This window comes from Mustelus asterias, chromosome 20, assembly GCF_964213995.1.
Source record: "Mustelus asterias chromosome 20, sMusAst1.hap1.1, whole genome shotgun sequence".
NCBI lineage: Eukaryota > Metazoa > Chordata > Chondrichthyes > Carcharhiniformes > Triakidae > Mustelus > Mustelus asterias.
The window spans coordinates 4365480-4504696 of NC_135820.1; the positions used below are offsets into that span (position 1 = coordinate 4365480).

The window sequence follows — 139217 nt, forward strand, 5'->3', positions numbered from 1 at the left end:
CTTTCACATTATGAAGAGTGTGGATAGCTCTCTTTCGGAAAGCAAACTGTTATCAGTGGGAGGGTGACCGTTAGTCGGACAGAAGAGAATTCCGAGGATTGATAAAAGGGTCTAAAGTGAAATGAGATTTCAGGGAACCAGGTTCGATTCCCAACTTGGGTCACTGTCTGAGTGGAGTCTGCACGTTCTCCCTGTGTCTGCATGGGTTTCCTCCAGGTGCTACGGTTTCATCTCACAAAGAGAGACGTGTTGGTTAGGTGAATTGGCCATGCACATTTCTCCCTCAGTGCATCCAAATAGGTGCCAGAGTCTGGGGTCGAGGGGATTTTCACAGTCGCTGAGATGTCCAACTGAAGTATTGTCTGAATATGTTAGGGGATGGGATGTTCTGCACTTAAGAGGCTGTATGGCACCATTTATCACCCGGTGTCCTGGCTAATGATTATCACCTTTTCAAATCACAAATGCAGAATAATCGAATATAATTGCATTGTTTTTTGTGCGAACCTTGTTGCAAAATTGGCTGCATATTTTTACATTCCAACACTGACTACAATTCCGACAGTGTTGCGATGGATGTAAAGTGATTTGAGATGGTCTGGTAGACCTGAAATCCACTTAAATTTCACTTCAACTTCAGGAAGCATTCCCCTGTCGACATCAACAGTGATGGAGTGAATGGTCGAGAGCTTCAAGTTTCTCGGTATCCAGATCACCAACAACCTGTCCTGGTCACTCCACGCCGATGCTATAATTAAGACAGCCCACCAACCGCCTCTACTTTCTCAGGAGACGGAGGAAATTTGGCATATCCACTGCGACTCTCTTCAGTTTTTACAGATGCATCATAGAAAGCATCATTTCCGCTTGTATCACAGCTGAGTGTGGCTCCTGCCCCTTTCCAAGACCGCAAGAAACTACAAAGGTTTTTGAACGTAGACCAGTCCATCACGCAAACCAGACTCCCAACCATTGACAGCGTCTGCACTTCCTGCTGCCTCGGAAAATCAGCCAGCATAATCAAGCACCCCGGACATACTCTCTTCCACCTTATATCGGGAAAACGATACAACAGTCTGACAGCATGGAGCAACCGACTCGAGGACAACTTCTTCCCAGGCTTCGGAACGGACCTTTCATATATTAAGTTATTCAATCTCCGCACCTTCGCTCTGATTGTAACACTATATTCTGCACCCTCTCCTTTCCTACTTCCCTATGTATTTTATGAACGGTATGTTTTGTCTGTATAGCTGTGGTTCGCATTGCTTCCTCATAGTGCCAGGAGCCTGGGTTCGGTTCCCTGCTTGGGTTACTGTCTGTGTGGAGTTTGCATATTAACCCTGTGTCTGTGTGGGTTTCCTCCGGGTGCTCCGGTTCCCTCCCTCAGTCCAAAGACGTGCAGGTAGGTGGATTGGCCATCCTAAATTGCCCTGTAGTGTCAGGGGAATTAGCTAGGGTCAATGAATTGGGGTTATGAGGATAGGGCTTATGGCGGATAGTGGTCGGTGCAGAATCAATGGTCCACATGGTCTCCTTCTGCACTGTAGGACTCTATGGTTCTATGAGCACACAAGAAACACTATTTTTCACTGTATCCCAATGTATGTGTAACCCCCTGCTGATCACTATATGGGGCTACTATTTAACTGTTCGATTTACAAGACCCTGAATTCCTAGCAGTTGATGGTGAGCTGGCTAAATTTCCTGTTTACCCATAAATGCCAGCAGAGGCTTGCATGAAAAGGATTTGAGTCTGTTTGGCGTGGTGCCTCCAAAAATGTTATTGAGATAAACCTTATAATGAGAAAAGGTTTGGAACAACAAGGTAAACGGAATAACAAAAAAACATTAATAACAAATATAATTAGTAGATATAAACAAGTAAAGAATCCCAACTGAAGATTTTCCAATTAACAGTTTCAACCTGAGAAATGTTCAGAATATGACCAAGCACTTTGAATTTTAAACGTTGGGGCCCATCCATTGGTGCACATCTGAAGAAAACCACATTCTGTTACCGTTCCTGTCTGATAGTACTCACTTAACCCCGACACACACACAGTCCAGACGGGTCTACGAGAGGGAAGATGATGGAGCAAGCACACAAGGCAGAGGTGCCGCGAGCTATCTGTGTAGTAACGCAGGTCCAGTGCGCTGAAGGCTGTCCTCCTCGGCAGTCATGAAAAACGAAGCAGTTCTACCTGAGAAAGATTCACTTCGAACTGACTTTTTACTGCCTCTGAAAAGCTTCTCTTCAAAAACGTGGCTGTCCCTCTTCTGCACACTCTCTCCTCAGCTCTGCAGCTGCTTCACTTCCTGGCGCCTTTTTTTTCTTCCCGCCCCAGAGCAATCCCATTGGCCCAGCCCACATCACTCAACCAACAGCATCCTGGCCAGGCAAACAGGACACTGAACCCCACAAGGGACAAAGAACACTGGTAAACGTCTTCCCCACAAATTTTCCTCAGTCCCTTACATATGTGACAATAATAAATCAAATCAAATCATATCAAGTCAAATTTTATCCAAATCCAATCAAGTCCAAATCAAATCAAATCAAATAAAAATCAAATCAAATTAAATCAAATCAAACCAAATCAAATCAAATTAAGAATCCAACTAGTTTTCTTTTCCTTTATTGATAACACAGCAGCATTTATAGCTGTTATTTCTGTGTCATTTCTTACATTCTCTGGCTCCTGTGTGCTCTGTGAAGAGATAATGAGACTACTGTCAGGGGGATTAGCTAGGTTCAATGCATGGAGATTACGGGGGTAGGGCCTGGGTGGGAATGTAGTCGGTGCAGACTCGATTGGCCAAATGGCCTCCTTCTGCACTGTAGGATTCTATGAGCATCGCAGAAACAATATTTTTGACTGTATCTCAATGCATGTGACAGTAATTAATCAAATCAAATTAAATCAACTCAAATCAAAATCAAAATCAAATCAAGTCAAAATCAAATCAAATTAAGAATCCAGCTAGTTTTCTTTACCTTTATTGATAACACAGCAGCATTTATAACTGTTATTTCTGTATCGTTTCTTGCATTCTCTCACTCCTGTGTGCTCCGTGAAGAGGCAATGAGACCTGACCTGACATTTTTCAAACCACTGCAGAACCAGTCTTTAAATGTGTGCTTCCATAATTGATACAAAGAGAAGCTCAGAATAGCTATTGTAACTGGTTATTCCTTCATATGGTATCATTGTGGTAACATTGGTGCATCATCCCATTCCACACTTCACAGCTTCTGATCTCAATTTTTTCCCCCACAGCTAACTTAGTGACGATCACGATCCTGTCTCGGGGAAAGTGCGGCATCAGTCCAGGTGTTTGTGTCTACCTGATCTCCATGGCAACAGCAGACTTAATGGTCGTTTTCTTCCCTCTTATACTTACCTCACTCGGTTCCAGCTATCCCCAGCTCTCATTCCTGTTCTTCACGGCGGTGTGCAGCACTGTCAGGGTGCTGGGCTACGCCGCGATAGACTGCTCCATCTGGCTCACCATCGCTTTCACCATTGACCGTTATGTGGCCATTTGTTGCCACAATCTGAAAACTAGATATTGCACCCAGAAGACAGCGGTGGCAGTGATAACCACCGTCTCCCTGGTGAACATTTTGAGGAATGTTCCTTTTTACTTCACGTTCCAGCCTTACGGCACATTCTGCGGTGTGCCCTGGGGTTGTGTCGTCAGACTAGAATTTTTCACCTTGCCAGGTTGGGTGGCGTTTTTCTGGCTCCACCACCTGCTGAACCCATTGATCCCCTACCTGCTGATCCTGTTGCTAAACGCTCTGACCGTCAGGCACATTGTGCTGGCCAATCGAGCCCGCCAAGGTCTCCGGGCTTCCAGTAAGGGGGAGCGGAGAGAAGACGCAGAGGTGGCCAACAGGCGGAGGTCCATCATGCTGTTGTTTGTTGTGTCGGGCAGTTTTATATTTCTGTGGATGACCAAGATTGTTATTTTCTTACTGATGGAGATTTCCAACAGGCATGGTTACCCGAGTTACAACCACCCGGTTATTATCGCGGATTTCACCGGGTCAATGCTGTTCTATCTGAGCTGCTGTACCAACACCGCTGTTTATGCACTGACCCAGAGTAAGTTCAGAGAGCAACTGAAGAGGGCGGTGAAACATCCCTTCACTCTCATCTGTGAACTAGCATCTTCACTGAAGTAACACACATTGTTGAAAATAATTGTTGTGCCACCCCATGCCGCACACCATAATCTCATTTGGACACTGAGGTAGAATTTAGCGTGGCCAATCCAACTAACCTGCACATCTTTGGAATGTGGGAGGAAGTCGGAGCAGCCAAAAGAAACCCAGGAAAACACAGGCAGAAGGAGCAGACTCCGCACATGAGAACATATTTTGCATTGGCCATGTTAAATTCTCCCTCAGTGTAACTGAACAGGCACCAGAGTGTGGTGACTGGAGGATTTTCACAGTAACTTCATGGCAGTCCTAATGTAAGCCTTTGGGTGACACAAATAAATAAACTTTAATTTCAAAAATATAAAACTTTCCCTTCTCCTCTTGATGACAAACCTGAGAATTAACCTGGAAATTTGAATGAAGAGATTACAACAGGATATCGATAGGCTGGAAAATTGGGCGGAGAAATGGCAGATGGAATTTAACCCGGACAAATGCGAGGTGATGTATTTTGGTAGGTCCAATTCAGGTGGGAGCTATAAAATAAATGGCAGAAACACCAGGAACGTCGACACACAGAGATCTGGGTGTGCAGGTCCAGAGACCTTTAAAAGTGGCAGCACAGGTGGAAGAGGTGGTGAAGAAAGCAAATGGCGTTCTTGCCTTCATCGGATGGGACATCGAGTATCAAAGTTGGCAAATTATGTTAGAGTTATATAAAACGTTGGTTAGGCCACATTTGGAATACAGTGTCCAATTCTGGTCCCCAGATTACCAGAGGACATGGAGGCTTTGGGGAGAGTACAGAAAAGGTTTACCAAGATGTTAACTAGTATGGAGGTTTATAGCTGTGGGGAGAGATTGAATGTACTGGGATTGTTCTCCCGGGAAAGACAGAGCCTGAGGGGTGACCTAGAGTCATAGAATAGAATCTCTATTGTACAGAAAGAGGCCGTTCGGCCCATCGAGTCTGCACAGACATCAATTCCACCCAGGCCCTAACCCACAACCCCATGCATTTACCCAAGCTAGTCCCTCTGACATTAAAGGGCAATTTAGCTTTGCCGACCCACCTAACCTGCAAATGTTGGATTTTGGGAGGAAACCTGAGCACCCGGAGGAAACCCACACAGACACGGGGAGAATGCGCAACTCCACACAGACAGTGATCCAAGGTGGGAATTGAACCCGTATCCCAGGCGCTGTGAGGACGGAGTGCAACTACTTTGCCACCGTGCCGCCCTCAGAATGATATCAGCATGAGATAAAGCAGCATAAACTTCCATTTTGTGGGATCAGTGTGTTTATATTGAGAGAATTACGGAGGAAGTGATAGATGGGGAAGCAAAGTTTAATTTTACTGATTAGCGTCACAAGTAGGCTGACATTAACACTGCAATATAGTTTCTGTGAAAATCCCCGACTCACCATATCCAGCGCCTGTTCGGGGACACTGAGGGAGAATTTGGCATGGCCAATGCAGCTTACTAGCACGTTTTTCAAACTGTTGGACGAAACCGGAGCACCCGGGGGAAACCCACGCATACACGGGGAGAACAGGGTGACACAATGATTGGCACTGCTGCCTCACAGCACCAAGGACCCTGTGTTCAATTCCGGCCTCAGGTCACTGTCTATGTGGAGTCTGCATGTTCTCCCCATGTCTGAATGGATTTCCTCTGGCTGCTCCAGTTTCCTCCCACACTCCAAATGTGTGCAGGTTAGTTTGATTGGCCATGCTAAATTGACTCTGGTGTCTGGGGGACCAGCTAGGGTAAATATGTGGGATTACAGCAATAGAGCCTGGGTGGGATTGTGGTCGGTGCTGACTCGATGGGCCGAATTGCCTCTTTCTGCGCTGTAGGCATTCTAAGATGATGACTTTCTAACTGGAGTTTTCTATACCGTCGAGCATATAGTGACCTTCGGAAAGGTGGAGAGGGAGATTGATTGCGAATGTAGACAGGGTGGCAAACTCCAGCTGTGTGCGGAGAGATTCAACAAGGTATACGTTATCCTTTCACATTATGAAGAGTGTGGATAGCTCTCTTTCGGAAAGCAAACTGTTATCAGTGGGAGGGTGACCGTTAGTCGGACAGAAGAGAATTCCGAGGATTGATAAAAGGGTCTAAAGTGAAATGAGATTTCAGGGAACCAGGTTCGATTCCCAACTTGGGTCACTGTCTGAGTGGAGTCTGCACGTTCTCCCTGTGTCTGCATGGGTTTCCTCCAGGTGCTACGGTTTCATCTCACAAAGAGAGACGTGTTGGTTAGGTGAATTGGCCATGCACATTTCTCCCTCAGTGCATCCAAATAGGTGCCAGAGTCTGGGGTCGAGGGGATTTTCACAGTCGCTGAGATGTCCAACTGAAGTATTGTCTGAATATGTTAGGGGATGGGATGGTCTGCACTTAAGAGGCTGTATGGCACCATTTATCACCCGGTGTCCTGGCTAATGATTATCACTTTTTCAAATCACAAATGCAGAATAATCGAATATAATTGCATTGTTTTTTGTGCGAACCTTGTTGCAAAATTGGCTGCATATTTTTACATTCCAACAATGACTACAATTCCGACAGTGTTGCGATGGATGTAAAGTGATTTGAGATGGTCTGGTAGACCTGAAATCCACTTAAATTTCACTTCAACTTCAGGAAGCATTCCCCTGTCGACATCAACAGTGATGGAGTGAATGGTCGAGAGCTTCATGTTTCTAGGTAGCCAGATCACCAACAACCTGTCCTGGTCACTCCACGCCGATGCTATAATTAAGACAGCCCACCAACCGCCTCTACTTTCTCAGGAGACGGAGGAAATTTGGCATATCCACTGCGACTCTCTTCAGTTTTTACAGATGCATCATAGAAAGCATCATTTCTGCTTGTATCACAGCTGAGTGTGGCTCCTGCCCCTTTCCAAGACCGCAAGAAACTACAAAGGTTTTTGAACGTAGACCAGTCCATCACGCAAACCAGACTCCCAACCATTGACAGCGTCTGCACTTCCTGCTGCCTCGGAAAATCAGCCAGCATAATCAAGCACCCCGGACATACTCTCTTCCACCTTATATCGGGAAAACGATACAACAGTCTGACAGCATGGAGCAACCGACTCGAGGACAACTTCTTCCCAGGCTTCGGAACGGACCTTTCATATATTAAGTTATTCAATCTCCGCACCTTCGCTCTGATTGTAACACTATATTCTGCACCCTCTCCTTTCCTACTTCCCTATGTATTTTATGAACGGTATGTTTTGTCTGTATAGCTGTGGTTCGCATTGCTTCCTCATAGTGCCAGGAGCCTGGGTTCGGTTCCCTGCTTGGGTTACTGTCTGTGTGGAGTTTGCATATTAACCCTGTGTCTGTGTGGGTTTCCTCCGGGTGCTCCGGTTCCCTCCCTCAGTCCAAAGACGTGCAGGTAGGTGGATTGGCCATCCTAAATTGCCCTGTAGTGTCAGGGGAATTAGCTAGGGTCAATGAATGGGGGTTATGAGGATAGGGCTTATGGCGGATAGTGGTCGGTGCAGAATCAATGGTCCACATGGTCTCCTTCTGCACTGTAGGACTCTATGGTTCTATGAGCACACAAGAAACACTATTTTTCACTGTATCCCAATGTATGTGTAACCCCCTGCTGATCAATATATGGGGCTACTATTTAACTGTTCGATTTACAAGACCCTGAATTCCTAGCAGTTGATGGTGAGCTGGCTAAATTTCCTGTTTACCCATAAATGTCAGTAGAGGCTTGCATGAAAAGGATTTGAGTCTGTTTGGCGTGGTGCCTCCAAAAATGTTATTGAGATAAACCTTATAATGAGAAAAGGTTTGGAACAACAAGGTAAACGGAATAACAAAAAAACATTAATAACAAATATAATTAGTAGATATAAACAAGTAAAGAATCCCAACTGAAGATTTTCCAATTAACAGTTTCAACCTGAGAAATGTTCAGAATATGACCAAGCACTTTGAATTTTAAACGTTGGGGCCCATCCATTGGTGCACATCTGAAGAAAACCACATTCTGTTACCGTTCCTGTCTGATAGTACTCACTTAACCCCGACACACACACAGTCCAGACGGGTCTACGTGAGGGAAGATGATGGAGCAAGCACACAAGGCAGAGGTGCCGCGAGCTATCTGTGTAGTAACGCAGGTCCAGTGCGCTGAAGGCTGTCCTCCTCGGCAGTCATGAAAAACGAAGCAGTTCTACCTGAGAAAGATTCACTTCGAACTGACTTTTTACTGCCTCTGAAAAGCTTCTCTTCAAAAACGTGGCTGTCCCTCTTCTGAGCACTCCCTCCTCAGCTCTGCAGCTGCTTCACTTCCTGGCGCCTTTTTTTTCTTCCCGCCCCAGAGCAATCCCATTGGCCCAGCCCACATCACTCAACCAACAGCATCCTGGCCAGGCAAACAGGACACTGAAACCCACAAGGAACAAAGAACACTGGTAAACGTCTTCCCCACAAATTTTCCTCAGTCCCTTACATATGTGACAATAATAAATCAAATCAAATCATATCAAGTCAAATTTTATCCAAATCCAATCAAGTCCAAATCAAATCAAATCAAATAAAAATCAAATCAAATTAAATCAAATCAAACCAAATCAAATCAAATTAAGAATCCAACTAGTTTTCTTTTCCTTTATTGATAACACAGCAGCATTTATAGCTGTTATTTCTGTGTCATTTCTTACATTCTCTGGCTCCTGTGTGCTCTGTGAAGAGATAATGAGACTACTGTCAGGGGGATTAGCTAGGTTCAATGCATGGAGATTACGCGGGTAGGGCCTGGGTGGGAATGTAGTCGGTGCAGACTCGATTGGCCAAATGGCCTCCTTCTGCACTGTAGGATTCTATGAGCATCCCAGAAACAATACTTTTGACTGTATCTCAATGCATGTGACAGTAATTAATCAAATCAAATTAAATCAACTCAAATCAAAATCAAAATCAAATCAAGTCAAAATCAAATCAAATTAAGAATCCAGCTAGTTTTCTTTACCTTTATTGATAACACAGCAGCATTTATAACTGTTATTTCTGTATCGTTTCTTGCATTCTCTCACTCCTGTGTGCTCCGTGAAGAGGCAATGAGACCTGACCTGACATTTTTCAAACCACTGCAGAACCAGTCTTTAAATGTGTGCTTCCATAATTGATACAAAGAGAAGCTCACAATAGCTATTGTAACTGGTTATTCCTTCATATGGTATCATTGTGGTAACATTGGTGCATCATCCCATTCCACACTTCACAGCTTCTGATCTCAATTTTTTTCCCCCACAGCTAACTTAGTGACGATCACGATCCTGTCTCGGGGAAAGTGCGGCATCAGTCCAGGTGTTTGTGTCTACCTGATCTCCATGGCAACAGCAGACTTAATGGTCGTTTTCTTCCCTCTTATACTTACCTCACTCGGTTCCAGCTATCCCCAGCTCTCATTCCTGTTCTTCACGGCGGTGTGCAGCACTGTCAGGGTGCTGGGCTACGCCGCGATAGACTGCTCCATCTGGCTCACCATCGCTTTCACCATTGACCGTTATGTGGCCATTTGTTGCCACAATCTGAAAGCTAGATATTGCACCCAGAAGACAGCGGTGGCAGTGATAACCACCGTCTCCCTGGTGAACATTTTGAGGAATGTTCCTTTTTACTTCACGTTCCAGCCTTACGGCACATTCTGCGGTGTGCCCTGGGGTTGTGTCGTCAGACTAGAATTTTTCACCTTGCCAGGTTGGGTGGCGTTTTTCTGGCTCCACCACCTGCTGAACCCATTGATCCCCTACCTGCTGATCCTGTTGCTCAACGCTCTGACCGTCAGACACATTGTGCTGGCCAATCGAGCCCGCCAAGGTCTCCGGGCTCCCAGTAAGGGGGGGCAGAGAGAAGACGCAGAGGTGGCCAACAGGCGGAGGTCCATCATGCTGTTGTTTGTTGTGTCGGGCAGTTTTATATTTCTGTGGATGACCAAGATTGTTGTTTTCTTACTGATGGAGATTTCCAACAGGCATGTTTACTCGAGTTACAACCACCCGGTTATTATCGCGGATTTCACCGGGTCAATGCTGTTCTACCTGAGCTCCTGCACCAACACCGCTGTTTATGCACTGACCCAGAGTAAGTTCAGAGAGCAACTGAAGAGGGCGGTGAAATATCCCTTCACTCTCATCTGGGAACTCGCATCTTCACTGAAGTAACACACATTGTTGAAAATAATTGTTGTGCCACCCCGTGCCGCACACCATAATCTCATTTGGACACTGAGGTAGAATTTAGCGTGGCCAATCCAACTAACCTGCACATCTTTGGAATGTGGGAGGAAGTCGGAGCAGCCAAAAGAAACCCAGGAAAACACAGGCAGAAGGAGCAGACTCCGCACATGAGAACATATTTTGCATTGGCCATGTTAAATTCTCCCTCAGTGTAACTGAACAGGCACCAGAGTGTGGTGACTGGAGGATTTTCACAGTAACTTCATGGCAGTCCTAATGTAAGCCTTTGGGTGACACAAATAAATAAACTTTAATTTCAACAGTATAAAACTTTCCCTTCTCCTCTTGATGACAAACCTGAGAATTAACCTGGAAATTTGAATGAAGAGATTACAACAGGATATCGATAGGCTGGAAAATTGGGCGGAGAAATGGCAGATGGAATTTAACCCGGACAAATGCGAGGTGATGTATTTTGGTAGGTCCAATTCAGGTGGGAGCTATAAAATAAATGGCAGAAACACCAGGAACGTCGACACACAGAGATCTGGGTGTGCAGGTCCAGAGATCTTTAAAAGTGGCAGCACAGGTGGAAGAGGTGGTGAAGAAAGCAAATGGCGTTCTTGCCTTCATCGGATGGGACATCGAGTATCAAAGTTGGCAAATTATGTTAGAGTTATATAAAACGTTGGTTAGGCCACATTTGGAATACAGTGTCCAATTCTGGTCCCCAGATTACCAGAGGACATGGAGGCTTTGGGGAGAGTACAGAAAAGGTTTACCAGGATGTTACCAAGTATGGAGGTTTATAGCTGTGGGGAGAGATTGAATGTACTGGGATTGTTCTCCCGGGAAAGACAGAGACAGAGACAGATTCATAGAATAGAATCTCTATTGTACAGAAAGAGGCCGTTCGGCCCATCGAGTCTGCACAGACATCAATTCCACCCAGGCCCTAACCCACAACCCCATGCATTTACCCAAGCTAGTCCCTCTGACATTAAAGGGCAATTTAGCTTTGCCGACCCACCTAACCTGCAAATGTTGGATTTTGGGAGGAAACCTGAGCACCCGGAGGAAACCCACACAGACACGGGGAGAATGCGCAACTCCACACAGACAGTGATCCAAGGTGGGAATTGAACCCGTATCCCAGGCGCTGTGAGGACGGAGTGCAACTACTTTGCCACCGTGCCGCCCTCAGAATGATATCAGCATGAGATAAAGCAGCATAAACTTCCATTTTGTGGGATCAGTGTGTTTATATTGAGAGAATTACGGAGGAAGTGATAGATGGGGAAGCAAAGTTTAATTTTACTGATTAGCGTCACAAGTAGGCTGACATTAACACTGCAATATAGTTTCTGTGAAAATCCCCGACTCACCATATCCAGCGCCTGTTCGGGGACACTGAGGGAGAATTTGGCATGGCCAATGCAGCTTACTAGCACGTTTTTCAAACTGTTGGACGAAACCGGAGCACCCGGGGGAAACCCACGCATACACGGGGAGAACAGGGTGACACAATGATTGGCACTGCTGCCTCACAGCACCAAGGACCCTGTGTTCAATTCCGGCCTCAGGTCACTGTCTATGTGGAGTCTGCATGTTCTCCCCATGTCTGAATGGATTTCCTCTGGCTGCTCCAGTTTCCTCCCACACTCCAAATGTGTGCAGGTTAGTTTGATTGGCCATGCTAAATTGACTCTGGTGTCTGGGGGACCAGCTAGGGTAAATATGTGGGATTACAGCAATAGAGCCTGGGTGGGATTGTGGTCGGTGCTGACTCGATGGGCCGAATTGCCTCTTTCTGCGCTGTAGGCATTCTAAGATGATGACTTTCTAACTGGAGTTTTCTATACCGTCGAGCATATAGTGACCTTCGGAAAGGTGGAGAGGGAGATTGATTGCGAATGTAGACAGGGTGGCAAACTCCAGCTGTGTGCGGAGAGATTCAACAAGGTATACGTTATCCTTTCACATTATGAAGAGTGTGGATAGCTCTCTTTCGGAAAGCAAACTGTTATCAGTGGGAGGGTGACCGTTAGTCGGACAGAAGAGAATTCCGAGGATTGATAAAAGGGTCTAAAGTGAAATGAGATTTCAGGGAACCAGGTTCGATTCCCAACTTGGGTCACTGTCTGAGTGGAGTCTGCACGTTCTCCCTGTGTCTGCATGGGTTTCCTCCAGGTGCTACGGTTTCATCTCACAAAGAGAGACGTGTTGGTTAGGTGAATTGGCCATGCACATTTCTCCCTCAGTGCATCCAAATAGGTGCCAGAGTCTGGGGTCGAGGGGATTTTCACAGTCGCTGAGATGTCCAACTGAAGTATTGTCTGAATATGTTAGGGGATGGGATGTTCTGCACTTAAGAGGCTGTATGGCACCATTTATCACCCGGTGTCCTGGCTAATGATTATCACCTTTTCAAATCACAAATGCAGAATAATCGAATATAATTGCATTGTTTTTTGTGCGAACCTTGTTGCAAAATTGGCTGCATATTTTTACATTCCAACACTGACTACAATTCCGACAGTGTTGCGATGGATGTAAAGTGATTTGAGATGGTCTGGTAGACCTGAAATCCACTTAAATTTCACTTCAACTTCAGGAAGCATTCCCCTGTCGACATCAACAGTGATGGAGTGAATGGTCGAGAGCTTCATGTTTCTAGGTAGCCAGATCACCAACAACCTGTCCTGGTCACTCCACGCCGATGCTATAATTAAGACAGCCCACCAACCGCCTCTACTTTCTCAGGAGACGGAGGAAATTTGGCATATCCACTGCGACTCTCTTCAGTTTTTACAGATGCATCATAGAAAGCATCATTTCCGCTTGTATCACAGCTGAGTGTGGCTCCTGCCCCTTTCCAAGACCGCAAGAAACTACAAAGGTTTTTGAACGTAGACCAGTCCATCACGCAAACCAGACTCCCAACCATTGACAGCGTCTGCACTTCCTGCTGCCTCGGAAAATCAGCCAGCATAATCAAGCACCCCGGACATACTCTCTTCCACCTTATATCGGGAAAACGATACAACAGTCTGACAGCATGGAGCAACCGACTCGAGGACAACTTCTTCCCAGGCTTCGGAACGGACCTTTCATATATTAAGTTATTCAATCTCCGCACCTTCGCTCTGATTGTAACACTATATTCTGCACCCTCTCCTTTCCTACTTCCCTATGTATTTTATGAACGGTATGTTTTGTCTGTATAGCTGTGGTTCGCATTGCTTCCTCATAGTGCCAGGAGCCTGGGTTCGGTTCCCTGCTTGGGTTACTGTCTGTGTGGAGTTTGCATATTAACCCTGTGTCTGTGTGGGTTTCCTCCGGGTGCTCCGGTTCCCTCCCTCAGTCCAAAGACGTGCAGGTAGGTGGATTGGCCATCCTAAATTGCCCTGTAGTGTCAGGGGAATTAGCTAGGGTCAATGAATGGGGGTTATGAGGATAGGGCTTATGGCGGATAGTGGTCGGTGCAGAATCAATGGTCCACATGGTCTCCTTCTGCACTGTAGGACTCTATGGCTCTATGAGCACACAAGAAACACTATTTTTCACTGTATCCCAATGTATGTGTAACCCCCTGCTGATCACTATATGGGGCTACTATTTAACTGTTCGATTTACAAGACCCTGAATTCCTAGCAGTTGATGGTGAGCTGGCTAAATTTCCTGTTTACCCATAAATGCCAGCAGAGGCTTGCATGAAAAGGATTTGAGTCTGTTTGGCGTGGTGCCTCCAAAAATGTTATTGAGATAAACCTTATAATGAGAAAAGGTTTGGAACAACAAGGTAAACGGAATAACAAAAAAACATTAATAACAAATATAATTAGTAGATATAAACAAGTAAAGAATCCCAACTGAAGATTTTCCAATTAACAGTTTCAACCTGAGAAATGTTCAGAATATGACCGAGCACTTTGAATTTTAAACGTTGGGGCCCATCCATTGGTGCACATCTGAAGAAAACCACATTCTGTTACCGTTCCTGTCTGATAGTACTCACTTAACCCCGACACACACACAGTCCAGACGGGTCTACGAGAGGGAAGATGATGGAGCAAGCACACAAGGCAGAGGTGCCGCGAGCTATCTGTGTAGTAACGCAGGTCCAGTGCGCTGAAGGCTGTCCTCCTCGGCAGTCATGAAAAACGAAGCAGTTCTACCTGAGAAAGATTCACTTCGAACTGACTTTTTACTGCCTCTGAAAAGCTTCTCTTCAAAAACGTGGCTGTCCCTCTTCTGCACACTCCCTCCTCAGCTCTGCAGCTGCTTCATTTCCTGGCGCCTTTTTTTCCTCCCGCCCCCAGAGCAATCCCATTGGCCCAGCCCACATCACTCAACCAACAGCATCCTGGCCAGGCAAACAGGACACTGAAACCCACAAGGGACAAAGAACACTGGTAAACGTCTTCCCCACAAATTTTCCTCAGTCCCTTACATATGTGACAATAATAAATCAAATCAAATCATATCAAGTCAAATTTTATCCAAATCCAATCAAGTCCAAATCAAATCAAATCAAATAAAAATCAAATCAAATTAAATCAAATCAAACCAAATCAAATCAAATTAAGAATCCAACTAGTTTTCTTTTCCTTTATTGATAACACAGCAGCATTTATAGCTGTTATTTCTGTGTCATTTCTTACATTCTCTGGCTCCTGTGTGCTCTGTGAAGAGATAATGAGACTACTGTCAGGGGGATTAGCTAGGTTCAATGCATGGAGATTACGCGGGTAGGGCCTGGGTGGGAATGTAGTCGGTGCAGACTCGATTGGCCAAATGGCCTCCTTCTGCACTGTAGGATTCTATGAGCATCCCAGAAACAATACTTTTGACTGTATCTCAATGCATGTGACAGTAATTAATCAAATCAAATTAAATCAACTCAAATCAAAATCAAAATCAAATCAAGTCAAAATCAAATCAAATTAAGAATCCAGCTAGTTTTCTTTACCTTTATTGATAACACAGCAGCATTTATAACTGTTATTTCTGTATCGTTTCTTGCATTCTCTCACTCCTGTGTGCTCCGTGAAGAGGCAATGAGACCTGACCTGACATTTTTCAAACCACTGCAGAACCAGTCTTTAAATGTGTGCTTCCATAATTGATACAAAGAGAAGCTCACAATAGCTATTGTAACTGGTTATTCCTTCATATGGTATCATTGTGGTAACATTGGTGCATCATCCCATTCCACACTTCACAGCTTCTGATCTCAATTTTTTTCCCCCACAGCTAACTTAGTGACGATCACGATCCTGTCTCGGGGAAAGTGCGGCATCAGTCCAGGTGTTTGTGTCTACCTGATCTCCATGGCAACAGCAGACTTAATGGTCGTTTTCTTCCCTCTTATACTTACCTCACTCGGTTCCAGCTATCCCCAGCTCTCATTCCTGTTCTTCACGGCGGTGTGCAGCACTGTCAATGTGCTGGGCTACGCCGCGATAGACTGCTCCATCTGGCTCACCATCGCTTTCACCATTGACCGTTATGTGGCCATTTGTTGCCACAATCTGAAAGCTAGATATTGCACCCAGAAGACAGCGGTGGCAGTGATAACCACCGTCTCCCTGGTGAACATTTTGAGGAATGTTCCTTTTTACTTCACGTTCCAGCCTTACGGCACATTCTGCGGTGTGCCCTGGGGTTGTGTCGTCAGACTAGAATTTTTCACCTTGCCAGGTTGGGTGGCGTTTTTCTGGCTCCACCACCTGCTGAACCCATTGATCCCCTACCTGCTGATCCTGTTGCTAAACGCTCTGACCGTCAGGCACATTGTGCTGGCCAATCGAGCCCGCCAAGGTCTCCGGGCTTCCAGTAAGGGGGAGCGGAGAGAAGACGCAGAGGTGGCCAACAGGCGGAGGTCCATCATGCTGTTGTTTGTTGTGTCGGGCAGTTTTATATTTCTGTGGATGACCAAGATTGTTGTTTTCTTACTGATGGAGATTTCCAACAGGCATGTTTACTCGAGTTACAACCACCCGGTTATTATCGCGGATTTCACCGGGTCAATGCTGTTCTACCTGAGCTCCTGTACCAACACCGCTGTTTATGCACTGACCCAGAGTAAGTTCAGAGAGCAACTGAAGAGGGCGGTGAAATATCCCTTCACTCTCATCTGGGAACTCGCATCTTCACTGAAGTAACACACATTGTTGAAAATAATTGTTGTGCCACCCCGTGCCGCCCACCATAATCTCATTTGGACACTGAGGTAGAATTTAGCGTGGCCAATCCAACTAACCTGCACATCTTTGGAATGTGGGAGGAAGTCGGAGCAGCCAAAAGAAACCCAGGAAAACACAGGCAGAAGGAGCAGAATCCGCACATGAGAACATATTTTGCATTGGCCATGTTAAATTCTCCCTCAGTGTAACTGAACAGGCACCAGAGTGTGGTGACTGGAGGATTTTCACAGTAACTTCATGGCAGTCCTAATGTAAGCCTTTGGGTGACACAAATAAATAAACTTTAATTTCAACAATATAAAACTTTCCCTTCTCCTCTTGATGACAAACCTGAGAATTAACCTGGAAAATTGAATGAAGAGATTACAACAGGATATCGATAGGCTGGAAAATTGGGCGGAGAAATGGCAGATGGAATTTAACCCGGACAAATGCGAGGTGATGTATTTTGGTAGGTCCAATTCAGGTGGGAGCTATAAAATAAATGGCAGAAACACCAGGAACGTCGACACACAGAGATCTGGGTGTGCAGGTCCAGAGATCTTTAAAAGTGGCAGCACAGGTGGAAGAGGTGGTGAAGAAAGCAAATGGCGTTCTTGCCTTCATCGGATGGGACATTGAGTATCAAAGTCGGCAAATTATGTTAGAGTTATATAAAACGTTGGTTAGGCCACATTTGGAATACAGAGTCCAATTCTGGTCCCAGATTACCAGAGGACATGGAGGCTTTGGGGAGAGTACAGAAAAGGTTTACCAAGATGTTAACTAGTATGGAGGTTTATAGCTGTGGGGAGAGATTGAATGTACTGGGATTGTTCTCCCGGGAAAGACAGAGCCTGAGGGGTGACCTAGAGTCATAGAATAGAATCTCTATTGTACAGAAAGAGGCCGTTCGGCCCATCGAGTCTGCACAGACATCAATTCCACCCAGGCCCTAACCCACAACCCCATGCATTTACCCAAGCTGGTCCCTCTGACATTGAAGGGCAATTTAGCTTTGCCGATCCACCTAACCCGCAAATGTTGGATTGTGGGAGGAAACCTGAGCACCCGGAGGAAACCCACACAGACACGGGGAGAATGCGGAACTCCACACAGACAATGATCCAAGGTGGGAATTGAACCCGTATCCCAGGCGCTGTGAGGACGGAGTGCAACTACTTTGCCACCGTGCCGCCCTCAGAATGATATCAGCATGAGATAAAGCAGCATAAACTTCCATTTTGTGGGATCAGTGTGTTTATATTGAGAGAATTACGGAGGAAGTGATAGATGGGGAAGCAAAGTTTAATTTTATTGATTAGCGTCACAAGTAGGCTGACATTAACACTGCAATGAAGTTTCTGTGAAAATCCCCGACTCACCATATCCTGCGACTGTTCGGGGACACTGAGGGAGAATTTGGCATGGCCAATGCAGCTTACTAGCACGTTTTTCAAACTGTTGGAGGAAACTGGAGCACCCGGGGGAAACCCACGCAGACACGGGGAGAACAGGGTGACACAATGGTTGGCACTGCTGCCTCACAGCACCAAGGACCCTGTGTTCAATTCCGGCCTCAGGTCCCTGTCTATGTGGAGTCTGCATGTTCTCCCCATGTCTGAATGGATTTCCTCTGGCTGCTCCAGTTTCCTCCCACACTCCAAATGTGTGCAGGTTAGTTTGATTGGCCATGCTAAATTGACTCTGGTGTCTGGGGGACCAGCTAGGGTAAATATGTGGGATTACAGCAATAGAGCCTGGGTGGGATTGTGGTCGGTGCTGACTCGATGGGCCGAATGGACGCCTTCTGCATTGCAGGGATTCTATGATTCTATGAACAAGACAGTGACCCAAGCCGCAAATCGAACCTGTGTCCCTGACACTGTGAGGCATGATGTGGAGATGCCAGCGTTAGACTGGGGTAAACACAATAAGAAGTCTCACAACACCGGGTTAAAGTCCAACAGGTTTATTTTGGAGCAAAACCACTGGCTTTCGGAGCGCTGCTCCTTCGTCAGGTAAGTGGGTGTTCTGTTCACAAACAGGGCATATAAATACACAAACTCAATTTACAAAATAATGATCGGAATACGAGTCTTTCCAGGTAATCTCGCCTTCAAGGTCCAGACAATGTGAGTGGAGAGAGGGTTAAACAGAGGTAAAAGAGATGTGTATTGTCTCCTGCCAGGACAGTTAGTGAGATTTTGCAAGCCCAGGCTAGTCGTGGGGGTTACAGATAGTGTGACATGAACCCAAGATCCCAGTTGAGGCTGTTCTCATGTGTGCGGAACTTGGCTATCCGTCTCTGCTCAGCGACTCTGCGTTGTCGTGTGTCGTGAAGACCGCCTTGGAGAACACTAACCCGAAGATCAGAGGCCGAATGCCCGTGACCACTGAAGTGTTCCCCAACTGAAAGAGTGCACTCTTGCCTGGTGATTGTCGTGCGCTGTTCATTCATCCGTTGTCGTAGCGTCTGCATGGTCTCCCCAATGTACCATGCCTTGGGACATCCTTTCCTTCAGCGTTACAGGTAGACAGCGCTGGCCGAGTTGTAAGACGATGTTCTGTGAGGCAGCAGTGCGAACCACCGTGCCACCTTAGATGGAGAATGGTGTTATTTTACGTCATCCCCTTTACAAGTTTCAGAAGATTTCTAATGTAGTGACTTCAGGGAATGCATGAATAGGATGGGAATAGAGGGATATTGTCCCCAGAAGGGTAGGGGGTTTTAGTTGAGACGGGCAGCATGGTTGGTGCAGGCTTGGATGGTCGAAGAGCCTATCCCTGTGGTGTAATTTTCTTTGTTCTTTGAAATGCTCTCCTGGAATATTTGCCAAATATTTATGAGGCATTTGCAAAGTAAACTCTTTGAAATAAATGTTGTCTCTTTCTACATTCACAGCGAATGTCAGTGTTGATAAGGATAAGCTTTTTCCACACGTTGAAGGCTCTGGGACCAGGGACCCCTATCTAAAAATTCAGGCCCAGCCGTTCAGGAGAGAAGTTGGAAAACACTCCTCGACGCAGAGAATGGTGGAGAGTTGGAACACACTTCCTCAATCATCAGTGGGTGCTGGTTCAATTGTTATGTTGAAGTCTGAGATAGACAAATTTTATTGAGCAGTGGTATCATTTTATTGAACAGGTTCAGAATCCCGCCACCGCAGATGGTGGAATTTGAATTAAATAAAAAACAAAACTGCAATTAAGAAGCCAATGACGACCATGAAAACAATGTCGATTCTTGTAAAAACCCATCTGGCTCACCAATGTCCTTCAGGGAAGGGAATCTGCCACCATTACCTGGTCTGGCCTACGTGTGACTCCAGATCCTCAGCAATGTGGTGGACTCTCATTGCCCTTGGGCAACTAGGGATGGGCAATAAATGCTGGCCAGCCAGCGACGCCCTTGTCCCACAAATGAATAAAAGACATGACTGGTGCTGAGGCTTTTCATGACTGGTGGCACCGCAGGGATTGGGTGACACCATCACCGCTGGAGACACCAGGCAAGATTTTCTGCCCTTGGTCATCCCAAAACCATCAAATCTGTTGCAAAGTCGGTGTTTGCAAAGTTGTTTTTTGAAATTTTAAAATGCGAAACCGTGAAAACATTACATTGTCCCTTTAAAAAGTGGTATTTTATTTAGTGCTTCGAAAGTTATAAAATGTAAGTACATAAGGCGCCCAGAATGAAACATTAGTATCAGAAGGCCAACTAGCAGTGTTTCCTTGGTAACAGGCTTTCAGGCTTTATAAATATTTTGAACTCAACCAATCAGTTTAAATCAGGAACTTGGATACCAGCAACGTATTATGTGTAAAATTTGATGGTTTTGACAACCTGAGAGCAGTCCTATTGTGGGGATATTGATATGTCATCACAGGTATAAGAGAAGAGGGCAATGGGACAATAAGGGAAGAAAGAAATTGCTACCTGCCAGATTAATAGCCTCACCCATGTCTTAGAGAAAGCTCCATTTTGATGGCGAAGTTACCAAAGAAGACAAAAGTTCCAGACAGAAGGATCACTGAGAAAGCCCAGAATAGTCCGGAAGACACCAAACCTGCTTGTAATTTAGAGAGTGATGAAAATCCCATTTTTTTGGTGAATAAGTGGGAATTGCATTTATCTGAACATCATTCCATGAGAATAGTGTTGAAATCAATTTGTTAATAGTTTAGTTAACTTGTTCACTGTTAATTAGATAGACAAATTGTTACTTGTTGGCTTTAGGGAGGGTGAGGGAGTTGTTTCTCTTCAACCACCAAAAGTTGCTGAAGTGCAGATTGTACCACTTCACACGCACTTTTACAGATTATCAGGTGAGATACTCTTCTTTGAGTGGTTCGGTGTTCATTCTCGGCGGGAAGGGGGAGGAGGGGGCATCTCCGCTCCATAGCAATTCCCGCCCGATATCAATAGGACCTTCCCATGACCCGCACCTCGCCCTCTCCATTTCCCACGGTGGACGGGTCTATAAAATTACATGCACCATTTTCACCTCATTTGAGGAGTTCCCTTTGACGTGTGGTTTAATTGACAGTGGATTCATCAGAGACTACCATGCCCCCTACCCCCCTCCCCACCCCCGCCCCCACCACCATTTACTTTGTTTCACTTATCATTCTTTTAAATTATTCTTGAAAGGGGCAGATAGCTGGTGATGCAAATGAGACCACCCACTTTGTGTTAGCAAGCAAAAGGAATTTCCATCACAATGATTTAAAATTGGGACTGAATTGCGTCTGTACATATTGTATCACCTAACTGTGCATGTATTTCTAAACTTTGCAGTCACTGCAATTAACACATGCTAGGGAGCAGATAGGTAACACCAAAACATGTTATGAAGCCCGACTCGACCCCCAACTATTTTTTTCTGGCATCAATGCGGCAATAAGATGCTTCACTCCAGGTGTGATTCTGTGAACATGAAATGATTTGATTTATTATTGTCACCTGTATTAGTATACCGTGAGAAGTATTGCTTCTTGCGCGCTATCCAGACAGAGCATACCGTACATAAAGATGGAAAGGAGCGAGTGCAGAATGTAGTATGACAGACATTTCTACGGTATCTAGAAAGATCAACTTAATGCAAGGTAGGTCCATTCAAAAGTCTGATGGCAGCAGGAAAGAAGAGGCTGTTCTTGAGTCAGTTGGTACGTGACCTCAGACTTTTGTAACTCTTATGAGATGGAAGAAGGTGGAACAGAGAATGTCCTGAGTGCGTGGTGTCCTTAAATATGCTGGCTGCTTTGCGGAGGCAGCGGCAAGTGTAGACAGAGTCAATGGATGGGAGGCTCCGTGATGGATTGGGCTACATTCACGACAATCGGTAGATTTTATGAAAACAAATTTTATTTTGACAAGACAGTCCAAATGCCATGAATGGATTAACTTAACTTTTAACAATTAAGATACCTAATCATGACAAGATGCAATTCTTAACTGCTAACCTATTTCTCTGTGTTCTAATTTAAGCAATATTCCTCATCGACTTAAACTCCTCTTCAAAATCCATGAGCAGACAACACAGGCTGAAGCGTTATTTTACAGTTGTAGAGCATTTGAACATCTCGAGAGATACAGAGCAAGATCTTCTGGCCCCACTGACCCCAAAACAGGAAAATCTTGCCCGAGGTCAAATCGCCTTTGCAGGGTCCATGCCCCTGCCTGCTGTAATTCCCATGGCGGGTGGGATGGGAAAATCCCATCCACAGAGTATCCTGCCTACAGGCTTTCGAACAGCAGCCTCCAGAGAGAGAGGGAGAGGAAGATCACCTTCTGCTCCTTGCAGACCCAATCAGGAAATGCATGCTTTCCTCTGTATGCTTAACTTTGCCCAGTCACATGACTCTGCCTGCTGTCAATCAACCTAATTAAACCCTACTCTGAAACCACAGGGGAAAATCTAAAAGGACTTGCATTGGCACCGATTGCAAAAAAACACACCATTATCTGGGTGGAATTGCTCTTCTGCATTCTCAGCTTGTGGGCTGCCTGGAGCAGACAAATCAGCTCCATGAAAAGAGCTGAATTTGGAAACATACCCTTCAAAAGAAGCATGATACATATGTAATTCTCAGAGGTGCAGCATCATCACACAAATGATCTTTAGTATTAAAAGTACCGGGGTGTTAAAAAATTGCACCCAACTTTTTCCAACTGATTCCATCACGCAAACCAGCTGCCCAACCAGTGACTCCAAAGAACAAAGAACAGAGAACAGTACAGCACAGGCCTCCAGGCCTGTACCAATCATGATGCCTACCTAAACTAAAACCGTATGCACTTGCGGAGTCCATATCCTTCCATTCACTACCTATTCGTGTATTCATCTAGTTGCCCATTAAATGTCACTATCATAACTGCTCCCACCGCATCCCCGGGCAGCGCGTTCCAGACATTCAACGGCCTCTGTGTAAATAAACATGCCTCGCACCTCTCCTCGAAACTTTTCCCCACTCACCTGAAACTTATGTCCCCTCGTACTTGACTTTGCGACCATCGGAAAGAGCATCTGACTATCCATTCTGTCCATGCCACTCATAATCTTATAAACCTCTATCAGGTTGCCCCTCAACCTCCGTCGTTACAGTGAGAACAAACCAAGTTTATCCAACCTCTCCTCATAGCTAATGCCCTCCAGACCAAGCGACGTCCCAGTAAACCTCGTCTGTACCCTCTCCAAAGCATTCATATCCCTCTGGTAGTGTGGTGACCAGAAATGTACACTGTATTCTAAATGAGGCCCAACTAATTTTTTGTACATTTGCAGCATGACCTGCCAATTTTTATACTCTATGCTGTGATCGATGAAGGCAAGCATGTCGTATGCCTTCTTGACTACCTTATCCACCTGCGTTGCCCCTTTCAGTGATCATCCACACTTCCCACTGCCTCGGAAAAGCAGCCAGCATAATAAAGGAATCCCACACACCCCGGACACTCTCCTCCATGTTCTTCTATCGGGAAAAAGAGACAAAAGCCTGAGGTTACGTACCAACCGACTCAAAAACAGCTTCTTCCCTTCTGCCATCAGACTCCTCAATGGACCTATCTTATATGAAGTTGAATCTTTCTCTACACACTAGCTATGACTGTAACACTACATTATGCACTCTCTCCTTTCCTTCTCCCTCATGTACACTATGAACGGCATACTTTGTCTGTATAGCGTGCAAGAAACAATACTTTTCACTGTATCCCAATGTATGTGACAAGAATATATCAAATCAAATACTGCTACAAGTGTTGAATGAAGCGTCCACCCTCGCGCCCCTGCACTGAATTCCTGAGATTTACCAAATGTTTGAACTGTGATTCTATTCACCATTTGACAAGGTTAAAGTTGCAATCTGCTGTAATGCACCCTTGCTGTGCGATTTACGTTTTTAACAATAACCACCATGTTCTTCTTGCCACTGCACCATCCGGGTCCTTAAGAGTGATAGAATAAAAATGGTTGAGTGTTAACTAATATTCCTCTTCTCTGCAGTGAGATTCCCCCTCGAGCTGAAACTATTTCTATTTAGTGATGCTATTAAATCCTTTCAACGTTTTATACAGCGCGAAACGATCAGCTGCCTACCTCCAATACTGAAGGAACACAAGTTAGTTTAATGTACCTTGCCTGCGTAAACTGATCTTTCTCTCCACATGGTTTGCCAATGAATACACACGATACGCTCTCCAGAGGCCAATCCCTGGAGGAAAATGCTGACACTACTGTGCATGTGAACGCAAGGCTGGAATAACGTGAGGCATGACTTGCCCCCACTTTGTGTTTTTGAGACACTTTGCGTTTTGCACCTTGACACAGGGGACAAGATTTCATTCACAATCTTGTTAAGTTTTTTTTTCTACTGAGATCCACTGCATAGATTGGGAAAAATACCTCCTTCTCCCAGAACAATTTCTAAGGAGTGTTTGCCCACAGATTTCTGAAAGCAGATGGGCACCTTAGTAGGGTGGTGAAAAAGGCATATGGGGCACTTGCCTTTATCAATTGACGTATAGATTACAAAACCAGGGAAGTTACATTGGCGTTGTATCGAACTTTTGTGAGGCCACAGCTGGAGTACTGTGTGCAGTTTGGGCGCTACATGATAGAAAGGATGTGATTGCACTCGAGGGGGCGCAGAGGAGATTTACCAGGATGTTGCCTGGCATGGAACATTTAAGTCCTGAAGAGAGGTTGGTTCGGCTTGGGTTGTTGCCATTGGAGCAGAGAGGACTGAGTGGCGACCTGAGCGAGGTGTACAAGATTATGAGAGACACGAACAGAGTGGATAAGGAGCAGCTCTGCTCCTTGGTTGAAAGGTCAATCACGAGGGGACACAAGTTCAAGGTGAGAGGCAGGAGGTTTAGGAAGGATATGAGGAATAGATTTTTATCCAGAGGGTGAACATAGAACATAGAACAGTACAGCACAGAACAGGCCCTTCGGCCCACGATGTTGTGCCGAGCTTTATCTGAAACCAAGATCAAGTTATCCCACTCCCTATCATCCTGGTGTGCTCCATGTGCCTATCCAATAACCGCTTAAATGTTCCTAAAGTGTCTGACTCCACTATCACTGCAGGCAGTCCATTCCACACCCCAACCACCCTCTGCGTAAAGAACCTACCTCTGATATCCTTCCTATGTCTCCCACCATGAACCCTATAGTTACGCCCCCTTGTAATAGCTCCATCCACCCGAGGAAATAGTCTTTGAACGTTCACTCTATCTATTCCCTTCATCATTTTATAGACCTCTATTAAGTCTCCCCTCAGCCTCCTCCACCTCAGAGAGAACAGCCCCAGCTCCCTCAAACTTTCCTCATAAAACCTACCCTCCAAACCAGGCAGCATCCTGGTAAATCTCCTCTGCACTCTTTCCAGCGCTTCCACATCCTTCTTATAGTGAGGTGACCAGAACTGCACACAATATTCCAAATGTAATGCCTCCAGGGGGGTGACAGCCTGGAATGTGCTGCCTGGGAGGGTGCTGGAGGCGAGTTGTCTCATATCATTCAATAAGTACCTGGATGAGTACTTGGCACACCATAACATTCATGGCTAAGGGACACGAGCGGGTAGATGGGATTAGGTAGGAGTTCAGACGAATGTAATGTGTCCGTGCTGTAGAATGTAAAAAAAAAATCCCCCAGTGTTCGGGTTTATGTGCTTTGCATTTTGGAACAGCTACAGAATGGGGACAAAAAAACCTGTTTTTTTTTAAATGGTCAAGTAACAGTAGCCTATCTGTGAATCACACCCCAAGAGATATTAATATTAGGGGCAGCACGGTGGCAAAGTGGTGAGCACTGCTACCTCACAGCGCAGGGAACCCGGTTCAATTCCCGGCCTGGGTCACTGTCTGTGTGGAGCTTGAATGTTCTCTCAGTGTCTGCTTGGGTTTGCACCGGTTGCCCCGGTTTCCTCCCACAGTCCAAAGACATGTGAACATCATCCTGGCCATGCCAAATTGCCCCTTAGTGTCCCGGGATGCGTTGGCTAGAGAGATAAGTGCGGTAAATATGTGGGGTTACGGGATAGGGTCTGAGTAGGGTGGTTGTCACTGCAGACAGAATGGGCCACGTGGCCTCCTTCTGCACTGTACGGGTTCTATGATTCCATGAACATTTAAACAATAGCCGAAGACTGAGTCCAAGCATGGCCTCTCCAGAAGCTCCCATTGTGGAGACAACTCCAGACATGATGTGAGGATGGTGCAGAAACCCCATTAATGCCTCCAGCCCAACTCAGGCCCAGTAACAGACAGTCCCATCAAACCGTCCACACAGCTCACCCACAACATCAGGACAATGGGCCAAATAATCAACACCCAATCACTTGTTCCTCGACTGATAAAGGCAAGTGTCCCGGATGCCTTTTTCACCATTCTAGTACCATGCCCTTCCGCTTTCAGAGATCTGTGGACAAAGATGTCTTAGAAATTGTGCTGGGAGAAGGAGGCATTTTCTTTTCCAAACCATGCCGTGGATCTCAGTAGACAAAAAAACCCAAAACAGTTTCGACATAACGCAAGGCAAAGCCAAGGCATCGCAGATAAGTAATCCCAGCAACTATAATCTGTGTGGAAGAACTCAAGAATTTGAATTGTCTTGTTGTCAATAAAAGAAAGGGATGCAGTCTAATTCCAGCAGTGCAGGAAGATTCAAGCTGAGCGACGCAGGTGCATCGAGATCAAGCCTGAGAAACATGGAGACGACATCAGAAATGGAAAGCTCACCAGACAAACACCGACCCAACTGCCCTGGAACGCAGGCGAGGGGTTCAACGCCATTTGAGATACAGCACCTCGAACCAACAAGTCCGGGGGGAAACCGAAACTACATTTTGGAAGCATCTGTCAAGGTCCCAATGGTGGGCATAGACCCTGACGTCCCGATCTGATCAGTCAGGAGAGAGAAGTGGGATGTTGGTGTGAGGTTATTCTTTTTGCTGATATATATTATATTTGCATAGAACAAAACAAAGAACAAAGAAAATTACAGCACTGGAACAGGCCCTTCGGCCCTCCAAGTCTGCACGACCAAGTCACCCGTCTAAAACCCCCTACCCTTCCAGGGACTACATCCCTCTATTCCCATCCGATTCATGTATTTGTCCGGACGCTCCTTGAACGTTACTATCGTATCTGCTTCCACTACATCTCCCGGCAGCGAGTTCCCGACATCCAGAACCCTCTGTGTAAAAAACTTGCAAGTTCCCTTCTTTCTGCCTCACCCAGTTTGTATTACTGTCGTGTAAGTTTGCTAACTTCAGCCTGTTTTGAAATAAACCCTATTTCTGGCATTGCACCAGAAGCCTTGCCTGTCTATTTTTACTCACAGTCTGCAAATAAGCCCCGAGTACAGAACCAGTGATAGGAGCGCCTAAAATGCTCAGGGCGTCCCACAGGCTAAGATTAAGCTGTTCGAACACAGGCACTCGTAGCAGAACCACCGACAGTGCGGAGTCGATGGGCCGAATGGCCTCTTCTGCGCTGTATGATTCCATAATTCTAATGTATTCTTATGTTGAAAATTCCTGAATTGTCCCTTCCGAGGTACAAACTGCTTCCAATATTTTCCTCTAAGTGAGGCAGACATGAACGGGGACGGTGAGCGGGCGGGGGGCGGGGGGCGGGTGGGGAGGATCCTGTGGTTCGGGGGTGGGGGCATTTTGCGCTCAAAGCAAGTTTGCTTCTTGACAGCGAGATTTTCAATAACAGAGGAAAATATGAAGTTATTTTCCGATGTTATGACCGGCGACAACTGAGGGTGGTCGTGGCTCCAAGTCAGTGTCAAAGGCTGAGTCACTCCTGTCTCAAATCGTTGCTTTGCAGAACTCCTCTGCCCAAGACTGCAAGAAACTACAAAAGGTCGTGAATGTAGCCCAATCCATCACGCAATCCAGCTTCAGATCCATTGACTCTGTCTACGCTTCCGCTGCCTCAGCAAAGCTGCCAGCATAATCAAGGATGTCACGCATTCCGAACATTCTCTTTTCCACCTTCTTCCACCGGCAAAAAGATACAGAAGTCAGAGGATACATACCAACCGACTCAAGAACAACTTCTTCCCTGCTGCCATCAGACTTTTGAATGGACCTACCTCGCATTAAGTTGCTCTTTCCCGACACCCTCGCTTTGACTGCAACGCTACATTCTGCACTCTCTCCTTTCCTTCTCTATGAAAGGTCTGCACTGTCTGTATAGCGCGCAAGAAACAATAATTTTAACCAGATGCTAATACATTCTGACAATAATAAATTCAATCAAAATCAAATCAAATGTAGTAAATAATATATTTCCTGACTAAATATCTCGGATTTATTGGAAACCCATGTTCGAGGAAGCTAACGGTGGCAGACTGAAGGATGCACGTCATTCTGGACTTTACCCCTCCATGGACAATCACAGAGAAAGAACAATGAGAACAAAGTTGTTGACCCAAAATGAAAGAACTGTAAGAATCTTATTGGAAAGGGAAAAAAAAATAAACACAGAGAATTGGGATTGAATGTCCTTTTGGGGAATGCTGCTCCCAAATTGTTCCATTTCCGTATGGAATATGTTGGGGCTGAGGGAATGTACAATGAGATAAGGACTTATTCTTAACGACTGTGTTCAATACGCAGGAACTCAGAGCGACTGTGTCACTCGGGGCTTACCATCCTGTGTAAGTCAGGTACTGATTTCAACTGAGGATCTGAGCCCAGACTCCAGTCCCGTCTGTCACAGTCCCTCACAGTGCCTGGGACGTCAGTTCATTTCCCCGAGTCACTCTCTGTGTGGGGTTTGTACATTCTCCCCGCATCTGCCTGGGCTTCCTCGGGGTGCTATTTGGGTTTCCTCCCACAGTCCAAAGATGTGCAGGTTAGGTTGATTGGCCATGCTAAATTGCACCTGAGCGCCGGGGAATGAGTCAGGTGTATATGTGGGGTTACGGTGACAGTGCCTGGATGGTATTGTGGTCGGTGCAGTCTCGATGGGCTGAATGGCCCCCTTCTGCACTGCAGGGATTCTATGATTCTCTGATTCGATTATTGGGATGGCTTAAAGTTTAACGTTTATTTATCAGTGTCACAAGTCGGTTTACATTAACACTGCAGTGAAGTTACTGCGAATATCCCCTCGTTGCCACACGCCGTCGCCTGTTCGGGTAGACTGAGGGAGAACTTAGCAGAGCCAATGCACATAACCCAGTATGTCTTTCGGACTGTGGGAGAAAATCGGAACACCTGGAGATACGGGGAGAACGTGCAGACTCCGTACCGATCGTGACCCAAGCCAGGAATCGAACCCGGATAGCTGGCGTTATGAGGTAGCACTGCTAACCACTACCAATATGCCACCTGCTCTAACACCGTGATGGTGGCAGGAATGGGAAACTCCGGCTGAGTCTGGAGAGATTAAACAAGATGTGCCTTCTCTTCAGAATAGAGGCTGGTTTTCTGGAGCGGGAGGTGGGATTTGATTAAGATTTTTAACGCAGTGCTGGTGAAAATAAAGCCGGCGGGGGGCGGTGGCGGGGTTCCGGGGGTTGTCTGTTTGAAAGTGCCACCAACTGGAACTAATTGCGAGGCTCTTTCTTAAAGCCTGCGCTGTCAGTCGAGTGGAACCCTCCTGTCGCTGTTACTACAGGATTCTATGAAAGGACAGGTCATTCTATGAAGCCCAGTCAATGCGAGTTGAGGTTGCAATGACTGCGCGATGGGGTGAATTGTATCTTTGTCAAAAGTATTTCATACTGCGGTGAAATCCATGCAAAGCTCAGGAGTCAGTCGACAGGGCAGATGGCATTGATGGATGGAAGGTGTTGGGAAAAAGAGGCAATGGACACCCATTTTGATGCCATCAATGGTTAGGATCTGGAATACACTGCCTGAAAGTGTGGAGGAGGTATTTTCAATTGAGGCATTGAAGAGGCAATTGGCTATTATCTGGGAAAGAAGAATGCTCAGGGTTATGGGGGTGGCGGGCGCAGGTGGGTGGGGGTGTGGGGGGCATTGCAGGTTGGAATGGAGGGCAGATACCAGGATCCAAATGACCCCTCATTTGTTGTATCCACTCTGTGATTCTGGGTCTAAGTGGAGATGTGATTCCATTTTGCAGTGGAATTAGTCAGAGTGATAAAGAATATAGAGAGAGTCATAGAGGTTTGCAGCATCGAAACAGGCCCTTCGGCCCAGCTTGTCCTTGCTGCCTTTTTTTCACCACTAAACTAGTACCATTTGCCCGTGTTTGGTCCATATGCCTCTACACCAACCTACCCAACTGTAACTGTCTAAACACTTTTTAAAATACAAAATTGTACCCAGCTCTAAACTAGGAACTCAATCCAGTCACTCTCCAACCCCTCTGTGTTAAAAAAAATCCTCTTGTCCCTTTCTGTGTCTCTCCCCTCTCACCTTAAAACTACGCCCTCGAGTTTTAGACTCCCCTACCTCTGAGAAAAGATGTTGGCTATCTGGCTGATCTTTGCCCCTCATTATTTTATAGACCTCTATTAGATGACCCCTAAGCCTGCTACGTGCCAGGGAAAAAAGTCGCAGTCTATCTAATATGCAGTACAGAAATATGATTCACAGGATCAATGAGCTAAGGTTGTACTCCACATGACTCTGATCCCCTTCGTTCATCTATCCATACCTTCATGAACCAACACAGTTCCCCAGTTTACCCTTAAATACATCCATTTCTCTCAATTATCCCTTGTAGCAAATATTTGCACATGACAACCACTTTCCTGATAAGAAGGCCATGGTTCAATGTTTCATTACATTTATTCGTGACTGTCTTGTATTTTACTGGAGTGAACGGTTGCTGCCTTGTTATTACCCACTCATAGGATATGGGCATCACTGGCGAGGCCACGATTCATTGCCCAACGGTAATTGACCTCCGAGAATGAGATGGTGAACTGCCTTCTTGCACCACAGCAATCCATGGGGTACCCGAGATTAAGAGCCAGCAACAGTGAAAAAAGTGGAACTTTTTCAAGGAACAAATACTGGATGTCCTTGATAGTATGTTCCTGTCAGGCAGGGAGGAAATGGCCGAGTGAGGGAACCATGGTTCACAAAAGAGGTGGAATGTCTTGTGAAAAGGAAGAGGGAAGCTTATGTAGGGATGAGGAAACAAGGTTCAGATGGCTCGATTGAGGGTTACAAGTTAGCAAGGAATGAGCTGAAAAAGGGGCTTAGGAGAGCTAGGAGGGGACATGAGAAGTCCTTGGCGGGTCGGATCAAGGAAAACCCCAAGGCTTTTTACTCTTATGTGAGGAATAAAAGAATGACCAGGGTGAGGTTAGGGCCGGTCAAGGACAGTAGTGGGAACTTGTGTATGGAATCAGTAGAGATAGGCGAGGTGATGAATGAATACTTTTCTTCAGTGTTCACCAAGGAGAGGGGCCATGTTTTTGAGGAAGAGAAGGTGTTATAGGCTAATAGGCTGGAGGAAATAGATGTTCGGAGGGAGGATGTCTTGGCAGTTTTGAATAAACTGAAGGTCGATAAGTCCCCTGGGCCTGATGAAATGTATCCTAGGATTCTGTGGGAGGCAAGGGATGAGATTGCAGAGCCTTTGGCGTTGATCTTTGGGTCCTCGCTGTCCACGGGGATGGTGCCAGCGGACTGGAGAATGGCGAATGTTGTTCCTCTGTTTAAGAAAGGGAATAGAAATGACCCTGGTAATTATAGACCGGTTAGTCTTACTTCGGTGGTTGGTAAATTGATGGAAAGGGTCCTTAGGGGTGGGATTTACGACCATTTAAAAAGATGCGGATTAATCCGAGATAGTCAGCACGGATTCGTGAAGGGCAAGTCGTGCCTCACAAATTTGATAGAATTTTTTGTGGAGGTAACTAAGTGTGTTGATGAAGGTAGGGCAGTTGATGTCATATACATGGATTTTAGTAAGGCGTTTGATAAGGTCCCCCATGGTCGGCTTATGATGAAAGTGAGGAGGTGTGGGATAGAGGGAAAGTTGGCCGATTGGATAGGTAACTGGCTGTCTGACCGAAGACAGAGGGTGGTGGTCGATGGAAAATTTTCGGATTGGAGGCAGGTTGCTAGCGGTGTGCCGCAGGGATCAGTGCTTGGTCCTCTGCTCTTTGTGATTTTTATTAATGACTTAGAGGAGGGGGCTGAAGGGTGGATCAGTAAATTTGCTGATGACACCAAGATTGGTGGAGTAGTGGATGAGGTGGAGGGCTGTTGTCGGCTGCAAAGAGACATAGATAGGATGCAAAGCTGGGCTGAAAAATGGCAAATGGAGTTTAACCCTGATAAATGTGAGGTGATTCATTTTGGTAGGACAAATTTAAATGTGGATTACAGGGTCAAAGGTAGGGTTCTGAAGACTGTGGAGGAACAGAGAGATCTTGGGGTCCATATCCACAGATCTCTAAAGGTTGCCAGTCAAGTGGATAGAGCTGTGAAGAAGGCCTATAGTGTGTTAGCTTTTATTAACAGGGGGTTGGAGTTTAAGAGCCGTGGGGTTATGCTGCAACTGTACAGGACCTTGGTGAGACCACATTTGGAATATTGTGTGCAGTTCTGGTCACCTCACTATAAGAAGGATGTGGAAGCGCTGGAAAGAGTGCAGAGGAGATTTACCAGGATGCTGCCTGGTTTGGAGGGTAGGTCATATGAGGAAAGGTTGAGGGAGCTAGGGCTGTTCTCTCTGGAGCGGAGGAGGCTGAGGGGAGACTTAATAGGGGTGTATAAAATGATGAAGGGGATAGATAGAGTGAACGTTCAAAGACTATTTCCTCGGGTGGATGGAGCTATTACAAGGGGGCATAACAATAGGGTTCGTGGTGGGAGATACAGGACGGATATCAGAGGTAGGTTCTTTACGCAGAGAGTGGTTGGGGTGTGGAATGGACTGCCTGCAGTGATAGTGGAGTCAGACACTTTAGAAACATTTAAGCGGTTATTGGATAGGCACATGGAGCACACCAGGATGATAGGGAGTGGGATAGCTTGATCTTGGTTTCAGATAAAGCTCGGCACAACATCGTGGGCCGAAGGGCCTGTCCTGTGCTGTACTGTTCTATTTTCTAACAGTGAAGGAACGGCCTCCTTGAAACGCAGCAGTCCATGGTGTACCCAAGATTTAGAGCCAGCAACAGTGAAGGAACGGCTGATATGTTTCCAAGTCAGGTGGTGGTGTTCGCTGGTATCCGCTGCCCCTCGTCCTTCCAGATAGTCATGGTTGTGGGTGTAGAAGGTGCTGCCGAAGGAGACTTGATGATTTCCTACAGTGCATCTTGTTGATGGCACACACGGGGCTACAACTGAGCATTGACGGTGGAGGGAGTGAATATTTATGGAAGGTAAAGCAATCAGTCAGAGATGCTTTCTCCTGGATGGTGTGGAGCTTCTTGAGTGTTGTTGCAGCTGCACTCTTCCAGGCAAGTGGGGAGTATTCCATCACACTCCTGACTCGAGCCTTGTAGATGGTGGACAGGTTTTGGGGAGTCAGGAGATGAGTTACTCGCTCCAGTATTCCTAGCCTCTGACCTGGTCTTGTAGCCAAGTATTTGTATAGCTAATCCAGTTCAGTTTCTGGTCAATGGTAGCGCCAGGGTGTTGATAGTGGATAGTGATAGCGATCGTGGAGGGTTCAGTGATGGTAATGCCATAGAATATCAAGAGGCGATGGTTAGAACCTCTCTTGTTGGAGATGGTCATTCCCCTCCATTTGTGTGGTGGAAATGTTTCTTGCCACTTGTCAGCCCAAAGCATTATATTGTCCAGGTCCTACTGCATTTGGACATTGAAGTGGGCTTATCGTTGTCCCGTTTATTCTACGGAATTATGACATATTTGGACAGATCGTTTCAACTCTCAGTCTTCCGTTTTCGTGGGGAAAGACCCACAACCCAGTGAGTTGATGTGTTTAGCTTCTCTGCCCTAAAATGAGGGAGAATAGAGTCAGAGACATTGAGTTTTCATCCAATCACCTGTCGCATTGAGGGGAATACCAGCAATTTCGAGACTGATATGATATAGATTTATTATCATGGCTGGACTGTAATGTGTAGTGACCCTTAAGAATCATAGGATCATAGAATCCTACAGTGCAGAAGGAGGCCATTCAGCTTATCAAGCCTTCCCCGACAACAATCCCACCCAAGCATTTAGCCTAGAAATCCCCAACACGAAGGGGCAATGTAGCATGGCCAATCCACCTAACCCGCACATTTTTGGACTGTGGGAGGAAACAGGAGCACCCAGAGAAAACTCACGCAGACACGAGGAGAACGTGCAACTCCACACAGACAGCGACCCAAGGCTGGAATCGAATCCGGGTCCCTGGCACTGTGAGGCAGCAGTGCTAACCACTGTGCCACAGTGCCATGTATTTTTTAAACATGATTCATGCAGCTCACAGCCTTAGGTGATGTCATTTTTCGGAGGAAAGAAAAAACTGTAGGCAGCTCAGTGACAGGGATTGTTTTCAGGTTCATTTTGGCTGCAGTGTTAGGGGCAGTCTTAGAAGCAAGCTGGAAAAGAAATCTCTTTCTCTCTCTGTTTGCTTTCAAACTTTTACCAGTTCGCTGAAAGAAAGGTTTGTTACCATACTGCAATAAAGAATATGTGCTTTTGTCTTTGGGGGAGCTGATTTGACTGCAGGCTGCTCTGGGTTTTCAAGATCATTTGAAATCAACATTCCAACCAGGCAGCTGGATCTCAGTATCATGTAGAGCTTTAGTCTGGGCTGTGTTAAACCTGTGAAAAGGGTTTTTGTTGTCTATGGGTTTCAATTGGAATGTTGTGGAGATGCCGGCTTTGGACTGGGGTAAACAGTAAGAGGTTTAACAACACCAGGTCAAAGTCCAACAGGTTTATTTGGTTGCAAAAGCCACAAGCTTTTGGAGACTTAATCGCACTACCAGAAGGACGTGGAGGCGTTAGAGAGAGTGCAGAGAAGGTTTACCAGGATGTTGCCTGGTATGGAGGATCTTAGCTATGAGGAGAGATTGGGTAAACTGGGGTTGTTCTCCCTGGAAAGACGGAGAATGAGGGGAGATCTATTAGAGGTGTACAAGATTATGAAATGGATAGATAGGGTGAACGGTGGGAAGCTTTTTCCCAGATCAGAAGTGACGTTCACGAGGGGTCACGGGCTCAAGGTGAGAGGGGCGAAGTATAACTCAGACATTAGAGGGATGTTTTTTACACAGAGGGTGGTGGGGGACTGGAATGCGCTGCCAAGTAGGGTGGTGGAGGCAGGCACGCTGACATCGTTTAAGACTTACCTGGATAGTCACATGAGCAGCCTGGGAATGGAGGGATACAAACGATTGGTCTAGTTGGACAAGGAGCGGCACAGGCTTGGAGGGCCGAATGGCCTTTTCCCTGTGCTGTACTGTTCTTTGTTCTTTGTTTTGTTCTTTAAGCTCCGCCTTCAGGTGAGTGGGGATTCTGTTCATAAACAGGGCATATAAAGACACAAACTCAATTGACAGAATAATGGTTTGAATGCGAATACTTACAGCTAATCAAGTCTGAAAGGTACAAACAATGTGAGTGGAGAGAGCATTAAGACAGGTAAAACAGATGTGTATTGTCTCCACACAGGACAGCAAGTGAACTTCTGCAAGTCCAGGCAAGCTGTGGGGATTACAGATAGCGTGACATGAACCCAATATCCCGGTTGAGGCCGTCCTCATGTGTGCGGAACTTGGCTATCAGTTTCTGCTCAGCGACTCTTCGCCATCGTGTGTCGTGAAGGCCGCCTTGGAGAACACATTCAATTGGAACACATTAGAATATACATTAAGAGTTATACATTGTAGTTATTGTTTTGTTTCTTGTATGTAATTGATAAAATATCTTGCTCATTTTCTACTTTACATGTTGATTCTTCTTCAAGAAACTTTGTTTGATAAAAGCTCCCTAGTGGGTCACTTGAATCATGCCTGAAGTGAAACATCTCATGCTTGTCGTGGCCAAATTCAAAATGCAAAACTTATGATTCAAGCGTACTTCAGAAAACACATTGGAATTTCTGATCTAAGCCACAACAAGACCATATTATTGTTTTTCCTTTAGCCCGGTGAGCTTCTCTAATTGCTTTAAGTGGCACTGACACGGTACCCATTATTCCACCTTTCCTTCATCCACCCCATATAATCTGCTCTGGGCTGTCTCAATGGGAGCGACCTCAATATCATATTTCAGCATGTGAGTTCCAACAACTGAGAGCTTTCTCGGAAAAGGCAGTTGCCTGCATTCTGTTCTCGGCCTCTTGAATATAGTCTGGGACCCAACATTATGTCCATCGTGCCATCTTGGATATTGGGAAGTGAACAAAGAACAAAGAACAATACAGCACAGGAACAGGCCCTTCGGCCCTCCAAGCCCGCGCTGCTCCCTGGTCCAAACTAGACCATTCTTTTGTATCACTCCATTCCCACTCCGTTCATATGGCTGTCTAGATAAGTCTTAAACGTTCCCAGTATGCCCGCCTCCACACCTTGCCTGGCAGCGCATTCCAGGCCCCCACCACCCTCTGTGTAAAATATGTCCTTCTGATATCTGTGTTAAACCTCCCCCCCCCTTCACCTTGAACCTATGACCCCTCGTGAACGTCACCACCGACCTGGGGAAAAGCTTCCCACCGTTCACCCTATCTATGCCTTTCATAATTTTATACACCTCTATTAAGTCTCCCCTCATCCTCCGTCTTTCCAGGGAGAACAACCCCAGTTTACCCAATCTCTCCTCATAACTAAGCCCCTCCATACCAGGCAACATCCTGGTAAATGGGGTGGGTAATGATAGAATCTTAGCACAAATACGGGGTAGGGTGGAACATTTCCCATCGAGCTTTCTCATTCAATTGGGAAGGATCACAGCTCACATCAACTTTAGATTTACTTTTATTTATTCATGGGGCATGAACGTCAGTGGCTGGCCGACATTTATTACCCATCACTAGTTGCCTGAAGGTAATTCAGACTCGACCACATTGCTGTGGCTCTGGAGTCACTTGGAGTCCAGACCAGGTAAGGATGGCAGATTTCCTTCTCCAAAGGGACATCAGTGAAGCATTTGGGTTGTTCCAACAATCAACAGGGGCGTTCCAGTCACCAAGAGACCTATAATTCCAGGTATATATTGAATTCAAATGTCACTATTTGCCACGGTGGGATTCGAACCTGGGTCCACAAAGCATTACACTGGGTCCCTGGATTTCTGCTCCAGTGATAATGCCATTGCACCACCACCTCCCCCTTCATCGACATGAAATATAAATGAGCATTGTAAGTATTACATGTAATGACAGAGACAGTGAGACATCTCATGAAGGAAGCTGATTGGTGTACATAAAATCATAGAATCTATAGCTTGGATATAGGCTCTCCGGCACAAACTCATCCATGCCAACCAAAATGCCCATCTAAGCTCATCCCATTTGCCTGCATTTGGCCCATATCTCTCGAAAACTTTCCTATCCATGTCACTGTCCAAATGCCTTTTAAATGTTGTCAATGTCCCTGCCTCAAACACTTCCACCGGCAGCTCATTCCACACACGCACCACCCTCTCTCTAAAAAAAGTTGCTCCTCGGGTTGCCATTAATTCTTTCCCCTCCTAATTGAAACTTATGCCCTCCAGTTCTCAATTCCCCATCCCTGGGAAAAAGACTGAGTGCATTCACCCTATCCATGCCTCTCAGGCTCCGACACTCCAAAGAAAAAAATCCCAGTCTGTCCAATCTCTCCCTGCGAATCAGTCCCTTGAGTCCTGGCAACATCCGTGTAAATCTTTCCCACTTTCTCCAGTTTAATAACATCTTTCCTCTAGCTAGGCGACCAAAATTGAACACAATACTCCAGGTGCAAGCTCACCAACGTCCTGTACAACTGCAACACAACTTCATAACTTCCAGACTCAATGCCCTGACTGACGAAGGCATGCCAAAAACCTTATTCACTACTCTCTCTACCTGTGACTCCACTTTTAGAGAACAGTGCACCTGAAATCCAAGGTCCCTCTGTTCCATGATCCTCTGTGAGCTCCTACCATTCACCGTGAAAGTCCTAACTTGATTTGACTTTCCAAAATGCAACACCTTAGACTTATCTGTATGGAACTCCATTTGCAATTTCTCGGCCCACTTCCCCAGCTGATCAAGATCCTGCAGCAATTTCTGATAATCTTGCTCACTGTCGATAATACCACCTTTTCTCGAGTCATCTGTCATAGTGTCTCAGTACGCTGTACATTTACAAATGTTATCAATCAAGTGCATTCAACGGAGAAGGGAACTTGACCAGACCAGCTCAGGACGGCAGATTTCCTTCACTCAAGGGCATTAGTTAACTGGATGGGTTTTCCCAGCAATTGACAATGGTTTCATGGTCATCGGTAGATTCATAATTTGAGGTTTTTCTTATTGAATTCAAATTCCACCAGCTGCCGTGGTGGGATTCGAACCCGGGTCTCCCAGAACGTTTGCTGAATTTCTGGATTAATATTCGAACGATAATAGCACTCGCCATCGCCTCCCCCTTTTGTGGCTTAGCAGCACTGGCAAACTGTGGCTCACTGGGCTGCACGCAGGCTTCTGACTCGCAAGGTTCTGGGTTCAAATCGAACTTCAGGCCGAGGATACTCATCTGGAAGTTAATGTCCCAGTTTAGTACTGATCGTGCCCTGAACTGTTGGAGGTGCCATTATTGGCATGAGATGACACACCAATTCCCCATCTCCACATATTTGTGCCTATTAGCCTGACAGGTTTTCTACACATTAATTAGCATCAGGTAAACAGAACAGCTGGATTTCGCCAGGCACCTGGGTTCGATTCCCGGCTTAGGTCACTGTCTGTGTGGAGTTTGCACGATCTCCCCGTGTCTGCAGACACATTGTGCTGGCCAATCGAGCCGGCAGGGGTCTCCAGGCTCCCAGTGACGGGGAGCAGAGAGAAGACGCAGAGGCGGCCAACAGGTGGAGGTCCATCATGCTGTTGTTTGTTGTGTCGGGCAGCTTTATATTGCTGTGGATGACCAAGATCGTTATTTTCTTACTGAAGGAGATTTGCAACTGGCATTCTTACCCGAGTTACTGCCACCCGGAAATGGTCACTGATATAGTTGTTTGGATTTAGTATCAGTTGTTTGGATTTAGTATCAGTTGTTTGGATTTAGTATCAGTTGTTTGGATTTAGTATCAGTTGTTTGGATTTAGTATCAGTTGTTTGGGTTTAATATCAGTTGTTTGGATTTGGTATCAGTTGTTTGGGTTTAATATCAGTTGTTTGGGTTTAATATCAGTTGTTTGGGTTTAATATCAGTTGTTTGGGTTTAATCTCAGTTGTTTGGGTTTAATCTCAGTTGTTTGGATTTAGTATCAGTTGTTTGGATTTAGTATCAGTTGTTTGGGTTTAATCCCAGTTGTTTGGGTTTAATATCAGTTGTTTGGGTTTAATGTCAGTTGTTTGGGTTTAATATCAGTTGTTTGGATTTAGTATCAGTTGTTTGGGTTTAATATCAGTTGTTTGGGTTTAATCTCAGTTGTTTGGGTTTAATATCAGTTGTTTGGATTTAGTATCAGTTGTTTGGGTTTAATATCAGTTGTTTGGGTTTAATATCAGTTGTTTGTGTTTAATCTCAGTTGTTTGGATTTAATATCAGTTGTTTGGATTTAGTATCAGTTGTTTGGATTTAATATCAGTTGTTTGGGTTTAATATCAGTTGTTTGGGTTTAATCTCAGTTGTTTGGATTTAATCTCAGTTGTTTGGATTTAGTATCAGTTGTTTGGGTTTAATATCAGTTGTTTGGGTTTAATCTCAGTTGTTTGGGTTTAATCTCAGTTGTTTGGGTTTAATATCAGTTGTTTGGATTTAGTATCAGTTGTTTGGATTTAGTATCAGTTGTTTGGGTTTAATATCAGTTGTTTGGGTTTAATCTCAGTTGTTTGGGTTTAATCTCAGTTGTTTGGGTTTAATCTCAGTTGTTTGGGTTTAATCTCAGTTGTTTGGGTTTAATCTCAGTTGTTTGGGTTTAATCTCAGTTGTTTGGGTTTAATCTCAGTTGTTTGGGTTTAATCTCAGTTGTTTGGGTTTAATATCAGTTGTTTGGATTTAGTATCAGTTGTTTGGGTTTAATCTCAGTTGTTTGGGTTTAATCTCAGTTGTTTGGGTTTAATATCAGTTGTTTAGGTTTAATCTCAGTTGTTTTGGGTTTAATCTCAGTTGTTTGGGTTTAATATCAGTTGTTCTGGGTTTAATCTCAGTTGTTCTGGGTTTAATATCAGTTGTTTGGGTTTAATCTCAGTTGTTTGGGTTTAATCTCAGTTGTTTGGGTTTAATATCAGTTGTTAACATCAGGGATTTGTTCCCAGGAGCAGGCTGAGGGTAAGAGAGTGGGTTTTCTGACTTTAATTAATTATTTATTTTTTTGTTTCCTTACACTCTTATTAACTTTTCACTGTCTTACTTGACATAAAGTGTCCAGTATGAGTGTGAAACCAGTGTGTTGTTCCCAGTGTAGGATGTGGGAGGTCCTGGAGGCATCTGGCCTCCCGGACATCCACATCTGTGAGGGGTGTGTCGAGCTGCGGTTCCTGAGGGACCGTGTTAGGGAGCTGGAACTGCAGCTCGAGGATCTTAGGCTGATGAGGGAGAATGAGGAGGTGATAGACAAGAGCTATCATCAGGTGGTCACACCAGGGCAACGGGAGGAGGCCAAGTGGGTGATGGCCAGGAAGGGTAAGGCTAGGGTGGTTGAGAGCACCCCAGTGGATTTGCCCCTGCACAACAAGTACTCCTGCTTGAGTACTGCTGGGGGGGACAGCCCGCCTGGGGGAAGCAGCAGTGGCCGTGTCTCCGCAGTGGAGTCCAGCCCTGTAACTCAGAGGGCTAAGGAAAAGAGGAGGAAGGCGGTATTAATCGGGGACTCGATGGTGAAGGGGACAGACAGGCGTTTCTGCGGAGGTAGGCGGGATTCTCGCATGGTGGTCTGCCTCCCTGGGGCCGGGATCCAGGATGTCGCTAGTCGCGTCCCGGAAATCCTGAGGTGGGAGGGAGAGGAGCCTGAGGTAGCGGTACATATTGGTACCGCTGATGTGGGTAGGAAGGGAGAAGGGGTCATGAAAAGGGAGTACAGGGAATTAGGGAGACAGCTGAGAAAGAGGAAAGCAAAGGTAGTAATCTCAGGATTACTGCCTGTGCCACGGGAAGGTGAGGGCAGGAATGGAGTGAGGTGGAAGATGAATGTGTGGCTGAGGGACTGGTGCAGGGGGCAGGGATTCAGGTTCCTGGACCATTGGGACCTCTTTAGGGGCAGGGGTGATCTGTATACAAAAAACGGGTGGAACTTGAATCACACGGGGACCAATATCCTGGCCGGTAGGTTGGCTAAAGTTACTGGGGAGAATTTAAACTAGATAGGTTGGGGGGAGGGGAGCTAGAAGAGTTGACTAGGATCAAGGAACTAATTGATGGGGTGGAGGATGCAGGGGTAAGGGGAATTACAAAATTAATGGTAGAGGAGAGGGTGCAAGTGAATGAAGGCGGTAATTTAGATAAGGGAGTAGAGGGAGAGGGTGTTCGCGACTCATCAAAGCGGGTCCAGATAAAAGCTGGAATAAGGACACTTTGCCTGAATGCACGAAGCATTCGGAACAAGGTATATGAGTTGATGGTGCAAATCAGCACGAGTGGGTACGATCTAGTGGCCATTACAGAAACGTGGCTGAAAGGTGACCAGGACTGGGAGATGAATATCCAGGGGTATCAGGCGTTTAGGAAGAATAGACAGGAAGGAAAAGGTGGTGGGGTCGCGCTATTAATAAGAGATAATATCAGGGTAGTACTGAGGGATGACATAGGCTCTGAGGAACAAAACGTGGAATCGTTATGGGTAGAGATGAGGAATAGTAGAGGGAGAAAGACACTAGTAGGTGTGGTATATAGGCCCCCAAATAATAATGTTGAGGTGGGGAGGGCTATAAACAAGCAGATAAGGGATGCGTGTAAAAACGGAACGGCAATAATCATGGGGGACTTCAACATGCACATTGACTGGCAGACTCAAGTCGGTAAGGGTGGAATGGAGGAAGAGTTCTTAGAATGCTGTCGGGATAGTTTCCTTGAACAGCATGTTACGGAACCGACGAGGGAACGAGCTATTTTGGATCTGGTATTGTGTAACGAGGTAGGTAGAATTAAGGATCTTATTGTGAAGGACCCTCTTGGGTCTAGTGACCACAATATGGTCGAATTTCTGATTCAGATGGAAGAGGAGAAAGTTTGGTCCCAAACCAGTGTCCTCTGTTTGAACAGAGGGAAATATGATAGGATGAGGGATGAATTGGCTAAGGTAGACTGGGAGAGCAGGCTGGCAGGTAGGATAGCTGAGGAACAGTGGAGGATTTTTAAGGAGATCCTTTTCAGTTCTCAGCAAAAATATATTCCAGCAAAAAACAAGGATTGTAAGAAAAGGGAGAACCAGCCGTGGATAACGAAGGAAATAAAGGAGAGTATTAAAATAAAAACAGCTGCGTACAGAGTGGCCAAAAATAGTGGAGAAACAAGTGATTGGGAAAAATTTAAGAAACAACAAAGAGAGACTAAGAAAGCGATAAAGAAAGGAAGGATAGACTATGAAGCTAGGCTAGCAATTAATATAAGAAATGATAGTAAAAGTTTTTATAAATATATAAAAAGGAATAGAGTGGCTAGAGTGAATGTTGGACCCTTGGAGGACGAGAGGGGGGAGTTAATAGTGGGAAATGAGGATATGGCTGAGTCTTTAAATAAGACCATAAGACCATAAGACATAGGAGCGGAAGTAAGGCCATTCGGCCCATCGAGTCCACTCCACCATTCAATCATGGTTGATTAAAGTTTAAATAAAGATTAAATAAGTTTTTTGTGTCGGTCTTCACGGTGGAGGACACAAATAGTTTGCCAAATATTAACGATAGAGGGTTGGCAGCAGGAGAAATACTTAATACAATTAATGTAACCAGAGAGGCAGTGCTGGGTCGACTAATGGGACTGAAGGTGGACAAGTCCCCGGGTCCGGATGGAATGCATCCCAGGGTATTGAAAGAAATGTCAGAGGTAATAGTGGATGTGTTAGTGATTATTTATCAAAACTCGTTGCATTCTGGGGTAGTGCCGGTTGATTGGAAAACGGCTAATGTTACGCCGCTGTTTAAAAAAGGAAGGAGACAAAAGGCGGGTAACTATAGGCCGGTCAGCTTAACGTCTGTAGTAGGGAAAATGCTGGAATCCATTATTAAAGAGGAGATAGCAGGGCATCTGGATAGAAATGGTTCGATCAATCAGACGCAGCATGGATTCATGAGGGGAAAGTCGTGCTTGACGAACATGTTGGATTTTTATGAAGATGTGACTAGGGCGGTTGATGGAGGAGAACCGGTGGATGCGGTGTTTTTGGATTTCCAAAAGGCGTTTGATAAGGTGCCCCATAAAAGGCTACTGAAGAAGATTAGGGCACACGGAGTTGGGGGTAGTGTGTTAAAGTGGATTGGGGACTGGCTATCCGACAGGAAGCAAAGAGTCGGAATAAATGGGTGTTTTTCCGGTTGGAGGAAGGTAACTAGTGGCGTGCCGCAGGGATCGGTACTCGGGCCGCAACTATTTACCATTTATATAGATGATCTGGAGGAGGGGACGGAGTGTAGGGTAACGAAGTTTGCAGACGACACAAAGATAAGTGGAAAAGTGAATCGTGTGGAGGACGGAGAAGATCTGCAGAGAGATTTGGACAGGCTGAGTGAGTGGGCGAGGATATGGCAAATGGAGTATAACGTTGATAAATGCGAGGTTATACACTTTGGAGGAAATAATAACAAATGGGATTACTATCTCAATGGAAACAAATTAAAACATGCTACCGTGCAAAGGGACCTGGGGGTCCTTGTGCATGAGACGCAAAAGCCCAGTCTGCAGGTACAACAGGTGATCAAGAAGGCAAATGGGATGTTGGCCTATATTGCGAAGGGGATAGAATATAAAAGCAGGGATGTCTTGATGCACCTGTACAGGGCATTGGTGAGGCCGCAGCTGGAATACTGTGTGCAGTATTGGTCCCCTTATATGAGGAAGGATATATTGGCATTGGAGGGAGTGCAGAGAAGGTTCACCAGGTTGATACCGGAGATGAGGGGTTTGGATTATGAGGAGAGGCTGAGGAGATTGGGTTTGTACTCGTTGGAGTTTAGAAGGATGAGGGGGGATCTTATGGAGACTTATAAGATAATGCGGGGGCTGGATAGGGTGGAGGCGGAGAGATTCTTTCCACTTAGTAAGGAAGTTAAAACTAGAGGACACAGCCTCAAAATAAAGGGGGGTCGGTTTAAGACAGAGTTGAGGAGGAACTTCTTCTCCCAGAGGGTGGTGAATCTCTGGAATTCTCTGCCCACTGAGGTGGTGGAGGCTACCTCGCTGAATATGTTTAAAGCGCGGATGGATGGATTCCTGATCGGTAAGGGAATTAAGGGTTATGGGGATCAGGCGGGTAAGTGGTACTGATCCACGTCAGATCAGCCATGATCTTATTGAATGGCGGGGCAGGCTCGAGGGGCTAGATGGCCTACTCCTGCTCCTATTTCTTATGTTCTTATGTTCTTATATCTGGCAATATGCTGTTCTACCTGAGCTGCTGCACTAACACAGCCATATATACACTGACCCAGGGTAAGGTCAGAGAGGAACTGAAGAGGGTGGTGAAATATCCCTTCATCCTCATTGGTAAATTATTTCCCTCATTGAAGTAGTTGACAATGCAACATTCCAGGTGTTGCCGATCACTTCATGCCCTGTCCCCATCTCTTAAATTCTCAATCCCTTCTTTTACCTGGTTGAGCTAATGAATGAATTAGGAGGCTTAATTTTCATTTTACCATCAGAGGGCCTTCTCCAGTGATGGGATTATTTGGAGTCCATTTGTCCCCTTTCCTTTGGATATCGTACTTGCGCCTGCTCATTGGTTGCTGGGCAGAGGGTATACTTAAGCCCTTGCCGCTTGATAAACCGATGGGTAAATTGGCTCAGGCAGAATGTTACTCCAAATATTAATCAGGTGCCAATTCAGGTGACGTCACAGAATCAGAGAATCCCTCCAGTGCTGAAAGGGGCCATTCGGCCCATCGAGTCTGCACCGACAACAGTCCTGCCCAGGGCCTATCCTCTTAACCCCACACATTTACCCCGCTAGTCCCTCTAACATAAACATCAGGGGTCACTAATAGGCAATTCAGCACAGCCAATCAACTTAACCGGCACATCTTTGGAGTGTGGGAGGAAACCGGAGCACCCGGAGCAAATCACGGGGACACGGGGAGAACCTGCAAACTCCACACAGACGGTGACCCGAGGCCGGAATTGAACCTGGGTTCCTAGCACTGTGAGGCAGCAGTGCGAAGCACTGTGCCAGCGTGCCACCCCCAAGTGAAAATGGGAGTTATATAAATGATAATATAAATATTATAATTGTGATGCATTATTGCAGAACACTCATCAATATTTTTTTCGCATCAAATCGGTGTACTAAACCTGTTCGACCTGAATTAATTTCAACTTTCACATGAGACTGGCTTTGTTTAATTTGTATTTGAACGTTCAGTGACAAGTATATTAAGTTCCACACGGAGTGTACCAGCGTGATTGGGAAGTTATTATCTCTTGTTAGGGAGCAATTCTGAAACTCCAAGCCATATTATGAAGTTAGACTAGACCCCCATTGTATTTTATTGTTCGCATCAGTGTAAGGAGATGGTCTTTCACTTCAGATGCATTCCAGGAAGCTTTTAGCAAACAAGCTTTATTTTAACAATACAGTTTAAACTTAACAAATGAGGGCAGCAGTGGCACAGTGGTTAGCACTGCTGTCTGAAAGCATCAGGGACCCGGGTTCAATTCGCCGCCTGGCTAACTGTCTGTGTGGAGTCTGCACATTCTCCCCGTATCTGCGAGGGTTTCCTCCGGGTGCCCCGGTTTCCTCTCACAGTCTGAAAGATGTGCTGGTTAGCTGCATTGTCCATGCTAAAACAATTCTCCATGCAAGTTCTCTCCGTGTCTGTGTGGGTTTCCTCCGGGTGCTCCAGTTTCCTTCCCACTGTATGAAAGATGTGCTGGTTAGGTGCATTGGCCATGCTAAATTCTCTCTCAGTGTACCCGCACATCGCCGGAGCGTGGCGACTCGGGGATTTTCACAGTAACTTCATTGCAGTGTTAATGTGAGCCTACTTGTGACACAAATAGATAAACAAAAAAAAGTTGTCAAAAGTAAAGGGCGCCATAAGCAAAGGGAATCATCCGTGACCTCACTATTGATGCTGTTTGTGGTCAGGGTCAAGACTGCAATCCCTCAGATGCCGGAGGAATCATTGCTTTTGCCCTTCTCTGAAAGAACATTTGACATTAGTTTTTATTTAAGAATGAGAAGATGAATTACTCCGACTGATTATTGTGATGAATTAGAATAGTTTTAGCAGACATACGCTCTTCCACATTCTTCCGTCGGGAAAAAGCAACAAAAGTCTGAGATCACGTACCAACCAACTCATTACAGTGTGAATTTAAGTCTCCTTGTGACACTAATAAAGAAATGTAAACCTCACACTCGCTGCAAGAGAAAATGAAGGAGGCAGGGAAGCAGCCAGAACACTCTGTCTCAATCTCCAGGCAATCTAACTTTGAATGACCGCACATCTTAAGTTGATCTTTCTCGGGCACTTGGCAGTATAGTGTCACAATGGTTCACACTGCTGCCTCACAGTGCCAGGGACGCGGGTTCAATTCCGCCCTTCGTTCACTGACTGTGTGCCGTTTGCACATTCTCCCCGTGTCTGCGTGGGTTTTCTCCCAGTGCTCCAGTTTCCTCCCATCAATTCTAGTCTGGTGGCCAGAGAGCTTAACGGGTGTGGTGGTGGCATAGTTAACTTGGCAAGGTGTCAGGACGAATGAGACAACAGGGAAATAAAATGTAGTTGGCACTGCTACTTCACAGCACCAGGGACCTGGGTTCAATTCCCAGCTTGGGTCACTGTCTGTGTGGAATTTGCACACCCTCCCCGTGTCTGTGAGGGCTTCCTCTGGATGCTCCAGTTACCTCCCACACTCCAAAGATGTGCTGGTTAGGTTCATTGGCCATGCCAATTTGACCCGAGTGTCAGGCGGATTTGTAGGTTAAATGTGTCCAGTTGCGGGACTGGGGCCTGGGTGGGATGGTGGCTGGTCCAGACTCAATGGGCCAAATGGCCTCCTTCTGTACTGTAGGGATTCTATGATCTTCTATGATCTAGTTAGCACTGCTGCCTCACAGCTCCAGGGACCTGGGTTCAATTCCCAGCTGTACGGAGTCTGCACGTTCGCCCCGGGTCTGCGTGAGTTTCCTCCGGGTGCTCCGGTTTCTTCCCACATTCTGAAAGACGTGCTGGTTAGGTGCATTGGCGGTACTAAATTCTCCCTCAGTGTACCCGAACCGGTGCTGGAGTGTGGCGACTTGGGGATTTTCACAGTAACTTCATCGCAGTGTTAATGTAACCCTAATTGTGACAAAAAAATGGAACTTTACATAAGGAACGGCTGGGATAACACGGGTTGTTTTCTCTGGAGTGTCTGAGGGAAACTTGATAGAAGTGTATAAAATTAGGAGAGGCATAGATAGGGTGACAGAAGCTTTTTCCCACAATTAAAATGTATAATATTAGGCGGCATGCACTGAAGGTGCGAGGGGGAAAGATCAAAGGAGATATGAGGAGTAATGTTTTACACAGAGAGTAGTAGGTGTCTGGAACGCACTGCCAGGTGTGGACATGGAGATACCATAAGGGCCTTTAAGGGGTTTTTAGATAAGCACATGCATATGCAAGGAACAGAGGGACATGGACCAAGGGCAGGCAGAAGGGGTTAGGTTAATTTGGCACCATGTTCGGCACAACATCATGGACCGAAGGGGCTGTTCCTGTGCTATGTTCAATGTTCCTTGAGAGGTATTGTGGTTTTAAAAATTGATTTAGAATTGGGTCTTTTTACAATCACATTCATAACACGCATAATTTATACCCATTCGAAGAAAGAGCTTTGCAGCTGAATTTCGATCGATTTCGATTTTGTCTTGACCAATAGTTAAGACATAAGTTTGGAAGCGATTTCACAGCCTCGTTAGAGCTTGGTCAGAAAGTCCCGCCCGAGGTCAATGGATTTTCCCTTTGCCACCCCTCGCTCGCTCTGATTCCGCGGCAGGCGAGGCTGGAGAATTCCGGTGTACATTGGACTTTTAAGATAATTGCAGAATCATTTTGGGTCACCATTCGATATTGAAAGAAATTCACTACCGCTATGTTTTATTGATGACGATGTTTTTTCACTGGTCAACTTGAAGAAAATAATAACCCATCCTTCTCAGCATTCAATGGTACGGCACGGTGGCACAGTGCTCAGCACTGCTGCCTCACAGTGCCAGCGACCCGAGTTCAATTCCCGGCCTCGAGTCTCTATCTGTGTGGAGTCTGCATGTGCTCAACGTGTCTGCGTGGGTATCCTCCGGCGGCTCCGGTTTCATCCCACAGTCTGAAAAGATATGCAGGTTAGATGGATTGGCTATGCTAAATTGTCCCTGAGTTTCAGGGGGGCTAGCTAGGGTAAATGCATGAGGTTATGGGGATAGGACCGAGGTGGGATTGTGGTAGGTGCAGATTCGATGGGCTGAATGGCCTCCTTCTGCACTTCGAGGGATTTATGATCCAAATCTTTCTCAAAATATCTTTCTGCCAATTTGGGAGCAGTCGCGATCCTACCTTGGTCAAAGTGCGGCCTCGTCAAAGGTGCAACTCTCTACCTGGTCTCCATGGCAACCGGCGATTTCCTCATTGTTTTATTCAGTGTGATTCTCACTTCACTCGGTTCCAGCTATTTCACCATCACATTCCTGTTCTACACGGCGGTGTGCAGCACTGTCAGTGTACTAGGCTACACCGCTATATACTGTTCCATCTGGCTCAGCATCGCTTTCACCATTGACCGTTCTGTGGCCATTAGTTGCCACAATCTTAAAGCTAGATATTGCACCCAGAAAACAGCAGCGCCGGTGATAACCATTGTCTCCGGAGTGAACAGTTTGAGGAATGTCCCTTTTTACTTTAAACACCGACCCCTCAGCACATTGGGTGCTGTACCCTGGGGCTGTGCCACCAGACTAGAATTCTTCACCTTGCCAGGGTGGATGGCATTTCTCTGGCTGCACCACCTTCTGAACCCTTTGATCCCCTACCTGCTGATCCTGTTGTTCAACGCTCTGACCGTCAGGAACATTGTGTTGGCCAATCGAGCCCACAGGGGTCTGCGGGCTCCCAGTAAGGGGGAGCAGAGAGAAGACACAGAGATGGCCAACAGGCGGAGGTCCATCATCCTATTGTTTGTTGTGTCAAGCAGTCTTGTATTGCTGTGGATGACCAAGATTGCTATTTTCCTACTGATGGAGATTTCCAACAGGCATGTTTACCCGAGTTACAACCATCCGGTTATTATCGCGGATTACATCAGGTCAATGCTATTCTACCTGAGCTGCTGCACTAACACTGCCATTTATGCTCTGAGCCAGAGTAAGTTCACAGAGGAACTGAAGAGGGTGGTGAAATATCCCTTCACTCTCATCAGTGTATTTTCCCCTCATTAAAGTGACAATGTTGCTTGGGACTTCAGAATTCCAGGAGGCACATGTCACTTTTTGGCATTTCCCCTGTCTTCCCTGGCCTCATAGAACCTCATTGTTACCAGATCCTGGGCGGCACGGTCGCATGATGGTTAGCACTGGTGCCTCACATCGCCAGGGACCCAGGGTCCATGACCAGCTTGGATCACTGTCTGTGTGGAATTTGCATGTTCTCCTGTGAATGGGTTGTTTTCCTTTGGATGCTCAAGTTTCCTCCCAGTCCAAAGTTGTGCAGGTTAGGTGTGTTCACAATGCACAATTGCCCCTTAGTGTCAGGGGGTTAGCAGGGTAAATACATGGGGTTTGGGCCTGGCTGGGATTGTTGGCGGTGCAGGTTCGATGGGCCAAATGGCCTCCTTCTGCACCGTCGAGAGACTATGATTCTATTTTATTAATGGGTTTGGCCAAAATATCAAGTTGATGAGGATGAATTTCCAGTTTCACGACCTGTTCTCTGCTCTTTGGGAAAAGTAAAAAAAATCCTCTCTCCCCTTTTACAAAATTGACTTGTAAAGCAGCCATGAGTACAATTCCACCCGAACATTAGTGAGTATTAGAGATCGAATCTCTCTTCCTCTGATCTCAGTTGTGCTTCCCTCCACTCTCCACTGGGTGTCACGATGGCACAGTGGTTAGCACAGCTGCCTCACAATGGCAGGGACGTGGGTTCAATTCACAGCTTGGGTCACTGTCTGTATGATGTCTGCACATTCTCCCCGTGTTTGTGTGGGATTCCTCCAAGTGCTGTGGGTTCTTCACAGTCCGAAAGACGTGCTGGTTAGAGTCATAGAGTCACTGAGGTTTACAGCATGGAAACAGGCCCTTTGGTCCAACTTGTCCATGCCGCCCTTTTTTTAAATCCATAAACTAATTCCATTTGTTCATATTTGGCCCATATCCCTCCATACCCATCTTACACATGTAACTGTCTCAACACTTTTTAGAAGACAGAATTGTACCCGTCTCTACTACTATCTCTGGCAGCTTGTTCCAGACACTGCATGAAAGAAATTGCCCCTCTGGACCCTCTCACCTTAACACAAACACACATTCATACACAATCAATTATATACACACAACACACACTCGAATACACACAACCATCCACACTCAAAAACACACACAACCATACGCACACACAAACGCACACACACTGAAACACATCCACATACACAACCATACACACACTCAAACATACGCAAACACACACACACTCAAATACATTCACGTACACAGCCATACTCACACTCAAACGCACACAACCATACACACACTCAAACATACACAAACACACAGACACACAAACACATTCACACATGCAGCCATACACAAACTCAAACACATACAACCATACGTACACTGAAACACACACAAACACATGCAAACACAAATACATTCACACACGCAACCAAACACACACTCAAACACATACAACCTACACACAGTCAAACACACATAAACACACACACATTCAAACATACAGAACCAGACACAAACTGAACCACATTCACACACATAACCATACACATTCTCAAACACACACTCAAACAGACAAACTCAAAAACATTCACACACACAACCACACACACTAAAACACAAACAACCATACCTACGCTCAAAAACACACAAACAACCATACACATAAGCAAGCATAAATAGACACAACTATACAAACACTCACACACACACACTCAAAAACATACTTCAACACACTCACTCGCACATTCACGGACTCACACACACACACACACACACACACTCAAATAGAAACACACAGAGCAGACAGAAATAGGCGTGAAGATGCACACAGAGATATATGCAAACAGACGCAAACACACAGACAAAACATACACATATGTTTCTCTGGGAAAAGATTTGAAACGTAATGTGCAGACTATATCAACCAATTTGACTTGGTTAACAGTGGAAATGTGATTAACCGAATGAGGTTAGTCTCCCTGGAAATGAGTTTTGGTGGGTAAAAACAGCAAGTTCTGTTTCCAAGCCTGAATCTGTACTAATTAGGTCTTTTCTTTATCACCAACCCTTTGTAAACGTGGCAAAGCTGTTGCTATTCTGCAAACAAAGGTAATTACCAATAGACCTACATTCCGAAAACGGTTAGGAAGTCTTTCAACAGTCACTGAGGGCTTCAGGATATGGTGATTCTGGACCAGGGGAAAAAGATCCGCAAATCCCGTGGCCCCTTTAGTGTGGTGAGATTCCTCATGAACGTAAAAAAGTCTTTACGCCGCACACATCCAGGAGAATCGTAAACTGTTTCGCCTCATCGTCTATTCCATTTGCTAAAAAGGAAATGCTCCAACCTCTCCACTTATTCTGCCCAATCCTCCATTCTCTCATTGAACTCAAAAACTGTCCTGAACACCCTGATGTTACTAACTTGAAATCCCATCGAATTCACACGATGGGGCGACACGGTGACACAGTGGTTAGCATTGCTGCTTGGGACCTGGCTTCGACTCCCGCCTTGGGTGACTGTCTATGCAGAGCCTGCACGTTCTCCCCGTGTCTGCATGGGTTTCCCCTGGGTGCTCCGGTTTCCTCCTGCAGTCTGAACAAGTAACCAGACGTGCTGGTTTGGTGCATTGGCCATGCTAAATTCTCCCTCAGTGTACTTGAACAGGCACCTGAGTATGGCAACTCGGGGATTTTCACAGTAACTTCATTGCAGTGTGAATGTAAGCCTATTTGTGACGAATAAATAAATAAACTTTAAACATTTTAGGCCAGACCAGGTAATGATGGCACATTTCCTTCCCTAACGGACATGAGTGACCCAGATGGGTTTTTCCGACAATCGTCAATGGTTTCATGGTCATCAGTAGATTCTTAATTCCACATCTTTTTCTTGAATTCCAGGTTCCAGTACAGTTTCAATTCGGAGGTAAATCTATACCATCCAGTTTCTCGCTGTCCATTGTCACAAGAACGGGACAGTTAAAATAATATGAATCGGTTCCTCTTTGTTGTATCCCTTTCCTCCCCAGTAAAACCGATGCAAAATACTCAAATGCGAAAAAGGAAGGGACTATAGGAAAGACAACCACACTAAAAGTAACAACATGTTAAAACAACACAACAAAGGGTGGCACAGTGGTCAACACTGCTGCCTCACAACTCCAGGGACCTGGATTCGGTTCCCGGCTTGGGTCACTGATTGCGTGCAGTTTGCACACTCCCCCTGTTTCTGCATGGGTTTCCTCTGGGTGCTCCAGTTTGTGACCGCATTCAGAAAGACGTGCTGGTTAGGTGCATTGGCCATGCTAAATTCTCCCTCAGTGTACCCGAACAGGCGTCGGAGTGTAGTGATTCGGGGATTTTCACAGTAATTTCACTGTCGTGTTCGTGTAAGCCAACTTGTGACACTAATAAATAAACTTTAAACTATCTTCTCACTGTATGCAACACCCGTGTTGCCACGGTGAGCATTGACGTTTCAACAAAATGATTTTCTGACAGGAGACTACAAACAAGGACATTGAATGTGTGGTTTAAAAGAAGGAATTTATTTATATAAATAAATAAATAATTAACGAACAAAGTTTCTCAAAAGTGGTAATTCAGCAGAATGGTAATAACAGTGATAACTATGAAAAGAGGAGCACTAGTAAAACATGTTTTATTTGCAGTTCACCCTCTGATAGGGTTCCATCCTCAGGCGAGATCAGAGAATTCCATCTGAACAGCTAAGGCCTCATCGGAGTCCCTCATCCCTGATGGCCTGATTTGCACCAGGGCAGAGAGTTAAAATAAGCCCCAAAGCCATGGAATTCCCGTTGGGGGTCAGGTCGGTAGGGATGGTGTTAGACGAGTAAAATTGGATGGTGTGAGAAATGGGCAGCTCTCCCACACGCACCACATTCAGGCAGAGTGGGGCCAGAGATTCCCAACCTCACGCGGAGCTGGGATTATCCAGTCCCGCTGCAGTTCGTGGAGGTTTGGCTGAGCGCCTAAATCTCCGTTCTCGCTGGCAGAGTGGTGGGGCATGCGAGACCAGAGAATTCCACCCAGGGTCTCTATAGAGGGGAATCGCCAATGACATCAGAGAAATAAATAATTACGGTAAATTATCCAGTCCCGCACAATGCAGGAATCATAGAATCATAGAATTCTACAGTGCAGAAAGAAGCCATTCGGCCCATCGAGTCTGCACCACCACAATCCCACCCAGGCCGTTTCCCCATATCCCTACATATTTACCCACTAATCCCTCTAACCTATGCCTCCCGGGACACTAAGAGGCAATTTAGAATGGCCAATCAACCGAGCCCGCACATCTTTGGACTGTGGGAGGAAACGGGAGCACCCGAAGGAAGCCCACGCAGACACAGGGAGAATGTGCAGACTCTGCACAGACACTGACCCAAGCCAGGATTTGAACCCAGGTCCCTGGAGCTGTGAAGCAGCAGTGCTAACAACTGTGCTACCGTGACGCCCGTACCTTACGGTGAATCATCACGCTCAGTAGAAGCAGTGTGTATTGTCTACAAGATGCACTGCAGCATTCACCGAAGATCATTAGACAGCATCTGCTAAAGATACGAACACTTCCATCTCGGAGGACAAGGGCAGCTGATACCTGGGCACACCAGCACCGGCATGCCCCCCTCCAAGCCATTCACAATCCTGAATTGGAAATATATCACCGTTCCTTCACAGTCGCTGGGTCAAAATCCTGGAATTCCCTCCCTCACAGCATTGTGGGCTGCATCGATTCAAGAAGGCGGCTCACCACCACCTTCTCAAGGGCAACTAGGGAACGGCAATAAATGCTGGCCAGCCAGCGACGCCCATGTCCCACCAATGAATTTTTAAAAAAATATCTCCCTCTCCATCTTCCCCAAGGTCACTTTATGAAACGCAGCATCTGACAACCCGGGTAATAAAGCCATCGGTCAGAATGTCTGACCATAAAATACAGACAGAACTCTAAACATCACATTTGATGGGGTGGAGAACTCTCCTCACCTGGGATAGAGACCACCACGGGGAAATGGTAGAAAACGACCAGGATCTGTAGAATGATTGCTCCTTCCATGGTGGAACGAGGGGTGATCTCATTCACTGACTCTGACAGACACGACTGGAGTCTGGGCTCAGATCCTCAGTTGAAATCAGTACCTGACATATACAGGATGGTAAGCCCCGAGTGACACAGTCGCTGTGAGTTCCAGTGTATTGAACACACTCGTTAAGAATAAGTCCTTATCTCATTGTACATCTCCTCAGCCCCAACATACTCCTCATGGAAATGGAACAATGTGGGAGCAGCATTCCCCAAAAGGACATTCAGGAACAATGAGGTATTTTTGTTTTTCATTCTAATTCCTGCAGCATCGGTGCCGTTTCACTTCTGGCCAACAACTTAGTGCCAATTGTACTTCTCAAGTCAGTCACTTATTGTCAATGGAAGGATTATTACCTAGAATTTTATCCACCCTATAGAAATATGCCCTTTAAAATGCAGAGAGCAAATGCCCCACTAAATCACAGTGGCACAGTGGTTAGTGCCGCTGCCTCACAACGCCAGGGACCCGGGTTTGATTCCCGCCATGGGTCACTGTCTGTGCAGAGTTTGCACATTCTCACCATGTGTGCATGGGTTTCCTCCAGGTGCTCGGGTTTCCTCCGGGTGCTCAGGTTTCCTCCCACAGCCCGAAGATGTGCAGGTTAGGTGGATCAGAAACTAGCTCCCTACCTGACTGCCTGAATTGTCTTCTCAAGACCTCTTCCCTCCTTTTGCCTATGTCATTGATGCCAATGTGGACAATTACCTATGTCTGTTTACCCTCCTGTCTCAGGATGCCCTGTACCTGCTCGGAGACGTCCACGACCCTGGCACCAGTGAGGAAACACATCATCCGAGAGTCTCACTCGCGGCCACAGAAACGGCTGTGTGTGCCCCTGACCATCGAGTCTCCTGCTACTTGTTGCAAAGTTGAGTTTGTAAAGTGTGGTCCCTTGAAAAGCTGGTTTTGTGTTAGTGCTTGGAGTTTTAAAATGCAGGTGCAGACAGCGTACACAGACTGCAACATTTGTAGCAAAGACCAAGCATCAGGGTTGCCTTGGTAACAGGCTTTGCAGGCTTTTGAATTTTGAATTCAACCTATCAGTTTAAAGAAGCCACTCAGCCAGCAGGAACCTATCAAATTTGAATTTGGTGCTGTTGTCAACATCAGACCAATCATGTTGCATGAAAATTGACAGGTCATCACAGTGATAAAGAGGACATCAATGGCCTGCCTGCAGTTCAACTGAAGGGCTGCCACCTCTCAAAGCCCAGAGAGGGAAAGAGCAGCTCTCTCCAGCTTCAAATATCTCTGAAGAGACCTCTACATCTATCTCACGAAGGGTACCAAATCAGAAAGAGCTTACAGACAGCGGGACTGACAGAACAACTCCAAAAGTTGTCCAAAAGCCACAAAACCTGGTTGTATATTATTTCAGAGTGACTGACTTCTGTTTTTTTTTTGTTAATGAATGAACCTTGTATTTATTTGAACAGCATTCCAGTTGAATCTTCATTTAATCGGTATGTTACTTGTTTGGTTAAAGTTGCCTGCAGTTAAATGAAAATCTTGGGGGATTTGGTGTGGCTTCTCAATAGGGGAGCAACCTCTGCATCGTAACATACTATCACTCACTCACACTTAGCCCGGTCCTGCTCGACAGCAGAGCAGTTGTGGTGCCTCAGGCCTGGTTGCTGCTGATACTTTCCCCTATGAGGCTATCACCACCCCCCCCCCCCTCCACCGCCCCCCCCCCCCCCCCCCACATCAGTATCCAAAACGGTATACCTGTTTGAGAGAGGAATAGCCACAGGAGGCTCCTGCCTGACCTGCCTGCCTGCCCTGACGGTCACCCATCTACCTGTCTGGACCTGTGGGGTGTGACTACTTCCCTGAAGCTATGGTGTCTATCACACTCTCTGCCACCAGGATGCTCGACAGTGTGTCCAGCTGTTGCTCCACCGAACCATGCAGACTGTGAGGAGCTGCAGCTTGCCACACTTCCCAAACTCATAGTCATCATGGATGCGAAAAAGCTCCCTAATTTCCCACATCTGGCAGGAGGAGCATATCACTGCCCTAACTGCATCTCTACCCTTGTACACTGCAGATAGATATGAGAATAAGAGTCTTACCTTGCTTTTACTTCACTTGTCCTCCTGACAGTGCGTTTTTTAGGGGGTTGGAGGAAGAGAGAGGGAGGGAAACACTGTTGTTATGTCTCGAGCTTAACCACTCCTTGACACCAGTGCCTCTGCTACCGACACTACACTCGGGGTAACTGAGTCGACTTCTCCATAAATCATCCTTTGCTGCCTCTGCTGGATGGGTTTAAGGGGATAGGGCCTGGTTGGGGTTAAGGGGATAGGGCCTGGGTGGGGTTGTTATTGGTGCAGACTCGAAGAGCTGAATGGCCTCCTTCTGCACTGTCGGGATTCTATGATTCTAAATCCTCATTGGGCGCCACAGATTATAATATTCACCCCTTTAACCACTTTTTGATGTAATGTTTTAAGTTTGCTTTCTGCTTTGTCTCTTGTTTTGTGCAGTGCTCTCCTTTTTCGGGAGCTGCCTTTTTTAAGTTGTCCCTCAATTTATTTACAGAGTAGAATCCCTACCGTACAGAAGGAGACCATTCAGCCCATCAAGTCTGTACTGACCACAGTCCCACCCAGACCCTACTCCGGAAACCCCATATATTTACCCTTCTAATCCCTCTGACACTAAGGGACAATGTAAGAACATAAGAACATAAGAAATAGGAGCAGGAGTAGGCCATCTAGCCCCTCGAGCCTGCCCCGCCATTCAATAAGATCATGGCTGATCTGACGTGGATCAGTACCACTTACCCGCCTGATCCCCATAACCCTTAATTCCCTTACCGATCAGGAATCCATCCATCCGCGCTTTAAACATATTCAGCGAGGTAGCCTCCACCACCTCAGTGGGCAGAGAATTCCAGAGATTCACCACCCTCTGGGAGTAGAAGTTCCTCCTCAACTCTGTCTTAAACCGACCCCCCTTTATTTTGAGGCTGTGTCCTCTAGTTTTAACTTCCTTACTAAGTGGAAAGAATCTCTCCGCCTCCACCCTATCCAGCCCCCGCATTATCTTATAAGTCTCCATAAGATCCCCCCTCATCCTTCTAAACTCCAACGAGTACAAACCCAATCTCCTCAGCCTCTCCTCATAATCCAAACCCCTCATCTCCGGTATCAACCTGGTGAACCTTCTCTGCACTCCCTCCAATGCCAATATATCCTTCCTCATATAAGGGGACCAATACTGCACACAGTATTCCAGCTGCGGCCTCACCAATGCCCTGTACAGGTGCATCAAGACATCCCTGCTTTTATATTCTATCCCCTTCGCAATATAGGCCAACATCCCATTTGCCTTCTTGTAGCATTGCCAATCTGCCTAACCTGCACATCTTTGGTCTGTCGGAGGAAACCAGAGCACCCAGAGGAAACCCACGCAGACACGGGGAGAACATGCAGACTCCGCACAGTCACCCATGCTGGAATTGGACCCGGGTCCCTAGCACTGTGAGGCATCAGTGCTAACCACTGTGCCCACCGTGCCACCCAAAGAGGCCATTCGGCTCATTGAGTCGGCACCAACTCTCTGACAGAGCATCTTACCCAGAACTTATCCCCGTAACCCCACATGTTTTTCCCGCTAAACACCCTCACCTACACATCCCGGGACAATAAGGGGCAATTTAGCACGGCCAGTCAACCTAACCTGCACGTCTTTGGACTGTGGGAGGAAACCGGAGCACCCGGAGGAAACCCACGCAGACATGGGGAGAACATGCAGACTCCGTACAAACAGTCACACAAGCCGGGAATTGAACCTGGGTCCCTGGCGCTGTGAAGCAGCAATGCTGACCACTGGGCCACCGTGCCGCCCTAGATTACCGTACCTCATTTCGTTTATTTGAATTGCCAAAAATAATGGCATTAAGTCAAGTGGAAGATTGCTTGTTGCTGCCTTGCTGCTCCAAGCTCCCATTTGAGATAGAAGTGAGATTTGTCACTATGCAAACTCCAAAGCATCCTCCCCTCAATTTCAAAGCAGTATCTATCGCAGTGGCTGATCCTGGGCAAGACCAGAATATAAATTGATGTCCTGCACACAATAATATCCCTGAAGATGCAGTGTGGCTTTCACCATTGAGGTCAGTTTGAGGTCTGACCTTTCAAGAGTGGCCTGGGTAGATTTATGATGGTTGGGAGTGTCCAGGCGCATGAGGCCAAGATTGGTGAATAAGATTGAAGGGGGTGAATAGCCATACTCACAACCATACTGACTGAGAGGGTTAAGGAATTCAGTTTATTTATTTATTTATTCGTTTGTGGGTCATGGGCATAGCTGGCTGGCCAACATTTATTGCCCATCCCTAGTTGCCCAAGTGCAGTTGAGAGTCAACCACATTGCTGTGGCTCTTGAGTCACATGTAGGCCAGACCAGGTAAGGATGGAAGATTTCCTTCCCTGAAGGACATTAGTGAACTACATGGGTTTTTCCGACAATGGTTTCATACTCATCAATTGGTTCTTAATTCCAGATATTTTTATTGAATTCAAATTCCACCAGTTACATTGGTGGGATTCGAACCCAGGTCCCCAGAACATTAGCTGAGCTTCTGGATTAATTGTTTAGATAATATCATTAGGCCGTTGCCTCCCCTCACTGCAAATCATAGAGGAGAGGTGATAGCCGAGTGGTATTATTGCTGCACTCTTAATCAAGAAACTCAACTAATGTTCTGGGGACCCAGGTTCGAATCTCACCACGGCAGATGGTGGAATTTGAATTCAATAAAAAATATCTGGAATTTGGAATCTACTGATGACCATCTGTCGATTGTCGGAAAAACTCATCTGATTCACTTTAAGGAAGGAAATCTGCCGTCCTTACCTGGTTGGCCTACATGTGATTCTAGAGCCACTGCAATGTGGTTGATTCTCGGCTGCTCTTGATCAGTTGGGATAGGCAATAAGTGCTGGCCAGCCATGACTAATAATTGAATTTTTTAAAAGCTGCAAACTACCAGCAAGGAGCCAAGGACACAAATTGCAAGCTGTTAGTCCTCCGGCAGCATCACTGCATGTGATAAATTATGGAATCATAGAATCACTACAGTGCAGAAGGAGGACATGCGGCCCATCGAATCTGCACCGGCCAAAATCCCACCCAGACCCTATTCCCATAACCCCACGCATTTACCTTGCTAATCCCCCTGACACAAGGGGCAATTTTGCATGGCCAATCACTAATCCGCACATCTTCAGACTGTGGGAGGAAACCCATGCAGACACGGGGAGAACGTGCAAATGCTACACAGACAGTGATCTGAGGTCGGAATTGAACCTGGGTCCCTGGTGCTGTGAGGCAGCAGTGCTAACCACTGTGCCACCGTGCCACTCAAGGAGGCCATTTGTCCCATTGAGTCTGCACCAACTCTCTGACAGAGCTTCTTACCGGAACTTTTCCCCGTACCCCACATTTCACCTGCTGAAATCCTCACCTACACATCTTTAGAGACAAAGGGGCAAATTAGCATGGCCAATCCACTGAACCTGAACAACTTTGGCCTGTGAGAGGAAACCCAAGTAGACACGGGAAGAATGTGCAAATCTCATACAGTCACCCAAAACCGGAATTGAAATCAGATCCCTTGCGTTCTGAGGCAGCAGTACTAACCACCGTGCCACCGTGCTGTCAGAGATCAGAAAAACAATGTGGGATTGCTCTACCATTCGCTCTGTTGACCAAATGGTCCAAAGATAACCTTGGTCATAAAGGTTTGTTTGTCTATCGGATCTATCTAGTTTGGCAGAATTCATGAAGCACTGTGAACCATGTTCAGGGAGGAAAATTGGTATCCACAAGCCAGACACAGGTTGTTATGTTCAGAACAAATTGTAGCCAGTAGTAAATCAGACTAGATAGCATCGACGAGCCTTTACACTGGTTGGATGTTACAATCAAATAGATGTGCAATTGGAATTGGTCCATTGTACTCGTACCTTATGCATGATGTAAACCTAATCAATAGTTATGAATGGATCTAGATAACTTATGAGCAAATGCAAATCTCTGATTGGTATATGCGGATTCCTTGTAATTGAATCTGGAAGTATATCTATCTGTGTGACACTGAAACCCAGAAAGATATAACTGCTTGGTGAGGTAACTATTACTAGATTTATTGGCTTATAGTATTCAGAGCTCTCGGTTTGTGCAACCAGATGGTGTACTAGAGCACTTGCTATAGTTTATAATAAAGACTGATTTTCAAAATTCCAAAATTTGTCGTCTGGTTGCTTGAAGGGGACAAAGTCCGAAAGCAACAGGACAGATAATTTTGTTCCCAACAAGAATTGAGGGGCAAATTAGCCTCAGAACAGATTCAATGGGCTGAATGGCCTTCTTGCTCCTTCTCTAATCCATTCTCAACCTTAAGAACAAGGCAAATATAAGAACCAAAAAATGCACAGCCAATGATGACTGGAAACTGGGTAACAGCAAAGAGATTTTTGCAATCCGTGCTTATGTATGAGTGACAGATATTAACTTTGATCAGAGAAATTGCAGGAAATACTCGGATGGTCTGATGGAGAACAAAAACATGTTACCTTTCATCAATTCTTAACTCTTTTTGGGTCCGGTCGCCAGAGAGCTTAACGGGTATGGTGTAGGCATAGTTACTTTAGCAAGGCGTCTGGAAAAATAGTGGCAGCAGGAAAGTCAGCAAGTCGCTCGCACTGCTGTCTCACAGCGTGAGAGACCCGGCTTTGATTTCCAGCTTGACTCACTGCCTGTGCGGAGTTTGCACCTTCTCCCTGTGTCTGGGTGGGTTTCCTCTGGGTGCTCCCATTTCCTCCCACACTCCAAAGGGCGTGCTGGTTAGGTGCATTGGCCATGCTAAATTCTCCCTCAGTGTACCCAAACAGACGCCGGAGTGTGACAACTCAGGAATGTTCACAGTAATTTCATTGCAGTGTTAATGTAAACCTACTTGTGACACGAATAATTCAACAAAATTACAAGAAGTAGAACTTAGAAAAGTTACAACCATTCAATAGTTGCACTCATCCATCGAGAGGAAGGGGTTTTAATTTGTTTCCGTCTGCAGAAGCATTGGTCTAACCCCTCAGTTTTAGTGTAATCAATGTTCTATTAATAACCTCACAGAAAACGCGAGACAGGATGAACTCAGAGGGTTAATATATTTGTCGTACACACAACTCATGGGAGGAGGTTGGTAATGCAGCCCTCCGTGCACTAATACAGTGAAAGAGGGATAGAGAAAGAAAGATTTACTGGTCAAAGACCACAGAGAAAATAATGATTGTGATGTGGGAGGCCAATGGTGTATTCCTTCATAGAGTCCGGCAGAATGATGCTGGATAATACACACTTCCATCGAGTTGACTGACACAATGGTGTAGATGCATGGAAATGAATCAGTCTTCAGGGCAATGATCCAAAATCTAACAAAACAATGGAGAAGGGGCCGGGTATTCAGCAAGGCACATCCCCTATTTGGTTCTGCTGAATATATGGGATAAGGGCAGACTGAGGATCCTCAGTATCAGAAGGCAATAATACTGGATCCACTAGCTAGAGCTTCAAGTCACCTGAATCCAACCTCTCCAATCTGAGTCTGATAAAGGGAAGTAGCCTTCTATCAGGGTCCTTGAGATTGTTAAGATTCCAACCATTCAGTCTTCAAGGGAGGTTGTGACGTCCTTTGTCCGAACAGACAAAAATGTTCCGGTTGCCCAGGGCCTGGCATTTTCAATATAGATGGCCGTTGCATAGCTCCTTTTGAATTTGGTCTCTGCCTAATGCATGCGGTTATGGGGATAGGGCCTGGGTGGGATTGTGGTTGGTGCAGAGTCGAAGGGCCGAATGGCCTCCTCTGCGCTGTAGGATGGTATGATTCCAGCTCTTGTGAAACTGTAATTAATGCAACTGCAACTCATATTGTTCCAGGGTCAAAGACAGACATATATTTAGCCATTTTTAACAGGGTCTTTGTCAATGTTTGAACATTTTAGAAATTATCCATCGGGATTTCAATATATTTATAGATTTAAAGAATATATTTATTCTAACAGGCTGGAGTTCCATTTACTGATAGACTGTTGGCAATAAATTCTCTGATGTAAAGTTTCTGCCAGTTTGAAGAAACGATATTTGCTGAAATTTGGAAACCAATGATCTCTATTCTCTTCAGGGATCTGATCAACATTGTTCTACTCGCAGTGCCGGCTCTCGCCAGCAGACGGCGACAATGTGACAGAGGGTTTGCTCTCCCAGTTGCTGCATCTCTGCCCTCTGTGGGCAGCAAGTTGACACTGCACATGGTCTTGTGGAAAAGCCTTGTGTTCATGGAGAGTCAACTCAAAACTGTTGAGGTTTCTGTGGAATTTGTCAAGGATTGAGCATAAAAAGGAGCTGAAATCCACAGCTGGGCCACAGACATCTGTGCGGGTGGCTCTTAAAGCCTCCTGGGCCCTTTCCGGGATTCAGGATATAGATAGACAACAGTGAACCCATCTCTCACAATCCCTGTTCTAATCTTGCTGGAGTCGAACTCCACTGTCAGTCTTCTAACCTGTTATCCAACACATCCATAAACCATGAGTGACTCTCCTCATTAAACTGAGTGACAACAGCCATCCCCGTTAATATTCCTCATCATTTACACTTCTTTTCATTCATTCGTGGGACATGGGCGTCGCTGGCTGGCCAGCATTTATTGTCCATCCCTAGTTGCCCTTGAGAAGGTGGAGGTGAGCTGCCTTCTTGAAACGCTGCAGTCCACATAGTGTAGGTACACCCATAGTGCTGTTAGGGAGGTAATTCCAGGATTTGACCCAGCGACTGTGAAGGAATTTTTTTTAAATACTTTTCCAATTCAATCAAATCAAATCCAATTCAGAGTCTCAACAAGTTGAGACATTTCAGATCCAGGCTGACAAGACAGGGCGAGCGACCAAACCACCCTGTCCTGGGCCTGATCTACATGAGCCAAGCTGATTGGAGAAGGGGGAGGTTCCTCCTCCAAGACCCGAGCTCATCTGCATCCTAGCCAAAAGGCCGAGATGCCGCTTTAAAAAATTGCTTCATATGAAACATATGAAGCTTCAGTGTAACCTAATGACCTCAACCAAGTGCGGCCGACCATGGGCTGCCGACCATACTACACTTGATCTTAGCCAAAAGGCCGAGAAGCAAAGTGCCAGGAATGGTTGTATATCCCAAGTCGGCATGGTGAATGACACGGAGGGGAACCTCCAGGTGGTGGTGTTCCTATGTATCTGCTGCTCTTGTCCTTCTAGATGGTAGTGGTCAGGGGTTTGGAAGGTGCTGTCTAAGGATCTTTGGTGAGCTCTTGCACTGCATCTTAAAAGTTTAAAGTTTTAAAGTTTTTTTTAGTCAAAAGTAGGTTTCCATTAACACTGTAATGAAGTTACTGTGAAAATCCCTGAGTCTTCACATTCCGGCGCCTGTTTGGGTACAATGAGTGAGAATTTAACATGGCCAATGCACCTAACCAGCACGTCCTTCGACCTGTGGGAGGAAATCGGAGCACCCGGAGGAAACCAACGTAGACATGGGGAGAACGTGCAGACTCCGCACAGACAGTAACCCAAGCCGGGAATTGAACCCGGGTCTCTGGCACTGTGAGGCAGCAGTGCTGACCACTGTGCTGCCGTGTCACCCATCTTGTAGATGGTACACACTGCTGCTACTGAGCATTGGTGGGGAAGGGAGTGATTTTTTTTTTGTGGATGGGGTGCCAATCAAGTGAGGCTGCTTTGTCCTGGACGATGTCAAGCTTCTTGAGTGTTGTTGGAGCTGCACCCATCCAGGCAAGTGGGGAGTATTCCATCGCACTCCTGACTTGTATCTTGTAGACGGAGGACAGGATGTGGGGAGTCAGGAGGTGAGTTACTCGCTACAGTATTCCTAGCGTCTGACCTGCTCTGGTAGCCACTGTGTTTATGTGATGAGTCCAGTTGAGTTTCTGTTCAATAGTAAACCCAAAGAAAATTGACAGTGGGGGATTCAGTGATGGTAACACCATTGAATGTCAAGGGGCGGTGGTTAGAGCGCCTCTTATTGGTGATGGTCATTGCCTGGCATTGGTGTGGCACGAATGTTACTCGCCACTTGTCAGCCAAAGCCTGGAGCTATGGAGCCAATTTAAATTGTTTATTCTTTACATAATGGATTCCTGGTATCTCCCTCTCACTTTATGCAGACAGGGATATGGAGGGAACCTGTTGGGGAGAAGTAATTGCCTCGTATCTATTCAGCCCTTTGCCTCAGCACCAATCATCTCAAAGCTCTTCACATCCTCTGAAATACTTGGTGACAGATGGTCCCCGCTGCGATGCAGGAAACCCGGCAGCCAAAGTGCGCACAGCAAGATCCCACACACACACAGCAATGTGATAATGAGGCCCTGTTTCTGGGATAGTGACAGATATTGGGCTCTCGGAGGGGAGGAAGAATGTTCCAGCTCTTCTTTGAAGTAGTTCCGCCGGATCATTCCCAGCTCTCCAATCAGAACGGCGAGGGCGGTTTAATATCTCACCCGAGATGTGCCACCTTCAAACAGTGCCACATTCGCTGGGTGCTGCCTTGGAGTGTCTGCTTTTACATTTCCATCTCAAGACCATTGCTGGGATTTGAACTCAAAACGCTGTGTTTCCAAGGCAGACTTGCTGTCTACTGAGCCACGGCAAACAGGCTTCTGCCGCATGGTTCCAATGCAGCTGATATCATGCTGAAATCTGGTCGCCACACTACCAGAAGGATGTGGAGGCCTTGGAGAGGGTACAGAAAAGATTTCCCAGGATGTTGCCTGGTCTGGAGGGCATTAGCTATGAGGAAAGGTTGGAGAAACTTGGTTTGTTCTCACTGGAACAATGGAGGTTGAGGGGCGACCGGATAGAAGTCTACAAGAATATGAGGGGCATGGACAGAGTGGATAGTCAAACGCTTTTTCCCAGGGCGGAAGAGTCAATTACTAGGGGGCATAGGTCTAAGGTGCGAAGGGCAAGATTTAAAGGAGATGTACAAGGCAAAGATTTTTACACAGAGGGTGGTGGGCGCCTGAAACTCGCTGCTGAGGGAGATCGTGGAAGCAGATACGATAGTGACTTTTAAGGGGTGTGTTGATAAATACATGAATAGGATGAGATTAGAGGGATATAGGGTCCAGACTGGTAGGGGGTTTTAAGTCAGTCAGGCAGCATGGTCGGTGCAGGCTTGGAGGGCCGAAGGGCCTGTTCCTGTGCTGTAATTTCCTTTGTTCTTTGAATCCATATTCATTGCACATTGATACAGTTTGCGTTGCAACAATTTTAATGTAAATACTCTTTTGTTAGGACAGAATTTGAATGTTAATGAGAAATAGACACCATGGGGGGAATCTTCCCGTCCTGCCCACCACAGCAATCGGAGCGGGTGGGGGGAGGCGGGTGGGGGGTGGGGGGAGGGGGGGGGGGCGACCATGCAAACTTCCATTGACCTTGGGCGGGATTTTCCAGTTTTAGGGTGAATCCCAACCTATATATCAAAGATTTTCATCTTCCCATCGTCAGGATAGGGGGAAAGAAATTATCGGCTGCAACACGGGAACAACAATTTGTACCGCATGGGAAGAGAGTGGTGATTGGTGGCATCTGATTGGTGGAAACGACACCATGGAAAATGCAGCATGGACCAGTTAACTTCCCAGCACTTTGTCAAACTGGGCAGGTTGACTTTGATTGGTCAAGATACTGACCTGCGGAATGAAGCAGCGAATGGCTGACCCTTTTTTTTTGTTGATAGAAAAAAGACCCAAGGTTTGGCAATTGAAGAGAAAAACATAAACAAAAAGATTTGGCCGCCTGTGTCTCACCCGTTTACTCCACTGTGTTCAATATATCCCCAGTGTCAGAGGGTGCGTCACTCTGCACACAGCATCAGCTGCGAGTGGCTGTGGGGAAACATCACCCAGGGAGAATTGTTTCCGAGTTTGGATGTTGAGAAGCCAGGTCTCTGACACAGAGAGAGAAAGATTCACAGAATTTTCACTCGATCCCAAGATTCAGTGAATAATGTCACTCTGTCCGATAAGGTGTTATCTAGGGGAGAAATAATTCACTGCGTAAGATTCTGGTACTCTGCAGCAATAACTTGCATTTATGTCGCATGTTATAAAGCAACTCAAGGGCCTTAACTGGAGAAATTATTGAAGAGAACATCAGGCAGAGACACATAAAAGGATATAAAGACCAGGGGCCAGAAGCTTCGCAAAAGGGTGTTGATTTTAAGGAGTGTCTTAAAGAAGGAGAGAGTGTGAAAAAGAAAGATGTGGAGAGATTTAGGGAGGCAATTCCAAAGTTTGGCCTCCCCCCCCCCCCTCTCCCCAGGCAGCTGAAGTAACGGCGCCAATGATGGAGCGATGAGAATCAGGGGAGGCTCAAGAGGACGGAATTGGAGGGGCTGGGGCTGGTTACAGAGATAGGGAGGGTTGTAGGGGCTGGAGGAGGTTACAGAGATAGGGAGGGTTGTAGGGGCTGGAGGAGGTTACAGAGATAGGGAGGGTTGTAGGTCCTGGAGGAGGTTACAGAGATAGGGAAGGTGGTAGGGGTTGGAGGAGGTTACAGAGATAGGGAGGGTTGTAGGTCCTGGAGGAGGTTACAGAGATAGGGAAGGTGGTAGGGGTTGGAGGAGGTTACAGAGATAGGGAGGGTTGTAGGGGCTGGAGGAGGTTACAGAGATAGGGAGGGTTGTAGGGGCTGGAGGAGGTTACAGAGATAGGGAGGTTTGTAGGGGCTGGAGGAGGTTACAGAGATAGGGAGGGGTGTAGGGGCTGGAGGAGGTTACAGAGATAGGGAGGATTGTAGGGGCCTGGAGGAGGTTACAGAGATAGGGAAGGTGGGAGGGGTTGGAGGAGGTTACAGAGATAGGGAGGGGTGTCGGTGCTCGAGGAGGTTTCAGAGATGGAGGCGTTGTCGGGGCTGGAGGAGGTTCCAGAGATAGAGGGTTGTAGGGGCTGGAGGAGGTTCCAGAGATAGAGGGTTGTAGGGGCTGGAGGTGGTTATTGAGCTGTGCTCTTGGAGCCCTGAACCTCAGAACTGGAAGGTAAGAGGGTTGAACTCTGAGGAAGGGCTGATGGACAAGTTGAATGTGGAACACTAACCCTCTATGGAACTCCGAGCTGGCGACATGAGCAGAAACTGTCTGCTTTGGATTGTGAATGGAGAATGTGAAATGTGTGGAAAGATTATCGATAGAGAGACAGGACACAGTGACAGAGCTTGGGCAGGCTCACTCAGTGAGGCTGATGTGAGTTAGGCTGTAAACATGTGGTTGATGAATGAATCTTACTTGTGAAGTTGGCTGTATAGCGACTGCCTGTCCAGATTCAGACTCTGCGGGGGAAGAACACAAAACCAATTTGGAGGTTTCAAACTGTGATGAATTTGTGTGAAAGAACTCTGTGTTTCTGGCTGGGACACTCACCATGTAATCAGACTGTGACTCTGGGGAATTCTGCAACACAATGTTAACATGGTTAGGGGAAATCAGAGCAAGTTATTCTGTGAAACATGAAGAGAGTGAGAGGCAAAGTGAGCATAAACTTACATGAACTGTGATAACAATGTATTTCCCTGACGATTCTATTTAATCTACCGTCTCTCATTAACTCCCAGAGATAGCGGGTGGGGGAATTCTGTTAATATTTTCCTTTAAGTGAGGATTGACACATCTTCCTGTCGCAGGGACAATGGGAGGCTTGATTTTGATAACACTTGGGGGAGGATGTGTTGTTGACTGACACAGTGTGGTGAACAAGCCTGTGTCTAAAAACACTCAAAGCAGAGCTGAAGTTTATTTATTAGTGTCACAAGTCGGCTTACATGAACACCGCAGTGAAGTTACTGTGAAAATCCCAGAGTCGCCACACTCTGGCATCTGTTCAGGTCCACTGACGGAGAATTTAGCACGGCCAATGCACTTAACCAGCATGTCTTTCGGACTGTGAGAGGAAACCGGAGCACCCGGAGGAAACCCACGCAGACACGGGGAGAATGTGCAGACTCCACACAGTGACCCAAGCCAGGAATCTATCTCGGGTCCTTCACGCTGTGAGGCGGCAGTGCTAACCACTGTGCCGCCGTGCTGCCCAATTGTCACATGCATTGGGATACAATGAAAAGTATTGTTTCTCACCCGCTATGCAGACAAAGCATACCATTCATAGAGTACAGAGGGGGCGAAGGAAAGGAGAGGGTGCAGAATACAGTGTTGGGGTGAGAGGTTTTCACTGCCCTCACCCCAAAATGGGAAAATCCCACCTGAGGTCAACGAACCTTTGCATAGTCTGCCCTCCCCCCTTCCCACTCCGATTCCCGTGGTGGGCGGGACAGGAAAACCTCCCCCCCCTCCGCTTGAAGATTAAAATGTGATAGGTCCATTCAAGACCAGCTTAATATGTAAAAGGACCATGCAAAAAAATTCACATTGGTCCACATTGCCCCACGTTGGCCCACGTTGGCCCACGTTAGCTCACATTGGCTCACATTGGCTCACATTGGTGCACATTGGTACACATTGTCTGCTTTCACTTGGATGCAATCTCAGGTCCGGAACGATGAACACATTGTCCGTGCCAGAGGCTATCTAGAAATCAGATACACTGTGCTGATCGAGTTCATGGCTCCATCACACTCAGAGGAAGCCCCCGGTCCCACCCCTCCCCAGAGGAGTTGGTAGAAGTTCCGTTTACCTGGTTAGAATGGTGGACTTGCGGAGCAACATTGACATAGGACCCTGCTGTGAATAGAAAATAGCAGTGAGTGTGGCAGAGATTGACACTGATAAAGTTTTTCCGCGCTCATTGTGTTACTGCGCTTGGACAATCTGCGAACCCAACTGCCGGTTATTACCTTCCATCCTGCAACATCAGAATGTCCAATAACAATCTTCCCCTTCACAAAACACCGGCTCAGCCCCAACTAGAATATTGAGACCCATTCTGGGCATCGCACTTCAGGAAGGCTTTGGAACTGGTCGAGAGAAAGATTAACGGGAATGGTTCCAGCATCGAGGAACTTCCATGATGTGGATACATTGGAGAAGTTGGGTCTGCTCTCCTTGGAGGAGTAGGTTGTGCCTGTACTCATTGGAGTTAAGAAGAATGAGAGACCTTATTGAGACATATAGGACGGAGTTTCCTGTCCCGCCCTCCACGGGGATCATAGCGGGCGAGACAGAATATTTGGCGGACCATATAAAGGTGCATTGACCTCAGGCGGAGGTTTACGGACTTGGGGCGAGCGTGGCCAGAAAATCCCACCCATCCGATTCCCACGGGGTTTGCCAGGGTGGCTTCCCTGTGGGAGAGTCTAGGAACAGAGGGCATCATCTCAGAGTAAGGAGTCGCTCATTGAAGACATAGATGAGGAAAAATTTCTCCCCTCAGAGGGTAATGAATCTGTGGAATTCTTTGCCGCAGTGGGATTTAGAGGCTGGGTCACACAGTATGCTTCCCCAAGCACAAACATTCACTCGCTCCACCACCGACGCACAGTGGCAGCCGTGTGTGCCACTTACAAGATGCACTGCACAAACTTACCAAGTCTCCTGAGGCAGCACCTTCCAAACCCACTACCACTTCCATCTGGAAGGACAAGGGCAGCAGATACCTGGGAACACCACCACTTGGAGGTTCCCCTCCGAGTCACTCACCATCCCGACTTGGGAATATATCGGCCGTTCCTTCACTGTGGCTGGATCAAAATCCTGGAATTCCCTCCCTAACAGCACCATGGGTGTACATACACCTCAGGGACTGCAGTGGGTTCAAGAAGGCAGCTCACCACCACCTTCTCAAGGGACAGTTAGTGATGGGCAATAAATGCTGGCCCAGCCAGCGACACCCACATCCCATGAGTGATCCCACAGTTTGGCCATTTGCCTCTGATAGGACCAGTTGAGACCAAAACCAAACTGAGTCAGGTAGACAGGATAAGGGCACCTACCTGACACATACACCTCTCCTTTCTCACTCTTTCTACCCCTCTCTCCCTCATCCTATCTCCATCTCTCTCTCTCTCTCTCTCTTTCTCTCTAGTCCTCTCTCTCCCACTCTCTATCCTTCTATCCCTCTCTTTCTTTATCTCCCTCCCTCCTCTCTCTCTTTCTTTCTCTCTCTCTCCCTCCCCCTTTATCCCCCTCTCCCTCTCTCTCTATGCCCCTCTCACTGCTTGTCGCTCCCCATCTCTCTCTATCCTTCTCTCTCTCTGTCTCTCTTCGTTTCTCTCTTTCTCTATCGCTCTCTCTCTATCTCCATCTCGCTCACTCTCTCTCTCCTTCTCTCTATCCCTCTCTCTATATATATCCCTCTCGCTGTTTCTGTCCCTCTCTGTATCACTCTCTCTCTCGATCCCTATCTCTCTCTATCCCTCTCTCTCTCTCTCTCTATCACTTTGTCCCTCATTCTCCCTCTCTCTATCTATCGCCCTCTCTCTATCTATCCTTCTCCCCCTTCTCTATCCCTCTCTCTCTCTCCCTCTCTCCCCCTCTCTTACACTCCCTGTCTCTCTCCCTCTATTCCTCTGTCCCTCTCTCTCTCTCTCTATCCCTCTCTCTCTCCCTCTATAGCTATCTCTCTCTCTCTATCCCTCTTACACTCTCACACTCTCTCTCTCTTTCTATCACTCTATCTCTCTCTATCGCTATCTCTCTCTCTCTATCCCTCTCTAACTCTCCTCCCCATCTCTCTCTAGCTCTCTCACTCTCCCTCTTCCTTTCTCTCTATCTCTCTCTATCACTCTCTCTATCTCTATCTCTCTCTCTCTATCCCTCTCTGTCTCTCCCTGTCTCTATCCCTTTCTCTCTCTATATATATCCCTTCATCCCTCACTCTCCCCCTCTCTTTCTATCCCTCTGTCCCTTTCCCTCTCTCTATTGCTATCTTTCTCTCTCTCTATGCCTCTCGCACTCTCACTCTCTCTCTCTCTCTCTATCTCTCTAGCCCTCTCTAACTCTCCCTCTCTCTCTCTATCTCTCCCCTCTCTCTCCCTCTCTCTCCCTCTCTCTCCCTCTCTCTCTCTCTATCCCTTTCTCTATCTCTATCTCCCTCTATCACAGGACATTGTGAATCTTACCACGTTGTCTGTGTTGGCTGAGTCTGGGCCTTCTGTAAATGACAATCGCTGTGGTTATTAGACAGGTCACCCCGATAACAGCCAGGATAACGCCCACAATGAGAGGAGTGTGGGAAGAAGATTCTGAAAGAAAAGATGAAGAATTATTGTCATCAAACTATTATCACCGTGGCGATCGGAATCATTTTCTGCCCCATTCAGTGTAACACAATGAGTGTCAGGTTTATTTAGCAGCACTGAGAGAGCTGTGACATGTTCCACTCATGTTGTAATTGGCTGCCAGAAAGTTTCAAAATGCCATGCAGTTATCTGATTAGATTTGCAGTTCTTTTGTGGTCTCCTGAAGCAGTTAAAGTTTATTTATTAGTCACAAGTAGGCTAACATTAACACTACAATTAAGTTATTGTGAAAATCCCCGAGTTGCCACACTCCGGCGCCTGTTCGGGCACACAGAGGGAGAATTTAGCACGGCCAATGCACCTAACCAGCACGTCTTTTGGACTATGGGAGGAAACCAGAGCACCCAGAGGAAACCCATGCAGACACCGCGAGAACGTGCAAACTCCACACAGACAGTGACCCAAGCTGGGAATTGAACCTGGGTCCCTGGTATATGAGGCAGCAGTGCTAACCACTGTGCTACTGTACCACCCCTCCCCAACTTGTTGGTCTTTGTCAGATCCATTCATCTAAATGGAAAAAAATTACAACATGCTGCTGTGCAGAGGGACCTGGGGGTCCTTGTGCATGAGACGCAAAAACCCAGTCTGCAGGTGCAACAGGTGATCAAGAAGGCAAATGGGATGTTGACCTATATCGCAAGGGGGATAGAATATAAAAGCAGAGATGTCTTGCTGCATCTGTACAGGGCATTGGTGAGGCCGCAGCTGGAATACTGTGTGCAGTATTGGTCCCCTTATTTAGGGAAGGATATATTGGCCTTGGAGGGAGTGCAGAGAAGGTTCACCAGGTTGATACCAGAGATGAGGGGTGTTGATTATGAGGAGAGACTGACCAGATTGGGTTTGTACTCGTTGGAATTTAGAAGGCTGAGGGCGGATCTTATAGAGACCTAGAAGATAATGAAGGGGCTGGATAGGATAGAGGTGGAGAGATTCTTTCCACTTAGAAAGGAAGCTAGAACGAGAGGGCACAGCCTCAAAATAAAGGGGGGTCAGTTTAGGACAGAGTTGAGGAGGAACTTCTTCTCTCAGAGGGTGGTGAATCTCTGGAATTCTCTGCTTCTGAAGTGGTGGAGGCTACCTCGTTGAATATGTTTAAATCACGGATAGATGGATTCCTGATCGGTAAGGGAATTAGGGGTTATCGGGATCAGGCGGGTAAGTGGAACTGATCCACTTCAGATCAGCCATGATCTTATTGAATGGCGGGGCAGGCTCGAGGGGCTAGATGGCCTACTCCTGCTCCTATTTCTTATGTTCTTATGCTCTTATTCCTTTGAATAGACCAAGGTATGTTATTAAAAATGATTTATTGAATATAACTTTAAATTTTTTTTTAAATTACAGAGAGTGGCAGAGAACGAGAGACAGAGCCTGGGCAGTTGGGCCCGATTACAGAGTTGACTTCAAAAGCCTTGCAGTATTTTACAGAGCAAACAACTGAACTGGACTGGACTGGGCTGCCAAACAGATAGCTGTTACTAACAATATATGAGTTTGGTTACCTTTGTTATGAACTTACCAGGCACAAGCAGTCTTCAACTAATATAAACAATTAGCAGCCATGACCAGGAAAGCTTCTATTTCTGAAAAGAACCATTCCTGCTTCACACTCCCACCCCCACTCCAGTGGCCAGTGTTCTGTGCCTATACATGGTGGGGGGGAGGTTACAGCGTCGCTCATCCCAAAAACATAAAATCCTGCCTGAGGTCAACGGGGACCTTCCCATCGTCCGCCCCTCCCCTGCTCCAATTCCCGTGGGGGGTGGGACATAAAATCCCAGCCATTAGAAATCCACCTCTGCCACAAAAGATTGAATGCCAGTGCAGCGAGAGCTGTGTATTGAAATATCAAAGCCTTTCGAAGTGACCCTGGGGAGGTGATGGCCTAGTTGTATTATCGCGAGACTATGAATCCAGAAACTCTGTTAATGTTCTAGGGACCCGGGTTCGAATCCCGGCACGACAGATGGTGGAATTTGAATTCAATAAAAAATACCTGGAATTAACAATCTACTGATGACCATGAAACCACTGTCGGAAAAACCCATCTGGTTCACCAATATCCTCTCGGGAAAGAAATTTGTCGTCATTACCCGGTCTGGCTGTTATAAGGTGAATTTCACACACACCCTTACCCAACAGACAATTAATGGAATTAACAAGGGTGATTTCACCCTTTAATTATGAGTATCATGACATTAACACTGCAATGAAATTGCTGTAAAAATCCCCAAGTCGCCACAGTCCAGCGCCTATTCATGTACACTGAGGGGAATTTAGCATGGCCAATGCACCTAACCAGCACGTCTTCCTGACTGTGGCAGGAAACCGGAGCACCCAGAGGAAACCCACGCAGACACGGGGAGAACATGTATGTCTTTCTGACTGTGGGACGTTGCCTTCCTCCCACAGTCCAAAGATGTGTGGGTTAGGTGGATTGGCCATGTTAAATTGCCCACTAATGCAGAGGGACTAGCTAGCGTAAATGCATGGGGATAGAGCCTGGTGGAGTGAAGGGCTCGATGGATCGAATGGCCACCTTCAGAGCTATAGGATTCTATGATTCTATGAAACAGGAGAACCTGGAGGCAACCCATGCAGACATGGGTACAATGTGTAAACTCCACACAGGCAGTGACCCAAGCCACGAATCGAACTCGGGTCCCTGGCGCTGTGAGGCAGCAGTGCCAATCTCTGTGCCACCGTGCTGCCCTCATTGTCTCAGCACATAGTCCTGGAGCTTGGTAAATGCCAGTCTGCAACACTCGGTCGGGGACAACTCTTTGCACTGGAAGACTGTGGGATCCTCTGTATGCTTTGCCCAGTTAAAAGGCTTCCTCTTCAGGCCTATGTAACTAATTATGCTATGCATTAAAGCTAACTTTAGCAAATTCGGCTAGATTTTAAAACTCAACTTGGAATTCTGGGTTTAGTTTAGAAACTGACATCATTTGAAAGTGCACTGGGCATCCAATCAGAGCATGATTGCTCTGCATTTGCTGATAGGTTCATAGAATACAAATGACCCTATCAGCATACAATGCAAAGCAAAATCAGACTCTGATTGGTGAGTCTGAAATGGTGGAGTAACACAGGTCCAAACCTGGGTTAACTTGATAGAATCATAGAATCCTACAGTGCAGAAGGAGTCCATTCAGCCCATCGAGTCTGCACCGACCACAATCCCACCCAAGCCCCATCCCAATAACCCCATGTATTTAGCCGAGCTAGTCCCCATGACGCTAAGGGGCAATTTAGCATGGCCAATCAACCTAACACGCACATCTTTTGGACTGTGGGAGGAAACTGGAGCGCCCGGAGGAAACCCACGCAGACATGGGGAGAACGTGCAGTCTCCGTGCAGACAGACAGGAATCGAACCCGGGTAACTGGGATCTCCAAGAAGATCGTGCATATTGACACAGACATCAAGTTTCTACAAAGCTGTGAGGCAGCAGTTGAGGAGAGGTGACAAGGCGAGGGGAGAGGGGCAGAGGCTGCTGAGCTTATACAGTTTTCAGCGCAAGGTGGGCGGGTTGCGACTTAACCTGGGGCAGGTCGGAAACAGTGAGGCACAACGGGCCCAAAAGCCCGAGATGGAGGTGAGTCAGCCATGGAGGGGAGCACCAGGCAGAGCAAGCAAGCCACCCAACCCAGGGATGAGGACAGGCCAGCGAGAGTGGCGAATCAAGACTTAGCCACGAGGAGGCAGCGAGTGAGGCAGGAGACTTCTATTGGAGACCCCAGGTGAGCAAGGGAGAGTGAGATTGTGAGAATGGGAGAGTGTGAGGGGATGGAGGTGGGCGAGGGAAGAGCGTCAGGGTGCGGGAGGAGGGAGAGCGTGTGAGGGCTGGGCCACACTTTGAGGAAAAGGAGAGTTTGCGATGGGGTTGGGGAATCCAATTATGTTGGAGCTTGAACTCAAGTTTAAAGTTTTATGGTATCTTTATTGCTATCACAATAGTGTTACCATCACTGAATCCCCCAATGTCAACATCCTTGGGATTACCCATTGAACAGAAATTCAACTGCACTCGCCACATAAACACAGTGGCTATCAGAGCAGGTCAGAGGCGAGGAATCCTGTGGTGAGTAACGCACCTCCCAAAGTCTGTCCACCATCCACAAGGCACAACTCAGGAGTGTGATGGAATACTCTCCACTTGCCTGGATGGGTGCAGCTCCAACAACACTCAAGGAGCTCGACACCATCCTGGACACACAGCAGCCCCGCTTGATTGGCACCACGTTCGCAAACATCCATCCCCTCCACCACCGAAGCTCAGTAGCAGCAGTGTGTACTATCTACAAGATGCACTGCAGCAATTCACCAAAGATCCTTAGACAACACCTTCCAAACCCACGACCACTTCCATCTAGAAGGACAAGGGCAGCAGGTACATGGGACCACCTGCAAGTTCCCCTCCAAGCCACCACCGTCCTGGTTTGGAAATATATCGCCGTTCCTTCAGAGTCGCTGGGTCAAAATCCTGGCATTCCCTCCCGAACAGCATTGTGAGCCAACCCACGGAACATGGACTGCAGCGATTCAAGAAGGTGGCTCAAAACCAAGGGCAACAGCAGGGAAGAACCTGTTCTTGAGTCAGTTGGCAATAAATGCTGGCCAGCCAGCGACGCCCATGTCCCATCAATGAAGAAAAAAAAAGTAAGTTCCGTTAACAATTACATTACTCTCAAAATCCCTTGAAAATCCCCTGAAGCTGATAAAGCAAGAAAGCGGGATTGACTGTGCAAATGCTCATCTTTCAGAGTGAATAATTGGCGTATTTCTGTGTCTTCTGCTTTTGCGTTCTGTGGGGCAAAGGTGGGTGGGGTGGGAGGGCGTGAGGTCGGTGAGTGGGGGGTGGACAGCCTACTGCCGCAAACTGGTGTGACGACAATAATCTCTCCCTCAATGTCAGCAAAATGAAGGAGATAGTCATCGACTTCAGGAGGCAGAGTGGAGACCATGCCCCTGCCTACATCAATGGGGACAAAGTGGAAATGGTCAAGAGCCTCAAGTTTTTGGGTGTCCAGATCATCAACAACCTGCCCTGATCCCTCCATGCTGACACTATAGTTAAGAAAGCCCACCAACACCTCTACTTTCTCAAAAGACTAAGGAAATTTAGCATGTCAGCTACGACTCTCAACAATTTTTACAGACGCGCCATAGAAAGCATCATTTCTGGTTGTACCACAGCTTGGTGTGGCTCCTGGTCTGCCCAAGACCACAAGAAACTACAAAAGGTTGTGCATGAAGCCCAGTCCATCACTCAAACCAGCCTCCCATCCATTGACTCTGTCTACACTTCCCGCTGCCTCAGAAAAGCAGCCAGCATAATTAAGGAAACCACACACCCCGGACATTCTCTCTTCTACCTTCTTCCGTCGGGAAAAAGATGCAAAATTCTGAGGTCATGTACCAACTGACTCAAGACCAGGTTCTTCCCTGCTGCCATCAGACTTTTGAATGGACCTACCTCTCATTAAGTTGATCTTTCTCCTCGCACTGACTGTTAGACTACATTCTGCCCTCTCTCCTTTCCTTATCGATGAATGGTATACTCTGTCTGTATAGCGCGCAAGAAACAATACTTTTCACTGTGGACTAATACATGTGACAATAATAAATCAAATCAAATCAGATCAAATGAAAGGAAAGAGGGCAGACCCCATGAAATGTAAACCTGCCCCTTCTTTGTTGAATAACTCAAGGTAGAATAACTCACCTGCCAACTCCACCCTCCTGCTGTCGGAGGCCGTCATCCCATTTTTCAGTCTCCCGGTGAGCGTGTATTCTCCCGCATCCTTCTCCTGGAAGCAGCTGATGTTAAAAGTCCCCGCGTGCAAAGCGTGTCGTCCCTCCCACTCGATCGGTGCACCGTTATGCTTCCACTGGAATCCCAACCTGTTCAGCGTTCCTTGGGCCGTGTCGGGGTCCCACACCATTCTGCTGACATTGAACGGCACCGATAACTCCACGGCGAAGCTTACTGTTCCTCCGACGGCAACTGGGATTGCCGGAGTCACCAGTGCTGCAGTAACAAGGGGACAGAGGCAGAAGTGCAATGTGGAGACTGCAGTAATGACGTTGGACTGAGTAATCCAGAGCCTCAGTCTATAGCCCAGGGTGAGGGGGGTGGGGTGGGGACGGGACAGGAGGCACAGTGGCACAGTGATTGGCACTGCTGCCTCACAGCGTGAGGGACCCAGGTTCCATTCCAGCTTCGGGTCACTGTGTGGAGTTTGCACGTTCTCCCCGTGTCTGCGTGGGTTTCCTCTGGGTGCTCCAGTTTCTGCCCAGAGTCCAAAGGGTTAGGTTGATTGGCCATGCTAAATTTCCCCTGAGTATCAGGGATTAGCAGGGTAAATATGTGGGCCTACGGGAATAGGGCTTGGGTGGGATTGTGGTCAGTATAGACCCAATGGGCTGAATGGCCTCCTTCTGCTCTGTAGGGATTCTATTCTATGAAAAGACTCAGTTTCAGTCGAGTGAGATTTTAATCTACGCTGTGTTAAGCCTGTGAATAGTGTTTTGTCTCTGAAAGGTTTTGGTTTGTTGGAACAGCTTTAATATTCAATTGAGGGGTAATACATTGTTATGGTTGTTTTCTTTCTGTTAACTATGTTCTCAAATAAGACCATAAGCTATAGGAGCAGAATTAGGCCATTCGGCCCATCAAGTCTGCTCCGCCATTCAATCATGGCTGATATGATTCCCATCTCCATTCTCCTGCCTTCTCCCAGTAACCCTTGATCCCCTTGTTGATCAAGAACCTATGTATCTCTGTCTTAAAGACACGCAATGACCTGGCCTCCTCAGCCGTCTGTGGCAATGAGTTCCACAGATTCACCACCCTCTGGCTGAAGAAATTCCACCTCATCTCAGTTTTAAAGGAGTGTCCCTTCACTCTGAGGCTGGGCCCTCGAGTTCTAGTCTCTCCCACTAGTGGAAACATCCTCTCCACGTCCACTCTATCCAAATCTCTCAGTATTCTGTAAGTTTCAATTAGATCCCCCTTCATCCTCCAACACTCCATCGAGCATAGACCCAAACTCCTCAACCGCTCCTCATATAACAAACCCTTGTGAACCTCCTCTGGGGCAGCACATCCTTCCTTAAGTATGGGGCTCAAAACTGCTCCCAAATGGGGTCTGACCAGAGCCTCAGCGGTACATCCCTGCTCTTGTATTCTAGCCCTTTGGATGCTGATATTGGATTTGCCTTCCTAACTGCCAACTGAATCTGCATGTTAACCTTAAGGGAGTCCTGAACCAGAACTCCCAAGTCATTTTGTGCTTCAGATTTCTGAAGCCTTTCCCAATTTAGAAAATAGGCTATGCCTCTATTCTTCCTACCAAAGTGCATGACCTCACACGTCCCCACATTTTGTTTGATAAAAGCTCCCCAGTGGGTTATTGAATCGCACCTGAAATGAAAGATATCATGCTCACTCTAGCCAAATCCAATGTAAAATCTTATGGATCAGGCGGTCTCCATGAAGCATTTTGTTAATTCGTGGGACATGGGCATCGCTGGCTGGGCCAGCATTTATTGCCCATCCCCAGTTGCCCTTGAGAAGGTGGTGGTGAGCTGTCGTCTTCAATCGCTGCAGTCCACGTGCTGTGTGTTGATCCACAATGCCGTTCGGGAGGGAATTCCAGGATTTTGACCCAGCAACAGCGAAGGAATGGCCGATATATTTCCAAGTCAGGATGGTGAGTGCGTGGAGGGGAACTTGGTGGTGATGTTCCCATGTATCAGCTGCTTTTGTCCTTCTAGATGGAAGTGGTTGTGTGTTTGGAAGGTGCTGTCTCAGGATCTTTGGTGAATTTCTGCAGTGCATCTTGTAGATAGTACACACTGCTGCTACTGAGCGTCGGTGGTGGAGGGAATGGATGTGGTGTCAATCAAGCGGGGCTGCTTTGTCCTGGACGGTATCTTGAGTGTTGTTGGAGTTGCACCCATCCAGGCAAGTGGGGAGTATTCTATCACACTCCTGACTTGTGCCTTGTAGATGGTGGATAGGCTTTGGGGAGTCAGGAGGTGAGTTATTCGCCACAGTATTCCTAGCCTCTAACCTGCTCTGGTTGCCACTGTGTTTATGTGGTGAGTCCAGTTGAGTTCCTGATCAAAGGTAACCCCAAGATGTTGACAGTGAGGGATTAAGTGTTGGTAAAGCATTGAATGTCAAGGGACTTTGGTTAGAGTTTCTCTTATTGGTGATGGTCATTGCCTGGCATTTGTGTGGCGTGAATGTTACTCGCCACTTATCAGCCCAAGCCTGGATATTTCAAGCAGTTTCAAAATTGGCAAGTCATGTTGCAACTTTATAGAACCTGAGTTCGGCCGCACTTGGAATATAGTGTTCAATTCTGGTCGCCACACTACCAGAAGGATGTGGAGGCTTTGGAGAGGGTACAGAAAAGATTTACCAGGATGTTGCCTGGTATGGGGGGCATTAGCTATGAGGAGAGGTTGGAGAAACTTGGTTTGTTCTCAATGGAGTGACGGAGATTGAGGGGAGACCTGATAGAAGTCTACAAGATTATGAGAGGCATGGACAGAATGGATAGTCAGAAGCTTTTTCCCAGGGTGGAAGAGCCTATTACTAGGGGGCATAGGTTTAAGATGCGAGGAGCAAGATTTAAAGGAGATGTATGAGGCAAGTTTTTTACACAGAGGGTGGTGGGTGCCTGGAACTTGCTACCGGGGGAGATAGTGGAAGCAGATACAATAGTGAATTTAAATGGTGTCTTGACAAATACATGAATAGGATGGGAATAGGGGGATATGGTCCCCGGATGGGTAGGGGGTTTTAGTTCAGTCAGGCAGCATGATCGGTGCAGACTTGGAGGGCCGAAGGGCCTGTTCCTGTGCTGTAATTTTCTTTGTTCTTTGTTATTCAGTTGAAAATACTACAGTGCCATCACCTCCCCTAAAAGTCAAGCTAGCTCACCAATGATCAATTGTTATTCAATAGAACCATAGAACCATAGAAAATTACAGCTCAGAAACAGGCCTTTTGGCCCTTCTTGTCTGTGCCAAACCATTTTTTGCCTAGTCCCACTGACCTGCACTTGGACCATATCCCTCCACACCCCTCTCATCCATGAGCCCGTCCAAGTTTTTCTTAAATGTTAAAAGTGACCCTGCATTTACCACTTTATCCGGCAGCTCATTCCACACTCCCACCACTCTCTGCATGAAGAAGCCCCCCCTAATATTCCCTTTAAACTTTTCTCCTTTCACCCTTAACCCATGCCCTCTGGTTTTTTCTCCCCTAGCCTCAGCGGAAAAAGCCTGCTTGCATTCACTCTATCTGTACCCATCAAAATCTTATACACCTCTACCAAATCTCCCCTCAATCTTCTACGCTCCAGGGAATAAAGTCCCAACCTATTCAATCTCTCTCTGTAACTCAGCTTCTCAAGTCCCGGCAACATCCTTGTGAACCTTCTCTGCACTCTTTCAACCTTATTTACATCCTTCCTGTAGCTAGGTGACCAAAACTGTACACAATACTCCAAATCCCATCTGGTTCACGAACATCGGGAAAATGGAGAAGGAAATCATAGAATCATAGAATCCCTACAGTGCAGAAGGAGGCCATTCGGCCCATCGAGTCTGCACCGACCACAATCCCACCCAGGCCCTACCCCCACATATTTTACCCGCTAATCCCTCTAACCTACGCATCTCAGGACTCTAAGGGGCAATTTTTAACCTGGCCAATCAACCTAACCCGCACATCTTTGGACTGTGGGAGGAAACCGGAGCACCCGGAGGAAACCCACGCAGACACGAGGAGAATGTGCAAACTCCACACAGATAATGACCCGAGCCGGGAATCGAACCCGGGACCCTGGAGCTGTGAAGCAGCAGTGCTAACCACTGTGCTACCGTGCCGCCCAATCTGCCTTCCTTACCTGGTCTGGCCTACATGTGACTCCAGAACCAACAGCAATGGGTTTGACTCATAACTTCCCTCTCTGAAAACCAATACCCTTGAGCTATTGGGCCTTGTGAGCCAAAGACAGAAAATAGAAAGTTTGTTATCTTCAAAGAACTCACCTCGAAAGACAATCAAATAGAATCTGGTAATGTGTAAGGTCCCCTCCAGCAGCTGCACTCCGCAGGTGTAAACGCCGCCATCCTGTAGTGTCGGGGTGAATGAGAGCGAGAAATCTCTTGCTCCGAAACAGTCGGCTTTGGCGAACGTGATATGAGGGTGTGCGTTAGACTTACACCGGGCCTGCGAGTCTTCAACAGTGACGACCGTGTGCCCCTTGCGACTGGTCTCATTAGCCCAGTGCCAGTTCACCAATTTTGCATGCCAGTCCTGGCTAGAACAAGGGAGCAACACCGTGGCAGAGTCCGTGGAAATGACGTAGGTCTCACCCTTTGCGGAACCTGCACGCGAGAAGAAAGGGTAGAATCATAGAATCATAGAGTCCCGACAGTGTAGAAGGAGGCCATTTGGCCCATTGAGCCTGCACCGACTACAATCCCACTGAGGCCCTATCCCCGTAACCCCATGCATTTACCCTAGCTGGTCCCCCTGACACTGAGGGGCAATTTGGTATGGCCAATCCATCTGCACCCCTCCCCCCACCAACCCCCACTCCTCCCCTCCCACTTGCAAAGCTCTTGGGGATTACTCAATCCCCTGTTGAAATCGGACAGATCCCCAATCGTGCAATGCAAACGGAAGTCTTGTTCAACATTACGAAAGATTTCTGTTCGTCTTGCACCCTGAAAGGGGAAGTGAACGTTGTGGCTGAGAATTCATGCACACACACTCACACACACACACTCTCACACACACTCACACACACACACACACAGGTCACGTCTGTCCCTGACCAGTTTTCTGCACTCTCTCGGTGTTCCTTGAGATGTGCAACCCGCTGAGACATTCACCCACTATTCACAACAGCTGCTTACCAATACAACACATTCCAACTTAGCAAAGGAAATAAGGTACATTCTTTTGTATAACAGACAGACAGACAGAGACACAGATACACAGACAGACAGATACACAGAGAGACAGATACACAGAGAGACAGATACACAGACAGACAGATACACAGAGAGACAGATACACAGAGAGACAGATACACAGAGAGACAGATACACAGAGAGACAGATACACAGAGAGACAGATACACAGACAGATACACAGAGAGACAGATACACAGACAGATACACAGAGAGACAGGGAGACAGATATATACGCAGAGAGACAGATAGACAGAGAGACAGATACACAGAGAGACAGATAGACAGATAGGCAGAGAGGCAGACAGACAGAGAGACAGGTAGTCAGAGAGACAGATAGACAGATAGACAGACAGAAAGACAGAGAGACAGACAGACAGACAGAGAGACAGACAGTGAGAGAAGGAGAGACAGACAGAGAGACAGACAGAAAGACAGAGAGACAGACAGAGAGATATACAGAAAGACAGATAGACAGAGACAGAGAGACAGATAGACAGACAGATAGACAGAGAGACAGAGAGACAGATATATGGACATATAGACAGACAGAGAGACAAATAGACAAAGAGACAGAGAGACAAACAGATAGACAGAGAGACAGATAGACAGTGTGATAGACAGTGAGACAGACAGTCAGATAGACAGAGAGACAGAGAGACAAGCAGGCAGACAGATAGACAGAGACAAACAGACAGACAGATTATTTTAATTAGTGTCACAAGTAGGCTTACATTAACACTGCAACAAAGTTACTGTGAAAATCCTCTAGTTGCCACACTCCGGTGCCTGTTCAGGGACGCTGAGGGAGAATTTAACACGGCCAATGCACCTAACCAGCACATCTTTCAGACTGTGGGAGGAAACCGGAGCCCTCGGAGGAAACCCACGCAGACATGGGGAGAACATGAAGACTCTGCACAGACAGTGACCGAAGCCGGGAATCGAACCCGGGCCCCTGTCGGTGAAATGCTCAGTCATACCTGGGGAAATAGCCTGCAAGATGAGTAGAAGCCAGAGCAGAGAAGCCATGTCCCTCCTTGCCCAGCTGTCACTTACATATTGCACCAAGCAGCAGCCTTGCCGTTCTGCTGAGTAACGTGTGCTGCTGCCGTGACTGTGAAACTATGAGCTAATCCACCGCTGAGATAGAACAGCATTACTCACAGCCAAGGCTGGTACAACCACGCTTCACTGAAACTCTACCGTGTATTCACCAGAACTCCCAACTCCTGTGAGCGAGGCATCCCCACTGGAATCTCTCAGCAAGCGCCGTGAGTTCAAAGATGTAAGTTCGTTTTCTCCAACCCAGATTGCAATCTCCATCTCTGAGTGGGTGGTAACTCAGCAATGCCTGCCCATTTCAAAGATCTCATTCACTGTAAGCGGAGGGGTGGTGAGTCGGGGAGGGGGGGGGGGGAGCGGGGGCAGTGACATTAGCCATTATCAAGTCGAATCCTGGCTCCATATCTCCCTGCTTTTTCCGGGACAGTGTGAAATGTTTTTTACCATTTTATTTATGGGCTGTGCCCACCATATCACTTATTGCCCATCCCTTGAACGGAGTGACTTATTCAGTGTTCGGGCCTGGGGTAAGATGCTCTGTCAGAGAGACGGTGCAGACTCGATGGGCTGAATGGCCTCCTTCTGGTTCGCACTGCTGCTCCCCAGCGCCACGGACCCGGTTCATTTCTCAGCTTGGGTCACTGCTTGTGCAGAGCCTGCACCTTCTCCCTGTGTCTGAGTGGGTTTCCTCTGGTCCTCCCACAGTCTGAAAGATGTTCTGGTTAGGTGCCAAATTCCCTCTAAGTGTGTCCGAACTGGCGCCAGAGTGTGGCGACTAGAGGATTTTGACAGCCACTTCATTGTGGTGTTAATGTAAGCCTACTTGTGACACTAATAAGCAATGGCTTAACCTCAGAGCTTTTGACTCAGAGAGAGAGATTGCAAGATCACAAGATCTCCTTCAGCTACCATTTTGCATTTGTATAGTTATGGAAGACTTTAGGTGTTCCCTTTAAAATTTATTTATTCGTGTCACAAGTCGGCTTACATTAACACTGCAATGAAGTTGCTGTGAAAATCCCCCAGTCGCCACACTCTGGCGCCTGTTCGGGTCAATGCACTTAACCAGCACATCTTTAGGACTGTGGGAGGAAACCGGCGCAACCAGAGGAAACCCACGCAGACACGGGGAGAATGTGCAGACACCGCACAGACAGTAACCCAAGCCGGGAATCGAACCTAGGTCCCTGGCGCTGTGAGGCAGCAGCGCTAACCAATGAGCCACCCTCTTGTTTCCCATTCCTTTGTTTAGTTCTCCTCTGTATTCAGCTTGGTACCCTACGCTATTATGAGCTTGACATTTATCAATAGCCTTCAGTCTGCTTCACTTTAATCGCCATTAATCACACAAGTGGATCTGGCTTTGGATGCACGGAGTAGGCCACTCAGTCCATCGAGCCTGCTCTGCCATTCAATATCAACAAGGTGCCTGAGCATAGGCAAAATGAGGGCAATTTGGCCTTCAAGATGATTAGTTAAGAGCAGGCAAGGCATAAAAAACTAAAAGAAAAATGACCAAATTAGTTCATGAATACAGAACTGCATGAGGACTAGAACTTGGGTGGCACGGTGGCACAGTAGTTAGCACTGCTGTCCCACAGCGCCAGGGACCTGGGTTCGATTCCCCGGCTTGGGTCACTGTCTGTGCAGAATTTGCATGTTCTCCCTGTGTCTGCGTGAGTTTCCTCCGGGTGCTCCAGTTTCCGCCCATACTCCAAAGATGTGCGGATTAGGTTGATTGGCCATGCTAAATTGCCCCCCCCCCCTTAGTGTCAGGGAGACGAGAAGAGTAATTACGTGGGGTTACGGGAATAGGGCCTGGGTGGGATTGTGGTCAGTGCAGACTCGATGGGCCGGATGGCCTCCTTCTGCACTGTAGGGATTCTATTCTACGAACTTATAATCCAATAACACTTCGCTGAATAATTTCCCAAAGCACATTTTCAATAATTAGCTTCTGCAACTCCTGCCAAGATGTTTTCTTTGCCAATGGATATTTCCTCTTTCGTTTTGACTGCGCCATGTTCCATCCAGCACAAAAATCCACTTATCTCTTTGCTATTTTTCAGTTGTTCCACCTCCTGCATCACCTCTTTGACACAGGGGCAGATTCACCCTTTAAAAATTCTCCCCATGTCTCTGTGGGTTTGCTTCGGGTGTTCCGGTTTCCTCCCATAGTCTGCAAGACGTGCTGGTTAGGTGCATTGGCCATGCTAAATTCTCCCTCAGTGTACCCGAACAGGCGTTGGAGTGTGGCAACAAGGGGATTTCCACAGTGTTAACATAAGTCTACTTGTGACACTAATAAATAAACTTTAAACTTGCACTCATTCTGACTCAAGTTTTCTCTCACTACGGGAAGTGCGGCTCAGAATAGAGTGCCGGGAATTGGGTAACTGAGGAAGTTTGGGATGAAAGGGAAAGAGCTGTTCTTTTGTTTTTTTTGTGTTCTATCTTTCTGAGCTTTCAGGAAGTGGTCTTACCCCTGCCACAGGGGAAGGAACGAGTTATTTGGTGAGTATCTGATAGGTGAATAACTTTTATTTTATTCCTAAGGTTCAAAATAGATTAGCAAATAGTGGAAAGGTTAACAAAATATTCAAAAACAGAAATAAGACATACAACTGAATTGAATAGTTCAATAGTTGATTAGAACACATTAAGAATGACAGGAATGGTGATGTGTTGCAGCTGTAGTATGTGGGATTTTCCCTTGGCGGGTGGGGCTGTATAATGTCAGCCTGTGAGTCCTCAGGGAGGGAGAATGTTACTTGGATTCGTTGTACCAGGAGCCAGTCACACTTCCTGGGACAGGGTCTTCTGACTTGGTCGGTGATCAGGGACAAGGACAGTGCGATTACAAGTGAGGCACTTAAAGAGACTCAGTGGGCTGGAGTACAGGAGCTTACACCATTTCAACTTTCCAACAGGTCCGAGGTATTTTCTGCCTGTTTGGATGAGAGTGGGGATTGCACCGTGATACATGAAGCCATTCAAGTAAGGGTGGTCATAAGAATGTAGTGGTGGTAGGGGAACGGGGCGGCACGGTGGCACGATGGTTCGCACTGCTGCCTCTCAGTGCCAGGGACCCGGATTTAATTCCAACCTCGGGTCACTGTCTGTGCAAACTCTGTACATTCTCCCCGTGTCTGCGTGGGTTTCCTCCGGGTGCTTCGGTTTCCTTCCACAGTCCAAAGATGTGCGGGTGATGTTGATTAGCCGTAATCGGCAGTTATGAGGGCAGGAAAACTAAGGAAATTTGGTCAATTTGGAGCGCCAAACATTGAAGAGGATTATCGAAATCTTGCCGTCGGGGGAGGATCTTACGGTCCCGCCTACAGTGCACCAGCCCCCGTGGCTTCCCCAGTGGCGAGGAGTGCATTCAACAGCAAAACCCAATAACAACGGCAGAAGCGTCAGACCCTGATGCCAGCGAGGGGCGTGCTGCTTAACACCACTGCCAAACATGTCGCCGAGAAGTAGAAAGCTCCCCCCCCGATAGGTCCGATCCATGAATGAGCGAAACTCCATGGGATGTATCCATGTTTAAAGTTTATTAGTGTCATAAGCAGGCTTACATTAACGCTGCAATGAAGGTACTGTGAAAATCTCCCAGTCGCCACACTCAGCCCCCTGTTTGGCTACACTGAGGGAGAATTTAGCATTGTCAATGCACCTAACCAGCACATCTTTTGGATTGTGGGAGGATCCATGGTGAACTAGGGATGCGAAATGTGGTGCTAAACGTAGGGAGAATAATTGTGCAGAGACGGGGGAAAGGAATTCCAGCCAGAGATTATGAAATAATGTCATTTGAATGACATGGACTTACTCACAGCAGTGGTGTTAGGGAAGAGACCATCACGCACCTCTCTCTATGATGCCTCTGCACTGCTGGAAAGAGCAATAGTTTTCTTTTGTCGAGGTTCATCCCGAGCAGTTCCGTGACGCGGGAATGTGCACTCCACGAGCTGTTCCCAGAGATGGACACCCAGACAAACATCAGGTGCTGCTGGAGGGTCATCAACTCAGTGAAAGATGCTCTTTGGTCTGCCTGAAACTTGTTGATCTTTGTCGGATCCATTCATTCCTTTGAATAGACCAAGGTATGATTTTAAAAATGATTTATTGAACATAACTTTAAATTTTTTAAAAAATTACAGAGAGTGGAAGAGAGCGAGAGACAGAGCCCGGGCAGTTGGGCCCGATTACAGAGTTGACTTCAAAAACATTGCAGTATTTTACAGAGCAAACAATTGCACTGGACTGGACTGGGCTGCCAAACAGATAGCTGTTACTAACAATATATGAGTTTGGTTACCTTTGTTATGAACTTACCAGGCACAAGCAGTCTTCAACTAATATAAACAATTCGCAATGAAAAAATGAACAGAACCATTTCTGCTTAACATTGCACTTTCAAATGTGGTCAATTTCTAAGCGAAACCCAGAATTCCAAGCTGAGTTTTAAAATCTGGCCAAATTAGCTGAAGTTAGCTTTAAAGCATAGCATAATTAGTTACATAGGCCTCAAGAGGAAGCCTTTTAACTGGGCAAACCATACAGAGGATCCCACAGTGCAAAGAGTTGTCCCTAACTGAGTGTTGCAGACTGGCACATTCCAAAGCCCAGGACTACGTGCAAGAGGGAGGCAGTAAATCTAGCCGCAGGGAGTCAAAGGGGAAAAGTCGCTGTCTAAAACCTTGTGGCTATAGTGACCTGAGGGGAGGGGAACCGGGTAAAACCCTTCAGGCAGCGCGTACCAGGTAATGTTTGACATGAAGTGAAAATGTAGATGGTAAATGTAACCCGCTGTGCCAAATGTATTGAGAGACCTCAGGCCAGAGTTATCCATGCCAACCATTATATGTCTTGGAATGGCGGGAGGTGGCCTACCATTGGCCGGTGGCGGGATCTTCTGGCACCGCCCTTGCAAATGGGGTTTCCCGTTGGATGTACCCCTCGCTGCCAGGAACCCCACGGTCCAGGAGCGCCATCTGCTAGGTCAGAGGATCCAGCCGGCGTGGATGACTGGAAAGTTCCGGTCCTCGTGCACTGCGTTGGATGTAACTGATCTGCGTTGCGGTTGACGTCATGTCGAATTTGAACTGTCACGCAATTTACCCTTGCAAATCGACTGTTACGATGTGGTGATGAGTATTTTTGTAATTGATGCACTGTGGTCATCGCTTTATCCATAAATCTCATTCCCCCCCGCCCCACCTCCCCCCACACTGCTCCCCAAGTGTGGGCCTGCAATGAATCACAAACATGCCTGATGTGGAATAGACAAACTCCCTGACTTTCAAAAGGGAAATAGCACTCAAGCTGCTTGCTGCCATCCACAGCTCAGCAAGGAGAGAGGGTTGAAATTCAGGAAGCTGTGGTCACATTGGCCAAACGTTGAACCTGCCTCACTGTCACCAATCGACACCCTTCCCTGAACTGCCTCAGAGCGAAGATCTGCTGACTGCTTTAACCCGTTTGGTCGCACAAGAGTCAAACCTCCTCCCGGTTCCTTCCCTCTCAAGCGAGAGACGCTGAATGTCGTTGTCCACTCCAGATTAGTTTATTTATTAGTGTCACGAGCAGGCTTACATTAACACTGCAGTGAAGTCACTGTGAAAATTCCCCCAGTCGTCACAGTCCGGCACTTGTTCGGTTACACCGAGGGAGAATTTGGCAATTGCTAAATACGTTCTCTGTGTGGAGTCTGCACATTCTCCCCATGTCTGCGTGGGTTTCCTCCGGGTGCTCTCGTTTCCTCCCACAGTCCAAAGATGTGTCGGTTAGGCGGATTGGCCATGTTAAATTGCCCCTTAGTGTCCAAAGATGTGCAGGTTAGGAGGATCAGTAGGGTAAATACATGGGGTTGTGAGGGAAATGGGTGGGGTAGGGCCTGCGGAAGGTATTCTGCCAGGGGGTCGGTGTAGATTCGATGGACCGACTGACCTCCTTCTGTAGTGTAGGTAGACTGTGATTCTATGTGAGCCCAGACCCACAGCAATGTGGTTGAGTATTCCGAACTGCCTCCGCCTCCACAGCCACCCCCGCCCGCCTCAACTGGTTGCCACACTATAGGAAGGAAGTGATTGCACTGGAGAGGGTGCAGAGGCGATTCACCAGGATGTTGTGTGGGCTGGAGTGTTTCAGCCCTGAAGAAAGGCTGGTTAGGCTGGGGTTGTTTTCCTCAGAACAGAGAAGGCTGAGAGGCGACCTGATGGAGGTGTACAAAATTAAGAGGGACTTAGAGAGAGTAGATCGGAAGGAGCCATTCCCCTTAGAAGGGTCAATAACCAGGGGCATAGATTTCAGGTCAGGGGAAGGAGGTTTAGAGGGGATTTGAGGAAAAAAAATTTCACCCAGAGGGTGGTGGGAATCTGAAACTCACTGCCTGAAAGAACATAGAACAGAACAGCGCAGTACAGGCCATTCGGCCCTTGATGTTGCGCCGACCAGTGGAACCAATCTAAAGCCCCTCTAACCTACACTATTCCAATATCATCCATATGTTTATCCAATAACCATTTGAATGCTCTTAATGTTGATGAGTCCACCACTGCTGCAGGCAGGGCATTCCACGCCCTTACTACTCTCTGAGTAAAGAACCTACCTCTAACATCTGTCCTATATCTCTCACCCCTCAATTTAAAGCTATGTCCCCTCGTGCTAGCCATCACCATCCGAGGAAAAAGGCTCTCACTATCCACCCTATCTAATCCTCTGATCATCTTGTATGCCTCTATTAAGTCACTTCTTAACCTTCTTCTCTCTAACGAAAACAACCTCAAGCCCCTCAGCCTTTCCTCATACGATTTTCCCACCATACCAGGCAACATCCTGGTAAATCTCCTCTGCACCCTTTCCAACACTTCCACATCTTTCCTATAATACAGCGACCAGAACTGTACGCAATACTCCAAATGCGGCCGCACCAGAGTTTTGTACAGTTGCAGCATGACCTCCTGGCTCCGAAACTCAATCCCTCTACCAATAAAAGCTAACACACCATACGCCTTCTTAACAACCCTATCAAACTGGGTGCCAACTTTCAGGGATCTATGCACATGGACACCCAGATCCCTCTGTTCATCCACACGACCAAGTATCTTACCATTAGCCCAGTACTCTGTATTCCTATTACTCCTTCCAAAGTGAATCACCTCACACTTTTCCGCATTAACTCCATTTGCCACCTCTCAGCCAAGCTCTGCAGCTTATCTATGTCCCTCTGTAACCAGCCACTTCCCTCCGCACTGTCCACAACTCCACCGACTTTAGTGTCATCCGCAAATTTACTAATCCATCCTTCCACGCCCTCATCCAGGTCATTAATAAAAATGACAAACGGCAGTGGCCCCAAAACAGATCCTTGCGGTACACCACTAGTAACTGAACTCCAGGATGAATATTTCCCATCAACCACCACCCTCTGTTTTTTTACAGCTAGCCAATTCCTGATCCAAACCACTAAATCACCCTCAATCCCATGTGTCCTTATTTTCTGCAAAAGCTTACCATGGGGAACCTTAACAAACGCTTTACTGAAATCCATACACACCACATCAACCGCTTTACCCTCATCCACCTCTTTGGTCACCTTCTCAAAGAACTCAATAAGGTGTGTGAGGCACGACCTACCCTTCACAAAACCGTGCTGACTATCCCTAATCAAATTATTCCTTTCTCGGTGATTATCAATTCTATCTCTTATAATCCTTTCCAATACTTTGCCCACAACAGAAGTAAGGCTCACCGGTCTATAATTACCAGGGTTGTCCCTACTCCCCTTCTTGAGCAAGGGGACAACATTTGCTATCCTCCAGTCTTCTGGCACTGTTCCTGTAGACAATGACGACACAAAGATCAAAGCCAAAGGCTCTGCAATCTCCTCTCTAGCCTCCCAGAGAATCCTAGAATAAATCCCATCCGGCCCAGGGGACTTATCTATTTTTACCCTTTCCAGAATTGCTAACACCTCCTCCTTATGACCATCAATCCCATCCAGTCCAACAACCTGCATCTCAGTACTCCCCTTGACAACACTGTCCCTCTCCAGTGTGAATACCACCGAAAAATATTCATTTAGTGCCTCTCCTATCTCTTCAGACTCCACACACAACTTCCCACTACTGTCCTTGACTGGCCTTAATCCTACCCGAGTCATTCTTTTACTCCTGACATACCTATAGAAAGCTTTAGGGTTTTCCTTGATCCTACCTGCCAAAGACTTCTCATGTCCCCTCCTGGCTCTTCTTAACTCTTTCTTTAGGTCCTTCCTGGCTAACTTGTAACTCTCAAGTGCCATAAGTGAGTCTTCACGTCTCATCTTAACATAAGTCTCCTTCTTCCTCTTCACAAGAGATTCAACCTCCTTAGTAAACCACGGTTCCCTCACAAGTCTGCTTCCTCCCTGCCTGACAGGTACATATTTATCAAGGACGCGTAGTAGCTGTTCCTTGAACAAGTTCCACATTTCAATTGTGCCCATCCCCTGCAGTTTTTTTCCCCAACCTATGCCAGCTAAATCTCGCCTAATCGCATCATAATTTCCTTTCCCCCCAGCTATAACTCTTGCCCTTTGGCATATACCTATCCTTTTCCATTGCTAAGGCAAACGTAATCGAATTGTGGTCACTGTCACCAAAGTGCTCACTTACCTCCAAATCTAACACCTGGCCTGGTTCATTACCCAGTACCAAATCCAATGTGGCCTCGCGTCTTGTTGGTCTATCTACATACAGCGTCAGGAAGCCTTCCTGCACACATTGGACAAAAACCGACCTCTCTAAAGTACTCGAACTATCGCTTTTCCAGTCAATATTTGTAAAGTTAAAGTCCCCCAGTACAACTACCCTGTTACTTTCGCTCCTATCCAGAATCATCTTTACAATCTTTTCCTCTACATCTCTGGAACTTTTCAGAGGTCTATAAAAAACTGCCAACAGGGTGACTTCTCCTTTCCTGTTTCTAACCTCAGCCCAAACTACCTCAGTAGACGAGTCCTCATCAAATGCCCTTTCTGCCACCGTAATACTGTCCTTGACTAACAATGCCACACCTCCCCCTCTTTTACCACCTTCCCTGCACTTACTGAAACATCTAAACCCCGGAACCTGCAACAACCATTCCTGTCACTGCTCTATCCATGTCTCCGAGATGGCCACAACATCGAAATCCCAGGTACCAACCCATGCTGCAAGTTCACCCACCTTATTCCGGATGCTCCTGGCGTTGAAGTATATACACTTCAAACTGCCTTCCTGCCTACCAGTACACTCCTGCAACTCTGAAACCTCATCAATGACCTCACTACTCTCAACCTCCTGTACACCAGAGCTACAATTCAGGTACCCACCCCCCTGCTGAATTAGTTTAAACCCTCCTGAAGAGCATTAGCAAATTTCCCCCCCAAGATATTGGTACCCCTCTGGTTCAAGTGCAGACCATCCTGTTTGTAGAGGCCCCACCTACCCCAGAAAGAGCCCCAATTGTCCAGGTATCTGAATCCCTCCCTCCTGCACCATCCCTGTAACCACGTGTTCAACTGCTCTCTCTCCCTGTTCCTCTCCTCACTATCACGTGGCACGGTTAACAAACCAGAGATAACAACTCTGTTTGTTCTAGCCCTAAGCTTCCACCCTAACTCCCTGAATTTCTGCCTTACATCCCCTTCCCTTTATTTATAAAGGTGCTTTATTTATAAAACTTGTGGCGTTTTATTATGCATCAGTTCACAATGTTACTCCAAATGTAATTTCTGGCACTCTCAATGGTTTCACAACACCTCCAATTACAGTTTATATTTACAACATTCTTTCCATGTCAGACATACAGCTCCAGGGCTTCTACCCAACTCCCCTCCCCTCAGTTCACTATGGCTGAAAGGTTTGAGACCTTAGGGGAAGGCGATGGCCCAGTGGTATTATCACTCGACTGTTAATCTGGAAACTCAGCTAGTGCTCTGGAGACTCAGGTTCGAATCCCACCACGGCAGATGGTGGCATTAAGGGTCTACTGATGATCATGAAACCATTGTTGGAAAAACCCATCTGGTTCTCTAATGTCACTTCAGGGAAATAAATCTGCCATCCTTACTCGGTCTGGTTTACATCTGACTCCAGAGCCACAGCAATATGGTTGACTCTCAACTGCCCTCTGAACAAGGGGCAATAGGAATGGGCAACAAGCTTATTTATTTATTCGTGTCACAACCAAGCTTGCAATGAAGCCACCGTGAAAATCCCCAAGTCGCCACACACCTGCTCCTGTCCGGATACACTGAGGAGTATGGCCAATGCACCTAACCAGCATGTCTTTCGGACTGTGGCAGGAAACTGGAGCACCCAGAGGAAACCCACGCACAGGGGGAATGTGCAAACTCCATACAGACAGTGACCCAAGCCGGGAATCAAACCCGTGTCCCTAGCGCTGTGAGGCGGCAGTGCTAACCACTGTGCCACCTTGCCGCCCCAAATGCTGACCAGCCAGTGATGCCAATGTCCCACGAATGGATGAAACAAAAGACAGTGACCTTCCCCCCCTTGTGTCTCTGCTGCGGTTGCCCCAAACTTTAGTGTGTCCCTCAGCACGTAGACCTGGGCTTTGGAATGTGCCGGCCCGCAACACTTGGTCGGGGACAACTCCTTCCACTGGAAGACCAACAAGTTTCGGGCAGACCAAAGAGCGTCTTTCACTGAGTTGATGGCCCTCCAGCAGCAGCTGAAGTTTGTCCATCTCTGGGAACAGCCCGTAGAGAATCCCGCGTCATTTGGGATCGAGAAGAGGAGAAATTTCTTTGCTCAAAGGATGGTGGAGCAGTGGAATTCTCTCCCATAGAAAACTGTGGAGGCCCAATCACTGAATATATTCAAGAAAGCGATTGATCAGTTTTCAGATTTTAATGGCATCGAAGGGATTTGGGGAGAGGGCGGGAATATGGCATTGAGATAGAGGATCAGCCATGATCGTACCAAATGATGGAGTAGGCTCAAGGGGCCAAATGGCCTACTCCACCATTCGATCAGGCCATGAGGCGGCCACTACAATATGATTAGGGAATGTCAGAATTTAGCGTCACAGAGTGAAAGGGGGGCGATTATACCATCTTGTTTCGAAGTGCTGGGCAGACTTGAAAATGGGAGAGTTTCAGATCCGTCTTTTGGGCGTGTTTTTAGCCACCCCCCCGCACCGCCCCCCCCCCACCCCACCCCCCACCCCCCCGCCCCTCCCCATACACATTCCCCCCCGCCCCACCCCTCCCCATACACATTCCACTTGCAAAACTATCAGCAAGTCTGTTGCTTGCTGTCGAAGCCTGTGGGTGGGGCTTAACGCACCAGGAAGCCTGCAGAGGGACGTAGTGCGCATGTTCAGGCCTCTGATGCTGCACACATGCATTGGCAGTAGCAGGGGTCTGACAGACAAAGAGAGAGCTGTCAGTCCCCTGCTACTGCAGGCAGTCTGAGGCAGCTCCCCTCTCCCCGACAATCACGGCCCGAAATATAAGCCCTGCCGACTCCCACTCCACCGCCCAGACCGATCGTGGACCCGCTGCCCTCCACCCACCGAACGCAGACCACCGCCCTCCCCCCCCCACGAATCATGGACCCTGCATCCTCACCCCCACTGATCGCTGCACAGGGGCAATGGGGCCCCCTCCCTCCACCCCCCCCCCCCCCCACCAATTTCTGCAAAGTGGCAGTGGGCCCCCTCCCCCTCCCCATCCCCCTCCTTCCCATTAGCCTCTCCCCCACATTAGCCCCTCCCCCACATTCACCCCTCCCCCACTGCCCCTGCCCCTGCTGGTCCCACCCCCATTGGAGCCGCCCCACTGGCCCCTTCCCCATTAGCCCTACTCCCTAGCACTGCCCGGTGGGCATTGCCCAGGTGTCAGGGTGGCACTGCCAGTCTGGCACTGCCCATGGAGCACCCGCTCCTTGCCCTCGGCTCCTTGCCCATTTCCGGTGGGAGGTTGACCGCGCTGGAAATCCGGCGCTCGTTAAATGGCGCTGGTCGTGAAAACCAGTGCCAATCGCGCTTGGCACTTTACGCCCGACTTTACCACCGCTTCGCACCCAAAAACGGGTGCAACACAGTGGTTATATCACCCTCATGGAGTCACAGAGATATACAGCACAGAGACAGGCCCTCCAGCCCAACATGTCCAGACCGACCAGATTACCTAAACTAAACCAGTCCCATTTATCTGCATTTGGCTCATATCCCTCCAAACCTTCCACATCCATGTAACTGTCCAAATGTCTTTTAAATGTTGCTATTGTACCCGCCTCTACCACCGCCTCTGGCAGCTCATTCCATACACATCACCCTTTGCGTGAAAAAGTTGCCCCAGAGGTCCCTTTTAAATCCATCACCTCTCACCTTAAACCTACGCCCTCTAGTTTTGGACTCCCCTACCCTGGGGAAGAGACCTTGGCTAATCACCTTATCTATGCCCCTCATGATTTTATAAAACTCTATAAGGTCTTTAATTCTACAACTCATCCTCCTACACTCCAGGGAAAAAAGGTCCCAGCCCATCCAGCCTCTCCTTGTAATTCAAACCTTCCAGTCCCAGAAACATCCTTGTAAATCTTGTTGCCAGTTTAATAACATCCTCCCTATAGCAGGACAACCAGAATTGTCCGCAATACTCCAAATGTGGCCTTACCACTTTTGGGTGGCACAGTGGTTAGCACAGTTGCCTCGCAGTCCCAGCGGCCCGGGTTCAATTCTGGCCTCGGGTGACTGTCTGTGTGGAGTTTGCACGTTCTCCCCATGTCTGCATGGGTTTCCTCCGGGTGCTCCGGTTTCCTCCCACGTTCCAAAGATGTGCAGTTTAGATTGATTGGCCATGCTAAATTGTCCCTTAGTGTCCCAAGATGTATAGATTGGGGGAACTGGCAGGGTAAATACATGGGGTTACGGGGATCGGGCTGGGTATGATTGTTGTCGGTGTGGGTTCGATGAGCCGAATGGCCTCCTTCTGCACGTGGGGATTCTATGACCAATGTCTCGTACAGTTGTAGCATAGTGTCCCAATTTCTGTATTCAATGTGTGTTGAAATTGTTTCTTTCATCAGAACTACGAAACGATCTCCACTTCCTGACGAAGGATATTCTGTGGACCGGGGGTCACAGGAAGGTGCAGAAATATTACAGCACGGGAGGAGTCCATTCTGTCCCATCGTGCTGGTCTGCCATGTCGCCTGTCCTCTCTTACTTGCTATTAAGCAGCGCTGTTGTTGTGGGTGAGTACTGGAAAAGCAATTATTCCGCGATGCATCCTCAATGTTCCATCTTCTGGTCCAACAGCAGCATACTTGCTTACTATTCCTTTGAACACTTACAAATAAGTAATTCTGCTCCACTGATACAAATGGTGTTATGAAGGGGAGGGTGACCTCCTTCCAGAGAACTAACTCAACCACTCAAAGAGATGTACCTCCTTTTCATAATCTATTCAAAGAGTAGGTGAGAAATAGGACGATATGTCAATTTTTAGTGGTTGAATCAAAATAACTACCTGAGACTCTCTCTTTAAAAAGAAACAAGTCGCACTTTATCATCTTGCTGGTGCCAGTACAGAGCGAGACTGCGGATAGTTGGGAACCTGTCTTGGGGGCAGGGAATTCAGATGGTGTTCGTAAAGCAGAAGTGGAAATGACTAGGGTTGGGAAGCATTTTCTGACCAGGGCCAGTGTGATCTCCTGGACTCGTTTCGATCGCCTCAGGGGGTCGGAGAGGAATTTCCCAGATTTTTTTTTCCCCATATTGGCCCTGGGGTTTTCACTCTGGGTTTTCGCCTCTCCCTGGAGATCACATGGTCTGGAATGGGGGGGTGGGGGTGAGTTAATAGGTTGTGATGAACAAAGCATCGTAGCTGTGAGGGACAGCTCGGTGGATAGGATATTAGGATGTAGATAGGCTGGAAAAATGGGCGGGGATCCTGGATTCAGGATTCAATCCTGGACCGGGGAGCGGCGCGGGCTTGGAGGGCCGAAGGGCCTGTTCCTGTGCTGTATTGTTCTTTGTTCTTTGTTTTGTTCTTTATTCTTCTAACTAACAGTGAACAGGTTAACTAAACTATTAGCAACCCGAATAAAGCACTATTCTAACGGAATGTTTGTTTAAATACAATTCCCACTTATTAACAGACAAAAAACAAATAGAATTTTTATAGTCACACTCAAAATGCCGTCAGGTTTGTCGTCTCCCTGGAATCTTCTTTCTGCTTTGCTGACTTCTCCTGTGTTCCGTTTGTACCTTTACTTCTGAGATTAGTGTTTATTTTAAGACATCAATGTGGCTGTTACACTGGAAGGACTGTTGCTGGCTGTGTCTCTCTCGCTCTCTCTCCAGCTGCTGTGAACTGTGGCAGTCGCTGGCAGGTGGTCTTCTGGCCCTTTGGAGCTGGGAGCAGTAGTCTTTCTACTCTCGATGACATACTAAAATTCGCACAATAGGATTGGTTATGATAAGTTCATAAGTTCATAAGATATAGGAGCAGAATTAGGCCATTCGGCCCATCGAGTCCGCTCTGCCATTCGATCACGGCTGATTTGTTCCTCGTCCCCATTTTCCTGCCTTCTCCCCGTAACCCTTCAACCCATTACAAATTACAAATCTGTCTAACTCCTCCTTAAATTTACTCACTGTCCCACCGCACTTTGGGGTAGCGAATTCCACAGATTCACAACCCTTTGGGAGAAGTGGTTTCACCTCAACTCTGTTTTAAATTTGCTGCCCCTTATCCTGAGTCTATGACCTCTCGTCCTAGAGTGCCCTATAAGAGGAAGCATCCGCTCCACGTCTACTTTATCCCTACTTTTATCATCTTGTATACCTCAATTTGATCTCCCCTCATTGTTCTAAATTCCAGAGAGTATGGGCCGAAACTGTTCAATCTCTCTTCATACGACAAACCCCTCATTTCTGGAATCAATCTAGTGAACCTCCTCTGAACGGCCTCCAGGGCCACAACATCTTTCCTCAAATAAGGGACCAAAACTGTGCACAATACTCCAGCTGCAGCCTCACCAATGCCTTGTATACTTGCAACAATACTCCCTTACCTTTATATTCTATTCCTTTAGCTATAAATGCCAACACTCAAAACATCAAAATTCAAATCCAATAGGCTGCTGTGATTTAAATGCCCACTTTATATTGATTGGTTAAAATTCAAAAACAACCTGTCGCTATGGCAGCGTTTACTGCCCAGCCTAGCCATACAATATTTCACTCTATGCTCTCTGTGTACTGCACACCCGCATTTTCCAGTTTTTTTTTAAGTACAGAAAACACCTTTTAAAACAGAAAATTTTACAACGCTTAGCATTATTACAACTGTATCACAATTTTTATTATTTTATTAACATCTTAACTTCACAACAATGGTTTCCAGACATAAGAACATCATAACTAACAGCAGGAGTAGTCCACCTGGCCCCTCGAGCCTGCTCCGCCATTCAATAAGATCATGGCTGATCTTTTTGTGGACTCAGCTCCACTTACCCGCCCACTCACCATAACCCTTAATTCCTTTACTGTTCAAAAATTTATCTATCTTTGCCTTAAAAACATTCAATGAGGTAGCCTCAACTGCTTCACTGGGCAGGGAATTCCACAGATTCACAACCATTTGAATGAAGAAATCCCTCTTCAACTCAGTCCGAAATCTGCTTCCCCTTATTTTGAGGCCATGCCCCCTAGTTCTAGTTTCACCCGCCAGTGGAAATCACTTCCCTGCTTCTATCTTATCTATTCCCTTTATAATCTTATATGTTTCTATAAGATCTCCCCTCATTCTTTTAAATTCCAATGAGTATAGTCCCAGTCTACTCAGTCTCTCCTCACAAGTCAACCCTCTCAACTCCGGAATCAACCTAGTGAATCTCCTCTGCACCCCTTCCAGTGCCAGTATATCCTTTCTCAAGTAAGGAAAGGAAGTAAGACCATCTCCATATTTACTCTCGGAGTGTATGCCCATGCCCACCCACTCACACACACACACACACACACTCACACACACACACACACACACCCTCACACACACACACCCACTCACACACATACGTTCACACACACACACACAATGCAGTTTATGTTGAGATTATTTTTGTCTTAATACATTGATGGGAAAAGTGACTTGCTGTCAAAGTTTTTCCACTTGCACACACATAGGCCGATTTGAGAGGCAACAACAATTTACACCGAACGGTAAGAGAGTTTCTTTTAATTCATTCATGGGACATAGGCGTTGCTGGGTGGCCAGCATTTATTGCCCATCCCTAGATGCCCAAGGGCAATTGAGAGTCAACCACATTGCTATGACTCTGGAGTCACATGTAGGCCAGACCGGGTAAGGACAGCAGAGTTCCTTCCCAAAAGGGTATTTGTGAACCTGCCAGGTTTTACCGACCATCGACAATGGTCATCAGTAGATTCTTAATTCCCATATATGTTTTTTCAATTGAATTCAAATTGCACCAACTGCCATGGTGGGATTCGAACCCGGGTCCCCAGAGCATCAGCCGAGTTTCTGGATTAATCATAAAATCATAGAATCCCCACAGTGCAGAAGGAGGCCATTCAGCCCATTGAGTCTGCACTGACAACAGGCCCCACTCCCGCAAGCCCACATATCTACCCCGCCAATCCTCTGGCACGAGGGGCAATTTAGCATGGCCAATCCACCGAACCCGCACATTTTTGGACTGTGGGGGGAAACTGGAGCGCCCGGAGGAAACCCATGCAGACACGGGGAGAATGTGCAAACTCCACACAGTCAGTGACGCAAGCCGGGAATCGAACCCGGGTCCCTGGCACTGTGAGGCAGCAGTGCTGACCACTGTGCCACCATGCTGCCCCCTCCCCCCCAGTCTAGCGATAATACCACAAGGCCATCGCCACCCCTGGGGGAGTGCTGATTGGTTGGCAAGTGAACGCATGGCAATGCCTTGTCCAATTAGAGGCGGCCGGCCTACTTTGAATTTTAGTGAAAGCTTTAAGCTGTATCATCCATGGCAACAACCCTACCAATCAGAGTCTGCTTGGTGAAGTTTGCAGAAGGTCAGGCAATCAGAATTGTGCCTACTTCACCGATCTACAACGTATCGACAATGGCTCTTCCTTCATTGGGCAAATGGGATTAGCTTAGGGGTTAAAAGAAGGGGCGGCATGGACAAGTTGGGCTGAAAGGCCTGTTTCCATGCTGTAAACCTCCATGACTCTATCTATGAATTCTCTTCCATTTGTGATTAATCCTCCTAGTCTTTGGATGGCTCTGAAGAAAAAGCCAAGTGAAATCTCGTGTTCCCCTCCCCCCTGTTCTGACTGTGCGCCACTTTTGTTTTAGAACAGAGAACATAGAACAGCACAGCACTGGAACAGGCCCTTCGGCCCATGATGTTGTGCCGGACATGAGGCCTAACTAATCGCATCTTCCTGCCCTTGGTCCATATCCCTCCATATTCATGTGCAGAATGGGTGGCACGCTGTGGTTAGCATTGCTGCCTCACAGCGCCAGGGCCCCAGGTTCAATTCCAGCCTTGGGTCACTGTCTGTGTGGAGTCTGCACGTTCTCCTCGTGTCTGCGTGGGTTTCCTCCGGGTGCTCCGGTTTCCTCCCACAGCCCAAAGATGTGCAGATTAGGTGGACTGGCCATGCTAAATTGCCCCTTAGTTTCAGGGGGGTTAGCCAGGTAATTATGTGGGGTTCTGGGAATAGGGTTTGGGTGGGATTGTGGTCAGTGCAGACGCGATGGACCGAATGGCCTCCTTCTGTACTGTAGGGATTCTATTCTCTCTAAAAGCCCCCTAAACGCCCCTGTCATATCTGCCTGCGCCACCATCCCTGGCAGCACGTCCCAGACACCTCCCGGTGTAAAAAACTTGATGCCCACATCTCCTTTGAACTCTCCCCCTTACAACTTAAAGTTTATTTATTAGTCACAAGTAGGCTTACATTAACACTGCAATGAAGTTACTGTGAAAATCCCCTAGTCGCCACACTCTAGCTCCTGTTCGGGTACACTGAGGGAGAAGTTAGCATGGCCAGTGCACACCTAACCAGCATGTCTTTGGAGTGTGGGAGGAAACCGGAGCACCCGGAGGAAACCCACGCAGACACAGGGAGAACGTGCAGACTCCGCACGGACAGTGACCCAAGACGGGAATTGAACCCGGGTCCCTGACGCTGTGAGGTAGAGGCGCTAACCACTGTGCCACTGTGCATGCCACCTCGTATTAGACATTTGAACTCTGGGGAAAAAGATTCTGTTTTTTTGGTTTCATGGAATGGGTTCACGAGCTTGCTCCTTATCTCAGTTACAGTTGGCGTTAAGCCCGGGACGGATGACTGCCCGGAGGTGAATTGTGAGGAAGCCCAACCGGTGTTGCTGAATTGCTCCGACGCAGGCTACGCGAGGGCGACGCTGGTCCAGTGGTGGCGGTCGCACCCTCTCGGGGAGCGGGAAGGGGTCCTCCTCCTGCAGGTCCTGAGCGGGAGCATCAGAAAGTCCCCAGGCCAGGCCGACATGGGGCTATCCAGAGAGAGCTGCCTGGAGAACGGGGACTGCTCGCTTATTGTGCAGCCCGGGGGGCAGAGGGCCGGCATCTACCACTGCGTGGTGTGGACCCGGGACCGGATCACCGAACGAAACATACGCCTTGCGTGTGAAGGTGAGATCTTCATTCTGCAATCTCCCATAGATTTCACAGGGGGGCGGTCTCTGCGGAGGTGAGTCCAGAAGAGACTGAGGGACCCTCGAGGGACGTTTGAGTTGTAGCTGAAGAGGTGCCGGCGGATACGTATGTCCCTTCAGACCAGTAAATCAAAGAATCCCAACAGTGCGGAAGGAGGCCATTCAGCCCACTGCGCCTGCACCAACTCTCTGAGGTCCTATCCCCATAACCCCAACAATGTACCCCACCATTCCCCTAACCTGGACACTAAGGGGCAATTTAGCATGGCCAATCCACCTCATCTGCACATCTTTGGAGTGTGGGAGGAAACTGGAGCACCCGGAGGAAACCCACGCAGTCACGGGGAGAATGTGCAAACTCCACATCGACAGTGACCCGAGGCTAGGATTGAACCCGGGTCCCTGGCGCTGTGAGGCAGTAGTGCTGACCACCGTGCCGTTGCCATCCCAAGAAATATTTTAAATTCAACCGCATTAAATAGCACCTTTCACGCCACCTGCATCGCAAAGCACTTGAAAACTAGGGGTGGGGGGAAGGATGCCTTCTCACCTAGCCCTTACCTTACTGCTACAGGGTACAAAAGAACCACAACACTGGTCATAGAAATCATAGAAACTCTACAGTACAGAAAGAGGCCATTCGGCCCATCGATTCTGCACTGACCACAATCCCACCCAGGCCCTACCCCCATCCCTACATATTTTACCCACTAATCCCTCTAACCTACACATCTCAGGACACTAAGGGGCAATTTTAGCATGGTCAATCAACCTAACCCGCACATCTTTGGACTGTGGGAGGAAACCGGAGCATTCGGAGGAAACCCACGCAGACACGAGGAGAATGTGCAAACTCCACACAGACGGTGACCCAAGCCGGGAATCGAACTCCGTTCCCTGGAGCTGTGAAGCAGCAGTGCTAACCACTGTGCTACCGTGCCGCCCTAACTGGTAACTGCGTAGGAGTTGAGACCTTCTGGCAGCCAACCGCAGTGTGTGAGTAGGATCTTTCACAGATATCTCAGCGCTGCTAAATAGACATTAGGTTCATTGTCATAGAGTCATACAGCACAGAAACAGGCCCTTCGGCCCACCATGTCTCTGATGACCCTCAAATTCCATTCTATCGTCCTATTTAGCAGCACATGGTCCACTGCCTACTATGCATTGGTGATTTAAGTCCTCATCCAGATGCTTTTTAAATGTTGTGGGAGTACCTGCCTCTACCACTCTCCCAGGCAGCGCGTTCCGTTTTCCCACCACCCTCTGGGTGAAAACATTCCTCCTCAGATACCCTCTAAACCACTTACTCCTCACCTTAAACCTCTGCCCTCTGGTTTTAGACCCCTGTTTGTTTAGACCCCTGTGCCATGGGAAAAAGATTCCTACAATCTACCCTAGTTAGGCCTCTCATAATTTTATGTACCTCTATCAGATCGCAAGGTGGCACAGTGGTTAGCACTGCTGCCTCACAGCGCCAGGGACCCCGGGTTCGATTCCCGGCTTGGATCACTGACTGTGCAGAGTTTGCACTTTCTCCCCGTGTCTGCATGGGTTTCCTCCGGGTACTCCGGTTTCCCCCCACAGTCTAAAAGACATGCTGGTTAGGTGCATTTGCCGTGCTAAATTCTCCCTCAGTGTACCCGAACAGGCGCCGGAGTGTGGTGACTCGGGGATTTTTACAGTAGCTTCATCGCAGTGTTAATGTCAGTGTGACACGAATAAATAAACCTAAAAACAGATCCCTCACCCTCAGTCTTCTCTGCTCCAGGGAAAACAGCCTCAGGCTATCCAGCCTCTCTTTATAGCTGAAACGCTCCAGCCCAGGCAACATTCTGGTGAATCTCCTTTGCACCCTTCCAATAATGTGGTCACCAGAACTGCACACAATCTGTGGCCTAACCAGCTATTTATAAAGTTGCACCAAGACCTCCCTGCTCCTATATGCTATGCCCCAGCTAATGAAGGCAAGCCTTCTGTATTTTTTTATTCCTTCATGGGACATGGGCGTCGCTGGCTGGCCAACATTTATTGCCCATCCTTAGTTGACCTTGGAGAGCATTTGAGAGTCAGCCACATTGCTGTGGCTCTGGAGTCACATGTAGGCCAGACTGGGTAAGGATGGCAGATTTCCTTCCCGAAAGGACATTAGTGAACCAGATGGGTTTTTCCGACAATGGTTTGATGGTCATCAGTCCATTCTTAATTCCAGATGTTTTTTATTGAATTCAAATTCCACCATCTGCGGGATTCGAACCCGGGTCCCCAGAACATTAGTTGATTTGATTTGATTTGATTTATTATTGTCACATGTATTAACATGTAGTGAAAAGTATTGTTTCTTGCCCGTTATGCTGACAAAGCATACCGTTCATAGAGAAGGAAAGGAGAGAGTGCAGAATGTAGTGTTACAGTCATAGCAAGGGTGTAGAGAAAGATCAACTTAGTGAGAGGTTGGTCCATTCAAAAATCTGACGGCAGTTTCTGTCTCACGATAATACTACTCAGCCATTGCCTCCTTCACCGCTCTATCTCCCTATGCTGCCCCCTCCAGGGATCTATGGGCTTGTATACCCAGGTCCCTCTGTTGCTCAATCCTCCCTCGGGACCTACTGTTCACTGTGTATCTTCTACCCTTGTGTATATTCTACAATTCGCAAATTGTCTGCTGTGTTACACTGAGGTTAAAGTTCAATAAGGGTATGGGGCAGGAAATGATTCAGGTCACCACAGTGATGATAGTTTCACGACAATAATCCTTCGCCTTTTCTTTCAGAATCTTCTTCCCACACTCCTCTCATTGTGGGCGTTATCCTGGCTGTTATCGGGGTGGCCTGTCTCACAGCCACAGCGATTGTCATTTACAGAAGGCCCACACTCAGCCAACACAGGCAACCTGGTAAGATTCACAATGTCCTGTGAATATCCTGGTGATAGAGAGAGAAGGAGAGATAGAGGGATAGACAGAGAGAGGAAGGGAGAGGAATAGACAGAGAGAGAGTTGGTGGGGGGGGGGGGGGCGGAGAGAGAGGTTGTTTTTCAAACTGGAGGCCTGTGACCACTGGTGTGCCTCAGGGATCAATAGGTTAGAGGGATTAGCGGGTAAATATGTGAGGGTAGGGCCTGGGTGGGATTGTGGTCGGTGCAGACTCGATGGGCCGAATGGCCTCCTTCTGCACTGTAGGGTTTCTATGAATGGTGGGCCTACTGTTATTTCTCATTTATATTAATGATTTGGATGAGAATATAGGAGGCATATTTGGTAAGTTTGCAGATGGCACCAAGATTGGTGGCATAGTGGACGGTGAAGAAAGTAATCCCCGATTGCAACGGGATCTTGATCAATTGGGCCAGTGGGCTGACAAATGGCAGATGGAGTTTAATTTAGACAAATGCGAGGTGATGCAGTTTGGTAGATTGAACCAGGGCAGGACTTACTCAGTTAATGGTAGGGCATCGGGGAGAGTTACAGAACAAAGAGATCTAGGGATACATGTTCATAACTCCTTGAAAGTGGAGTCACAGATGGAAAGAGTGGTGAAGAAGGCATTTGGCATCCTTGGTTTCATCGGTCAGAACATTGAATACAGGAATTGGGATGTCTTTTTGAAGTTGTACAAGACATTGGTAAGGCCACACTTGGAATACTGTGTGCAGCTCTGGTCACCCTATGATAGAAAGGATATTATTAAACTAGAAAGAGTGCAGAAAAGATTTACTGGGATGCCACCAGATCTTGATGGTTTGGGTTATAAGGAGAGGCTGGATAGACTGGGACTTTTTTCTCTGGAGCGTAGGAGGCTGAGGGGTGATCTTATAGAGGTCTATGAAATAATGAGGGCCACAGATCAGTTAGATAGTCAATATCTTTTCCCAAAAGTAGGGGAGTCTAAAACGAGAGGGCATAGGTTTAAGGTGAGAGGGGAGAGATACAAAAGTGTCCAGAGGGGCAATGTTTTCACACAGAGGGTGGTGAGTGTCTGGAACAAGCTGCCAGATGTAGTAATAGAGGCGGGTACAATGTTGTCTTTTAAAAAGCATTTTGATAGTTACATGGGTACGATGGGTATGGAGGGATATGGGCCAAATGCGGGCAATTGGGATTAGTTTAGGGTTTTTAAAAAAAGGGTGGCATGGACAAGTTGGGCCGAAGGGCCTGTTTCCATGCTGTAAACCTCTATGACTTTGTGACAGTGTAGTGACTTCAATCAGGCCATTGAGGTTGGCCTATTGGAGTATGAGTTCCCTGATTAAGGAGTCAATTGATGGACCAATCAGGGAGTCTTTTCCTTGTATTTAACAGAGACTGTCAGTTCCTCTGGCACTCCCGAAGGTCGACCGCTGACTGATAGCACTCTGTGTACTGGTGTTGGAATTGTAAATAAAGGGATTTTGGTGAAGGGACTTCGGCCTCTGAAGACTTATTACAGATAGAGTGAGGGAGAGATAGAGAGAGAGGGATAGAGGAAGAGAGAGAGAGGGATTAAAGGATAGACAGTGAGGGAGAAAGAGGAATAGAGAGAGAGAGAGGGGGGGGGGGACAGAGATGGAGAGAGGGATAGAGAGGGAGTGAGGGATAGAGAGGAGGAGAAAGGCAGAAAAAGAGAGAGGGATGCAGAGAGAGAGGGATAAAGGGATAGAGAGAGAGAGGGTTAGAGAGAGGGAGCGAGAGTGAGAGAGACACAAAGAGAGGGGCGGAAAGAGGGATAGAGAGGGAGAGAGAGATAGAGGGAGAGAGAGGGGAAGAGGGATAGAGAGAGAGGGAGATATAGGAAGAGGGAGAGAAAGATTGAGAGGGAGAGAGACACTAAAAGGGAAGAAAGAGAGAGGGGGATAGAGAGAGGAAGAGAGAGGGATAGAAAGAGGTATGGAGAAGGAGAGAGAGACACAGAGGGGAGAGAGAGAGCGGAGGAGAGAGACAGACAAAGAGGGATAGAGAGAGAGCAAGAGAGGGAGGGGTGTGTGTGTCAGGCAGGTGCTCTTATCTTGTGTACCTAGAACAATTAACAAAGAAAAGTACATCACAGGAAGAGGCCCTTTGGCCCTCCAAGCCCATGCCGATCATGATGCCCTCGCTAAACTAAACTAAACCCTTCTGCCCTTACTCAGTCCCTATCCCTCTATTCCCTCCCTATCCATGTACCCATCCAGATACCTCTTAAATGTTGCTAATGTGCCTGTTTCCACCACCTCCTCTGGCAGCGCGTTCCAGGCACCCACCACTCTCTGTGTGAAAATCTCCCCCCGCACATCTCCCTTCAACTTTCCCCCTCTCACCTCTGTTTGGTTTCTGTCTCAACTGGTCGCATCAGAGGCAATAGGGTAAATTGATGAGGTGGATCACTCATAGGATGTGGACAACGCTGGCTGGACCCAGCATTTTATTGCCCACCCCTAGTTAACCCTTGAGAAGGTGGACCCTGTTGCAGCCTCTGAGGTGTAGGTACACCCACAGTGTTAGGCCAGGAGTTCCAGGATTTTGACCCAGCGACAGTGAAGGAATGGCCGATATATTTCCAAGTCAGGATGGTGAGTGACTCGGAGGGGAACCTCCAGGTGGTGGTGTTCCCAGGTATCTGCTGCCCTTGGCCCTCTGGATGGAAGTGTTCATGGGTTTGGAAGGTGCTGTCCAAGGATTCATGTTGAGTTGCTGCAGTGCATCTTGTAGATAGTACACACTGCTGCCACTGTGCATCGGTGGTGGAAGGGAGTGAATGTTTGCGCTTGGGTGGCATACTGTATGACCCAGCCTCTACAACCCTCTGCAGTAAAGAATTCCACAGATTCACTACCCTTTGAGAGAAGAAATTTCTCCTCATCTGTGTCTTCAATGGGTGACTCCTTACTCTGCGATTAAGTCCTCTCGTCCTAGACTCTCCCACAAGGGGAAACAACCCCTCAGCATCTACCCTGCCAAATCACCTAAGAATCCTATATCTCTTATAGGAACATAGGAATTACAAGCGAGAGTTGGCAATGCAGCCCTTCGAGCCCGCTCCGCCATTTTATATGAGCGCGGCTGATCTCCATCTCATCCTAACTCCACTTCCATGCCTTTTCCCCATAGCCCTTTATGCCGCTTTTGGTCAAATATTTATCTATCTCTTGAATCCATTGATTCATTCTGCATCCACTGTACTCTGGGGCAGTGAGTTCCATAGATTCACAACCCTCTGTAAGAAGTAGCTTCTCCTTATCTCCGTCTTGAACCTCCCCTCTCTTACTCTACAACTACGACTGCTTGTCTGAGACTGTTCTAGAAGGGGGAACATTTGGTTAACATTTACTTTCTCAATACCATTGAGTATTTTCTATACCTCAAGCAGCCCAAGCTGCTCAACTGCTCCTCATACGACAACCCCTTCAAACCAGGAATCAATGTAATGAACCTTGTCTCAACCACCTCCAGGGCCACCACATCCTTCCTCAGAGAAGGTGACCACAACTGAACACAATACTCCAAGTGTAGTCTCACCAATGCCTTATACAATTGTAGCAACACTTCTCTACTTTTATACCCTTTGCGATAAATGCCAAGATTCCATTTGCCTTCCTTATCACATTCTGCACCTACAGACCCACTTTCTGAGACTCATGCACAAGGACACCCAGATCCCTCTACACAAGCATCTTTTGAGTCCGTTTCCCATTTAAATAATAATTTGCCCTTGTATTTTTCCGGCCAAAATGGATAACCTCGCATTTATCCACATTAAACTCCATGTACCAGATTCTGGCCCATTCCTCTCGCCTGTCAATATCCATTTGTAAACTTTTCATCGCCTCATCACAGCCTGCTTTCCCACCTATTTTCGTGTCGTCAGCAAATTTCGCTACGTTACACTCTGTCCCTGCTTGTAGATCATTGATATAGATTGTAAATAGTTATGGTCCGAGAACTGAACCCTGCGGGACCCCACTAGTTACTGATCGCCAACTGGAGAAGGGCCCATTTATCCCAACCCTCTGCTTTCTGTCAGTCAGCCAATCCTCAATCCAAGCCACTACTCTACCCCCAACCCCTTGGGATATAACCTTCTGGATCAGTCTCTTGTGTGGCACCTTATCAAATGTGTTCTGGAAGTCTAGATAGATCACATCCACAGGATCCCCATTATCTACCTTGCTGGTTACATCCTCAAAGAACTCTAGCAGGTTTGTCAAACAAGACTAGCCCCTTGAGAAGGTGGTGGCCTCAATAAGGGCGCCTCTCATTGTTCTAAATTCCAATGAGTACAGGCCCAACCTACTCCTCCAAGGAGAGCAGACCCAACTTCTCCAATGTATCCACATCATGGAAGTTCCTCGATGCTGGAACCATTCCCGTCAGTCTTTCTCTGGACCAGTTCCAAAGCCTTCCGATGCCCAGAATGGGTCTCAATACTCTAGTTGGGGCTGAGCCGGTGTTTTGTGAAGGGGAAGATTGTTATTGGACATTCTGATGTTGCAGGATGGAAGGTAATAACCGGCGGTTGGGTTCGCAGATTATCCAAGCGCAGTAACACAGCGAGCGCGGAAAAACTTGATCAGTGTCAATCTTCGCCACACTCACTGCTGTTTTCTATTCTCAGCAGGCTCCTATGTCAATGTTCCTCCGCGGGTCCACCATTCTAACCAGGTAAACGCAACTCCTACCAACTCCTCTGGGGAGGGGTGTACTGGGGACTTCCTCCGAGTGTGATGGAACCATGAACTCGATCAGCACAGTGTATCTGATTTCCAGATAGCCTCTGGCACGGACAGTGGGTTCATCCTTCCAGATCTGAGATTGCGTCCCAGTGAAAGCAGACAATGTGGGCCACTGTGGGCCATTGTGGGCCAATGTGGGCCAATGTGGGCCAATGTGGACCAATGTGTATCAATATGGGCCAATGTGTATCAATGTGGGCCAATGTGTATCAATATGGGCCAATGTGGGCCAATGTGAACTTTTGCATGGTCCTGTCATATATTAAGCTGGTCGTGAATGGACCTATCACATATTAAACTTCAAGGGGGGATTTTCCTGTCCTGCCACCATGGGAATCGGAGTGGGAAGGGAGGAAATGGAACATGCAAAGGTCTGTTGACCTCAGGTGGGATTTTCCCATTTTGGGGGTGAGGGCGGCGAGAACATCTCACCCCAACACTGTATTCTGCACCCTCTCCTTTCCTTCGTCTCCTAAATATTCTATGAACAGTATGCTTTGTCTGCATAGTGCACAAGAAACAATACTTTGCACTGCATCCCAATACATGTTCAAAGTTGTGCGGGTTAGGTTGATTGGCTATGCTAAATTGCCCTTTAGTGTCCCAGGATGTGTAAATTAGAGGGATTAGCGGTGTGAATGTGTGGGGTTGTGGGAATAGCAACTGGAACGGGATTGTTGTTGGCGTAGACTCGATGGGCCACATGGCCTCCTTCTGCACTATAGGGATTCTATGTGACAACAGGGCAGCACGGTGGCACAGTGGTCATCACTGCTGCCTCACAGCACCAGGGACCCGGGTTCGATTCCCGGCTTGGGTCACCGTCTGTGTGGAGTTTGCACGTTCTCCCCATGTCTGCGTGGGTTTCCTCCGGGTGCTCCAGTTTCCTCCCAAAGATGTGCGGGTTAGGTGGATTGGCCATGTTAACTTGCCCCTCAGTGTCAGGGGATTAACAGGGTAAATATATGGGGTTGCAGGAATAGGGCCTGGATGGGATTGTGGTCGGTGCAGACTCGATGGGCTGAATGGCCTCCTTCTGCATTGTAGGGATTCTATGATTCTATATTAAGCCAATCAATCACTCAATCAGTGCCCTCATATAGGCTCAGATGTGACTTTGTTCTGACACTGGATTCAGAGAATAACCCCATATTTTCCCAAAAATGTACTTGATTTATGAAATTTGTGGTTCAAATTTAACATTACACACAGTGCGATATTGGTGATTTATTATCGATACGGTATGGGGCTCTCTGAGGCATCTCACTTCCAATCACAGAGTATATTTACAATATTAATTTCATAGCAGACTTACAGCCCGAGGGAGTTCTGTGCAATTCCCCTCCCCTCAGTACATTGTGGCTGAAATGTTTTAGACATCAACCTTCCACCATTGACTCTCTGTAGTGGCTGCTCCAAGCTTTAGTGCGTCCCCCAGCACGTAGTCCTGGGCTTTGGAATGTGCCAGTCTGCAACACTCGGTCGGAGACAACTCCTTGCCGTGGAAAACCAACAAGTTTCAGGCAGACCAAAGAGCCGCTTTCACTGAGTTGATGACACTCCAGCAGCAGTTGATGTTTGTCTGGGAGTCCATCCATGGGAACAGCTCGTAGAGCACAGAGTCCCGCGTCACGGAGCTGCTCAGGATGAACCTCAGCCAGTAGTCCACTGCGTCTCGTTCCCGACCTGCTTTGCGATGGAACATTCCAGAAGGGGGTGGCCCACGGTATCTTCCACACCACAGTTGCTGCCTCAAAGCACCAGGGATCCGAGTTTGATTCCCGGCTTGGGTCACTCTTTGCGCGGAGTCTGCACGTTCTCCCCGTGTCTGTGTGGGTTTCCTCCAGGTGAATAATGGAATCTCTACAGTGCAGAAAGAGGCCATTTGGCCCATCGAGTCTGCACCAACAACAAACCCAGGCCCTATCCCTCTATCCCCACATATTTACCCTGCTAATCTATCTAACCTACGCATCCCAGGACACTAAGGGGCAATTTAACATGGCCAATCTACCTAACCAGCACATCTTTGGACTGTGGGAGGAAACCGGAGCACCTGGAGTAAACCCATGCAGACACGGGGAGAACGTGCAAACTCTGCACAGACAGTGACCCAAGCTAGGAATCGAACCCAGGTCTCTGGAGCTGTGAGGCAGCAGTGCTAACCACTGTGCAACTGTGTCACCCATAAAGCACAGGTGCTCCGGTTTCCTCCCACAGTCCGAGGGACGTGCTGGTTAGGTGCATTGGCCGTGCTAAATTCTTCCTCAGTGTACCCAAACAGGCGCCGGAGTGTGGTGACTAGGGGATTTTCACAGTAACTTCATTGCAGTGTTAATGTAAGCTGACTTGTGACACTAATACATAAACTTTAAACTTCAGCTCTGCTTTGAGCGTTTTTAGACACAGGCTTGTTCACCACACTGTGTCAGTCAACAACACATCCTCCCCCAAGTGTTATCAAAATCAAGCCTCCCATTGTCCCTGCGACAGGAAGATGTGTCAATCCTCAATTAAAGGAAAATATTAACAGAATTCCCCCACCCGCTATCTCTGGGAGTTAATGAGAGATCGTAGATTAAATAGAATCGTCAGGGAAATACATTGTTATCACAGTTCATGTAAATTTATGCTCACTTTGCCTCTCACTCTCTACATGTTTCACAGAATAACTTGCTCTGATTTCCCCTAACCATGTTAACATTGTGTTGCAGAACTCCCCAGAGTCACAGTCTGATTACATGGTGAGTGTCCCAGCCAGAAACACAGAGTTCTTTCACACAAATTCATCACAGTTTGAAACCTCCAAATTGGTTTTGTGTTCTTCCCCCGCAGAGTCTGAATCTGGACAGGCAGTCGCTGTACAGCCAACTTCACAAGTAAGATTCATTCATCAACCACATGTTTACAGCCTAACTCACATCACCCTCACTGAGTGAGTCTGCCCAAGCTCTATCGCTGTGTCCTGTCTCTCTATCGATAATCTTTCCACACATTTCACATTCTCCATTCACAATCAAAAGCAGACAGTTTCTGCTCATGTCGCCAGCTCGGAGTTCCAGAGAGGGTTAGTGTTCCACATTCAACTAGTATAGCAGCCCTTCCTCAGAGTTTAGCTCTCTTACCTTCCACTTCTGAGGTTCTGGGCCCCAAGAGCACCGCTCAGTAATCTCCTCCAGCCCCTACAACCCTCCATATCTCTGGAACCTCCCCCAGCCCCAACAGTCCTCCCTATCTCTGTAACCACCTCCAGCCCCTACAACCCTTCCTATCTCTGTAACCTCCTCCAGCTCCTGCAACCCTTCCTATCTCTGTAACCTCCTCCAGCTCCTGCAACCCTTCCTATCTCTGTAACCTCCTCCAGCCCCTACAATCCTCCCTATCTCTGTAACCTCCTCCAGCCCCTACAACCCTTCCTATCTCTGTAACCTCCTCCAGCTCCTGCAACCCTCCCTATCTCTGTAACCACCTCCAGCCCCTACAACCCTCCCTATCTCTGTAACCTCCTCCAGCTCCTGCAACCCTCCCTATCTCTGTAACCACCTCCAGCCCCTACAACCCTCCCTATCTCGGTAACCACCTCCAGCCCCTACAACCCTTCCTATCTCTGTAACCACCTCCAGCCCCTACAACCCTCCCTATCTCTGTCACCACCTCCAGCCCCTACAACCCTCCCTATCTCTGTAACCTCCTCCAGCTCCTGCAACCCTCTGAGATCTCTGCACACCTCCAACTCCAGCCTCTTGAGCATCCCCCCGATTCCCATCGCTCCACCTTGGCAGCTGTGCCTTTAGCTGCCTGGGGAGGGGCCCTCAGCTCTGGAATTCCCTCCCTAAACCTCTCCACATCTCTCTTTCTCACATTCTCTCCTCCTTTAAGACACTCCTTAAAATCAACACCTTTTTGCCAGGTCTCTGACCTCTGGTCTTTGTGTCCCCTTATGTGGCTCTGGCTGATGCTTTCTTCAATAATTTCTCCAGTTAAGGGCCATTGCGTTGTTTTATAACATTAAGGTTGCTATATAAATGCAATTTACTGCTGCAGAATTTCACTATCTTACGCAGTTATTCATTTCCCCTCTAGATAACACCTTATCGGACAGAGTGACATTACTCACTGAATCCTGGCATCGAGTGAAAATCCTGTGAATCTTTCTCTCTGTGTCAGAGACCTGGCTTCTCAATATCCAAACTCGGGAACAATTCTCCCTGGGTAATGTTTCCCCACAGCTAGCCACAGCTGATGCTGTGTGCAGAGTGACGCACCCTCTGACACTGGGGATACATTGAACACGGTCGAGTAAACGGGAGGGACACAGGCGGCCGAATCCTTTTCTTTCTGTCTTTCTCTTCAACTGCCAAATCTTGAGTCTTTTTTATATCAACAAAGAAAAATCAGGGGACAGCCATTCGCTGGTTCATTCCTCAGGTCTTGACCAATCAGAGTCAACCTGCCCAGTTTGACAAACTGCTGGGAAGTTAACTGGTCCATGCTGCATTCTCCATGGTGATGTTTCCACCAAACAGATGCCACCAATCACCATTCTCTTCCCATGCGGTGAAAATTGTTGCTCCTGTGTGATGCACCATCGATCGAGCAAAGACTAGTTTGTATGCAAGAACAAATAGGCTTTTATTCGCAAAAGACTTGGAGCACACCCATGCCGATGAACTGGTCCAGACTAAGGGAGGGAGGTGGGGAGCAGTCGCCTTTATACCTGGACCGGAGGGGGAGGAGTCTCGGGTAGGGCCGGCAGGGATGTGTCCAGGCATGTCACATATACAGGCAATAAGCTAACAGTGGTTTACCACACTGTGTTGCAGCCGATAATTTCTTTCCCGCTATCCTGACGATGGGAAGATGAAAATCTTTGATAGAAAGGGTGGGATTTTCCGGCCGCACTCACTGTAAAACCGGAAAATCCCACCCGAGGTCAATGGAACTTTGCATGGACTGCACCCCCGCTCCCCCCGTCCGCTATGATTCCTGTGACGGGTGGGATGGGAAAAGCCCCCGTGGTGTCTATTTCTCATTAATATTCAAATTCTGTCCTAACAAAAGAGTATTTACATTAAAATTGTTGCAACTCAAACTGTATCAATGTGCAATGAATATGGATTCAAAGAACAAAGAAAATTACAGCACAGGAACAGGCCCTTCGGCCCTCCAAGCCTGCACCCACCATGCTGCCCGACTGAACTAAAACCCCCTACCCTTCAAGGGACCATATCCCTCCACTCCCATCCTATTCATGTCAAGACACCCCTTAAAAGCCACTTTAAACTACCATATCTCCTTCCACTACCTCTCCCGGCAGCGAGTTCCAGGCACCCACCACCCTCTGTGTAAAAAGCTTGTCCTGTACATCTCCTTTAAACCTTGTCCCTCGCACCTTAAACCTCTGCCCCCTAGTCATTGACTCTTCCACCCTGGGAAAAAGCTTCTGACTATCCACTCTGTACATGCCCCTCATAATCTTGTAGACTTCTATCAGATCGCCCCTCAATCTCCGTCATTCCAGTGAGAACAAACCAGGTTTCTCCAACCTCTTCTCAGAGCTAATGTCCTCCGCACCAGGCAACATCCTGGTAAATCTTTTCTGCACCCTTTCCAAAGCCTCTGCATCCTTCTGGTAGTGTGGCGACCAGGATTCAGCAGGATATCAGTGGGTTGGAACCACGAGACAGAAGCCTGTTTGCTGTGGCTCAGTGGGTAGCAAGCCTGCCTTGGAAACAGAGGGTTAGGAATTCAAATCCCAGCACAGGGCTTGAGATGGAAATGTCAAAGCAGACACTCCAATGCAGCACCCAGCGAATGTGGCACTGTTTGAAAATGGCACATCTCGGGTGAGATATTAAACCACCCTCGCCGTTCTGATTGGAGAGCTGGGAATGATCTGGTGGAACTACTCCAAAGAAGAGCTGGAACATTCTTCCTCCCCTCTGAGAGCCCAATATCTGTCACTATCCCAGAAACAGAGCCTCATTATCACATTGCTGTGTGTGTGGGATCTTGCTGTGTGCACTTTGGCTACCGGGTTTCCTGCATCGCAGCGGGGACCACCTGTCACCAAGTATTTCACAGAATGTGAAGTGTTTTGAGATGCTTGGTGCTGAGGCAAAGGGCTGAATATTATTTCTCCCCAACAGGTTCCCTCCTGCCTGCATAAAGTGAGAGATTGGCACCAGGGATCCATTGTGTAAAGAATAAACAATGTAACTCTGATTCCCCGGGCTCCAGGCTTTGGCTGACAAGTGGCAAGTAACATTCATGCCACACAAATGCCAGGCAATGACCATCACCAATAAGAGACACTCTCAGCACCGCCCCTTGACATTCAATGGTGTGACCATCACTGAATCCCCCACTGTCAACATCCTTGGGGTTACCATTGACCAGAAACTTAACTAGGCTCTTTACATAAACACCGTGGCTACAAGAGCAGGTCAGAGGCTAGGAATACTGCAGCGAGTAACTCACCTCCTGACTCCCCAAAGCCTGTCCACCATCTACAAGGCACAAGCCAGGAGTGTGATGGAATACTCCCCACTTGCCTGGACGGGTGCAGCTCCAACAACACTCGAGAAAGTGGACACCATCCAGGACAAAGCAGCCCTGCTTGATTGGCACCACATCTACAAAACATCCACTCCCTCCCCCACCGACGCTCAGTAGCAGCAGTGTGTACTATCTACAAGATGCACTGCAGCAATTCACCAAAGATCCTTAGACAGCACCTTCCAAACCCACGGCCACTTCCATCTAGAAGGACAAGGGCAGCAGATACATGGGAACACCACCACCTTCAAGTTCCCCTCCAAGTCACATAGGCATGGTGGCACAGTGGTTAACACTGCTGCCTCACAGCGCCAGGGACCCCGGTTCAATTCCCGGCTTGGGTTACTGTCTGTGTGGAGTCTGCATGTTTTCCCCGTGTCTGCGTGGGTTTCCTCCGGGTGCTCCGGTTTCCTCCCACAGTCTGAAAGGCGTACTGGTTAGGTGCATTGGCCAGGCAAAATTCCCCCTCAGTGTTACCCGAACAGGTGCTGGAGTGTGGCGACTGAGGGATTTTCACAGTAACTTCATTGCGGCGTTAATATAAGCCGACTTGTGACATGAATAAATAAACTTAAACTAATGTCACTCACCATCCTGACTTGGAAATATATCGCCGTTCCTTCACAGCCACTGGGTCAAAATGTTGGAATTATCACCGTCAGGGCATTATGGGTCAACCCACAGCACGTGGACTGCAGCGATTCAAGAAGGCAGCTCACTGCCACCTCCTCAGGGGGCAACTAGGGATGGGCAATAAATGCTGGCCAGCCAACGACACCCACGTCCCATGAATGAATAAAAAAGTGTAAATGGTGAGGATTATTAATGGGGGTGGCTGTTGTCACTCAGGGTAATGAGGAGAGTCACCGATAGATTATGGGTGTGCTGGATACAGGTTAAAATATTGAAAGAATCATTCGACTCCAGCAAGATTATAACACGGATTGTGAGAGATGGGTTCACTGCTGTCTATCGAGATACTAAATCTCGGGAAGAGTCCAGGAGGATATAAGAGCCACCGTAACAAATATCTGTGGTCCATCTGTGGATTTCAGCTCCTTTTTAGACTCAATTCTTGACAAATTCCACACAAACTTCAACAGTTTTGAGTTGACTCTCCATGAACACAAGGTTTTTCCACAAGACCATGTGCAGTGCCAGGTTACTGCCCACAGGGGGCAGAGCTGCACCAGCAGGGAGAGCAAACCCTCTGTCACATTGTCGCCGTCTGCTGGCTGGAGCCGGCACTGCGAATAGAACAATCTCATTGATCAGATCCCTGAAGTGAACAGACATTATTGGTTTCCAAAACGCGGCCAAACTCTATTCTTCAAACTGGCAAAGGCTTCTCATCATAGGAATTTGGCGACAGCAGTGTTTCAGTAGCAGGTCTGCAGTTGCTCAGACAGAATATTGTGGGATCAATTCTCAAATCAGCATTTACAGTACTGAGGGAGTGCTGCACTGCCAGAGGGTCAGTACTGAGGGAGTGCTGCACTGTCAGAGGGTCAGTGCTGAGGGAGTGCTGCACTGTCAGAGGATCAGTACTGAGGGAGTGGCTCATTGTCAGAGGGTCAGTACTGAGGGAGTGCCGCACTGTCAGTGGGTCAGTACTGAGGGAGTACTGCACTGTCAGAGGGTCAGAACTGAGGGCGTGCTGCACTGTCAGAGGGTCAGTACTGAGGGAGTGCTGCACTGTCAGAGGGTCAGTACTGAGGGACTGCTGCACTGTCAGAGGGTCAATACTGAGGGAGTGCTGCACTGTCAGAGGGTCAGTGCTGAGGGAGTGCTGCACTGTCAGAGGGTCAGTGCTGAGGGAGTGCTGCACTATCAGAGGGTCAGTACTGAGGGAGTGCTGCACTTTTTCGAAGGTCAGTGCTGAGGGATCATCACACTGTCAGAGGGTCAGTGCTGAGCGAGTGCTGCACTGCATTCCCGAGCCATCACGAGCCATCAGGGGCATACAATGTGAATGACAGAGGTGAGGGCTCACTCTTGCCCACCCGTCACATTTCAATCACAGAGCCCTGGCTCTAGGTTCAGCATCAGGTAACAGGGCGAAGCGTCACTGCTCCCTGTACGAAACACATTCCCACTCCATTCACCTGTTGACAAACAGCACTGCAGTAACAAAGAACGCCACAATGTGGCAGCAGCGTTCCATTTCAGATCTCAGTTCGCAGTGATATCGGAATACACGATCTTGGGATATTGAGGGCGTGGTCAAGAAGAAAGAGGCACGTGACATGCATCGGCAGGTGGGATCAAGTGAATCTCTTGAAGAGTATAGAGGGTGTAGGAGTAGAGTTAAGAGAGAAATCAGGAGGGCAAAAAGGGGACAGGAGATTGTTTTGGAAGGTAAGGCAAAGGAGAATCCAAAGAGCTTCTTCAAATACATAAAGGGCAAAAGAGTAACAAGGGAGAGAGTAGGGCTTCTTAAGGATCAGCAAGGTCATCTATGTGTGGATCCATAAGAGATGGGTGAGATGCTCAATGAATATTTCTCATCAGTATTTCCTGTTTTATCTTTTAAAAAGCATTTAGATAGTTACATGGGTACGATGGGTATAGAGGGATATGGGCCAAATGCGGGCAATTGGGATTAGCTTAGGGGTTTTTTAAAAAAATAAGGGTGGCATGGACAAGTTGGGCCGAAGGGCCTGTTTCCATGCTGTAAACCTCTATGACTCTGTGACACGAGATTTCCTCTGTATCAAACCCCGTGCTGTACCTGTCCTGGGAGTGTTTGATGTGGACAGTGTAGAGGGAGCTTTATTCTGTATCTAACCCCGTGCTGTACCTGTCCTGGGAGTGTTTGATGGGGACAGTGTAGAGGGAGCTTTACTCTGTATCTAACCCCGTGCTGTATCTGTCCTGGGAGTGTTTGATGGGGACAGTGTAGAGGGAGCTTTACTCAGTATCTAACCCCGTGCTGCACCTGTTCTGGGAGTGTTTGATGGGGACAGTGTAGAGGGAGCTTTACTCTGTATCTAACCCCGTGCTGTACCTCTCCTGGGAGTGTTTGATGGGGTCAGTGGAGAGGGAGCTTTACTCTGTATCTAACCCCGTGCTGTACCTGTCCTGGGAGTGTTTGATGGGGACAGTGTAGAGGGAGCTTTACTCTGTATCTAACCCTGTGCTGTATCTGTCCTGGGAGTGTTTGATGGGGGACAGTGTAGAGGGAGCTTTACTCTGTATCTAACCCCGTGCTGTACCTGTCCTGGGAGTGTGTGATGGGGACAGTATAGAGGGAGCTTTATTCTGTATCTAACCCCGTGCTGTACCTGTCCTGGGAGTGTTTGATGGGGACAGTGTAGAGGGAGCTTTACTCTGTATCTAACCCTGTGCTGTATCTGTCCTGGGAGTGTTTGATGGGGGACAGTGTAGAGGGAGCTTTACTCTGTATCTAACCCCGTGCTGTACCTGTCCTGGGAGTGTGTGATGGGGACAGTATAGAGGGAGCTTTATTCTGTATCTAACCCCGTGCTGTACCTGTCCTGGGAGTGTTTGATGGGGACAGTGTAGAGGGAGCTTTACTCTGTATCTAACCCCGTGCTGTACCTGTCCTGGGAGTGTTTGATGGGGACAGTGTAGAGGGAGCTTTACTCTGTATCTAACCCTGTGCTGTATCTGTCCTGGGAGTGTTTGATGGGGGACAGTGTAGAGGGAGCTTTACTCTGTATCTAACCCCGTGCTGTACCTGTCCTGGGAGTGTGTGATGGGGACAGTATAGAGGGAGCTTTATTCTGTATCTAACCCCGTGCTGTACCTGTCCTGGGAGTGTTTGATGGGGACAGTGTAGAGGGAGCTTTACTCTGTATCTGACCCCGTGCTGTACCGGTCCTGGGAGTGTTTGATGGGGACAGTGTAGAGGGAGCTTTACTCTGTATCTAACCCCGTGCTGTACCTGCCCTGGGAGTGTTTGATGTGGACAGTGTAGAGGGAGCTTTACTCTGTATCTAACCCCGTGCTGTACCTGCCCTGGGAGTGTTTGATGGGGGACAGTGTAGAGGGAGCTTTACTCTGTATCTAACCCCGTGCTGTACCTGTCCTGGGAGTGTTGATGGGGACAGTGTAGAGGGAGCTTTACTCTGTATCTAACCCCGTGCTGTACCTGCCCTGGGAGTGTTTGATGTGGACAGTGTAGAGGGAGCTTTACTCTGTATCTAACCCCGTGCTGTACCTGTCCCGGGAGTGCTGCGGATGGTGGACGGAGAGTTCGGGAATGACTCATCCTGTCAATAATGATGTGGTTTTCCTCGTTTAGATTCTGACTCAGTCTGACCAGAAATAACATTTCACGATCGGGAGGGAGGTTAAGCTGATAGGAAATTGGATTGGATCATTCTTTCCTGGGATTATTCTGTCCTGTTCTAATGAAGAAAGCAGAGAAGCTTGATAACGATGAGATCTCAGCCGCTGCCCACATTCTGTGACTGTGTGCGCAAAAGAGTGAGGAATAAGTGCTGACCTCACCCCAGCCCAGCTGAGTGAGAGTGCGGAGGGTCACCTTCGGTAGTGTGAGGGGTCAGAGGAGGGGAATGCAGCAATTGAGGACAAGATATAAGCAATTGGAGGAGGGTGAGGATGAGATGAAGGGGAGAGGGGTTGAGGTATTGCTGGAAGGACAGAAGAAGGGGAGGGAGAACAGGAACTCAGTTTAATTTAGAATATTTGTGAGTTGGGGGGATATTTTCCACCGCAAATCCCCCCCTTAGCAAACCATTTACCGTGGGATACAGGCATGTAATCAAATACATACTCGCCAGATAACACTTCATAATCCAATTGCACTGACATTCTGACAATGCGGCACTCCCTCAGTACTGACATTCTGACAATGCGGCACTCCCTCAGTACTGACCCTCTGACAGTGCAGCACTCCCTCAGTACTGACCCTCTGACAGTGCAGCACTCCCTCAGTACTGACCCTCTGACAGTGCAGCACTCCCTCAGCACTGACCCTCTGACAGTGCAGCACTCCCTCAGTACTGACCCTCTGACAGTGCAGCACTCCCTCAGTACTGACCCTCAGACAGTGCGGCACTCCCTCAGCACTGACCCTCTGACAGTGCAGCACTCCCTCAGTACTGACCCTCTGACAGTGCGGCACTCCCTCAGCACTGACCCTCTGACAGTGCAGCACTCCCTCAGTACTGACCCTCTGACAGTGCAGCACTCCCTCAGCACTGACCCTCTGACAGTGCAGCACTCCCTCAGCACTGACCCTCTGACAGTGCAGCACTCCCTCAGCACTGACCCTCTGACAGTGCAGCACTCCCTCAGTACTGACCCTCTGACAGTGCAGCACTCCCTCAGCACTGACCCTCTGACAGTGCAGCACTCCCTCAGTACTGACCCTCTGACAGTGCAGCACTCCCTCAGTACTGACCCTCTGACAGTGCAGCACTCCCTCAGTACTGACCCTCTGACAGTGCAGCACTCCCTCAGTACTGACCCTCTGACAGTGCAGCACTCCCTCAGTACTGACCCTCTGACAGTGCAGCACTCCCTCAGTACTGACCCTCTGACAGTGCAGCACTCCCTCAGTACTGACCCTCTGACAGTGCTGCACTCCCTCAGTACTGACTCTCTGACAGTGCAGCGTTCCCTCAGTACTGACTCTCTGACAGTGCGACACTCCCTCAGTACTGACACTCTGACAGTGCGGCACTCCCTCAGCACTGACCCTCTGACAGTGCAGCACTCCCTCAGTACTGACCCTCTGACAGTGCAGCACTCTCTCAGTACTGACACTCTGACAGTGCAGCACTCTCTCAGTACTGACACTCTGACAGTGCAGCACTCCCTCAGTACTGACACTCTGACAGTGCAGCACTCCCTCAGTACTGACTCTCTGACAGTGCAGCACTCCCTCAGCACTGACCCTCTGACAGTGCAGCGCTCCCTCAGTACTGACCCTCTGACAGTGCAGCGCTCCCTCAGTACTGACCCTCTGACAGTGCAGCACTCCCTCAGTACTGACCCTCTGACAGTGCAGCGCTCCCTCACTACTGACCCTCTGACAGTGCGGCACTCCCTCAGTACTGACCCTCTGACAAAGAACAAAGAACAATACAGCACAGGAACAGGCCCTTCGGCCCTCCAAGCCCGCGCCGCTCCCCGGTCCAGGATTGAATCCTGAATCCAGGATCCCCGCCCAATTTTCCAGCCTATCTACATACCAATATCCTATCCACCGAGCTGTCCCTCACAGCTACGATGCTTTGTTCATTACAACCTATTAACTCACCCCCACCCCCCTATTCCAGACCATGTGATCCCCAGGGAGAGGCGAAAACCCAGAGTGAAAACCCCAGGGCCAATATAGGGAAAACAAATCTGGGAAATTCCTCTCCGACCCCCTGAGGCGATCGAAACGAGTCCAGGAGATCACAATGGCCCTGATCGGAAAATGCTTCCCAACCCTAGTCATTTCCACTTCCATGAACACCATATGAATTCCCTGCCCCCGAGACAGGTTCCCAACTATCCGCAGTCTCGCTCTGTACTGGCACCAGCAAGATGATCATAGAATGAAGCCTTGAAACGAGAAACAAGGAACAATTAGCCCGCGCCGCTCCCTGGTCCAAACTAGACCACTCTTTTGTATCCCTCCATTCCCACTCCGGTCATATAGCTGTCTAGATAAGTCTTAAACGTTCCCAGTGTGTCCGCCTCCACCACCTTGCCCGGCAACACATTCCAGGCCCCCACGACCCTCTGTGTGAAATATGTCCTTCTGATATCTGTGTTAAACCTCCCCCCCTTCAAAGAACAAAGAACAAAGAACAGTACAGCACAGGAAACAGGCCTTCGGCCCTCCAAGCCTGTGCCGCTCCTTGGTCCAACTAGACCAATCGTTTGTATCCCTCCATTCCCAGGCTGCTCATGTGACTATCCAGGTAAGTCTTAAACGATGTCAGCGTGCCTGCCTCCACCACCCTACTTGGCAGCGCATTCCAGGCCCCCACCACCCTCTGTGTAAAAAACGTCCCTCTGATGTCTGAGTTATACTTCGCCCCTCTCAGCTTGAGCCCGTGACCCCTCGTGATCGTCACCTCCGACCTGGGAAAAAGCTTCCCACTGTTCACCCTATCTATACCCTTCATAATCTTGTATACCTCTATTAGATCTCCCCTCATTCTCCGTCTTTCCAAGGAGAACAACCCCAGTCTACCCAATCTCTCCTCATAGCTAAGACCCTCCATACCAGGCAACATCCTGGTAAACCTTCTCTGCACTCTCTCCAATGCCTCCACGTCCTTCTGGTAGTGCGGCGACCAGAACTGGACGCAGTACTCCAAATGCGGCCTAACCAGCGTTCTATACAGCTGCATCATCAGACTCCAGCTTTTATACTCTATACCCCGTCCTATAAAGGCAAGCATACCATATGCCTTCTTCACCACCTTCTCCACCTGTGTTGCCACCTTCAAGGATTTGTGGACTTGCACACCTAGGTCCCTCTGTGTTTCTATACTCCTGATGACTCTGCCATTTATTGCATAACTCCTCCCTACATTATTTCTTCCAAAATGCATCACTTCGCATTTATCCGGATTAAATTCCATCTGCCACCTCTCCGCCCAATTTTCCAGCCTATCTATATCCTGCTGTATTGCCCGACAATGCTCTTCGCTATCCGCAGTTCCAGCCATCTTTGTGTCATCCGCAAACTTGCTGATTACACCAGTTACACCTTCTTCCAAATCATTTATATATATCACAAATAGCAGAGGTCCCAGTACAGAGCCCTGCGGAACACCACTGGTCACAGACCTCCAGCCGGAAAAAGACCCTTCGACCACTACCCTCTGTCTCCTATGGCCAAGCCAGTTCTCCACCCATCGAGCCACTTCTCCTTGTATCCCATGAGCCTTAACCTTCTTAACCAACCTGCCATGTGGGACTTTGTCAAATGCCTTACTGAAATCCATATAGACGACATCCACGGCCCTTCCTTCATCAACCGTTTTCGTCACTTCCTCAAAAAACTCCACCAAATTTGTAAGGCACGACCTCCCTCTTACAAAACCATGCTGTCTGTCACTAATGAGATTGTTCCGTTCTAAATGCACATACATCCTGTCTCTAAGAATCCTCTCCAACAACTTCCCTACCACGGACGTCAAGCTCACCGGCCTATAATTTCCTGGGTTATCCCTGCTACCCTTCTTAAACAACGGGACCACATTCGCTATCCTCCAGTCCTCAGGGACCTCACCCATGTCCAAAGAAGCGACAAAGATTTCCGTCAGAGGCCCAGCAATTTCCTCTCTCGTCTCCCTGAGCAGTCGAGGATAGATGCCATCAGGCCCTGGGGCTTTGTCAGTTTTAATGTTCCCTAAAAAACCTAACACTTCCTCTCTCGTAATGGAGATTTTCTCTAACGGGTCAACACCTCCCTCCGAGACACTCCCGGTTAACACGCCCCTCTCCTTCGTGAATACCGATGCAAAGTATTCATTTAGGATCTCCCCTATTCCCTTGGGTTCTAAGCATAATTCCCCTCCTTTGTCCCTGAGAGGTCCGATTTTCTCCCTGACAACTCTTTTGTTCCTAACGTATGAATAGAATGCCTTAGGATTCTCCTTAATCCTGCCTGCCAAGAACATCTTGTGCCCTCTTTTTGCCCTTCTAACTCCCCGTTTGAGATCTTTCCTACTCTCTCTGTATTCCTCCAGAGCTCCATCTGTTTTCAGTTGCCTGGACTTAACGTACGCCTCCCTTTTCATTTTAATCAGATCCTCAATTTCCCTGGTTATCCACGGCTCTCGAATCCTACCTTTCCTATCTTTCCTTTTTACAGGCACATGCCTATCCTGCAGCCTTATCAATAGTTCCTTAAAAGACTCCCACATGCCAGACGCGGACTTACCCTCGAACATCCTCTCCCAATCAACATCCACCAATTCCTGCCTAATCCGGCTATAGTCAGTCTTCCCCCAATTTAGCACCCTGCCCGTAGGACAGCACTCATCCTTGTCCATTACTATCCTAAAGTTAACAGAGTTGTGGTCACTATTTGCCACATGTTCCCCTACCGAAACTTTGACGACCTGACCGGGCTCATTTCCCAGAACTAGGTCCAGTATAGCCCCCTCTCTAGTCGGGCTATCTACATACTGTTCCAAAGAACCTTCCAGTACGCATTTTACAAATTCCTCCCCGTCCGGTCCCCCAGCTCTAAGCACTTTCCAGTCTGTGCCAGGGAAATTAAAGTCCCCCACTACAACAACCCTATGTTTTCTGCACCTATCCAGAATCTCCTGACATATCCTTTCCTCCACTTCCCGTGGGCTGTTGGGTGGTCTGTAGTACACCCCCAGCATAGTGACTGCACCCTTCCTGTTTCTGAGTTCCACCCACAGCGACTCAGTACATGACCCCTCTAAGTTGTGTACCCTCTGCACCGCGGTAATATGCTCCTTAACTAATATCGCTACTCCCCCACCTTTTTTAGCCCCTCCTCTGTCTCGCCTAAAACACTGATACCCCGGAATATTCAGCTGCCAGTCCTGTCCTTCTTTTAACCAAGTTTCCGTCACCGCAACCACATCCAAATTCCGCACAAGCATTAAGGCCCTAAGTTCGTCTGTTTTACCCGTTACACTCCTCGCATTGAAGCAGATGCACTCCAGACCTCCAGGCCCAGTCAGGTCCTCCTCCTCCAGAGTGCTCCTCTTCTTAGCTAGCCTTGCCCTGGCCCCCAGCTCGACCCCAGCCTCAGTATTTACTGACCTCCTGTTTTGTTCCCCACCCCCCTGCCACACTAGTTTAAATCCTGCCGAAACACTCGAGCAAAACTCCCAGCCAGGATATTTGCTCCCTTCCAGTTAAGGTGTAACCCATCCTTTCTGTACAGTTGCCATCCTGACTTGAAGATTTCCCAGTTATCTATGAATTTAAAACCCTCCCTCTTGCACCAGTCCTTTAGCCACGCGTTCAACTGTAGAATCTCCCTGTTCCGAGCCTCACTTGCACTAGGCACCGGGAGCAGTCCAGAGATTGCTACACTGGAGGTCTTACTTTTTAGCCGAGCACCCAACTCCCTGAATTTCTCTCGTATGACCCCCCTGCTCTTCCTACCTACATCATTTCCCCCAATGTGTACAATCACATCCGTTTGACTACCTTCCTTTTTAAATATGCTTCCTACCCTCTCGGAGACATCCAGTACCCCGGCACCAGGGAGGCAGACTACCATCCTGGATTCTCGTTCAGTCCCACAGAAGCGCCTGTCCGTGTCTCTAACTATTGCGTCCCCCACAACTATCGCTCTCCTAAACCCCTTCTTTCCCTTCCGGACCCCTGAGCCTGTCCCCGTGGAGGCGATCTGGTCCTCGTGGCTTACCCCTGGAGGGTCATCCCCCTCCACAGAATCCAAAACAATATACCTATTGTGGAGGGGGACAACCACAGGGGATCCCTCCACAGACTGCTCACTCCCTTCCCTTCTCCCATCTGTTGCCCATCCCTTTCTCTTATGGGAGACTGCCACTGGGGTGCTTTCTGGCACATCACCCTTCTGACTATTACCCCTCCTAACCGTGACCCACGTGTCTTCCTTCCGAGACCCTGGTGTCACTACCTGACTATAACTTTTATCTATGACTCTCTCATTTTCCCTAACTAAACTGAGTTCATCGAGCCTCAGCTCCAGCTCCCTTACACGATCCTTCAGGAGATGCAGTTCCACACATCTGGCACAGATATGGACTTCCGGGAGGCAAGTTGTCTCCAGGAACTCCCACATCCCACACCGAATGCAGTATACTGGCCTCCCACTCATACCAGCCATGTCCTTTTTAGTTTTGGGGATAAAACAAAAAGGGGGTGTAACCGAAGAAAAACAAACAAACAACCTTCCTCGCCGAAGCCCTGTGAGCCAAAGCCCTTTTCGCTCTCACTCTGTCCCCTGCTCACTCCACTGCCCGCTAACGACGCTGCCCGCTCAAAGGTGCAGCCTACTTTTAAACCCTCCAAAATCTTCCCAGGCTGCTGCTGGGCCTATTTCCTGTTTAGAAACAAAATACCAAAAAAAAACCTCCGATTTTTTTCACTAATTGAACTGAAAAATAATTAAATAAATTAATTACTCTACTGCAGCCCGAGCAGCACTCCCACAGTGAGACACCAACTGTCACACTCTACTGCAGCCCGAGCAGCACTCCCTCACTGAGACACCAACTGTCACACTCTACTGCAGCCCGAGCAGCACTCCCTCACTGAGACACCAACTGTCACACTCTACTGCAGCCCGAGGAGCACTCCCACAGTGAGACACCAACTGTCACACTCCACTGCAGCCCGAGCAGCACTCCCTCAGCACTGACCCTCTGACAGTGCAGCACTCCCTCAGTACTGACCCTCTGACAGTGCAGCGCTCCCTCAGTACTGACCCTCTGACAGTGCAGCACTCCCTCAGTACTGACCCTCTGACAGTGCAGCGCTCCCTCAGTACTGACACTCTGACTGTACAGCACTCCCTCAGTACTGACCCTCTGACAGTGCAGCACTCCCTCAGTACTGACTCTCTGTCAGTGCATCACTCCATCAATACCGGAGCATGTTGTATCTCGATTATGGGGTGAAGAACGTTTTTGGAGCCCCACACTCATACCCACCTCCTTCAGTGGTAAGAGGGTGAGAGTGAAAGTTCATTGTGGGTCGAGAGAGAGAGAGAGGGACAGAGACGTAGAAGAATCTGAAGAGAGAGAGTGGTGAGATGGGCAATTTCCCTTTTAAGGTTTCAGTGGGGCCCACTCGATGGTAGAATGGTGTTGATTGGATGAGTTTCCTGACTCTGTGAGTTTAAATTGGGAATGAGTGCTCCAGGGCTGGGAATGCAGTTGGGAATGTTGAGCAGCTGACTGAGGAGGGATTGGATCCTCTGGAATGGGTGACATTCCGGAGGGGACCTGTGTTTCGGACTGCACTGCCTTGTCCTGTAGCCCGTCTGGCTCCCAGTTACACACCCCTGACACTTACTCCTAATGCCATCACCGTAGCAACCTCCAACCCAACCAGCCCAACAAACAGAATAATCCCTTCAAGGCTGAGGAAGAGGTGTGTGTGTGCAGAACTCCCTCGCTACTGACAGTGCGGCACTCCCTCAGTACCGACCCTCTGACAGTGCGGCACTCCCTCAGTACTGACCCTCTGACAGTGCAGCACTCCCTCAGTACTGACCCTCTGACAGTGCAACACTCCCTCAGCACTGACCCTCTGGCAGTGCAGCACTCCCTCAGTACCGACCCTCTGACAGTGCGGCACTCCCTCAGTACTGACCCTCTGACAGTGCAGCACTCCCTCAGTACTGACCCTCTGACAGTGCGGCACTCCCTCAGTACTGACCCTCTGGCAGTGCAGCACTCCCTCAGTACCGAACCTCTGACAGTGCAACACTCCCTCAGCACTGACCCTCTGACAGTGCGGCACTCCCTCAGTACTGACCCTCTGACAGTGCAGCACTCCCTCAGTACTGACCCTCTGACAGTGCGGCACTCCCTCAGCACTGACCCTCTGACAGTGCAGCATTCCCTCAGCACTGACCCTCTGGCAGTACAGCACTCCCTCAGTACTGACCCTCTGACAGTACAGCACTCCCTCAGTACTGACCCTCTGACAGTGCAGCGCTCCCTCAGTACTGACCCTCTGACAGTGCAACACTCCCTCAGCACTGACCGTCTGACAGTGCAGCACTCCCTCAGCACTGACCCTCTGACAGTGCAGCACTCCCTCAGCACTGACCCTCTGACAGTGCAGCACTCCCTCAGCACTGACCCTCTGGCAGTGCAGCACTCCCTCAGTACTGACCCTCTGACAGTGCAGTGATCCCTCAGTACTGACCCTCTGACAGTGCAGCACTCCCTCAGTACTAACCCTCTGACAGTGCAGCACTCCCTCAGTACTGACCCTCTGACAGTGCAGTGATCCCTCAGTACTGACCCTGTGACAGTGCGGCACTCCCTCAGTACTGACCCTCTGACAGTGCAGCACTCCCTCAGTACTGGCACGTCGTATATATTGCTGGATTAAGCGGCTCGATTGGGACGCAAACTCTTTGGACAGAGAGCTATGAGTGCGACAGAGAAGAGAGATATCAATAATGGTGAAATTATTAACCATGTCGCATGTAGGAATTGCTGTGGCAATTCCGATGGCAAGGTTGGTTTGAGCGAAGCTCGTCTGTGCACTCTGACCTTTCTTCCACTTGGTTGAACACGCCCACCAATGCCGCCTCAGAAGGTGGCTCCCACTCCGCTACTGCAAGGGGCAAGTGGGGATGTGTGATAAAGCTCGCTGTCCCAGCGAGCGACACTCAGGCCCTGTTGATAAAGAATGGGAAACCACAGAAAGGTGATTCACCCATCACCATCCCCGCAGTAACAATGCCGAGGGTGTCACGTGAGCGGGAGCTGGTACGACTGCCCAAGGCGGCTCTGATCCCAATCGATGAATGGATGCGATGCATTAGTCAGAAACCCAAGATTCAGGTCAAAGAAGCCTTTCTTATCCTGTCGCTCATTTACAGGATGTGACCTTTGCTGGTGCATTCCTCGCCCGGCACACCTCCCCACAGCCCCCGCACCGCCCCCCCCCCCCCCCCCCCCCCCCATCCCCCGCCCCACCCCTGACAAATCCTGCAATCAAAGACATTGTCTCATCTCTGTCGACCCTCTGTCCCATGACATTACTTATTGCCTGGGTCAGCCCTGGTGTGAGGTTGAACCTGAGAGTGTCCGGGGAGAGCTGGTGGTGATTCGAGTGTGACCGGTTGTGAATGAGTCAGGCTGACACTGGGACTCGACTGAGTCAGTTTTCATTGAGTTTAACCCCTCCATCCCTTTCTCCGTCCCCTCCTCATCTCATGTTGTAAAGCACCCCCCTGCCTCACCCCCTCTCTTGAGGTAAAAGTCCCCCCCCCCCCCCACCCCCCCCTCCAATGCCCTCCTCCACTCAAACCCCATCCTGCCCTCTCACCAACTTTTACAGATGCACCACAGAAAGCATTCTTTCTGGTTGTATCACAGCTTGGTATGGCTCCAGCTCTGCCCAAGACCGCAAGAAACTACAAAATGTTGTGAATGTAGCCCAGTCCCTCACGCAAACCAGCCTCCCATCCATTGACTCTGTCTACACTTCCCGCTGCCTCAGACTAGCAGCCAGCATAATTAAGGACCCCACACGCCCCGGACATTCTCTCTTCCACCTTCTTCCATCGGGAAAAAGAAACAAAAGTCTGAGGGCACGTGCCAACCGATTCAAGAACAGCTCCTTCCCTGCTGCTGTCAGACTTTTGAGTGGACCTACCTTGCATTAAGTTGATCTTTCTCTACACCCCAGCTATAACTGTAACACTACATTCTGCACTGTCTCCTTTCCTTCTCTATGAATGGTATGCTTTGTCTGTATAGCGTGCAAGAAACAATACTTTCCACTGTAGACTAATACATGTGACAATAATAAATCAAATCAAAACAAATCAAAAAACAATTGAAATGTCCCTTTTCCCTAAAGGTATATACATTTGTTCAATTTACTTGTGCAGATATGGGTGTCGCTGGCTGGGCCCAGTATTTCTTGCCCTTTCCTAATTGCCCCTTGAACTGAGTGGCTCGCTAGGTCATTCTGGAGAGGGGCAGTTCAGAGTCAACCATGTTGCTGTGGCTCTGGAGTCACATGTAGACCAGATAAGGATGGCAGATTTCCTTCTCTAAAGGGACATCAGTGAACCAGATGGATTTTACATAGAATGCCTGCAGTACAGGAAGAGGCCATTCAGCCCATCGAACCTGCACCGACAACAATCCCACCCATCACCGTAGCCTCACATATTTACCCTGTTAACTCAACCCCGACACTAAGGGGCAATTTTTCATGGCCAATCCGCCTAACCTGCACATCTTTGGAGTGTGGGAAGAAACCGGAGCACCCAGAGGAAATCCACGCAGACACGGGGAGAATGTGTAGACTCCACACAGGCAGTGACCCGAGACCAGAATTGAACCCGGGTCCCTGGCGCTGTGAGGAAGCAGTGCTAACCACCGTGCCACCGACAATCGACAATGGTTTCGTGGTCATCATTAGACTTTTAATCCCTGATTTTTATTGAGTTCAACTTGCACCATCTGCCATAGTGGGATTCGAACCCAGGTCCCTTGAGTATTACCCTAGATCTCTGGATTACTAGTCCAGTGACAATACCACTATGCCACCATCTCCCCTATAGTCCATGACATGTATAAAAGTACATCACAAAACATTTTAACTTGTAGATTACAGGAAGTGCAATAGAATCCAACCTGTCTGTGTACAGTCCATCCCATTTTGAAGTGCCCCAGTAGAATTGTAATTTATTTTGGGATATTTACAATATAAAGCCCCCATCAGGAAGATGGTCTGAGGTTGGAACAGTCGACGCAAACAGTACTGGAAACGCAATAAAATTCAACTTCATTCAGCATGTCCCACTCTGGGCTCCCCCAAAACGGTTTCAATCTTTACGATATGAATAGTGCACATTCCACACCAGGTACACAGAACAAGGGGTTCTTTTATTTTCTGGGTCCAACCACCATGCCCCATGTCCTGTGGAGCCAATGACTTTTGCCCCAAGCATTCCTGCGTCACCTGGGACCATGGAAAGTGCCAATCTGCAACGCTCGGTCAAGCACTGGCACCGGCCAGTGCAGGGGTGTCACTTATAAAGTTTATTCATCATTGCCACAAATAGGATTACATTAACACTACAATGAAGTTACTGTGAAAATCCCCATGTCGCCACACTCCGGCGCCTGGTTGGGTATACCAAGGGAGAATTTAGCACGGCCAATGCACCTAACCAGCACGTCTTTCGGACTGTGGGAGGAAACCGGAGCACCCGGAGGAAACCCACGCAGACATGGGGAGAACGTGCAAGCTGGGAATCGAACCTAGGTCGCTGGTGCTGTGAGGCAGCAGTGCTCACCTCTGTGCCACCATGCCACCCCATTATTTTTAATCCCAATAGACTTGAACACCCATGTTGACACCTAAGAGGTTCTCTCAGCCATTTCAAGCATTTAAGAGTCAACCACATTGCAGTGGCTCTGGAGTCACATGTAGGCCACCAGACCAGGTAAGGACAGCCGATTTCCTTCCCTAAAGGACATTAGTCACAGAAAAGGCCCTTTGGCCTATCGGGTCGACACCGACAATACCTACCACTAAAGGCGCGCTAATCCCATTTTCCTGCACTTGTCCCATATCCGTGAATGCTATGGTATTTCAAGTGCTTATCCAAATAAATTAGTGAACCAGATGGGTTAGCATTACAGCAGCAAGAATCAAATTTAAAGGGAGAAGCCAGACTTCTGAGATAAATCAAAAGTTTGGTGACATCTTAATACAGCCTGTGAACCAGTGGCGTTCTATTGTCATGGCTAGGTCCCTGACCGACTGTGCGGACGCTCAAATACACGTGGTGATTCAGAGCAGAGGAGTTCTGAAAGGGGAGCTGGAAACTCTGGAAGTGGATCCTTGATGAAGGCACCCAAGAGAAAGCATTGCCTAGGAGAAGATTCTAAGATGTGCTTTTTTCCAAGAGTGAAGTTTAGAAACACTCAGAGTTCCAGTGAGACCAGTTGGCTCACAGTGTGACAAGCATCTCGGGGGGGGGGGGGGGGGGGACTTGATGAGAAATCCGCAGAAGTTGTATTGGCTGGGCCTCTGTCACTTGGCTTCTGAGTGTGGCGTGTGTGATTACATTTCAACTGTCGGTTTAGATGGACTGTGCACTTAACGAGAACATGAAATGTATTTTGTAAAGTGTATTATCCATAAAAAGTTGTGTCCATCGATGAAGATACAGGGTGGAATTCTCCAGCCGTTCACACCAGTGGGATTCTCCAGTCCCATCAGCAACGCACCCCCGCCCTGTCTGCGGGTTTCCCGCCGGAGTAGAGTGACATCAATGGGAATTCCCATTGACAGCGGCGGGACTGGAGACCGCAAGCAGGACATGCAGGACCGCAAGCAACGCGCCACCTCCCGCTGGCAGGATACACGTGACTGGAAAGCCGGGGCGTCTCTGGGAATGTTGAAGATGATGCAAGAGAAGGTGGCTGGAGTGATAGAAAGTAGAACACTTCCACAGATTAAATCTGTGCATTCAGAAGGTTAACAGAATGACTCAGCAGTAAGGGTCAATGAATATTCTTTTGAAAGGGTTTAGTCACAGCAATTAATACAATAGATATGATCTTACTGGATTTCACTGGGAGGATTGTGGATGCCAATGCTGTCTTCCTCATTCCATCCCCCTGGGGAACATGATGTTACCTCGCTTTCTGTTAACCCAGCGACAAAAGTGAAACCTTTGCAGCCTTCACCACCTGAGGAGATGCCTGAGTACCTCAGGATCAATTAAGGAAACTTGTGGCTGTGTGGCCATTGCCGTTATGCAGGAGTTGATTGGCACACACTGAACTCCCACAAACAGCAAGGTCATAGTTCACCAGGTCACCCTGAGACTTGGAAGAGGCCAATTTATGGTCACCAATGAGGCTGCCTTATCCTGCCCAGTCGCCGTTCTGTCCAATGTGGCAGGGGTTCCCGGCCTAGCGGATAGTGTGGGCACATTGCGGCCAGTAATGGGCTCAAGCCCCATTACACATGCATGTCCATATGCACACAACTGCACACGTATGAATGCCAACATGCTGTGACAACACGCTCACTGATGTGCGCACACAATTGCATGGGCACAAGGTTCTGAATAGAAACACAAACATGCCATCAAAGCATCAGAGAAGACCGACACTCGTGAGAACTGAAACAGATAAAAACAGGGAAAAGAAATACAAACTCTCACTCACTCTCACACACACTCACTGAATCATTCAATCCTACAGTGCAGAAGGAAGCCATTCAGCCCATCAAGTCGGCACCGACCACAATCCCACCCAGGCCCTATTCCCGTAACCCCATGCATTTACCCGAGCTAGTGTGCCTGACACTAAGGGGCAATTTAGCACAGCCAATCCACCGAACCTGCACATCTTTGGAGTATGGGAGGAAACGGGAGCACCTGGAGGAAACGCAAGCAGACACGGGGAGAACGTGTAAACTCCACACAGTGACCCAAGGCCAGAAATGAACCCGGTCCCTGGTGCTGTGAGGCAGCAGTGCTAACCACTGTGCAACCGTGCCACCCTATACACACACACTCAAATATACACACACACACACACACTCTCACACACACACGCTCACACACACACATGCTCACACACTCACACACATGCTCACACACTCACATATGCACACACACTCACACTTTGACATACACACACACTCACACTTTTACATACACACACACACACACTCACACATACACTCTCACACACATTCGCACACACACACACTCACACATACACACACACACATTCGCACACACACACTCATACACACACACTCACGCACACACATTAACACACACACTCTCACACACACTCACACACACACTCATACACACACACACACATGCACACACACACTCACACTCACACACTCACGCACACACTCTAACACACACTCACACACACACACACACTCACGCACATACTCTAACACACACTCTCACACACACTCACACACATAGATGCACACACACACATTCATACACACATACACCCACACATACATAGGCACTCACACACTCACTTACACTCACACACTCACTTACACTCACACACACTCATACACACACATACTCACACACACACACTCACATAGACGCACACACAGATAGGCACGCTTGCACTCACACAAACACACTCTCACACACACACAAACACACTCTCACACACACACAGACACACACTCACTCACACATCATTGGGGCGGCACGGTGACACAATGGTTAGCACTGCTGCCTCACAGCGCCAGGGACCCGAGTTCATTTCTGGCTTCGGGTCACTGTCTGTGTGGAGTCTGCACACTCACCCCGTGTCTGCATGGGTTTGCTCCAGGTGCTCCGGATTCCTCCCACTGTCCAAAGATGTGCTGGTTAGGTGGATTGGCCACGCTAAATTGACCCTCGTGTCAGGGGGATTAGCAGGGTAAATATGTGGGGTTATGGGAATGGGCCTGGGTGGGATTGTGGTCGGTGCAGACTCGATGGGCCAAGTGGCCTCCTTCTGCACTGTAGGATTCTATGATTCTATGATCATAAGCAGGCATATCTGGGCATTTGGTGAACAGTTTGAGTTCAGTGACAGAAACAGGAAGGGAGTCACTTGTTCCCTGCTGTGTGAATGCAGGAGCATTGTGTACAGAATACCGCAGGGAGATTAGGAGGGGTGTGTGTGTGTGTGTGAGATTACTGAGCCAGTAACTAGCTGCAGTGTGCATCCACTCTGCCACTACTCCCCGTGCTCCAACCGACCCACTGCAAACTATCGATGGGGGACCTTGCCCCTCCCTGTCCTCTCTCCCCAATCTCTGCACCCCCTTGCTCCCCCTGGGGGTACTGCCCTTAGCCCCACATGTGTGCTGCTGCCAATCCCAACTATGCCAGCCCACCAACTCCAGGGTGACAGGTAAAGATGACCAGGTTACTAATTCACTTTGTGTGGGACTTCATCAGTCATAGAATCATGTCATGGTTAAGGCAGAGAAGGAGGCCTTTCAGCCCATCGTACACATGCTAGCTCTCCAAAGGACAAACTCACTTGGCCCCACTCCCCAGCCAGAGTCCAACCACTCACTGTGTGGGAATGTTTCCCCACTTACTGCCCTGCTGCCCTTGCCAATCACCCTCACTCCGTTCCCCCCGCTTCTCCATCCTTCCACAAATAGGAGGGCAGCACAGTGGTTAGCACTGCCGCCTCACAGCGCCAAGGTCCCGAGTTCGATTCCCGGCTTGGGTCACTATCTGTGCAGACTCCGCACATTCTCTCCGTGTCTGAGTGGGTTTCCTGCAGGTGCTCCGGTTTCCTCCCACACTCCAAAGATGTGCAGGTTAGGTGGATTGGCCATGCTAAATTGGCCCTTATTGCCCAAAGATATGCAGGTTAAGTGGATTGGCCATGTTAAATTGCCCCTTAATATCCAAAGATTTGATTTGATTTTGATTTGATTTATCATTGTCACATGTATTAGTATACAGTGAAAAGTATTGTTTCTTGCGTACTATACAAAGCATACCATTCATAGAGAAGGAAAGGAGTGCAGAATGTAGCATTACAGTCATAGCTGGGGTGTGGAGAAAGATTAACTTAGTGCGAGGTAAGTCCATTCAAAAGTCTGACAGCAGCAGCGAAGAAGCTGTTCTTGAGTCGGTTGGTACGTGACCTCAGACATTTGTATCTTTTTCCCGCCGGAAGAAGGTGGAAGAGAGAATGTCCGGGGTGTGTGGGGTCCTTGCTTATGCTGGCTGCTTTTCCGAGGCAGCGGGAAGTGTAGACAGAGTCAATGGATGGGAAGCTGATTTGCGTGATGGATTGGGCTACATTTACAACCTTTTGTAGTTTCTTGGGGTCTTGGGCAGAGCAGGAGCCATACCAAGCTGTGATACACCCAGAAAGAATGCCTTCTATGGTGCATCTGTAAAAGGTGGTGAGAGTCGGAGCTGACATGCCAAGTTTCCTCAGTCTTCTGAGAAAATAGAGGCAGAAAGATGTGCAGGTTAGGTGAATTGGCCATGCTAAATTACCCCTGAATTCCCAGGGGGATTAGCAGGGTAAATATGTGGGGTGATAGGAATAGGGTGTGGGTGGGATTGTTGTCAGTAGAGATTCGATGGGCTGAATGGCCTCCTTCTGCACTGTAGGGATTCTATGATTCGACGATTGCCCAATCAGGGACTCTCACCTGTGTACATATATTGAGGAGTGTAAGGGCTACTGACATGGCGAATACTGACTGTGTACCTGACGCACTCTGAGGAGCGGAGACAAGTTTGTAAATAAAGGGAATCTGGTGAAGGGACACTGCCCTCTGAGAAGTTATCTCGCATCCTCTCCCCATGCACGCAGTCAAATACCCCTCCGGATCTTCAACGTTTTGATTGAGTCGTTTGTCTAAACTCAAGAGGATAAAAATTCTGGAGTTTGAACAGACTAAACTAACAAATGTAGTCCCTCCTCCCCACCCCACCCACCGGCCCCCCACCCCTGTCCACAAAGTAGCCACCCAGCCAGCAGAGGGAGTTCCGAATGCATCTTCAGCCAGCGATCCCTCTGTGTGTGTCTCTCAACCCCTGCATTTGAATGTGTGTTTAAAGCTTCTTTAATGGTGCCATTCTCCAGGAGAGTTGGTGGAGCAGCCTCTGAACAGCAGTCTGAGTCTGGGGGAGGGTGGTGGGGTGGGGAGGGGGGGATTGGAGGCAGTAAAGTCTCTTTGAAGTAAGATGACAAGACCTTTCTCTCTCTGCACTGCTCCCACCTGGCCTTGCTGTCACAGGGGAACAATGCTGCCCCCACACTGCCCCTGTCACTCTCTCTCTCGTGTGGCCCACTGCGGATTGTTATTCCAGCAAAGGGCAGCAGAGACACACAAACACCATCTGCTACCCGCAGCCTGGCACATGGGCATCCACATCAGACATTCAGACGGACAAAAAAGGGGTCCTAGCATATGACTTGAAGAAGGCAAACACCACTGACATGTATGGTTATCGAGAGAGCAAGAACAACAGCAGACAGACGTAGGTAGAAAGGCAAACAGACGGGGATGGACACGCAAACTGGAATCACCTACTTTGCAACATAAACCTACTTTACAATTCAGAATGCACACTCACACACACTCACTCACACACACGCACACACACACTCACTCACACACACACACGCACACACACTCACACACACTCACACTCACACACGCACACACACACTCACACACACTCACACACACACTCGCACACACACACACACACACTCACTCACACACACGCGCACACACACTCACACACACTC

General features: G+C 47.8%; 3 protein-coding genes and 1 pseudogene across 4 annotated transcripts in view; 2 read left to right on the forward strand and 2 right to left on the reverse strand.

The window, feature by feature from the left end:
* Positions 1-63886: 63886 nt before the first annotated feature.
* Positions 63887-64092, reverse strand: LOC144508833 (U2 spliceosomal RNA; annotated as a pseudogene).
* A 2123-nt stretch (positions 64093-66215) lies between these two features.
* On the reverse strand, positions 66216-84304 carry LOC144508211 (uncharacterized). Its single transcript, XM_078236026.1, has 8 exons — positions 84209-84304; positions 82296-82634; positions 77950-78255; positions 72032-72154; positions 69649-69695; positions 68382-68411; positions 68247-68290; positions 66216-66997 (listed from the first exon to the last, which is right to left on the reverse strand). The coding sequence occupies exons 1-8, from the start codon at positions 84255-84257 to the stop codon at positions 66994-66996; spliced, it is 942 nt and encodes a 313-aa protein (XP_078092152.1). The 5' UTR covers positions 84258-84304; the 3' UTR covers positions 66216-66993.
* A 42-nt stretch (positions 84305-84346) lies between these two features.
* Positions 84347-115777, forward strand: LOC144508212 (uncharacterized). 2 transcript variants are annotated; one of them, XM_078236028.1, is made up of 8 exons: positions 84347-84513; positions 97376-97543; positions 102623-102976; positions 105776-105898; positions 110574-110617; positions 113403-113432; positions 113524-113567; positions 114772-115777. In XM_078236028.1, the coding sequence occupies exons 2-8, from the start codon at positions 97495-97497 to the stop codon at positions 114773-114775; spliced, it is 648 nt and encodes a 215-aa protein (XP_078092154.1). In that variant the 5' UTR covers positions 84347-84513; positions 97376-97494; the 3' UTR covers positions 114776-115777. The 2 variants fall into 2 exon arrangements, with proteins under 2 accessions (XP_078092154.1, XP_078092153.1); XM_078236027.1 differs by lacking the exon at positions 84347-84513 and having other exon boundaries at positions 97416-97543; positions 110571-110617.
* Positions 115778-134206: 18429 nt separating this feature from the next.
* LOC144508740 (uncharacterized) overlaps positions 134207-139217 on the forward strand; it is a 55965-nt gene continuing 50954 nt past the window's right edge. Inside the window, 1 exon segment of the mRNA XM_078237048.1 lies at positions 134207-134353. Coding sequence (XP_078093174.1) covers positions 134207-134353 — 147 coding nt within the window.

Excerpts from the sequence above, each read along its gene's own strand:
- LOC144508211 (XM_078236026.1), bottom strand. The coding sequence starts at position 84,257 with ATGGCTTCTCTGCTCTGGCTTCTACTCATCTTGCAGGCTATTTCCCCA. Across the intron at positions 82,635-84,208 it reads CTTGCAGGCTATTTCCCCAG|GTTCCGCAAAGGGTGAGACC; the intron begins GTATGACTGAGC and ends TCTCGCGTGCAG. Across the intron at positions 78,256-82,295 it reads CTATTTGATTGTCTTTCGAG|CACTGGTGACTCCGGCAATC; the intron begins GTGAGTTCTTTG and ends TTGTTACTGCAG.
- LOC144508212 (XM_078236027.1), top strand. The coding sequence starts at position 97,495 with ATGTCGCCTGTCCTCTCTTACTTGCTATTAAGCAGCGCTGTTGTTGTG. Across the intron at positions 97,544-102,622 it reads AAGCAGCGCTGTTGTTGTGG|TTACAGTTGGCGTTAAGCCC; the intron begins GTGAGTACTGGA and ends TCCTTATCTCAG. Across the intron at positions 102,977-105,775 it reads CATACGCCTTGCGTGTGAAG|AATCTTCTTCCCACACTCCT; the intron begins GTGAGATCTTCA and ends CTTTTCTTTCAG.